General features: G+C 38.5%; 3 protein-coding genes, 1 long non-coding RNA gene and 1 pseudogene across 5 annotated transcripts in view; 1 reads left to right on the plus strand and 4 right to left on the minus strand.

Moving 5' to 3' along the window:
- ADH4 (alcohol dehydrogenase 4 (class II), pi polypeptide) overlaps positions 1-3,353 on the minus strand; it is a 19,545-nt gene extending 16,192 nt beyond the window's left edge. Inside the window, exons 1-3 of the mRNA XM_090266330.1 lie at positions 3,237-3,353; positions 1,679-1,780; positions 471-612 (exon numbers count right to left, since the gene is read on the minus strand). Of these exons, the coding sequence (XP_090122456.1) occupies positions 471-612; positions 1,679-1,780; positions 3,237-3,254 (262 nt within the window). The 5' untranslated portion in view covers positions 3,255-3,353. The remainder of the gene's footprint in view (positions 1-470; positions 613-1,678; positions 1,781-3,236) is intronic.
- Positions 3,354-26,807: 23,454 nt separating this feature from the next.
- Positions 26,808-83,563, minus strand: LOC150019334 (alcohol dehydrogenase 6-like). 2 transcript variants are annotated; one of them, XM_090266331.1, is made up of 10 exons: positions 83,389-83,563; positions 46,359-46,439; positions 44,348-44,449; positions 42,150-42,282; positions 35,704-35,791; positions 35,375-35,591; positions 33,795-34,055; positions 32,100-32,235; positions 29,209-29,347; positions 26,808-28,552 (listed from the first exon to the last, which is right to left on the minus strand). In XM_090266331.1, the coding sequence occupies exons 2-10, from the start codon at positions 46,374-46,376 to the stop codon at positions 28,528-28,530; spliced, it is 1,119 nt and encodes a 372-aa protein (XP_090122457.1). In that variant the 5' UTR covers positions 46,377-46,439; positions 83,389-83,563; the 3' UTR covers positions 26,808-28,527. The 2 variants fall into 2 exon arrangements, with proteins under 2 accessions (XP_090122457.1, XP_090122458.1); XM_090266332.1 differs by lacking the exon at positions 83,389-83,563 and adding an exon at positions 76,645-76,782.
- On the minus strand, positions 66,239-103,791 carry LOC150019335 (alcohol dehydrogenase 1-like; annotated as a pseudogene).
- A 17,369-nt stretch (positions 103,792-121,160) lies between these two features.
- On the minus strand, positions 121,161-137,116 carry LOC150019336 (alcohol dehydrogenase E chain). The gene is made up of 9 exons (XM_090266333.1): positions 136,978-137,116; positions 134,236-134,337; positions 132,761-132,899; positions 130,959-131,046; positions 130,642-130,861; positions 128,906-129,166; positions 124,983-125,118; positions 123,684-123,822; positions 121,161-121,318 (listed from the first exon to the last, which is right to left on the minus strand). The coding sequence occupies exons 1-9, from the start codon at positions 136,993-136,995 to the stop codon at positions 121,294-121,296; spliced, it is 1,128 nt and encodes a 375-aa protein (XP_090122459.1). The 5' UTR covers positions 136,996-137,116; the 3' UTR covers positions 121,161-121,293.
- On the plus strand, positions 132,405-137,209 carry LOC150019337 (uncharacterized). The gene is made up of 2 exons (XR_016509044.1): positions 132,405-132,906; positions 137,015-137,209. It is a non-coding gene; the product is annotated as an uncharacterized LOC150019337 (long non-coding RNA).
- The last annotated feature ends 6,970 nt before the right edge of the window (positions 137,210-144,179 follow it).

The following is a 144,179-nucleotide window of genomic DNA, read 5'->3' on the forward strand; positions in this document are numbered from 1 at the left end:
AAAATAATTTCAGTCATTGGCATGTTTCATTCACACATGATTTTTATCTTTCAATATGTATAATATTTCTCACTTAGTCTACCTATAGAATGAGCTACCTCATTCTTTAAATTCTTCATAATATTACGTTAGTTTTCTTTAGAGGAGGTTGTTAGAAGTTGTCATTTGTGCCTCTGTGTTAGCTTCAGTTTAATGTAACTTTGTAGCTTTGCTTCATGGGACAGTTTCTCAGTGGTATATCTAAACAAGTGACCATATTCCCCAAATTTTATTAGACAGTTCTGACTTCAAGAAGTATTCTGTCTCATTGTTAGACTGTGATAGATTGTGTTTCTCAGTTTTGCTTTGGAAAAGATGGTCCCCTTATGCAAATAGAGATCAGTTATAGCGTGCAAATCCAGGAATATATCAGAAATTATCCCTGAAATAGTCTGACATTTCCACTTAACTGGAATCAGAAAATAAAATACCTGGTTTGAAGTCTGTCACTCCTGGCCCAACACTTTCCACAATTCCTGCCGCCTCATGGCCAAGGATCACTGGGAAAAGTGCCTCCGTAAATTTAGGATGGAGAATGTGGGCATCAGTGTGGCACACACCAGTGGCGATTATCTACAAAGCAACCACATACTTGAGTTGTTTCTGCAATTATATCATTGGGTGGATAATTTTAGGATAATTTCAATGTCACCTTGAAACTTAACAACACTCTTGGAGCTCAATAGAAGAATAATATTTTGAAAAAAATAGCAAATAAAAATATATTAGGATGTATTTTTTTTCTCTAATACCTCTGTTTTCTGACTTTTACTGCCCTTGGAAAATCGTAAAAGGAGATAAAACTGGTAGTTACAGTCTCCAGGAGAGGAAAAATCAAAGGTAATGATGAAAATTTAAACAAAGTCTAATAGGCAGAGGGAATGGAGAGAACATAGGTTTCTAGGCCTTTTTAAAATTTGGTTGAAATGACATGAAATGAAATAGAGATAACAAAAATTTTATAGTTAAAAGTGAGATATTAAGTAAAGAATTATCTAAATTAATTACTGCTTTATCTTTGTATTATTTTTCTTCAAGATTTGCTCATGAGGCTATCCCATTCATTCTCATGTATAAACCCTTACTGTGGTGGTTGGAGGAAAAACTTAACCCTGGCCAGCCAGCTCTGGGGAAAATGGAGAAATTATACCAACTTGCCCTCTATGATCTGTCTACTCATCGTGGGCTCTTCTCCCTGCTGATCCTACTCCTGTCTCTTCATTTGGGCACCCAAGACCTAATGCTGCCTAGGCTGCACTTCAGTTTTTCCTTTCTTTTGTTTTGGACCAAATTTTCTATCTTCTCTTTAATAACACTTTCTGATAATTGGAAACTTGAAACAAAAACAAAACAACTAATTCTAATGTAATATGAGTTACTTAATCTGATTCTTAAGGTTAATGATTAACATTAAGGTACATTAGTTAAAGTTTAATCCCAATATCAATAAGTAATGGTAAATAATTAATAACTTACCCATCCCAGGGATAAGGCCTGGGTTTATCTGAACATAAAAATATAATTCCCCTGTACTGAAAACTGCAGGGCTTCCCAGTCACACCACAGAGGCTTGACCTGACAGAAGACAAGTCTGCACTTTGCGCCTTGTCTGTCCTGCCCAGGGAAAGTCCCCACTCACCTGAATTCGAACTTCATGTGCCTTGGGGGGAGCTACCTCAACCTCTTCTATGGAAAGTGGCTTATCTGCTTCCCAGGCAATGGCTGCTTTACACTTAATAACCTGGGAGAGAGAGACAGGGAGAGAGAGAGAGGGAGAGAAAGAGAGAGAGGGAGGGAGGGAGGGAGGGAGGGAGAGAGATAGGAGAGGGGAAGGAGAGGCCGGGAGTAGGGGAAGAAAGGAGGAAAAATGGGAGGGTGGGAGAGGGAAAGAGAATATTAGGGGGGAAAAATCATGTTGATACCATAATTGCATGAAAAGGAGTTGTGGAGTTTGTGGCTATGTATTTTATATGATTATATTATTTTTTAAAAAAGGGATATTTTTTGAAAGTAAGTCATGATCTACATTTTAGTTATTGCGCTTCTAATTTTTGAAAAAAACACATGCATTAAAGTTTACCCTAATATAATGTCTTGAATTTTTCCTCTCTCTCAGTAGCAGAGGATAGGTGGCCAGTAAGTATTTGTTGACTAAATGATTTGTTATCAGCTCTGAAAGATCTTGGTCCTTATTGCTAGAGCATAGATGTGCTTTTTGCATGTTTGCTACTCATAGTATGATCCTCCCTTAGACCAGAAGTTATTTACATCATCAGGGAATTTGTTAGAGCTACAACCCCTATCCCAAGTCCCCTAAATCAAAATCTGCATTTGAACAAGGTCCAGGTGATTCATGTGCACATGAAAGTTTGAGAAGTGAAGCTTAAATAATTAGTAAATTTATCAGGAATATAAATTAAATAAAAATCTGGTCTCTATGCAAGAATTTGGGTAAAAATGTATAAAAATAAATCTAGCAGTATTTTACAAATTAATTTTATAAATTAATAAGGATTCTATAATTAAAAATTTATTTAGCCTCAACATTATATTTTTAGTTTTATGTATAAGTAACATTGAAAGTAGAAAGAAAAAAACCTATAATTCTCCATTCTAATGATACTATTTTTGCATTTGACAACATGAATACATATTTTTTATAGTGTTATGTAATTTTGAATTATATTTTTAAATATCATTGGTCTTACTTACAAATGAAATAGATATTAATTGTGGGAAGTTTCAAAATACAAGTAAGAACAAAAGAAATAAAATCCACCTGGTAATTTTAGGAGGTAAATCCTTTGAGTATCCCCAAATGGGGTTATATTATATATGATATATTGTGATACACTTTTTCCTACTTATTAATATAATATGAATATTTTTAATGTTCTTCTCTAACATTACTTTTAACAAATGAAAACTCTGTTTTATGGTTATAGCACAATTACTCAAATCTCTCTTTGTTTTTGGCCATCACAAATAATATTTAATTTAACACTCTCATGGTAGTATTCTGACAAATCCACAGTAATTTTCTTAAGAGTAAATTACTAGCATGGACAATGCTTTTGATCAGATTTAAATGGATGCCTTCTGTGAGTAGCTTAAATTGAATCTTCTGAAGGAAGCTTCTTTTAGTGAATGTACACAATAAAATAAGAACTGAACAAAGAAACAATATATTTGCTTACTTTGCCCCTGGTGCCCATTTTTCTTTGGGAAACTCGCCTTGGAAGCTTCTCTCTGATTTAAGTTCTTCTGCTTCTATCCAGGATGCTCCCTCTGTATCCTGGATTGGATGTCATTAAATAAATACCATCCCTGCTCTTTTATTCACCAATCGTGTTTTTTTTTGTTGCTATGATTCGTATTTCTGCCCATACTTCATCACGTCATTTGTGCTATCGTATTTCATGCAAACAATCTTTGATCCCAATCACTATTGGAGATTTTTGTTTACTTTTTCCCCTCTTATTGCAAAATATAAGATAATAGATAAGAATTTGTTAAGCATATACCGATGAACCCTGACTGGTGTGGCTCACTGGGTTGGGCATTGTCCTGCAAAGGGAAAGGTTGCAGGTTAGATTGTCAGGACACATGCCAGGTACCCTTCGGGGGCATGCAAAAGGCAACCAATTGATGGATGTTTCTCTCCCTCTCTTCCTCCCTCTGTTCCCCTCTCTAAAAATAAAGAAATAAAACCTAAAAAACAAACAAACAACAAAAAAAATACCATATACAGTTGAGCCCTGGCTGGGTGGCTCAGTTGGTTGGAGCATCATCCCATACACCAAAATATTTTAGTCTGAGTCCCAGTCAAGGCACATACTTAAGTTGCAGGTTCAATCCCCTGTGGGGTATGTACAAGAGGCTTCCAATCAATGTTTCTCCCATCAATGCTTCTCTCTCTCTCCCCCACTACTTCCTTTCTCTCATAAATCAATTAACATATCATTGGGTGAGGATAAAAAATAAATAAACATATACAGAGGCGTTACCACATAAAGGGCATTTGCACTACTCCAGAATCCTTCCTGTACCCATCCTTCTTCACAACCCCAATAATCACTTTCTTGCATTTCTTCATATTTATGCTCCTCTGTAAGTATTATTTAGTTTTACTTGTTAGAAGTATTGTATGAATGAAATCTTAGTGTATGTATTCTTTCATGTCTTTTCTCTCAACCCCATGTTTGTGAGATTCACTCATTTTGCTTGTAGCTATTGAGGTGATGCCAACAGTTAAAATAATGAAATACTTTTGATAAAAAGCCACTGCCCCAAACTTCTAATATCCCCTGAACTGTGTTGCAGCCCTTTACATCACTGCTGAGGAGCTATGCTCATGGCCCTCTGATGTGTGAGCTCATCAACCATCTCCTGATGGTTCTGGGTCTCTGGTTGCACACACTACAGAGTAGTCCCTCGATGCCAGTAGGCAGGTACCTGGTGCCTCCATCTAACCTTACAGGGCTGTGAGCACAGGTGCTGTGCACCAGAGTTCCCGGGGAATCATACCTGCATGGCTGTTTGTGGAAAATGGAGTGTCCCATATAGGTTGTTAAATATTTTGACTATGAGTGGAATTGTTGGGTCTTCAACTTTGATAGACAAGGTCAAACTGTTTTTACAACGTGGCTTCAAGTATCAGCAGTGAAGTGTCAGTTTCCACTGGGCCACGTCCTTGCCTATGCTTGGAATTGCCAGACTTTAAAATGGTTGATAATCTGTGGGGGTGGAACGATAAGTAATTGTTTTAAATTTGTATTCTGTGAGTATTAATGAGAGTAAGCACCAGCAGTGTACTGGAGCCAGTTCATACTGAGTTTTGGTCTGTTTATTCTACAAGTGTACATTAACTGCTGAAAGATGTTTTAAGATCATTATTATAAATTTGTTTGCTTCTCACTGTTCTTTTCTTTTTGCTTTACATACTTTGAGGCTTGATGTTGGTGCATGCAAGTTTTTTGTTGTATGTGGTTTTAAAAATTTAGCAAGATATAATATTTTGCTATCTGTCAGTATGTTTTCTTTATGTTATTTCTTTTAATGGTTCTATAGTATTCCACTATCTCTTCTAGACTTTAACTAATATTATATTGTTGAATAATTAAGTGGTTCTATTATATTCTTTGGAAGTATAATTTATACTCTTTACCTCCACTGTCTCATTCCTACATTTCACTTCTTAAATTATCTCATTTCATCTCTTTTAATTAAAACCATTTTCTTGAAAGTTGTTAGTGGCCTCATTAAAAAAAAAATGACCATTAAAAAATTTCCCTGTAGTATTTGATTTTTCTAGCTTTTCTTATCATATTTTTATGAATTCTTTCCCTTTAATTTGGAATTTAGACAGGAGTTTCTATCAACTCATAGACATCTCAATTTAACAGAATTTATGATCACAGAACAACTTCATCTCCTTTCAAAGCTTCAGACTCCTTTCTTGGATTACTCTCTTCTGACATTAGCATCTTCAATTTTTCTCATTGTTCTGATCTTGCTCTCTAGGATGCTTATTAGATGTGTGTATTCTACCTGTTGTGTGCCTTTCATCCCACTCTTTCCATTTTTATTACTATACTGCGGTAATTCCTAATACTTCTTGCTTGCATGATTATAATAGCTCTGTTGCTGATTCTCCTACTTTCAGTGCTCCCTCTTCCAGTTAATGTTTCAAAATGGTTTTAGATTGGTATACTTAACAGTTTTTATTCTATCAGTCTCAAACCATCAAGAACTCTAATTCTTACACACAGACTTTCAGCTAAGATGGAGGCCTAGACTGACAAGCTCCATCTCCCTCCACAACTAAGAAGGAATACAACTACCACAAAACCAGAAATAACCAGAAGTTCCAGAAAATAAAGCTGCATGGACGTCCAATGTATGAAGTTATAAAGAAGTGGTGCTCATTCAGGTAAGAGGGGTGACGCCAGGGCAGAGAGGTCAAGCTGTGTTGGTGGCGGCAGCAGCAGCAATGGCGGCGGGATGGTGGTAAGCACAGACACCTGTATTTAAGGGGAGGCGAGAAGCAGCTGCAGACCAAACCCATCAGCTTGCAATTCCAATGCCCAGGGAAGGCAGACCCCCATTGCCTCGGACTGTGAAGGCCAGAGGGCATGGGGACAGAAGAGGAGGCTCCCGGTCTCTCAGCGAAGAGTGAATGGCAGGAATCCATCTTGAACTCCCCACCTCTACAGCGTGGTGAGAAGAGTTGCCCGGTTGTGACGAGTAACTGGGGCTCCACCCCCTATAGCATAGGAGGTGTGACAGCTCCACCCAGGAAGCAAAGGTAAACACAAAACTGTCAGAATGGCACAGATCATGATAGAGATCCTGGTGACGCAGCTAACCAGACAGCAAATATGTAATCTAACAGCTCAGCAGATAGGAAATCTTTCTGAGGCACAGATCAGAGCTTTGGTTATACGAATACTTACAGACCTAACAGCAGATCTTAAACAAGATGGGGGTGGGGGGATGAAGGCTAGTCCTGCTGAAATGAACAAAAACACATACAAAACTAGTGGTAAGGGAAAGAAAACCAGGAATAAAATCAATAAATCAGAACATAGGGAAGGAACAAACAGTCAACCAGTGCAGAAAGAGGAAACAAGAAGTGAGGAAAATGAGAAGAGGCCCAGAAACCTATGGGACAGGTATAAGCGAGCCAACATCCAAATCACAGGGTTGCCAGAAGGTGAAGAAGAAGAACTAGAAATTGAAAAATTATGTGAAAAAATAATGAAGCAGAACTTCCCGAACTTGGGGAAGGAAATAGACTTACAGGTCCAGGAAGCACAGAGAGTTCAAAAAAAAAAATCTGGACCCATAGAGAATGACGCCAAGACAAATTATAATCAAAATGTCAAAAACTAAGGCTAAAGAGAGAATCTTAAAAGCAGCAAGAGAGATGAAGAGAATTACATACAAAGGGGTCCCAATACAACTCTCAGCTGATTTCTCAAAAGAAACTCTGCAGGCAAGAAGGGACTGGCAAGAAATATTCAGAGTAATGAAAAGCAAAAACCTACAACCAGGATTGCTCTATCCAGCAAAACTGTCATTCAGAATAGAAGGGCAGAGGAAGTGCTTCCAGGACAAAGTGAAACTGAAGGAGTTCATCAGATCCAAACCACTGTTATATAAAATGTTAAAGGGACTTGTTTAGGAGAAAGAGGATCAAAATTGTGAACATGAAAATGAAAACTGTATCACAACAACCAACAACAGAAGCTAGGGAATTGAAACAAAGGCAAACTAAGGAGGCAACAAGAGTGGGAAAAGAATTATAGGTATGGGGAACATTACGGGGGGAGGTCAGCAGGGAGGGGGAAGGGGGAAGGGGAGGGAGATGGTACAGGAATTAAGCATAGTAAGAGGGAGTGGAGCAGACAGGAAGATGTTGAGAGGAACTATATGCACAACCAATGGGCATGGAATAAGGGGCGTGGGAGATGGAGGGAGGGGGGTCACTGGGTGGAGGGGAACAAAGGGAAAAGAAATTGTGACAATTGTGACAGCATAATCAATAAAGCATATTAAAAAAATAAGAAAAATAAAAGAAATAAGACAAAACTCTAATTCTTACTGAATTAAGTACAAAACTTTCACTGTGGCATTTAAGATAATTTACCTACAACCCAACCTATATTTCAAAGCTTTCCTTCCAAGTTTCCCCATTTATATTTTTTGACTCAATCTAAGGTAGATCTATCTCAAATGCACTGCATGCCTTCCTGCCTCCATGCTTTTATTCAAACTGTTTGCTCTGATTGAAACACCCAGTGTTTCAATCTGCCTGCTAAATACTAATATTCATCAAGTTCATCCCCAGGTGACTTATCTTGCTTTTTCTAATTCTTATCTTTAGATAAGATCTTTTTCCTCTGAATCCCCATAGCACTCATTAGGCTTGTACCCCTCTTACTCTCACACATAGATAGTGCTACTAAAACAAAACTTATTCTCTCATGTTTGATTTTTTGTGTCCTTTTGGACACCTTCTCAATGGCCTTCTTAACTGTAAAGATTGCATTTTACCTTCATTTCACACCATCCAAATCCTGAAAAATACTAGGTGCTTATTAATGTTGATCAAGTTGAGTATTTACCTTAGAAATACCGTAACTGTTAATACACTTTTCTGAATGCTTGGTATTGGACTTCTTCTGCTGATTGGTAGACCCATTTATGAAACTCAAATTAGAATTCAGAGTTTAGACAATTCAGTTGACTATTGTATTGGGAAATCAAAAGAATGAATGCTATTTTCTCTCTACTCTCTTTCTACATATGAGTATATTCTCTATACTTAAAGAAACAAAATTAATGACCAAAAGTCAAAACAACCTCTCCCATAAATAGACATGAAAAATATTGGCACCTTCTACTTTTGTAATTTTTATGTTCTATTTGTGCATGTTTCATGTATATATCAATTACCACATGCTTATCTTTGTTAGTTCATAGGTCGTGTAAGGGTACTATTTCAATGTCATTCGTTCAATTTCTTTGAATTAATTAGATTTTCTCTGTTCCAAGATTTCAGATCAAATTGCCATTAAGCATTACAAAGAGAATTGGGTGATATTATATTAATGGATCACTGAAACTATATTATTATTGCTCATAGAGAAAAAGGATATGTATACTTTGGTGGCTATCCTCTTACACAGATAGAAAGCTGCTAGAACTGCACTTTACTTTGTATTGCAAAAGCTATAGAATTGCATGCATTACATGAGTCTGGTTGTAGTATCCCAGTTGAGCTGACTTTAGCCAGAGATTTAATTATGAATGTATAGGGGTGCATCATGGAATCTAAAAGCAAAGGGGCAATCTGTCTCAAGAAAGAAGTGGACCTAGGCACTAGACCTCCATCAGAACTCTGATTTTCTTTTCTGCTGTTTTTAATACATCTTCTTCATTCCCCTTACTGCAGACTGGCTTTCTTTCACTCTTTGTTCATGTGGTTGAAATTATTTCCCCAGGTTGACTATTTCCCCAGGTCACATATTACTGGCCTAGACTCTTAGGAAGGGACTGAATCAACATATTTTCTTTGTTCTGGATTCCAAATTCCCAAGAGTTTTGTGATCACACTGGGCCCCATCAATAAAGATGATTCCTAGAATCTTATACAGTTAAGAAATAGGCAGTTCCTAGTGAGGAGGTGAGCAGGATAGACAATCTCATAGATTGCCACTCTATTGAATTGACTTAGGCTAATTGCTCAAGAAATTTTCACTATATTTATATCTGGACAGAATTTTTCTTTATATCACAAAGTCAGTGACATTTTTCTTGTAGAGGAAAGTCAAACTAGGAATCAGAAGAACTTGGATCAAGTCCTGATCCAGTCATTTATTATATGGTCTTGAGCAAGAATTGTTACGTTGTGCCTTTATTTTATCATCTTTAAAGTGAAAGACTTAAACTAGAGTCTTTTAAATATCCTTTTTGACTCTAAAGTGATATAATTTCACAAACTATATTGGAAGAAGAATTGTTTCATCTGGTAGAACCAACAAAGTGAAATCTCAAATTCTGGGATTATTACTGTAAGAATCCTTACTTTCTGAATTTTTTTTTCAATCATTTGAAACTGAAAAAAGCTTTTGCATTTTATAATATAGTAAACATATCCAACTATGGATTTTTTCATTTTCATTTTTCTACATTTGGCATATTTTTAAATTTAGACATTCATTTTATTTCTTTTATAATTTCATTTTGGAAAACTCAAATGTGTAACACTAAGTTTCCCTAAGTAGTAATTTTATTTTTATCTTTTTTGTTTTGTCTTTGTTGTTTTCCACTAAAAATTTAGTTCCATTTGTGCCTTAGATGTAGCTTATAGATTGATTTCTTAGGACTGGGTTGTTAGCCCTACATAAGGCTTTGGGTTCAGAAACCAATTCTAAGAAATCAATTTAAAAGTCCCAGTATTTGAATGGTATCCAGTGGGCCCCATCTGTACAAAGTGTAGGTTAATTAGTAAGGATCACTGGAGGCAGGAATTTGCTGCCTTTGAGATTACCTAGTCTCTTTACAGATTATTACAGAGCTCTCAATGGTTTCATAAAGCACTGTGATTAAATGTAATAACTACTTTAGCTAAATCCTCTCAATCTTGAGGGTGGAGCTTTTTCTGAAAATGTACTTGAGGTCACAAAATTTCTAGCAATGCTAGAGTAATTTTTTTTAAAGTATTTTATATTGAAAAACAATTTTAAGTTACAGAAAAATTGCAAAGGTATCAAGGCCATGAAAGTCAGTGAAAGAATGAGGAGCTATTGCAGATCAAAAGAGACTGAAGAGACATGATAACTAAATGTAACTTGTGATTCTGAATTGAATTCTTTTCCTCTAAGGACATTATTGGGACAGTTAATGACACCTGATTGGGTCTGAGAATTAGATGGTAGTAAAGTACCAATATTAATTTCCTGATTTTGATGTTTGTACTGTGAGAATGTCTTTGTATAAATTATACATTATAGTATTTGAGGGTTATGGGATATTATGTTTTCAACTTATTCCTAAGTAGTTCAGGAAGATAAATTCTTTGTTTTGTGCCTCCTATTTCTATAAGTTAGGAGGATTATTTCAAAATATTTTTAAAAATTTAAAGCATAAAGAAAGTAAACTGCAGTTCATATTTTATTGTTGATCATTTCCAATAATGTCCTTTATAGCCTGTTTTTCCCATGAGTGCTACAAGATCCAGTCCAGGATCACGTATTGTCTTTAGTTGTCATTATCTCATTTGTGTCTTTTAATTTTGAACGGTTTCTTAGGCTTTATTTTTCTTTCATGACATTGACATTTTTGAAGAATCATATGCCATTAATTCTTATCTTAATTTGTCTTTAAGTTATGAATTTAAGTCTAAGAATCTTTGATTTTTCGTGTTTTTTAGAACTAAGGCTACTTTGAGGACTCAATGAAAATACACAGGTCATTTTTAGGGGGGAGGGGGGATGGAGAGAAGGGGAATAAATAAGGGAAGGGTTTAGTCAAGGACAGTGTATAAATGACTCATGGACATGGACAACGGGGAGGGATATGATTGTGGGAGAAGGGGTGGGCTAGGGGGGGGAGCAATGGGGAAAAAAATGGGACAACTGTAATTGAAAAACCAAAAAATAAAATTTAAAAAAAAGAAAGAAAGAAAATACACAGGTCATTTTCTTGGGATACCCTCGCTTCCTAACATCCCTCAGTTGCAGTTGACTCCTGTTAAAGAAAAAATTATTCAGACACTTGTTAAAGCTGGTAAAGAAGACTTTGTTCAAGAGGGACTATTGCAATGGGAGCTTTGCAAATAGGGGCAGAGTATGGGCTTAACTCTGAATACAACAGGGACAAGTGGAAATTTATAGCCAAGGAGCAGGGTGGGCATCTGTGGAAGAAAAATTGTTAAGAGAAAACATCAAGACTAGGAAGATTCTTACTAGGTCAACTCAAGGACTCAATGGGATCCTTGCTGAAGGCAGGCTAGGGTGGGAAGATATCAAGCGTTTGAGATGAGGGATTGATCAGATATCAAAAGCAGGGGATTTCTGCTAACCCGACTCAGCGGGATTCTTGCTAAAACTGGTCTAAGCAGGCCAAGAACAGAGGTCAAGTTAGGGCCTAGTCTGGAAGAGGCTCAGAGGAGCCTGACTCAAATTTGGTCAAGGAGAGTCTTTATCTCACCTTGGAAAGGAATCATAACTTTTTGCTTCTGATGCAGCTTCCTTACATGGATTTATTTACATCCATTTAGGCAAATGTATACTTATGTAACTGGAAGAAAAATATTAGTTTAGAATCTATCTGTAGTTTGTGACAGTTGGCCAAGGAAAATGAAAGCTTCACATTGGTGTAGGAAAAGTGCCTCAGTAGTCATGGTTGGCAATGTAGTGCAAGGCTTCTGCTCAGTGCTTTGATGGAAGAAGTGTAGACAAATAAGAATGATATTCATGTGAGTAAGTAATAAAATAGGAGGAATCTTCTGTCTTTTGCTTGTGGGTGAATGCAACAGAAGTACTAGGATTTAAGGAAGAGTATAGAGAAGGGCAAGAATAGACTTGAATGAGATGTGAGTGAGAAGAGAGACATCCCTTGAGAAATTCTAGAAATGGAGATGACCAGAGAACATGAGGGCAGCAGTCAAACATTAACTTTAATGTTGTCTATTCATGTTGCACCACACTACGGTATCTCTCTTTTTCCTAAATCATCAGCAAAGCCTGCTTCCACTAGGGCCTTGTGTTAGTGGTGCTTTTGGAAACTACAGGAGGAGGGAAAGTACTGCATATGGTGAAGTGTCACAGAGGACAATAACTCCAGGAGGACAGCTGACCAGTGAGGTGACTTAAAAAAAAAGCAGAAGGAGCAGCAATTAAGACCACATGAATGCAAAATCTTCAGACAGTCAAAGGTTGGAGGAGTATTACTCCAGTGATTGTCTTGAGTATCCCGGCCACTTTTTTTTTTGGAAGGGGGATAGTGAATGAAAGATGAGGACACCCATGCATAGCAAATACCTGTATTATATGGATAAAATCCAGTATTTTTTTACCTACCAAAGAAGTATTTTGTTTTTATTTTTAATTAAATCATGTCATAATTTTAAGCAACGTAATTGGAGGCAGTGCTTCATGGGTTCTGTTGTTTGCTAACATTCTCTTTCTGTTTGGCTAATACAATTTCATTTCTTATCAAAATATTTGCAGAGCGGTTAAGAACATGTGAATAGGAAATACCTCTAAAGAGCCCAAGGGAAAGCTCTCCATAAAGATTTCTCTGCAGAACCCCACCAGCTCTTGTTCTAACTGCCTGAAGTCACAGGTCTGCATCTGTCTTCCCTCGTGCTCTCCTCAAAGACAAACGGTGGCCATATTCAAGCATCTGGAGAAACCCCACCCCAGATATCTCATGCCTGCATCTACTTTCCCTTTAAAAACCATCCTATTAAATCTGTCACATGGTTTGGAGTTCCAGAAAATTCTTCAAAGCTCCAGATGAAACAGCAAGAGTTTCAAAACAAGGGCAGCAAAGTCTAATATCACATTATATTTAATTTGTAGGGTAGTACTAGGACAATTTGTAGAGTTGCAGATTTGGTGTCCCAGATCTAGGGTGGGTCTGGATCCTCTGTGTTGGTTCTCCTGGATAATATTTCTGCTAGTTTGAACAGTAATCACATTTTCTTACTGTGTGTTATTTTTTAACTTTTAGACTGATTTCTCTCATGTGTATACAACATACATGTATATTTCAAAGATAAATAGTAGTTCTTGGGGAATTTGTGGTCCAAAATTATATTAAAGGAGAAGGGGAGGACACATTTATAGCCTTGTAGTTACCGTGAGGCCACCAGCCAGAGTCCATGAGTCTACAAGTCATTGTCTTTATGCTGAGCTGAGCAAAGTTCTCCTTTAAGCCAGCATGAACAGTAATAATAAGGTCAACACTTGACTCTTCAGTGGCAGTTCTTGGATTTCTAGAAAAGAGACTTTGACATGTCCATGCAAGTAAAGACTCAATAAAATTTTAGCCAAACAGCCTTTATTTTTGCAATTTCCATTGGGGAAGGGAAAGGAGAAGACTTATTCTTATTGATTGATTGAGTTTGTTCCTGTTTTAATTCTTTTTTGCTATTTATTATTAATTAAAATAAAACTCTATATTGTTGTTCAGTAAGAGGAAATTAACTCATATTGAGTGCCCAGTAAATATCAGGGACTTTATACACTTATTGATTCAGTCCTCACTATAACCCTGTGAGGTAGATATTATGTTACCTATTAACAAGTAAGGTACACAACTACCTTGTTTGATATCATTCTGTTGTCAGTTAAGGGAGCAGGGATTTGATGGAAGGAATCTTCACAGAAGGAACCTGAGCTGCTCTGAAGCAGAGTCAATGTCATGTGTTTTTCCTGGAGAAAACAACATCACAAGCCTGAAGTGACCACAGTAAGAAATACTGTGTTGTTAAACATACATATGTTTAATTGAATATAAATGAAATACTAAATGAATAACTGTAGCTCAAACACCTTTACATCCTACTAATGTTAGAAGCCAAACATAGTTGCCAAACCAAATAATAAAAGCCTAAAAATCAGAGCACATACTCAAAAAAATCACAAATGCTATATTTTCTAAAAGGCTCAGCACAAATTCAAACCTTATATCTAGGCCTAGTATACACACACATTACTGTATTAGTCTTTACAGCTTACCCCTCAATATTTAAAACCTGTCTTTCAATCTAAAATAGGTCCACCTTTTCATCCTGGCTCATAGCAGCTAATTATCTTCTTGTTTTTATATTTATCACCATCTGTGACTAGCTCTTTGTATGTTTACACATTTCATATGTGTCTTACTTATTATGTAAACTCTGTGAAGGTTAGGAACTCATCTTTTTAGTTTAGTTCAAGTCACGCAGACAGTGCCTGGCAGACAGTTATACAAATGGTTTATTTCCTGAATGTTGGGTAACAAGAGTGAGTCAGCAACATCTGCACACTGAGCCAGCTTAATTTTTTAAATTACATTTTATTGTTTATGGTATTACAGTGTTCCCCAATTTCCCCCTTTGCCCCCATCCACTCAGCCCCACCCCTCTCCCTTAAGCAATCTCCATACCCTTGTCCATGTCCATGGGTCATGCATATTGGTTTTTTGGCTACTCTATTCCTATGCTGTACCTTACATCCCCATGATTAATCTGTAACTACCAATTTGTACATCTTAGAACCTCTTTATCTGCCCTTCAATTCTAAATGATAACTTTGATAGGTAGTCTTGGTTGTAGGTCCTTGCTTTTCATCATTTTGAATATTTCTTGCCAATCTCTTCATCTGACATTCTAATGGGGACTCCTTTGTGGGTAACTAACTGCTTTTTTCTTGCTTCTTTTAAGATTCTCTCTTTGTGGTTAACCTTTAGCATTTTAATTATGATTTGTCTTGGTATGGGCCTCTTTGGGTCCATCTTCTTTGGGAATCCCTGCTTCCTGAATATATATACATACTTTTTTTTTTCCACCAAGTTAGGGAAGTTTTCTTTCATTATTTTTTCAAATAAGTTTCCAGTTTCTTGCTTTTTCCCCCTTCTCCTTATGACACCTTTATGATGCAAATGTTGAGATGCTTAAAGTTGTCCCAGAGGCTCCTTACACTATCATCATTTTTTTGGATTCTTTTTTCTTCTTATTCTGATTGGTTATTTTTTGCTTCCTTATGTTACAAATATCTGATTTGTTTCTTGGCTTCATCTACTTTACTCTTATTTTCCTGTAAATTGTTCTTTATTTCAATTACTGTATCCCTCATTTCTGACTGGATCTTTTTTATGCTGTTAAGGTCCTCACTATGTTCTTGAGCTGCCTTATAACCAATGTTTTGAACTCTGCACCTGATACATTGCTTTTCTCTCTTTTGTTTAGCTCTTTTTCTGGAGCTTTGTTTTGTCCTTTCCCTTGAGCATATTTATTTGTCTCCTCATTTTGGCAGCCTCCCTGTGTTTGTTTCTATGTACTAGGTAGAGTTACTATGTCTTCCAGGCTTGATAGAGTGGCTTAATATAGTAGGTGTCCTATAGGGTCTAGTGGCAGAGCCTCTCTTATTGATTACCTCAGCTAGGCACTCAAGGCACACCCACTCTGTGGGCTGTGTACACACTTCTCTTGTAGTTAAGCCTTGATTGCTGTTGGTGAAGCAAGGTCAGCCCCTGTCTGTGTTCTATCTAGGGTCACACAGCATTACCTACAAAGTGACCTTTATATGGCCACTAGTTGTGCGGGGCACGAAGTGCCCAGGAGACCCCAAGCTGTGAACCAAGGCTGGCTGCTGCTAGTGCCTGGCCTGGGCAACTTAGTGAAAAGTATGGGGCTCACTTAAGCCACATGCTGCTTGTTTGAGATAATTTAGGAAAATATAAAGCATGAGCCAAGAGAAGCCATTCATTGGAAAAAGCCACTGGAAACAGCTTGGGTGGGCCTGAAATTTTGGTGGGGCAAGGGCTTCAGGGAATCACCAGGGTGCTGCAAACAGTGTTAGCAAGGTTGATGGAGTCTCAGATATGGCATCTGTCTGTTGTCTCTGTTGGGGGAGGGCTCAGAAAAGGAACAATGGTCTCTGCCAGCAATTCTTTCTGGGAGAAAGCTGCCCCCACTTCTTGCCCTGGTGCCAGACAATTCATGTCCTCCCTGCATGTCTCTGATGCCTTTCAATCTACTGTCAGAGCACTGGAGCTTAGATGGTGTAAGTCTGTGTGTGTGCCCTTTAAGAGGAACTTCCTGGGATTCCAGCAGTTTCCGTCTTCCACAGTCTCAATCCCCACTGGTTTTACAGCCAAAAGCTATGGAGACTTGTCTTCCTGGCACTGGAACCCTGGGCTGGGGGCCCTGGTGTGGGGCTGATATTCCTCCCAATTTTTATCCACTAAACATGGGTGTGGGACCAGCCCTTTCTGTGTCTCCACACTCCTACCAGTATCAATGTGGTTTATTCTTTAACTCCATAGTTGTAGGACTTCAATTCAGTTTGATTTCTAATGGTTCTGAGTGATGGTTGTTCTATAGTTTAGTTGTAATTTTGATGTGGCTATGTGAAGAGGCAAGTCTTGTTTATCTAAGTCACCATCTTGACTGAAAGTAAATCTGAGCCAGCTTTAAATAAGGGTCGGATATGGCCTGTGTGGCATGAGCGTCCATGTCATTAAAATTATTTTCTTGTTAAAAGTTCTTTTCTGTTAAAACCCCCTCTATATTAGATCTGTATATAGCATTATGCATTTGGTAGATCCCTGGCCAGTTCTGGTTTTAAATGCAATTTGTGAGACTGCCAGAAATTCCTAAAGGTTGGATTTGTGTGTCAAGAGAGGGAATTGGAGAGAATCTTGACGGATTTTTGCTGAAGACAGTTGGTACTGAAACAGACCATGTTTGAAGAGGGATGCCTCAATACCAGGGGCTTTGAATCCTATCTGGAAAACTCTAATGAGATGAACTAAGACTTATAGGTATTAGTTAACAAGAGCATGTTGTAGAGTCTTAAAGATCTAAAATTTTAATTGTGTTTAAAAATTACACTGATACCACATGTTTGTTGCAGAATGTAAGTTGGGTTGGTTTCAATTTATCTTTTACCAGGTAACTTATTGTGTATGATTTATCTTTTGAAATTGGCCAGTAGGTCATTCTTCAAGTCTTCTCTTCCTGCTTTGTGTGCTATTTCTTGGTCTATATCTGGCACTTAAGGTCTAAAAATACCATGGGAAAAATCTAGGATACTGAAAAAGGCACACTTTACAAAAACAAACATCCCTCGTTTTGAGGTCATCAGAGTGAACAATGGCTGAACACGTAAATGTTGAGTAGCTGCTTGGAAGATTTTCTAATAAAGAGCTATGTGGTGCCATGTTCTACCAGTAGTCATGAGCACTTTGACTTTTGCTCCTCAGGCCAGCATCTTCTCCTTTTGGCAGAAGATACCATTGTCTCCTTATCCTCGAATCAATCCACTGGCCTCGACTTGTCTAGTAATTGTCAGTCCCAGGATGCTTCCTGAGCCATTATGAAAACAGAGCACTAGCTGGCCCTCCCCAGGAGTCACCCTGTGCCAGTCCATGTATCTTCCATGCAGTTTGCAGCAAGCCTCTGACTGAGGACGGTATTTCTCAAGTTATCCATAGTGAGGCATGACTTGTTTTTACTTCCAATCCATCACGGACCAACTTGGCCCTTCTTTTTTAAAAAATAAAATAAAAATTAATTGCGAGAAAAAATGAAGGGAAATAAAATGAAAACCATATAAAATGCAAGCCTCAATTTTTATTATTAAATTGAAGACATAAATGTACTCTGACAATTTGCTACAGAAATTTCTAAATGTTTATTCTCAATTATTTTTTAAAATTTTAATTAAATGTTTATTTGATAAGTTTGACATGTTATAATTTGTTAAGTTATCAAATTTACAAACACAGTGTGTTACTTTGATAGCTTTATATACTGTCACATAATTGCCATTGAAGCAATATTTCTCAGTTTTGTTACTTAGTCAAGGAATGGACTGATGGCAAAATGTCTCTGGACCCTCATTTGTTCACCATCCACACTCTGAGTAGCTTGTGTAACCTCCTGCTTTGAACCCCTTGCCATCTGTTTTTGGAAAGTGTTTGTATTTGGAGATCTTACTTATGTTCCTACTGTATGTATTTATGTGTGTATGCATGGGGTGGAGATCTTACTTATATACTTATGTGTGTGATGTTCTCTCTCCTCCTTACCTCTTTCTAAGCACATTACTTCCATTTAACAGAGAAGGAAAACTCTGACTCCAAAAAACCTCCGCTGCCTTGCGGCATACCTCTTTAGGGGAAAGGCTAAGGGAGTAAACCCCGACAGAAAATCCGGAGCCGGAGTCCCTAAGGCGGTTTGATGTTGTAGTCAACACCGGCAACTCCTGCGGCGCACCTGAAGCCAAGCTGTATTGACTCCGTCTTTCCCTTGGATCCTTCAGCTGCGAAGAGAGGGGGGGTCTGCTGCATGGGCAACAGCAGACCCTCCATATCACCCTGCCCAGGCTCTGTAGCTTCAGCTCCACTGGAGAGGACACTCCAGCGTCATCGCAAGATGTCGATTCAACACGGGAGGAGACAGATACCGTGTCACTCCCGAGTCGGACTGCACAGCCATTCTCGGCGGTGCAGATAGACTCTTTTTTTTTTTTTTTTTTTTAAGTATATTTTATTGATTATGTTGTTACAGTAGTTCCAATTTTTTCCCCTTTACTCCCCTCCACCCAGTATCTCCCTCCCCCAGCATCCCCCCCCAAGTCCATACCCATGGTTCGTAAAAAATAACTATCCCTCCCTCTCAGATATTAAGACCCTTTGTAATCTTGTAAAGGACAATGGGCGAAGGTCTCAAGCTCCTCTAGCTGCTTCAAGCTGGACATGGTCGTCGTCCTATCTACCCTTGGGTCCAGAAATCCCTAATAACAGTGGGGGTGTGGAGGGGAGGGTGGCCTTCCCACATGGGGAAGGATTGTGCAGACTCCAGGTCAGTTGGCTGTCTCCGGACAACGGCGTGCTTTGTTTAGCAGGCTGGCATCCTTGTTGTGTTCTGGGGGCAACAGATTTGGCAAAAAGGGTTAAAAAGCATCATTCAATCCATAACTACTAGGTGGCAAAAGGCAGGGATTAATTTTTCAATGTTCCACATTAGGAGAAAAAAAAAAAAAAAAAAAAAAAAAAAAAAAAAAAAAAAAGGGCTTCTTTGGAGGAAGGTGTGCTAGGCACATCTCTCCTGTCCAAAACCCTTTTGCCCATTTTATTTAGTTTGGGCTGAGGGAAATAGTTTATGTTTCCCCCCTCTCAGACCTCTGGGCCCTTTCTGTCCAAGCCATTAGGATAGAAAAGAGAATTCAGTTTTAAAGTGAAGCCCACAGACCACCCCATTCTTCACCAACTCAGCCATTTAGTTCAGCCAAACTGTTGAGTCTCCGGAGGCAGCGCTGCAGAGAGGATTAAGTGAGGCTTATGCGTACAGACAATCACTCAGGTAATGCGGTCATAGGCTTATGCCCTTTGAAAACAGAAAACACATGTTAATTTATGTAACATAACCAACAAAAAAGTCTCTAAATCTGTAAGACTGTCTTATTGGGAAGACATACAGTTGCAAGGCACTTGACATTCTACTTGCCTGCAACTTGAATCTCTTTGGTGATATCACAGATATGGTTTAATTTTCAAGTGAAACCATTTTTTAAATGAGAAGAAACTTTTAAGACGGTTAGCTGCCCTACTTTACAGTCTGCCACTGATCATTGTGATTTTCCTTGAATACTGATTTTTCTCCCTAAGATTACTCTCCTTGTCTTTAAAGGGACTACATTAAGTCCATTTTTAATTTATCCTGTTCATTTGCATAAGCATAACAAGAGCAGCAAATGATCACTTATGATCTTTAGTTCTGTTTTGCTGGAACTTACCCAAGGAACATTTAGGGTGGCCCTCAGTCTGCTCTTCAGTGCACAGAAGCTGGGCCACATACCTGGCATTCATCCTTGCCTGTACACACCTGTCCTTTCCAAGTCTTTCTGGTTTTCCATTGTGCCTTAAGGTCCCTCCTAGCCATCTTTCAGGAAAACAACCTTCGTTCCTTCCCTGGAGAGATTGCTGTGGACCGCACAACCAACCATGGCAGCAGGCCTTTTATTTCGCGGGCTTTTATTACCTTTGAAAGTCATTCCCAGTTCCTTAGGGCTTTTTGGTAACAACATGAGCCCAAGCATGTCTCCTTTAGGCTTGACATTCCAGTCAAAGGCTTGTTCAGAAAAAGGAACCTCTATTAACAACTGGTCTTATTAGGTCCATGCAAAGAAACTTAAGTCATTACTTACTTGTTTAGAATGCCAAACTCTGGAGAGATCAAATAGGGAGAAAAATATACAACGTGAAGGAAAATCTTTGTCCTAATATTCACTGAACTGGCATTTCCATTCTTCATATTTTCATTTTCCCCCACTAAAAAAAATTTTTTTGTTTGTTTTTCCATTACAGTTGTCTCACTTTTTTTTTTTTTCCCCTCTTGCTTCCCTGTATCCTGCCCCTCCCTTCCCCCACATTCAGTCCCCACTCAGTTGCCCATGTCTGTGGGTCATTTATACATGTTCTTTGATTTTACACTTCCCCTTCTTACCCCCTTTTCTCCCTCCCCCCTCCCCCCTTGTTACTGTTAGTCTACTCCTTGTTTACATACCTCTGGTTCAATTTTACTCATTTGTTTGTGTTGTTCATTAGTTTCCTGTAATAGGTGACAGCATAACGTATTTTTCTTTCGTTGCCTGGCTTATTTCACTAAGCATAATTCTCTCTAGTTCCATCCATGTTGTTGCAAATGGTAGAAGTTCCTTCTTTCTTTCTGCTACATAGAACTCCATTGTGTAAATGTACCACAGTTTTTTGATCCACTCATCTACAGATGGGCATTTAGGTTGTTTCCAGCACTTGGCTATTGTAAATAGTGCTGCTATGAACATTGGAGTGCATAGGTTCTTTTGAATTGGTGTTTCAGGATTTTTCGGATATAATCCCAGTAATGGAATTGCTGGTTCAAAAGGCAGTTCCATTTTTAGTTTTTTGAGGAAATTCCAAACTGTTTTCCATAGTGGCTGCACCAGTCTGCATTCCCACCAGCAATGCACCAGGGTTCCCGTTTCTCCGCATCCTCTCCAGCACAAGTTGTTTGTTGATTTGTTGATTATGGCCATTCTGACTGGTGTGAGGTGGTATCTCATTGTGGTTTTTATTTGCATCTCTCTGATGGCTAGTGATGTTGAGCATATTTTCATATGTCTATGGGCCCTCTGTATGTCTTCTTTGGAGAAGTGTTTGTTCAGGTCCTTTGCCCATTTTTTAATTGGGTTGTCTGTCTTCTTGGTGTTGAGTCGTATGAGTTCTTTATATATTTTGGAGATCAATCCCTTGTCTGAGAAGTCAATGGCGAATATATTTTCCCATATGGTTGGTTTCCTTTTCATCTTGCTGATGTTTTCTTTAGCTGAGCAGAAACTTTTTAGTTTGATGTAGTCCCATTTGTTTATTCTTTCCTTTATTTCCCTTGCCTTAGGAGATATATCAGTGAAAATGTTGCTACGTGGGATATCTGAAATTTTCCTGCCTATTTTTTCCTCTAAGACTTTTATGGTATCACGGCTTACATTTAAGTCTTTGATCCATTTTGAGTTTATTCTGGTGTATGGTGTAAGTTGGTGGTCTAGTTTCATTTTTTTGCATGTCCCTGTCCAGTTCTCCCAACACCATTTGTTGAAGAGGCTCTTTTCACTCCATTTGATGTTCTTTCCCCCTTTGTCAAATATTAGTTGACCATATGAACCTGGGTTTATTTCTGGGCTCTCTATTCTGTTCCATTGATCTATATGTCTGTTTTTATGCCAGTACCAGACTGTTTTGATTACCGTGGCCTTGTAGTATAGTTTGATATCAGGTATTGTGATTCCTCCTACTGTGTTCTTCTTCCTCAAAATTGCTGTGGCTATTCGGGCTCTTTTTTGGTTCCATATAAATTTTTGAAGTATTTGTTCTAGGTCTGTGAAATATGTTGCTGGTATTTTAATAGGGATTGCATTGAATCTATAAATTGCTTTGGGTAGTATGGACATTTTAATGATGTTGATTCTTCCCATCCATGAGCATGGTATATGCTTCCATTTATTTGTATCTTCTTTAATTTCTTTCTTCAATGTTATGTAGTTTTCTGAGTACAGGTCTTTTACCTCCTTGGTTAAGTTTATTCCTAGGTATTTTATTTTTCTTGTTGCTATGGTAAATTGAATTTTTCTTTCAGTTTCTATCTCTGAGTTTTTATTGTTGGTGTATAAAAATGCCTTTGATTTCTTAATATTGACTTTGTATCCTGCTATTTTGCCGAATTCACTTATTAGGTCGAGTAGTTTTTTTGTGGAGTCTATAGGGTTTTCTATGTACACTATCATGTCATCTGCAAATAATGACAGTTTTACTTCCTCTTTTCCAATTTGGATGCCTTTTATTTCTCTTTCTTGTCTGATTGCGGTGGCTAGAACTTCCAAGACTATGTTGAATAGGAGTGGGGAGAGCGGACATCCTTGTCTTGTTCCTGATCTCAGGGGGAATGCTCTCAGTTTTTGCCCATTGAGTATGATGTTGGCTTCAGGTTTCTCATATATGGCCTTTATTATGTTGAGGTATGCTCCCTCTACTCCCATTTTGCTGAGAGTTTTTATCATAAATGGGTGTTGTACTTTATCAAATGCTTTTTCTGCATCTATTGATATTATCATGTGGTTTTTGTCTTTCATTTTGTTTATGTGGTGTATTACGTTTATTGATTTACGAATGTTAAACCATCCTTGCATCCCTGGGATGAATCCTACTTGATCGTGGTGTATGATCTTTCTAATGTGTTGCTGGATCCGGTTTGCCAATATTTTGTTGAGGATTTTAGCATCTATGTTCATCAGCGATATTGGCCTGTAGTTTTCTTTCTTTGTTGTGTCTTGACCTGGTTTTGGAATTAGCGTTATACTGGCTTCATAGAATGAGTTTGGCAGTCTTCCCTCTTCTTGTATCTTTTGGAATAGTCTGAGAAGGATAGGAGTTAGTTCTTTCCTAAATGTTTTGTAGAATTCACTTGTGAAGCCATCCGGTCCAGGGCTTTTGTGTGCTGGGAGTTTTTTGATTACTGCTTCAATTTCACTAGCTGTTATTGGTCTATTCAGACTTTCTGCTTCTTCTTGATTCAGTTTGGGAAGACTATAGGTTTCCACAGATAGACTCTTAAGAAGCTACACCATCGTCTCTCGAGACGGACGGCTGCCAACAACAACTTCCATTTAAGTGGAACCGCTGGCACCATTTTCTAATAGCATTGCACTGCAAAGTTCTTTGGGAATGCTAAGGGCCTGTCACATGCTGGACAGCGAGTTGCTCATGACTAGACACAGCATTCTCTGCTAGAACAGTCTTCTATTTTTAAACCCAAAGGGATGTCACTAGAATATTTCTGGCAGTTTAATTTTCACAAAGATTATATGTGCATGATCCATGTAAACAACTTTGTTGTTGTCTGTCTTGTTCAATATTGCACCCCTACTGTGTCAATTATCAAATTATTGTCTCTCGACTTCAAACCCCCTTCTGCCCTCCACTTAGTAATGCTGGGACTTTACAAACTGTCCTTTTTTTGCCAGCTGGCTCTATGTTATTCTCTGCCAGGAGGGGGCACTCAGGGTAGGGAGGAGACTGGGCGGTTGGAGAAGGAAGAAGGGCTTGCTCTTTCCTCTTTGTGCCCTGTGAGTTTCCTCTTTTATTCTTAGATGCTTGCAGTTCCTGTCACTATCTCCCAGCATCATTTCTTCGCCCCAGTGACAGCAGTGTCCTCCTATAGCAGCAGCTACATTAACTTAGACATTTTTCCAATCCTTGCAAAAGAAGCCCATCATGTACCCTGAGAGATATCAGCTAGTTGGTGCCCCTTGCTCAGAGGTCTGGGTTTCAGTTCTGCTGGGCACCTCTCTCAAGTGTCTAAGTTTTAATAATTCCAACACCATCGCTTTTTCCTCTCAGCCATAAGGGTTGTGGCTTATTGCAGCTGCTTCCTTTGTGACATCTTGGTCTTCTCTTCTTGCCTTTTCAGTTACCTAGTTAATTACTTAATTGCTACTAAACAATTCCTTATATGAACTGTTACGATTTCTGTCTTCTGACTGAATCCCGACTAAAGTATAGTAAAGGACAAAAACCAGGACTTTTGGCTGGTTAAGTCTGTGTACTTTGACTATGCCCAACACTTTATATGCACTAGAGCTTGAGCTAAGTTCAATGCCATGAAATGCGACAAGATAGAATGAAACTGTTTTGGCACCCTGAACCTGGGGAAGTCAATACACTTGTTGAGTTAATGGCTATTTTGACAGATTATACCGTTTCCCTTATACCCCACCCCCCCCTTTTTATTTCCAACATCCACACACAGAACATTTTCCCTCTTTCCAAACTGAAACTCTTAACTTTCTATTTCTCCCACCTCCAGTTCCTGGCAACCACCATTCTAGTTTCTATCTCTATGAATCTGACTACTCCAGGTACCTCATATGAATGAAATTCTTCATTATTTGTACTTTTTAAATGACTATTTCACTTAGCACAATTCTTTAAGGTTCATCCATGTTGTAGCATATGTCAGAGTTTTCTTCCTTTTTAAAGCTGAATAATATTACATTGTATGCCAATACCACATTTTGTTTATCCATTCATCTATCAGTCCACGGACACTTGGGTTGCTTCCACCTTTGGCTATTGTGAATAATGCTGTCATGAGCATGAGTATAAGAGCCATTTTTAAAGCTAGCTGCTATAGTGGGCAACTGGAGTTTGATTCCATAGGGATACTCTGTGGATTTTATAGCAACTTCTGTCAGTTCTTGATTGCAGGCTGCTTGGGAGGTATAAGTTCCCTGGAAACTTGACCTTCTTAACCAGGAGTGGGCAGAACAACCTCTTGTTGTTCTGGCAAAAGCCTGCAGATAGGGGAACACTGATACTGGTGGCCAGAAGCCATTAGGGGAAATGTAAGGTCCTAGGGATTTGTATTAGGCACCAAGAACACCAGTCTCAGGAACTTATGATGTAAATCATAAACACACCAGTTAGTTTTAGTTCCAAGGTTTTTCTCTAATCCATCTTAACACACAACTTCTCAAATGTTCTTCCTACTTCCAGTCTCTCCCCTTTCCATGCTATCTGCCACAATGCTGCCAGTCATGTTTTTCTGATGCATAGACTTAAACATGCTAATCCTTTTCTTTGAAACCTTCTGTGATGACTCCTGGTCTGTAGAATTTGATAGTCAATCACTTTACTAATCACTTATTCACTCAAGAAACGTATCGCCCTTTTCACTATTAGGTTCAGCCATAGATCTCTCCCCACTTTCTGATATATACTATGACACACCGTATTCTTTCACCACCTTGAACTTCTGCTCATGCTATTTTGTAGGCTCCCGATACTCTTTATCCACATGGCAAGTTTCAGTGCATCACTGAGGCTCAGCTCAAAGGTACCTGCTCTATGATGTTTTCTCTAATCTCTCTCAAGGAAGGATTAATTTTCCCTCCTGTTTACTGGTTGGTTATGCAATTTCCATAATTGTTATTATATTGATTTAATTATTGTCACATCTGTTTCTGTTCCTGGATATTGGACTGTAGCAGGCATTTCTGTATTTCCCACTCCATGCACATTTACTCAATAAATGTTTCTTGAGTGAATAAGTAATTAGTGAACTCATCAGAAGGCAATGAAAAGTGAGTGAACTTCTTCAGGATCCTGTCAGTCATTCTAATAGTTGACCATCTGGCATATGATTGAAGTAAGCGGGAGAAATAAAAGTTCTTTTGAAATTATAGTGTAGAGCAATTTAAATTTTCACTGCTGGTGTTAACTTACAACACCTAATAGGAAATTGAAGTGTGTGTTTGTGTATAGGACACGAAAACGTTTTCAGCAGCTGGGGCCAACACCAATATGAAGGCTTTCTTGTGAATATGCAGGAGGTTATGGTATCACTTGTGCATTACTAGGAAAAATTAACAATCAATAGTGCTATCATCAGGCATCAGGATGCACATCACATATTAATAAATGGCTTCTATATTGTTTGGACACACTTTATTATTGTTTGAGTGATAGCCCAGAATCTAATTATTCTTGTTTTCAGGTAAAAACCTGAATATAGTTAAAGTTTCTCATTATTCAGACAAGAGGTGTGGACTGGGGTTCTCCCTGGAGCGGGGGCTCCTACTGAGGGTCTGGGGATTAGAGGCCATAAACTGCCATGTGAGTGACCGTCCAGGGAAGTACAGTGCTGGGGAAAAAAAGAAGGATGTTGGTTTGTGGCTGGAACAGGACACTTAAGTGTGCCCAACAACAACAGTGAGTGGGCACACAGTGATGTGGATAGTCACTGGTACTTGTATAATATTTTTGGCTATGTATCAACAGAAAGGAGATAAAGTCTCTATTTGTGATTGGACTAGAGAGAGTTTTGCAATGAGCTACAATACAGAGACATTCAAAGCACTTAAAGAACTGGGCTTTAAAGTGGGTGGAGGAGGAAGAAGGTATAATGGGGATAAATGGCAATGGGAAAAAATTCAATAAAAAGAAACTACTCAAAAAAGAATTGGGCTTTATTGAAGCAGAGTGTAGGTGCTGTTTGCAGCAAATTTTGGGGGGGCAGACTCAGATCTCCCAAGACTTGAATACTTCTCCACATTCTCACTGTTAGTAAGGTTAATTTGACAGGCCGACTAGGAGCACACCTTGGTTGCACCCCAGGGAATAGAAGAGCAGAGTAGGTTTGGGCAGGGAAGTTCCAGCTCAGACATGGGAGGATAGGGAAGGAAAGTGCCTCATCCTTGTTGGCAGAAGCCTCCCCAGTAGGGCGTACCCTATCCTGAGGCCTCTTAGCCAAAATACTCTTTATGATGAATGAGAGAGGAGGCAGCCAGTAGTGGCAGTCCACAGGACCCAGGACCCTTCTCTGACTCTGATGTAGACAGCAGATTGAATAAAACCAATGTACAAGCCATTTAAAAAAATTTGTAGGTGGGAGGGGGAAAGGCCCTAAGAACAACTGTGTTTGGATAAAGTGTTACAAGTAAACAGCACATCAGATGCAAAAACAAATTATTAGTTGGCATTTAAGTTAATCACCTTTTCCTTGAGGGACCCCTGTCTAATCCAGTGGCTTCAGATCTAGGGAAGCCCAAGTTGGAGCAGAGAGACTTTAACTGAAAAGGGAGCTCCTGGTGTGTGCACTGGGGATGAGGGTTAGAAAGAGATTCTATATCCAGGGGTTAGGGAAGAAACCATATCCCAAGAGGGCTCCCTCTTAACCCAGGTCCTAGGAGAATTAAGAAGGTTTAGGGCAGAGAGGTGGGGACATGGGTAGAAAGGGGTTAGATGCCACAGATCACTATTGGATCCTGTCTCTCATCCACTTCTTGGAGAAAAGACTGACACACATTAATAACGAACTACACAACTATCCTCTCTGTCCTCGGAGAGTGGAATAAAAGCCAGTTTTGTTGCTTAATCCCACAGCTGCTTCCCAGGAAGCATAGATCCTGGTAATAAATAAGGCTTCCCCTCAAGCCCTTTTTTTCTTTCTGTGGAATTCTAGATGGCTTGGTTATGAAGCCAGGTAATATGACCTGCTGAGAGCTAAATTGTCCTGGCCAATTAACGAAGAATTTGAAGTTCCTTTCGCAATCCATGAGAGAAGAGGTGAGTGCCACAGAGATAATTGTAAGTGATGGTTTGAGGCTGGGTTATATAAGATAAAATACCAGTCGAAGTTTCTCTGGGGTAATGTTAAGAATGAAATACTTAATGTTTAGCTGGGATTTATTTAAATTGATGTAATAAAAACCCCACACCCCACTTACATCAGCTTGCTTCAACCTGAATGTTCAATACACTCACGAATGATGAGCTTTGTTTCTTTGATGTGAAGTAAGCACAGCTTCATGGGGGTGAGAGACATCATGTGAAAAGAAACTTGAGCCCAGACATAGAGACAACTATGAAAATGGGAGTATCTTGGGGTGACTGTGTTGTTTGAAGGGTTTAGAATTGGATAATTCAAATTCACCTTAATCTAGCTCTGAAAGGGAGGGTGTTCCTGGGTGAGATTGGGTTACATACGGCAAATTTTGATGAGATGGTGAGAGCAGAAGTCAGACATGAGCCCACCCACTACTGTATACATCAGAGACAAGAAAAAACAGCAACAGTTTTGTGTGATAATTCTTCTAAATCATGGAAATTATACAGAATGCAACTTAGTTGGTGAAATATCTTGCAGATCTTGCGCTCATTGCATTGTACTTAAAGTATCATGACACAGCGAATACTGAAAGAAAAAAATAAATAAAGAAAAGAAAAGAAAAATCAGTTGAAACATTTCCAAAGCAACATTTGTGTTTTGGATTTCAAATCTTTGCTTTGTAGGCCAGTACATCACTTAGATTCCTTTCTCTTTATGTTATGTGAGAAATGGTCAGACTATAACTGTTGTGAGCTTTTTCAAAATGACATGAAGCTCTAAGGGTAAGGAATACCCTTGTGGGAAATGCCAGTGTCCAGTTTATGGCTTGTGTTCAGTTTGTGGGCCAAATATAGTTGTCAGAATTTGGAATTCTAGGGATAATTTCCCCCTTGAAATAGAACAGCAACAATGGCCTCTTTATAAGCTATGAATTTAGACTTGAGCTAAAATTTTATGAGCTAACTTCACTAGTTAATGCATCATATAAAAATGCCAACTTGGAAATAAAGTGCTGATGGTAAGTTAAATGAGTGCATAAACATTTTCAGCATTACATTTTCTATAAACTGGGAATAAAATAAAGAGGGGAAGGAGATGCTTTATAAATTCCTAAAAACTTCTTCAGTTGTCTCTATGTAGCTTTCCCAGCCATGATGTCCCCTTCCCCTGCACCCTCCCTGACTCCCACACACCCTTTCTTTTCACCCCACTTATACATAAAAATTATTGGAGAAACTTGCCATTTTCCAGTTTTCATTAAGTCAACTGCTTCATTGATTTTATCAAGAGTCAGAGTATGGGTAATTAGTGCATCTAGATTAAACTTCTTTGCCATATATTCAGAAACCAGTTTAGAGACATTCTCTCTGCTTTTCCAGCCTGGAAATAAAAGGTTAACGACAGATTTTATTCATGAGACTCGTTCTACAAGAAGCCATACAGATTAACTGCTGGAGGTGTTGGCTTTGACTGAGGAAATCTCTCAGTCCTCAGGAGAATGAATGCCTGTTCCAACCATACACCTTGTATAGAAAGCTGTTCTCCTAAAAGTCTTGAGACCTCTGGTACTACAGAGAATTTACTTCAAGCAAGTGTTGACCTTGCCTTAGATGTTAGTGTCAGGTTGCACTGTCTGGGGAGCTGTAAACCTATATCTAACATATAACAAAGGCCAAAGCCTTGGGAACCATGAAAGGAAGCAATTCAAAGGTTAGAAATAGGACAGCGTGTGTGTATTTGATTTGCAGTTTCATGAAAGAGCCAAATATCTTAAGGAAAGAGAAGAATTTTCCCCATGGCAGTGATCTCAGTGGCAGCTTTTGGAAAAAGAATGTGTACAAAACAAGAAAAGAGTAAAATGTGCCCCTGGAAGTAAGAATTGCACAAGGAAAGATGGGCTCAGCCAAGGGAACAGAAACAGCATTGTATTTTCTGTTTTCATAACTTTCATGAAACTCTATTTTTGTATTTAGGACTGTGCTAAGCAACATGCCCAGCACATTACCACACAGAATTGGTCACCTCTTTGTTCCTGGAAAGGGTGAGGGTGGTGTAATTGTTCAAGGGGGCAACAGTGTCCTGAGCAGCTTATTTTGTGACAGGATCTTGGCAGTTACTTGCTTTTCTTGGTTCCAGCCTGGGTCACATTTTTATCTTCCCAGTTGTTCTCAAAACTACCTAAAAGTATTCTGATGTATATATTTTGCATCTAACTTGGTTTCTGTTATATGTTAGTAATAATTCGAACATGCTGTATGTCATGACATGAAGGGCTAGTGTATTTTTCTATTTGTTTTTATCTTTTTTCAAAAATTGAGATATCATTGTGTTATTTCCATTGTATAGCATAATGGTTTGATGTATGTATATATTGTGAAATAATTGCTATTAAACTAAGTTTAGAGATATTGTATTTGTTTTCATTGTACAACATAATGATTTGAGGTATGTATATATTGTGAAATAATTACTATTAAGCTAAGTTTAGTTAACATTCATCACCACAGTTACAATTTTTGTGTGTGTGTGATTATAGCCTTTAAGATCTACTGCTTCTGTTTTTATTTATTTTAAAAAATATTTTATTTAGTTATTTTTAGAGAGGGGTAAGGGGAGGGAGAAAAAGAGGGAGAGAAACATCTATGTGTGAGAGAAACATCAATCGGTTACCTCTTGCATGCCCCCAAGTGGGACCTGGCCTGCAACCCAGGCATGTGCCCTGACTGGGAATTGAACTGGCGACCTTTCAATCTGTGTGACAGCACACAACCCACTGAGCCACACCAGTCAGGGCTGTTCTTATTTTTTGATTGGTCATCTGGTAAAACATTTTCATATCTATATAAGGAAACTTTCACTTTTTTCTTGTTTCTTCTTTTAACCAAACAGTCTAAATAGAAAGGCTTCAGTACTGTACATTAGGTTAGGCAGTGTTTCTTAACAAGAACACTAATAGCATTTTGGATGGGAAAATTATTCCTTGTGTACATTGTGTAGGAAGTTTAACAAGCCTGTTCAACATCCATTAAATGGTATCCTTCATTGAAAATATTGAACTCAGAGGAAGAAATCAACTTAATGATCATCCCATGAATATTTATGTGGTGGGTGAAATAGTTTCATCATGAGGATTATTTAAAACATTGGTGATCTTACTTTATAAAAGTTGGCTGAGTAGATGTTTTTGAAATCAACAGTTATTGTCTATAAATACAATAGAGGAAACAACAATGGGTATGTCCAATTAGCCCAAGTGGAGGAAGTGAAAATTACAGTTTAAACTGGATTATTACTTTTTTTCCCAGCTCTGTCATTTATCTAGTTTTTGTAAATGAGTAGGGTAACACTCTTAATACCTGTAACAATGTCCCACCATAGTTAACTTGCAGATCACAGCTAGCTAACTAGTCCAAATAATTCAGGTAGCTCCTAATTCTCATCTCTTCTGTCCAAGAATTCTGATTGCCCCAAATCTCTGGCTAAATATGTTTCTTCTTAAATATCAGATGACAAGTGTTTATAAGCCAAGGATCCTAAGCAGATTTAATTAACATTTTAAAACACCTTTTTAATATAAGACTCCTAAAGTCTATAAAAATATCTAACACAAATTAAAAAAATGGAAAATCAAAGTACTTTATGAATTTTTTCTCTTGAAAAAGTTATCTTCATTTGCTTTTTATCAGTAATACTTTTTTAAAATCATGAATCCATTATGCTTAATATCTTTGAGTTGGTATAGTGACAAATCACTTGTTTCAGATAAGATTTATATTGTTGAACAATGACTACTAATGACTCAATATACTCATATCTTCCAAAGAACCCCAGTTGGCAGGTGTTATAAATACCTTTCTTTCTCAATTTTTAAATTTGCATTAAACTTTGGACACTGGTTTCTTGACCAAGTTTTAAACATCTCTTTTCTCCCTTTGCATGAGAAAAAGCTTACCTAGAAGCAACTGTAGACATCCAATATCCATCCCCTTATCTTGTATATTTATGTGTTGAAACAAAAACTGTAGTCTAAAGCTTTTGTTGTATGTGCCTTCTCAATCATTTATGATATATTTCTCTATTACTGCATGTCCAAACCCTCACAGATTTCCATTCTTCCCTGTTTCATCCATACCTCCAAAAACAGATCCCTTCAAAGTGCGTCCTGAGAAGAACAAGAAGCCATCTATGTTGAGTTGGACACCATAATTCAAGAGCCCAACAATCACACAGACCCCATGGCTCTCGTCGCAGGAGGCCAGTGCAGCTGCCTGTTGTAAAGCAATGCAAGACAACATGGGGTTAAGAGATGTTTTTCAGAGGTAGAGAGAGAAGTCTAAATCTCAGCTTGACTGCTGAATGGTCTGTGACCTTCTTTATCTAGTTCTCTCTGTCCTCATTTAAAATAACATTTCTCTTATAAGGATATGTTGTATCATAAATAAGACATTGTGTACTGCCAAGTATACATAGTATCTGGCATTTTAGATTCAATAGATGGAAATTAAAAAATAAAAATACTAAAGGCACCCATGGTAGGAATACTACTATCACTACTATCACTACTGTTACTAATTTTTAAAAGAACTATTACTGATGCTAATGGTTACAGCTGACATAGTCTTTTAGACATCAAAGAGTACAATTGGATATTTGTATAGCATCATGTATTAGTATATTAGTAAAGCGATAAACTAATGTTTCCATTAGTGATTTTTAAAGACTATTTATTAGAGCCAGACTATCTGTGGGAAAGACCGTGAGAAAGGTTTTCCTATATCTTTTAGCAGAAGAGGAAATTTATGTGTAGTGAGGAGTGAAAAGAGTTTGCAAGCTGAATAAAGGACCTAGACTGGAAGAGTCAGTTCTTGGGTTTTCATAGAGCTGACTAGAAGATAGAGCCATGCAACCCAACAGTACATTGTTTCTACCAATCCCCTGAGAAAGCAAGTCTCAAATTGTGGAATAACTCTTTCTCCATTTATATTCTTTTATATAAGCCATGTTTAGCTGGAAAAGCAACAATTTTTTTCTTTATTATTAATTTTTGTTAAAGGTTTAATTTAGTTTTTTATTATGTTATTTACTGATTTATATTATTTTATTACTTTATTATTATTGTATTTGTTTATTTTTAGAGAGAAGAGAAAGGAGAGAGAAAGAGAGGGAGAGACACATAGATGTGAGAGAGAAACAACAATTGGTTCTTTCTCGTAGGCACCCTGTCCGGGGACCAAATCCACAATCCAGGCGCATGCCCTGACTGGGAATCCAACCCACAACCTTTCACTTTGTGGGTTGATGCCCAACCAGCTGAGCCACAGTGGTAAGGGCACTTTTTTCTTTGTTTTTGAAATGAATCTATTTCATCAAGATTGGTCAGTATTTTTCTTGGAAGCTTATCTCCGATCAAGCTGAAAGACTTTGCTGAAAGTGCAAAGCTCATTGCTTTATAGGATTATTACGCCCATATTTTCCTTATCCTGTCTAAAACTTCTGGCTTGGAAATTAAGTTACTGGGCTTCTGCTTGTTATGAAATAATCCAGTGGGAATTCTTTACAAAGCCTTTCTGTCCTGCCAATTAGAGGTTCTCAGCTTATTTGAAGGAATGGCATGATGGCACAGGGGGAGAAGAAATCTTAGTATGGGAGTTCAATGTCTAGGGTAATAAATTGGTTTGTAGGAGTGGACAGAGGGTATCAGGTGGGATGTCATGGGGCACAAGAAAATTAAATAATGTGGAAGAAATTTTAGAATTTTCATTTAATTAAAATCTACATTGATGACTGGTAAAAATACTAGTAATTTTCACTCCAGAGGATCACATACCACTGTTTCTGGATTTCCAATGACCTCAAAGCAAAATTCCACACCAGCACCTGTCATTTCAACTAAAACTTCTTGGATGGGTTTCTCGAAGTCCCGTGGGCTGATGCACTCAGTGGCACCCACTTCCTTTGCCTTCTCAAATTTGTCTTTGTTGATGTCCACCCCAATGATCCTGGCCGCTCCAGCTGCTTTGCAGCCCATGATCACAGACAGGCCCACTCCTCCGAGGCCAAACACAGCGCAGGTGGAGCCTGGGGTCACCTGAACACATAACGCATAAAACAAAAGCAAAGGGAACATGTACATTTACGCAGCTGGAAAGACCAAGTTTAAATTCACTCTTTGAAACACAAAGATATTTTCAAATGAAACATAACTAAAGTTGTAGTATCTCAAGGTATTTCTAGATATGGGATACTTTTTGCCAGAGGAGCAAAAAATTACCTACGGGTAGAGTTTCAACCCAGGAATTAGCATGGGTAGAAGCAGTTTAATAAACTTTCATTGAATCTTAAGACTTATTTGGCACAGTATTTATTTAATATCAGATATTTTTTGAGTTCTTTAAAATCATTTTTATCCTCCTGCCACCCTTCCTTTCTCTTGTGAACATATCTAAACTTTAGATTATGTACAATGCCAATGTCTTATGAAGGCAAAGGCTTAGTTTTTATTGTGTCCCAAATGAAACTAATTTAACTTGAATTCCTTTCATTCTATCTCTCTGTGTAGTATCAGGACTAATGGAAAATGGGAAAGACAAAGAAATAATAATTCAACAGTCAATTAAAGAATGGAGCTGAGCAGGATTGCATATTACAAAACAGAAGTATAACAGTAATCTGCTCAATCCGAGTGGGGTTACCAGACCAATCTGTTCTAGATAGCATTATGCCTTTTGTCAGCTGATCTTTCCACTCTCCTTTTCTTTTCCTTTTTTAAAAAGATTTTATTTTTTTATTTTTTAGAGAGACGGGAAGGGTGGAAGATATAGAGGGAGAGAAACATTAATTGGCCATCTCTCACAACCCCCCAAACAGGGACCTGGCCCGCAACCCAGGCATATGCCCTGAGTGGGCATCGAACCAGTGACCCCATGGTTTGCAAGCCATCACTTAATCCAATAAGCCACACAACCAGGGCTTTCCTTTTCTTTTTATGAGCACTAATCACCACTTGGTACATTATACAACGGAAGAGAAGCTCAATGAGTTTTGTTAGCTGCTGAATTGCTGCATCTGGAACAATAAACGACTCCTTAAATGTTTGTTGAATGAACTGGAATGTGGAAGGACACAGTCATTTTGTAACTGTGTTATGTTTAACTCTCAGGAATCCCTGTTTCCACTTGTGACTCTCATTCAGACATAATTCATCGTTTATTATTGACTAAGAGGGAATGGGAAAGATGTTGAAGAGGGTATGGGATGACTAGACAGATAGTAAGGAACTCAAGAATGTTCAGAGGCAGGTTTGTGATCCTTCCTCAGATTGAATGATCAGATCTGGTCTAGATGCACAAGGCCTTCCAACACCATATCCCAAGAATTTCATTTATAAATGGCATAAATGATTCTCACCTTGGCAGTATTTATTGCAGCACCATACCCAGTGGAAAAACCACAGCTAATTAGGCATACTTTCTCCAGAGGAGCAACTTTATCAATCTTGGCGACTGAGATTTCTCTTATCACTGTGTATTCAGAGAAAGTGCTTGTATTCCCAAAGTGATATATTGGTTTTCCCTTGCAGGTAAACCTACTGGTACCATCAGACATCAGACTGGTGTGTGACTGCCTTTTATTGACCAAAAAACAAACAAAAATTTTTATTTTGAATTAGAAAGCTTAGATTCCTGCCAAGGACATTGAATTAATTTTTCAAGAAGAAAATATTAGTAAAAACTTACTTTAATTGTATACAATAATTGTCCTCAGAATTCAGGCAAGAGGTGCATTCTCCACACTGTGGTAGAAAGAGTGTGATAACTTTATCACCTAAGGAAAAAAAAATCATTTAATGAGATGTTACCTTTTCAAGTAAAGAGATAGCTGTTTCTTAAGACCTAAACATCAAGGCACCCAAGAAAATATAATTGCTGAGAGTAATTTCCATATTTAACTGTGTTGATACTTGGAGAATATGAAATACATACAGAAAGCAGGGATGTCATTGGCATCTGTGTCCAGCCCTGGACTCAGCAGCTGAATCTCAAGGAGCTGGCCCAGATTTGCTTCCTTTGTAAGTTCCTTTTGAAGCTTCAAATGATTTTGTCATGTAGCCGTTAAGCCAAATGTTATCCTTCGTTTTCCACACTAACTTCCGCTGTCAGAAATTGGATTTCAAATACTATGGATACCACATGCTCACACTACAAGCTTCTGGATTAGGGAGAAAGGATTGTCTATATGCTGCCCTGTGTATTTTACATTAGTTCTTTCTCCTTGGCTAAAGAGCCCAAAGTGGGGTAGATTTCTCTAGTAATGTTCAAAGGCTGTGATGGAGTTTCTGACTGTCCCATTGTCTATCACTGTAAACTCGAACAGTTTATTTCATATTTTTTAGTTAAAAATCTTTGTAGAATTTAGATTCATTTTTAAATTTATTTTTAGTTTTTAATAAGTAACTTAGACCTATGGTAAGAACTTAACTGCTCAAACATGAAAATTAGCCCCCTAGTCTCCAGTCCTATGTTCCCCACCCTAGAGACAATTACTCTTCTCAGTGTCCATGGTATCTTTCAGAGATACAACACCTTTAAAAATACAAAGACTAGCATACTATTTACCCTGTAGTAAGCCTTGGTATTTTATTTAACAATATATCTTGGAGCTTTTTCATTTTAGTACATATAGCACGCTATAATTTTATTTAGTAGTTATGTAGTATTCTGCTGTATAGATATATCACAATTAATTTACCTGGTCCTCTGGACATTTATAGACATTTAGTTTATTTCTTGTCTTTTTTTCTTCATTAAAATTTTTTTAATATTTCATTTTTATTGTATTTTTTCCATTACTGATTATGCTCCCATGCCCTCTTACACCTCCACCCCCTCCCAATCACCACACTATTTTCCACGTCCATGAGTTCTTTTTCTTATTTCCTCAGTCCCTCCACCCCGTTATCCTCCAGAGCTGTCAGCCTGCTCTTTATGAGTCTGATTCCATTTTCCTTGTTAGTTCAGTTAGTTCATTCAAGTCCACATATGAGTGAAATCATATGGTACTTGTCTTTCTCTGACTGGCTTATTTCACTTAGCATAATGTTCTCCAGGTCCATTCAGATTGTCTCAAAGGGTAGAATTTTCTTCTTTTTTATGGCTGAGTAGTATTCCATTGGACACTTGGGCTGCTTCCAAATCTTGGCTATTGTAAATAATGCTGCAATGAACATAGAGGTGCATATATTCTTTTGAATTATGTTTTGGGTTTCTTTGGATAAATTACCAGAAGTAGAATTGCTGGGTCATAAAGCAGTTCCATTTTTAATTTTTTGAGGTAACTCCATACTGCTTTCCACAGTGGCTGCACAATCTGCATTCCTACCAACAGTGCACAAGGATTCCCTTTTCATCCTTGCCAACACTTGTTTGTTGATTATCAATAATAGCCATTTTGACAGGTGTGAGGTGGTACCTCATTGTGGTTTTAATTTGCACTTCTTTGATAATTAGTGATGCTGAACATCTTTTCATATGTCTATTAGCCCTCTGTATGTCCTCTTTGGAGAAGTGTCTGTTTAGGTCCTTTGTCCATTTTTTAATTGAACTGTTTGTTTTTTAGTGTTGGTTTTTATAAGTTCTTTATAAATTCTTTATAAATCTATTAAACCTTTATCATATGTATCGGTGAATATGTTCTCCCATTCAGTGGGTTGTCTTTTCATTTTGTTGATGTTTTGCTTTGCTGTGCAAAAACTTTCAGGTTTTATGTAGTCCCATTTGTTTACTTTATCTTTTGTTTCCCTTACCTGGGGAGATATATCAGATAAAATATTGCTACAAGCAATATCTGAGATTTTACTGTTCATGTTTTCTCCTAGGACTTTTATGGTTTTGAGTCTGACATTTAAGTCTTTAATCCATTTTGGATTTATTCTTGTGTGTGGCATTATAAGGTGGTCTAGTTTCATTTTTCTGTACATACCTGTCCAGTTTTCCCAATACCATTTATTGAATAGACTATCTTTAGCTCATTGTATGTTTTTGCCTCCTCTGTGAAATATTAATTGACTATAAAAGTGTGGTTTATTCAGTTCCATTGATCTATATATCTGTTTTTATGTCAGTACCATGCTGTTTTGATTACTATGGCCTTATAGTATAGTTTGATATTAGGTAGTGTGATTTCTCCAACTTCATTCTTATTTCTAAAGATTGTTGTTGATAAGCAGGGTCTTTTTGTGGTTTTAGGTACATTTTTGGGATATTTGTTCTAGTTCTGTGAAATATGTCATTAGTATCTTGATAGGAATTGTGTTGAATCTATGGATTGCTTTGAGTAGTATGAAATTTTAATGATGCTAATTCTTCCTAAGTGGTATCGTCGTCGTCGGCAGCCGTCCGTCTCGAGAGACGATGGTGTAGCTTCTTAAGAGTCTATCTGCACCGCCGAGAATGGCTGTGCAGTCCGACTCGGGAGTGACACGGTATCTGTCTCCTCCCGTGTTGAATCGACATCTTGCGATGACGCTGGAGTGTCCTCTCCCGTGAAGCTGAAGCTACAGAGCCTGGGCAGGGTAATACGGAGGGTCTGCTGTTGCCCATGCAGAAGACCCCCCCTCTCTTCGCAGCTGAAGGGTCCAAGGGAAAGACGGAGTCGATACAGCTTGGGTTCAGGTGCGCCGCAGGAGTTGCCGGTGTTGACTACAACATCAAACCGCCTTAGGGACTCCGGCTCCGGATTTTCTGTCGGGGTTTACTCCCTTAGCCTTTCCCCTGAAGAGGTATGCCGCAAGGCAGCGGAGGTTTTTTGGTGTCAGAGTTTTCCTTCTCTGTCCTAAGTGGTATATGCTTCCACTTATTTGTATTTTCTTCAATTGCTCAGTGTCTTATAATTTTCCAAGTACAGTTTTTTTACATCCTTGGTTAAATTTATTCCTAGGTATTTTATTCTTTTTGAATCAATTGTGAATGGGGTTGTTTTCCTAATTTTTCTTTCTGATAGCTCATTTATTAGCATATAAAAATGTATCTGATTTCTAGGTATTAATTTTGTATCATGCTACTTTATTGAATTTATTGATCAGTTTTAGTAGTTTTTTTGTGGAATCCTTGGGGTTCTTTAAATACAATGTCATGTCATCAGCAAAAAATGAGAGTTTTACTTCTTCTTTTCCAATCTGGATGCCTTTTCTTCTTATCTGATGCCTGTGGCTAAGACTTTCAGTATTATGTGAATAAGAGTGATGAGAGTTGACATCTCTATCTTGTTCCTGATCTTAAGGGGACTGCTTGTATTTTTTGCCCATTGAATATGATGTTGGCAGTCAGTTTGTCATATATGGCCTTTATCACATTGAGGTATGTTCCCTCCATTCCCACTTTGCTGAGAGTTTTTTAAGTCATCAATGGGTACTGGATTTTATCAAATGCTTTTTCTGTATCTGTTGATATGATCATGTGGTTTTTATCATTAATTTTGTGTCTGTGTTATATAATGTTTATTGATTTGCAAATATTGTATCAACCTTGCATCCCTGGATTAAATCTCATTTGATCACGGTGTGTAATCTTTTTGGTGCATTGCTGTATTTGGTTTGCTAATATTTTTTTGAGAATTTTAGCATCTATGTTCATTAGGGATATTGGCCTATAATTTCCTTCTGTTGTAGTGTTTTATCTGGTTTTGGAATTAGGATAATGGCCTCATAAAATGAGCTTTGGAGTCTTCTTTCCTCTTGAATATTTTGGAATAGTTTGAGAAGGAGAGGTGTTAGTTCTTCTTGGATTCTTTGGTAAAATTTACCTGAGAAGTCATCCAGTCCAGGGCTTTTGTTTGTGGGGAGTTTTTTGATTACTGCTTTAATTTCACTAGTTGTAATCTGTGTATTAAGATTTTCTAATTCTTCCTGATTTAGTTTTGAAGGATTGTGTTTCTAGGAATTTATTCATTTTATCCAGATTTTCAAATTTGTTGGCATATAGATGTTTGTATTTCACATCTTAAATTTTTTGTTTTTTTGTTTTTCTGACATGAGGAATAACATTACCTGAATATTTTGTGCACCTGTGGGCTATGATAGGCAGAATTTCTAAAATAGTCCCATCCTAATCTCCAGGAACAGAATATATAGTTATCATGCCTGTGAATATGTTACATGGAAAGAAGTGCTTTGCAGATGTAATTAAGGTTACTAATCAATTATCATCAAAATAGGGAGTATCCTGGATTATTTAGGCAGACCCAATGTAACCAAATGAACTCTTGAAAGGAGACAAGAGGAGAGCAGAAAAGAAAGACAAAGCAATTCAAAGCATGGGAAGGACTTGATGTATCATTGTTGCTTTGAGGTTGGAAGAGGGTGAAGTGGTCACATAGGAAGGAATGTGAACAGCTTCAGGAGCTGAGTGCACGCCACGCTGACAGCTGGTCAGTCCTATAACCTCAAGGAATTGGATTTTCCAGTTTCTCCAGATAAGAACCCAGGTCTGACCCTGTGAGACCTTAAGCAGAGAACTGAGTAAAACCCACTCAGACTTCTGATATACAGGACTGAGATGATAAATTTGTTTTGTTCTAAGCTGTTGAATTTGCAGTGATTTTTTTTATATCAGCAATAGAAAGCTAAAACATGGGTATATATCTATGGAATACCTTTTTAAAATTGGAATTATTGTATCTAAAATAGGAGCATATAAGTGATGTTATATATTGCCAGGTTTAAAGTTGTGCAAATTTTGTTTCCAAATAATAAGGTATGAGGGAATTGGTCGCTTACACTCTTGTCAACCTTATATATTATCAAACTTTTAAATCTTTTCTAACCTGTTAAGTAAACAGTGTTTTACCATTATATTTAAATTTGTATGTATTTAATCTGTTTGAGGTTGGGCACCTTTTTACATGCTTAAATGCATTTCCTTTCTTTCTATCAATAAATTAACAAACAAGTGCTGGCAAGGGTGTGGAGAAAGCGTAACTGTTTTGCACTGTTGGTGGGAATGTGTATTAATGTAGCCACTATGTGAAGCAGTATAGAGTTACCTCAAAAAATTAAAAATGGAACTTATGGCCCAGTGATTCCACTTCTGGGAATTTATCTGAAGAAACCCAAAACACAATTCAAAAGAATATATGCACCCGTCCGTTGCAGCATTATTTACAATAGCCAAGATTTGGAAGCAACCCGAGTGTTCATCAGTAGATGAGTGGGTAAAATAGCTATGGTACACTTACACAATGGAATACTACAATGGAAAATTTTACCTTTTGTGACAGTATGGATGGACCGGGAGAACATCAAGCTAAGTGAAATAAGCCAGTCAGAGAAAGACAAGTACCATATGATTTCACTCATATGTGGACTTGAATGAACAAACCGAACTAACAAGCAAAATAGAGACAGACTCATAGATAGAGGCTGATGGCTCTGGGGAGTTGTTGGGGGGGGTGGAGGGATTGAACAAAAAAGAAAAATAACTCATGGGCATGAACAACAGTGCAGTGATTGTAGGGGGAGGTAGGTAGGTAGATGTGCAAGAGGGTATAAGGGTGATTAATGGTAATGGAAAAAAGACAATGAACTATTAAAATATTTTTCCTTTCTCTGAAATAATACAATGTTCTCTTATGATTTTTATAGCACTTCTATGATTTCACTTTTTACATTTAATTCTTGGACTCATATAGCATTATTTTTTAATATAAAGAGTGCAATAGCAACTTAACTTTTTTTCCCCAGATGATTATCCAGTTGCTTCAATGGCATTTATTCAATAATTGTGTCTTCCTCCTTATATCTGAAAGGCAAACTTTAATCCTGCATTTAATTCCTATGTGTATATTTGACCCAGTTCTAGTATACCTCTCTAGTTGGTTCCACTAATGTGTTTGACTATTTATCATATGATTCATTTAAATAAATTGTTCAACAATTTACCCCTTCTTTGTAAATTTTTGTCTCATTTACACTTTCAGGTTCTGTTTCAGTACATGCTGTTTCTTGTTCTTATTAATATCAAAATATAAATGTAAATAATATAATACATTTAGTATTTTTACATCACGTATAATTATTCTTTGTCTAAGAAATTTGTAACATTTCACATTTTATTTCACTTTATCTTATATTTTCCTGATGTAGGCTCCAAGTTGCTGCTATTTCCTAACTCCAGGTGCCAATTCGTACCTGTTTTCACGGTGCTCACTCCTTCTCCCACACTCTCGACTATTCCAGCCCCTTCATGGCCCAGAATGATGGGATAACGGGTTTTAGTCTCCAACATTTTCATCTCTGTACCACAGAGCCCAGTGGCTATAATCTGTATGGAAGGCAAAGAGGAATACAGTTTTCTTCATCTCAGCTAGAGGTGTTTTAGAACTGTTAACATTTTAAATCCTTTTGCTAGTTTGATATGTTGCATTAATATTAATGCATTTATTTCTTAGTTTTATTTCTAGATGTGTCAATACTTTGTTTAAAGCAATGCAATATCTTTTATTAGTTAATTTCAGAATCAAAATAATGACTTTAAAACTTTCTGGGGAAGTTAGAATGAGTTCAAAAGAGACAATTGAAAAATCACAGTGTGACATTAAAGATCTTACTTTATTCTTCATTGGAGTTTGTTGGCGGGAGTGTGGAGGAGAAAGAGCAATTATAGTAATGAAGGAATTGGAACACAGAAAGAAAAAAGATATTACTATCTCCTATTATAATTGAAGCCTTAATGTACTTCATACAAGGACTTTATAGTTGTGTTATTGATACACGTCATAATTCCCCTTTTGTTGTGAGTAAGCCAGACGTTTAAAATGGAAGCACTCTAGAGCAGTGGTTAACAAAGGTTGAAATCTGCCCTGACCAGTGTGGCTCAATTGGTTGGGTGTCAGCAAAGGTCATGGGTTAGATTCTAGTCAGGGTACATGCCTGGGTTGTGGGTTTGATCCCTGGTCTGGGCATGGGTGATCCCCAGTCCAGACGTGTACAATCCTGGGACCCGGCTCCAGTCCAGGTCTGGGCACATATGGGAGGCAATCTATTAATTGATGCTTCTCTCTTGCACCAATGTTTGTCTCTCCCCTCCTCTCTCTGTTTCTCTCTCTTTAAAAGCAGTGAAAAAAAATGTCCTCAGGTGAGGATAAAAAAAGAAATAGAAATTTATTAAAATTTGCTTATGTAAAAGGGGGATTATTGGAAGAATACTGTAAAATTGCTTACAACTCCACTGTAGGAAGTATAGTCAGACCTCATAATTCTAGAAATCAATCAAGTAGACTTTGTCCTCATCTCAATACTCTGATTCAACACATACATAGATGAGTTTTCCTATTCTTTTCTAAAGACATGCTTTTTCTTATTTCTCATGATTGTATGGTTAAACATGCCTAGTAGCTCAGAGTCCATGCAGCCTCTCCAGTGTCCACCATTTCCTGTTCTACTCAGGCTCTGTATCTTGTTGAAATTCTTGGGGGAGAGATTCATGTTTTTAGCTTGTCAGATAATGGTTGTATACCATTGAGTCAATGTCTAAATCTGGCTGCATGAGTGGGGACCCTGTGGGGAGAAGTGAATGCAGACAGCAAGGTGGCCTCTTGTGCACTCTGCATGGGAGGAAGTCTGAGAAGACTCTGAGAAGAGGGCATGGATCACACAGGTAAGCTAATGTAGAAAGTGACTATCTCCTTGTAATCTTACAAAAACTATGTATTCTTCATTATTAAAATTAAATAATAACAATGAAAGGACCTTGAACTAGAAGTCAGGCAAACAATGTTCTGGTCTGGAGGTCTGCTGTTGGAACTCACCTGGGGGAGATTTAAAAACTCTCATGACCAGACTGTGCCCCAGACCAATTAAATAAAAAATTCAGAATGCCTGGGGGTGGTACTCAGTAATAAGCATTTTTTCAGAGATTCCAGGTGCTTTTAAATGGGTAACGAAGATTGAGACAAACTTTTCTTACTCTACTTAGCTGTGTGGCTAGTCACTACATTTCAGTGGATTTTAATTTTCTTATCTGTAAAACAAGAGGTATTCCTAGCCTGATTTTCTAGGATTTAGACTTTATTTATCTGAAATCAAACACAATTTTCATATATCATATTTCAAGATAACTTAAATATCATGAACAATGTCATAAATAAATTTTAAAAGTACAGATTAAAATATGGTTTGGGGTAGAAACTTATTTTAATTAGTATTTATTAATACAGCTGTGAATAAGTATCCTTTGGGCATTTAGCCTGTGCCATGCCTCCCTGACCTTTTCTCTGATTGGATTTAAAGACAGAGGGAAGTGTTTCATGAAAAAGAAATAGAAGAGTATACAGTTTTAGTTCTGAATTTGATTTTTGGTGTGAAAATGTGTATTTCTTTTTTTTTACCTTTATGCGAACTTCCTTTGCCTTTGGTGGGGCCACTTCTACCTCCTCAATGGAAAATGGTGCATCAGGCTTCCAGATAATGGCTGCTTTGCACTTGATAACCTAGTAAAGAGAATATGAGGAAGAAGGGGAAACTACTTAGGCTTGGGAGATAGATTCTTGTATTAATGATTCTTAGAAGGTTTAGTCCAGTTCTTCCACACTCAAACCAAAAAGAAAGTCATTGCTTAAATATATTCTGTATGTAGCCTCTTGGACCCCAGTCCAACTTTCTTTGTACTGTCAGTCTCTTCACTTAAGTTAGTTTTGCAATATTAATAATATTTACATAATGCTACACAATCAAGAGGATAGATGTCATACTTTTGGTCTTACCATGAATGAAGTTGTCCAGTGGTTACTTCAGGGTAGGAATGGCATTGCAGTGTGGGGGCTACCTGTGATCCCAGGTGTGGGAGAGAATCAGTTTGGGGGTGCTGGGGTATTCTATGGAGCAGGGAACGGAGAACATCTAGTTGTAGCGATTCATCAAATGGTGGTCACAGGCAGGTTCAGGTTGGAAAGGTGGTTGGTAGCAAGGTAGCTCTTAGGGGTTTTTATTTCAGCTCGCCACTGTTCTCACTATACATTTTCTTCCCATGTGTTCTCACCTATTTTTAGAGATTCCACCACCACCTTTATGTAGATGACTTTGACAGTTTGTATCCATGGACAGACTTGTCTCTAAGCTTTAGACTCATTTATTCATCTGCTATTAGGATGTCCTTGGGTATCTAAACTTAGCAAGTTAAAACATGAACACATCATTGTTCCTCCCTCCTGTTCCCACCCCTTCCTGACAGTGGTGGACATAACACACAAACGTCCCCCCACCACACACTCTCTATTCTAATGAGCAGCCATGTAACTAATTCCCTCGTCTAAGAAAGAAACCTGGGAAGTAGCCTTAATTTTTTATCTCTTTACAATCTAAATTTTCTGGAATCTGTCCCCTCTTCTCCATTTTTGCTGCTACTGTGTGGGCCAGATCCTTACCTTGCCTCTTACCTGGCTTGGGTTTATCACTTTCAAATCCATCCTCTAAATTATTGCCATCTGAATTATAATCTTGATCATGCTATCCCCCTACCTAAAAATGGTATGGCTACCAATTGTTTACCAGGATCTGTTGATATGGTCTATAAGACTCTCCATCATCTTCTTCCTATTGGGCGTCTTGAGTCTTATGTCTAGTCACATCCGGCCTCTGACTTTACACTGGAGATTCTCATATGGAATATTTTTCTATCTCCTGTGTTTCTCCCTTATGCTAAGTGTGCCCTTCCATGGGAAGCTTAGCCAAGTTAGAAGCATTTCTCTCTCTCTCTCTCTCTCTCTCTCTCTCTCTCTCTCTCTCTCTCTCTCTTTTACTACCCTTGCACACTCTTTTATTTTTCATAGTATAAAGCAGTTTGTTTTAAGAGGACAAATTTTATACCTGTTTTCATCTAATGGTTTAACAAAAAATGTTCTTGAAGTCTTAGCAAAATAAGCAGGGTATTATTGTAAGGTAGTGGTGCTGAAAGTGTGGTCCCAGACCAGCAGTGTCAATATTTGCATACTTCTCAGAAATGCAAAATATTGGGCCCTACCCTTAAACTTACTGACTTAGTTACTCTAGGGAGTAGAGGGGGGGGCACCAGCACCAAGTTCTTCAGGGTGTTGCTGTAGAAAACACTTGCACACCCTTTTATGATGATCGTTCTGTGAGATCTTTGAAGGAGCGGCTGTATCTTCAGCTCTCAAAAGTTTGATATAGGGCTTGATATATTGCTTATTTAAGGACTGAATAAACTGAGGGAAGGCAAAACCTACAGAGGGAGTAAAAGAAAAGGAAAAGGAGGAGAGGAACTAAGAGTAAGACAGACTCTCAGGTTTAGGAGTGCAGAGACTAGCCGGATGGTGAGGTGCTATTAAACAGACAAGCACACAAGTTGACACAGCTGTGACATGACAAAGAAAACGTACTTACTTTTCCTGTGGTACTCATGCTGACGCTCTTTGTGTTCTTCTTGCCACAAGTGAAAAGGGAAGATTCTGTTTACAACTTCCACTGTGGAAAGTCCAAGAGTACATAGGTTACTGGTTGACTAAGAGGCTGGGTGCTGCACTTTTTGTATAATTTGGTGATTAACATGCCTGAAATTCGGATTGTCCCATTTCTCCTCTGAAATAGGCTTAGCTCAGTAAATGTGCACAAAAAGTTTTGATGAAGGATTTATTCCACAGGCCGACAGGTAGGTTTCCCCCACACCAATGATGAGAAGTGACAGGAAAGATGAATTAGAGAGTAAAGAAGAGAAAATAACTTTGGGTCCCATATTGGGATTCAAACTGTCACCAGATGGGAACTGGGCCTGGAGCAGGTCTGCCTCAGTCCTGCTGGTAGTGTGTGGGTTTTGACTTTGTGTGGGACAGATTTCACCATGTTTATTAATTATTGTATTATTTCCCCATACAAACAACTGTAAACCTAGTTTTTCCCACCTTGTATAATGGCAAAAGGGCAATCCTAAGTGTATCTGTACCAGAGCTGCAAAGTTGTGAAGCAAAATCTGATGGGACAATAAGAAAAATAGACAAATCCACAGTTTTAGTTATTTTTTTCTCTCAGTCGTATAAAATATAATTAGTATTGCAAAACTAACTTGAATACAAAGACTGATAATACAAGAAAAGTTGGATTGAGGTTCAAGAAACTTCATACAGCATATATTTAAGCAATGATTTTTTTTGGTGGGGGGCTGCCCTCTGGACACAGAGTCACCCACCCACATGACCATCCCCAGGTGATACCTGGGTGACAGGGTCTGGTGAGTCAGGAGCTGATCACTTCAGTGATCCCGTCCCTCCCTGTTCGGCCAGCATGGAATTGAGCCTCCTGTCTGAGTCTGGTAAATCCATCCCTGAGGCATCTGGCTAATGTCTTGGTCTTCGGTAAGGCCACCCTCAGGGCACCAGGTAAATGTGTCCACAGCACATTTTTCTAGTCATGCTATAACTCCTGGTCCTCTATAAAGCATTCATTTTCTACATATGTAATTCCTTGAATTGGGGGGTAAGACTTTCTTTGCTTCCACAGCTCATTCACAGCTTTTGAAGCTTTCACTGAGCATCTCAACAAGTCTTCCTGCTGGGTTATTAGAAATATAAACCAGGCTGAAGTAATTGAAGGAAAAAAATGAGTCTTTTTAAACACTGTAAATCCTCTTGCTGGAGGCCTGGGAGAGCTGTGGTCCTGGAGACAATAGGATAATTAATGCCACCCCCAAATCCTGCACAGGCTGTAGCAGCAGGGGTGATGGCCCCACCTCGATGTGAAAAGAAAAAAAAAATGGCACTTGTGAAACTCAAGGGGCTGAAGTTGCCCAAGCCAGATAGGTCCCCTTCCTCTTCTCTAGCCTCCCTAAAAGTTGTCAGGGATACTAGGTAATTAAATAATTCACCGTTGAGCACACTAAAGGAATGCAATAATCACCAATAATCCAAATGGGTAGTTTAAGTTTAGCTAACATCTTTTTAAAAAATTTTTATTTATTGTTTTTCTATTACAGTTGTCCCACTTTCCCCCACTTTCCCATTCCCTCCCCCACAGTCAATCCCCACCCTGTTGTCCATGTCTATGGGTCATTTATACTAGTTCCTTGGCTAGACCTTTTCCTTTCTCCCCCTCTATTCCCCCTCACCCTATCCCCCCTGGTCATTGTTAGTCTGTTCCTTGTTTACATGCCTCTGGTTCTATTTCGCTCATTTGTTTGTGTTATTCACTAGTTTCCTGTATTAGGTGAAATCATATGGTATTTGTTTTTCACTGCCTGGCTTATTTCACTAAGCATAATATTCTCCAGTTCCATTCATGTTGTAGCAAAAGGAAGGAGTTCCTTCTTTCTTTTTGCTACATATACTCCATTGTGTAAATGTACCACAGTTTTTTGATCCACTAATCTACAGAAGGGCACTTAGATTGTTTCTAGCACTTGGCTATTGTAAATAGTGCTGCTACGAACATAGGGGTTCATAAGTTCATTGGAATTGGGGTTTCAGGATTCTTCGGGTATAATACTAGCAGTGGAATCCCTGGATCAAAAGGCAGTTCCATTTTAGTTTTTTGAGGAAATTCCATACTGTTTTCCATAGTAGCTGCACCAGTCTGCATTCCCACCAACAGTGCAGTAGGGTTCCCTTTTCTCCATATCCTCTCCAACACTTGTTTGTTGATTTGTTTATGATGGTCATTATGACCGGTGTGAGGTGGTGTCTCTCTGTGGTTTTAATTTACATCTCTCTGATGGCTAGTGATGTTGAGAATTCTTTTATATGTCTATGGGCCCTCTGTATGTCCTCTTTGGAGAAGTGTTTGTTCAGGTCCTTTGACCATTTTTTAACTGGATTGTCTGCCTTCTCGGTATTGAATTTTGTAAGTTCTTTATATAGTTTGGAGCTCAAACCCTTGTCTGAGGTATTATTGGCAAATATGTTCTCCCAAATGGCTGGTTCACTTCTCATCTTGTTGATGTTTTCTTTCATCAACTAGAAACTCTTTAGTTTGATGTAGTCCCATTTGTTTATTCTTTCCTTTATTTCTCTTGCCCTAGGAGATATATCAGTAAAAATACTGCTATGTGGGATATCTGAAATTTTACCACCTAGGTTTTCCTCTAGAACTTTTATGGTGTCATGTCTTACATTTAAGTCTTTTACCCATCTTGAATTTATTCTGGTGTGTGGTGTAATTTGGTGCTCTAGTTTCATTTTTTTGCATGCTAATGTCTTTTAAAGTTATTAACATGGGATATATGTTTGTTTTGTCTTAGTTTACAAGAAAAGATTCATGCTATCTCTATTATGCCTCTTAAAAAAATGTAAGTATATTTGCCAATGAAAAGAGCTTGTTTCCAGAAGTTATAAAATACATTCATAAAGGTATCAATCTTAAGAATGCTAATTAATTACTTTTAGTTGTCACTAAAAAATTAAGGTTTCTAAGAATTAAAAATTTTAATTAAGTTGGAAAAAACTATATGGTTTTGGTAATAAAAGATGTAAGAAAATAAAGTTGAAAGTATATTTTTCTAAAGCTGGTTAGTTCTGAATGACTTAAAAAGAAACAAACTAAAAGGAATTGTGTAAGTTAAAGAAGAATTGTATAGAGGGAAGAAGCAAAAAGATAAAGAATTGAAGACACGAATAAGGTGAGAAAGGATAAAAGAAAGGGATATACATATTGCAAGGAGGAAGGACAGTGGAGAAGAAAACTCAATAAAGGAAATGGAAATGGGAAAAAAGAAATAAAGAAAAGGAAAGGCATGTAGATAAATGGTGAAGTGAAGCGGTAATGTTAATGTAGATTTGTTTTGCAAAAAATGAAAGCAAATGGAGTGAAATACCTTATATTTAGTTGTTTATGGCCCTTTGCCAAGATAGAGATATAAGAAAGTCTTGTAATGTGTGTTGCCACAATGTCAGATGAATTAGAGGACACCTTCCTCACAGCCCTGGCAGGACGCTGGCCCCTGTCCTTAGTGGGTCAAATGGAACCCACCATGAGGGTGGAACAGCCTGCTTCCTGGCTCACTTTGTCCCCCAAGGTACAGCTGCCTTGGTAAATGCCTCCCCCACTACAGCATCCGTCCCTGCTTGCAGTCCTGTCACTTCAACGAGTGGGACTAAATATCATCTAAACCCTACCATGTTATCTCTGGGGGAAGTAGCAAATGGGGATCCGGGTGGAGGAATTCTTCAGTTACATGTTTACTTCTCTATGTCTTGCAAAGAAGAACTCCATTGGTTTTCTGAAGACCCTAGAAAATTCACAGAGGGGTTTAATCCTGTAGCACTGAATTATGACCGGACTTGGAGTGATTTTACCAATTGTTTTCTTCCACTGCTGCACTGTAGATGAAAAGCAGCACATAACAGGAGCCCCAAGAGCTTATGCTAATGAACTAGCTGGTCATCATCTCAGCATCGCATATAGCAACCAGGGGGGAGATGCAATTCTGGACCCTAAATGGGTTTATCAAACTGGGACAAATAAAGAATGAGAGAGAAGGAACCACCATACTCATGTGGTTACTTGTCTCATAGAGGAGATGAAAAAAATGTACAATTAATCCTGTTAATTATGACAAAATAAAAGAGGTTACTCAAAAAAAACAAAAAAGATGAAAATCCTGCGTTTTTTTCAGGGGTGATTAACAGAAGATTTGCAAAAATATACAAACGTCAACCTTAACCCTGAGTCTGCTGAGGACCAGGCAGTTCTGGGGATACATTTTATCCAGTAGACAGCCCCAGACATCAAGAGAAAATTATAACAACTAGCCTTGAGATCCGAGACCCCCACTGAACAACTGTTAGAGATAGCTTTCAGTGTTTTTAACAACCAGGACAGGGCAGAGGAGGAACAACATGCCGCCTGATGGAAACAAAAGGCTCTCGTGTTACTGCAGCTTTAAATTCTATGCCACCTCATGGTCACCTGGCTCTGGGACTACAACAGACCTCAAAGGGGCAATGCATTTCCTGTGACAAAAAGGACATTTGAAGAAGGAGTGCCCACCCCTGACTCAGGGTCAGCTACCTCTAGGACCATGTCCCTCTGCAAGAGGGAAGGCCATTGGAAAAGTGAGTGTCCTAGGCTCTGAAGGAAACCTAGTGTCTTCAAACCAATGATGATCAAAACACCTGAAAATTCACAGTGCCTGAGGCCTCCTACTGCCCCCACTGACCACCTGACTATCATACCAGAGGAGCCTTGGGTTACCCTTGACATGGCAGGTAAGCCCATTACATTTTTATTAGATATGAGGGCTGCTTGTTCTGCTGTGACTCATTCATCAAGCCCTCTTCCTTCCAAAGCCTATTTGATCACTGAGGTAAATGGGTGTCCTCAATGCTACCATTTCACTCAACCCCTCAGCTTCAGCCTCGGGAATCTCACTTTTAGTCAAGACTTTCTTGTCGTCACAGGATGCCCCATCTCCTTATTAGGGAGGGGCATCTTGTCTAGTCCAGGAACTACCATCACCCTAGGAGCATTAGCCATAGGAGATAATGAAGCCTCATTGTTATGCCTGATGGCCAATCTAACATCTCACCCTGAACCAGAAATTAATGATATTCCAGAATCTGTCCTCATTGAAGTCAACTCTGAGGTATGGGAAATTAGAACACCAGGCAGGGCAAAAAACATACCTCCTGTCAAGATATTTCTAAAACCAGGTGAAGCCTACCCTAACAAAAGATAAGACCCTCTAAAACCTGAGGCCATAAAGGGGATTGAAGCTCTCATTGAAAAATACTTATAGCTTCTCTGGCTGGGCCAGTGCCCATGCCATACCCCTATCTCCCCAGCACAAAAGCCAAATGGTGTGTACAAGACCTAAGAGCAATAAATGAAGCGATGATTCTGGTACAGCCTATTGTTCCAAACCCCTACGCTATCTTAACTCAAATCCCAGGAGAAGCCAAATATTTTACTCTATTAGGTTTAGAGGTCACCCCTTTCTGCGTCCTTCTCCATCCTGACTCCCAGCACTTGTTCTCATGTGAAGGGACTAACCCCCAGACTAAGAAAACTTGCCAATGTATGTGGACTATGCTTCCTCGGGGCTTAAGGGACAGACTCATTTGTTTGGAAATGCTTTAGCCAAGGAATTAAGAGAACTCCAATTAACCAATGGTACCCTCCTGCAATATGTTGATGCAATATTAATTTCTATCACTAACAAACAGGACTCAGATAAGAATTCGATTCTGGTATTAAAGTTCCTCACAGATGAAGGATATTAAGTTTCTCCCAAGAAGACTCAAATAACCTCCCATCAGTTCCAATATCTAGAGTATTTAACCTCAGGATCCAGAACCCATTACCCCAAAGCAAACAGACCATACTGGTTCTTGGGGGCCCACAAAGTAAACAACAACTTTGAGGATTTTAGGAATAGCTTGCTTCTGCTGCCTGTGCATACCAGATTTTGGGCTAATTGCTAAATCTCTATATGAAACTTTAAAGGGAGATGACAAAGGGCCTATAGACTGACTGCCTGAATGCCACCATGCCTTTAGGAGTTAAAAGTCAAACTAAGCAGTGCACCTGCCTTAGGACTGCCAAACCTAGAAAAATTATTTACCCTATATATAGCAGAAAGACAAGGAATAGCACTTAGAGTACTCACTCAGAACTTAGGCCTGACTCCAAGGCCAGTAGCTTATTTTTCAAAACAGCTAGATGCTATAGCAGCTGGCTGGCTACATTGTTTACCAGCCTTAGCAGCCACTGCTCTCCTGGTGGGAGAGGCCAATAAATTTACCTTAGGGAAGCCATTAACAGTACAACCCCCCCATCAAGTACAAGCTGTGTTAGAAATGAAGGGACATCCATGGCTCACAGGGAGAAGGCTAAGTAATATCAGGCTCCTTCCTAGACTCTTCTAAATTAACCCTGAAGGCTCGCAAAATTCTCAGTCCTGCCACCCTCTTATCAATAAATGCAGAAACCCAGGTCCCATACCATCGCATAGCAATTATTGAATGAGTATATTCCTGCAGGCCTGACCTAGAAGATGAATGTTTACCTAACCCTGAAGCAGAATGGCTTATGAATTGCAGCAGTTTTGTACCAAATGAGGGTCAGAAAGGCAGGGTATGGCACTGTCAGCCTTCAGGAAACAATAGAGGCAAAACTTCTGCCCCCTGTTACTTCAGTCCAGAAAGCTGAACTCACAGAACTCACTAGGGCCTTACAATTAGGGAAAACGCCTGGACTAACAGCTATACTGACTCAGAATATGGGTCTCTAACATTGCATGCCCATGCTGCTATTTGAAAGGATAAAGAATATCTAATAGCAAAAAATTCCTCCATGTAGTAATACCATAAAGAACTTTTAGAAGTTCTGACAGCCGTAACACTCCCCCAGCAAGTGGCAGTAACACACTTCCAGGGCCACCAAGAGGGGACACACAGATATAACCAAAAGCAATACAGTGGCACACTGGGCAGATAAGACAGCAGAACGGTCTTCATCAATCATCCTCAAGGCAGTGCTCTTCCCCAACCTCCCTCAGCCCCCCGAAGGCCCCTCCTGCATCACAGAGGAGGTCTCTTGGGCTGTAGGGAATGGGTTCTCTGGAACCCTATCAGGCTAGATATCAAAGGATAATGAACTTTTATTACCTCAAACCTTAAAATGGAAATACATCAAAATACTCCACAATAACACTCACTTGGGGAGAGATGCTTTTACCACCCTTGTCTCCCAACTATTTGTGACACAGAGCTTCATAAACTATAAAGGAAGTGACCTGAGGGTGTGTGCTCTGCACCAAAAATAACCCCCAGAGTCACCTCTCTCCTTCTCCCCTCCTGACACCGGTACAACACCCAACACATACCCTGGGGAGGATTGGCAAATTGGTTTTGTCCCATGCCCCTAAAGCTGGACTTAAATATTTGCTAGTATTTGTAGATACTTTCACTGGATGGATTAAAACCTTACCTATCAGAACAGAAAAAGCCACTGAGGTAGCCAAGTATTTACTAAAAATATTTTACCTAGGTTTGGACTACCAAGAAGCTCACAGAGTGTCAGTGGACCCTCTTTTGTAGCCAAGTTTACAGAACAGCTGGCTCAAACTTTAGGAATCAACTATCATTCATACTCATCGTGGAGACCTCTGTCCTCGGGTAAGGCAGAAGGAGCTAATCAAACCCTAAAAAGAACTGTAACCAGGCTATGTGAATAAACCTCAGAGTCCTGGTGTTTATGTTACCCATGGGTCTGATGAGATGAGAGCTGCACCCAAAGAAAAGTTACAATTCAGCCCCTTTGAACTCACCAATGGCAGGCCTTTTCTCAGATCTGACCTGCTAATAGATGAGGACAGATACAAAAACATTACAGGAATATGGAAACAAAGGTCTACCTCCCCCTGATAAACAAGTTAAACCAGGAGATATGGTTGATTTAAAATCCTGGAAGGACAGCTGTTCTGAGTCCCAACTACAATCCAGATGGAAGGGCCCACATCAGGTCCTATAAACACCCCAACTGCAGTAAAGCTCGCAGGGACACCCAATTGGGTTCACTTATCTCAAATTTAACCTGTTTCTTATATGTCCCCACAGAAACAACAACCTGAGGCCTATTCTTTTAACCCCATTGAGGATCTCAAGCTCATCTTCAAGAAACAAGAAGCTGTTACAGATAACCGATATAATGGTTAGGTCTTCCTCTAATTGTCTTTCTCATATTTCTGACACCTTTTCTACTCGTCTGTTGATAGGCTCAGCCTCCTCCCCCAGGAAAGGAATTTTTCTGTCCCTGTTGGGTTTAACCCTTATCAGACAAAGTCACAGGCCCTCCACTCCACTAGCCTTCTTGACAAATTTGTCAGCTTTAGTATACAACAATTCCATGTCATGATGATGACACTTTGGGGATTCCAGCCCATCCCTGTTTTATAAGATTCACTCATTGGCCTCTCTGTTTCAGTCTCAGATTCCATCCTCTTGTCCCCCTTAGATCAGGCAGGGAGAGACTTCCATAGCCTACACAGACAGAAACCACAACCCTTGTCAGCAGGAAGCATTTACTGAAGACGTACCATCCTCCCTCCTCAACCGTAAAAAGACTTTAGCATGGAAGTCTCTAAGGGGGAGAAGGAGAATGAGGCAGGGTAGTAAGAAGCTAGGGAAATTCCTTGACAAGTGCAATAAGGAAGACTGAGACAAAACAGTTAAATAAGGCCAAATGATTTGCACCAATTTGCAGCCAGCTAATGAATTCCAAGGTTTCATCTTCCCTAACAAAGGACACCTAGGAGCAAGTGGTTTACACATTCCAGACCATCCTGGAACAGATCATCCTTGGTACCAGTTCCACCTCAGTGATGCTCTTGATGATAGTCTTTGAACATAAAACTAACCATAAAATAACCACAATCCCTCTACATGCACATTTTTGATAAACTAACCTATTGAAGGTCACACCTGAAAAGCTAATAAGTATTCTGTTAAGACCCTTTCCTGAGACCTCCCCTAGGATCTGGCCAGCCAAAGAAAGATAAAAAGCCTCAAGACAAAGGACTCATGACCTGCTCTTCCTAGAACATGCCCATGACTTGAATCTGTGCTGTCTTCCTTCCAAATTCTAAGGGTCTCCATGAGACTTGCAATCATGTGAGCAGCAGGCAGCTGCAGCTTTTCCTAGGCATTCCCCTGAACCTGTCTCTAAGCACTCCCCTTTTTTTTTATGACTTTCTCTCTCCTGTTGCTTCCTCTACCTTAAACTCTTCCTTTGTTTTACTTTCACCAGCTTTACTAAACATACACTCAAAATCACATGGATTCATGTTGTGAAATCTTTCCTACATAAAGTCAAGAATCCACATACTGCCAGCAGGCCTGAGGCAGACCCACTCTGCACCTGGTCCCCACCTGGTAACAATATACACAGTAAGTTTTTAATAGACAACATACAATGATTCATGTTTTAAATCCACTCTGTCAATATTTATCTTCAGTAACAGTTTTACTGATATATAGTTCACCTACTATACAATTTGTTTCTTTCAAGGGTACCATTCAATTTTTTTGCATATTCACAGATATATGCACATATCACCACAATGAATTTTAAAATACAACGTGATGTCTGGAAGGTAGTAGAGTTAATAAAATATTAACTCTTGCCCCTGTTTCTAGGATGGACATCTTCCTAACATGATCTGAAATAGCAACCCACTGGCATCTATTATAATGGATTGGGGATCCATTCTGATTAGTTGATGCCCAGCCTTTCAGGCTGATAAATATTTTGAATATTGCATCTGTCCAACACGATCCTTGTGCAGATTTCACTCAGTTATAGTTCCTGGCATTATAAATTAATAACTTATAAAGTAATAAAGTAGTGTTTACTTTATCAAATTTCATGAGTGTGATTCCTGTGAATCAGCCTTCAGAATCTAATCAAACTTAAGCATACTAATAAAATTAAGTTATTGAACTTGCAAAGCAGAGATGTATATAGACCCAAGATGACCTCATCATATTACAGAATGCCGTGTAGATGGGATTCAGCGTTGTCCTGTATCTGCTCTCTAACCATCTGAGGATAAAAGGAAACACAAGGAGCAGCTGGGTGGAGCAGCAGATGCAGGAACAGCTAATTCACGGTGACAGCAGCATTCCCATTGTGCCTGGAAGGCGGGACAGCAGTGAGGCTCTCACTGGCCTGGTGAGACAGGAGAAAACGATTGAGAAATTAAAGAGTGCTGTGGTTTTTATACAATTTAAGATTGTACCTCATCTTCCTCTCTTTCACTTTGCTCACTCATCCTTGCAAACAAGCCTATGTTTCAAGGTTCGTATTATATGATTGTTTCAGAGGACTTAGACCCCGAGAAGTCTCCTTGAACGGAAACTCTCATCAGCCAGCACACTCAGGTGGTGGGCTGAGCGAAATGGAGAGTTCACGCGAGCAGAGATGCAGCTCTGATTTAGGGAAAAATCGGCTTTGGATTCTCTTCGTGGGCAGGGTGTGCGTGCACAAGCAAATTTTCTGAAACTGCCTAGCACGATCTCATGCAGCAGTTCTGAAATTTGGCCCAGGGAGGCCTGAAAAAGGATTAGCAAATCTTTGCCTGTCAGGGCAGAGCTGCGGACACCCCACCCCAACGCTGCTTTCCAGCAAGGCCCCCTCCTCCCAGGGCTGGGCAGAGCTCAGGGATCAAAGGATGGGTTTGGGCTTGCAGCCACCTGAGCTGCAGTGTTGGAGAGAGAAACCTTTAGGAACAAAGGCCAGAATAAAAGCTCACTCTGAATGCTTGGCTTTGGCTGAGGCAGAGCAAAAGTTGTTAGTGTTCATGATGATCCCGGATGGCTAGCAGTTGCGTGCTATTTGGTATTATACTTGCATAACTATTTCTGCTACTAAGAATGATTCAGCAGTAAACTAAGGTTCGTTTTCTTGTGCACACAAAGGCCCTTTTCTTACTCATTCAATCTTAGAGATACCACTTATCGTAATTTTTGTTCTCTGACTGACTGACCCTGTAATAAGCAGGTTCACACACATGACCTCTCTTAGGCTCGCGACGAGCCTTGAAGTTGTGAAGTTCGGAGCATTTAGTGTGTTGCCACAAGCTCTTACCAGTCACTGCTTCACCTACTTCTTCTGACGCCAGTGACCATTTTCTCTTCCCTGCTGTCATTCTGAGACCGGGGTGATCAGAGTCATAGTTGGTGTCCATTATGAAAGGCTGTTACTGAGGATGATGGATCAGGCTGAGTGGGGAGGGCTGACACTCCGAAGTTGACATGACCCTGGGGACCACACACACTCACGGACTTGAGGTGAGGCAGAGTGTGCCTGGGACTCTCCTGGGTTTAGTATTTACTCTGTTGTATCCTGGGAACCCCCTCAATCCTGGGCAAACACACATGTTCTGCCCCTTTGGTTCCACCTGAATTTCTAGTAGTACCTGCAGGTGTAGAAGATTCTTAGCCCCAAGCTCTTAGGAAATCCTGGGACTCTGGGACTGCACCATTAATTTCTGTAAGACAGTGTTACTGAGCCTGGATTCTAGGTCATTTTGTCCAAACTGCTTACACTTTAAATATTTAAAAAATCTAAGCCTTTGGTTATCATTGGAAAGCAAGTGAATAATAATCCTCTCTGCTACTGACTATGATCCAGGCAGTGTAGGAAGTGCTTTACAACCCTCACCACTGATCTCGGGACACGCATGCAAAGTATTGATGACTATTCCCATTTTACGAATGTGGCAGCTGAGGTCGTGCATATTCCAGCAAGGCGCCAGGTCCCGAACCAGGTGTATCTGACACCAAAGCCCTTACCCTGCAGCACACTCTCAAAGTCCTTCCTGGCATCTTCTGTCCTGAGCAAATTAGAGTTGCACAGGTACTTTGAGAATCACACGTGTCTTTGGAGGCTCTGGAGACTTTTGGAGTGACACCAGGCTCCCAGTTTAGGAGATCAGTGCCCTGAGAGAGTGGGCCTCAGGATTTCACAGGAACACTGAAAAGTTTACAAGAGAGACTCAGCTGGCAACTTCTGCAAACCTAAAATTGGGACTGACATGCTATAGTAACCAACATGACCATGAACTTTTTCAGCTCAACTTTTTAAAACTAGGTTACCTTCCAAGTTGCAGCTTTTGACATTTATATCATCCAATCAGTTCTTCTTGAGAAGGGATTAGGATGATAGAGATTTATGGTACTATTAAACCCAGTCAATAACACTTTTTCTGTAAAATTTTGTTTTTTAGATTAATGTGCTAAAAGGTTTGTCCTGAGACCTTAAGAGGGAGTCCACCAAATGAGTACTTTTTTGTTTGCACTGGCACCACCCATGTTGGTACTCTTTTGCCCTCGTTCGTAAGTAAACAAATTTTCATTGCTGAATTAAAGTTTGGTTTCTTTGGCTTGAATGTTGAGACTCAGAATACCTGTTTGTCCACACCTCCTTAGTTTTGTCTGATGATACCTGCAAGATGGGCCTGGTTTCTCCAGTGTTTGCAGCTAAAACAATGGCTGACACTCAAGCTTCATAAATTGGTAGTGCTTTCACCTGGTGTTTTTAATTTGGCTATGGGGTTATAATAAGTAATTCTAATTGCCGGATTTGAATTAGGTGTAAATACATGTTAAATTGGACCCACAACACTTACTGTATTACATCAAGATTTTCCACAATCTATTTAATCATTTTTCTGTTATTAATTACATATTTGTTTATACATATTGGTTATGTATTTTCCTTCATAAATAGTGCTGTGAGACCTCCAATCTATATTAAGATTTTTCTGACTTTAGCATTTTATTAAAGTAGATTTTTAAATATGGAATTATATGGTGAAAGGGTCAAATTATTAAATAGGGTACAAAGTTTTGTTTATGCAATAGGTTCTGGACATCTAATGTACAGGACGGTGATTATAGTTAATATTATATTGTATAACTGAGTTTTTCTAAGTGGATAAATCTTAAATTATACATCAACACACACACACACACACACACACACACACCCCATAGTAACTATGTAGAGGTGATGAATATGTTATTTAACTTGATTGTGGTGATCTTTTGACTATATATATATATATATATATACATACATATATATATATGTGTATATATATATGTGTGTGTGTGTATATATATATAAACATCAAGTTATATTCCATAAAATGTATAATTTTAATATCTCAAAGAAATCTCAAAAAATTTGCTGAAATGCAACCCTCTGCAAGAAAAATAAACATAGATCTAAGTATCCTGATGTACACTGCATGTTATTTTTCAAAAGTGTTTACATTAATAACTGCCTATTTATTTCACCACCCCTTTCACACTACTATGTATTTTCTTTAAGAAACCATTATTGACTTTAAATAGAGAATTATGTCATTATTTTCATTAAAAAGGCCTTTTTATAACAGAGGAGAACAAACACTTTGTGATATATTTATTAATTTGAATTTTCCTCATTATGGCCTTTGCATGTATCTTTGGGTACGAGTATGGCTGAGGGAGGGCAGGAAGAGTAGGAGTGGGCGGACGCCTTCATGCTTTCCTTATAAATTTGATTAAGCATTGAATGTATCAAAAATGTTTACTTTTGTCATTTTTGCAGTAAGAATTTTTTCCTCAGACTCTGGCTTAATTTAAACTTGGAAGGTTTAGTTACTGCTTCTCAATAACAAAATATTTATTTTTAGAAGTTTCCTTTATGACTTTTATCATTGTTAGCATAAAACTTTCTCCATGCACTGTATACTTTATATTCAAGCCTTTATTGATTGATAAAATAGTTTGATTTAAAAAATAACACTCAACTATTAATCTAGTTGGAATTTGCATGGAATTGCAGTGTGGGATTCTAATTTCAATAATGGGTCACATTACACTCTGACCCATAACATTTTCCTTAGAGAGGCTGAGGGTGAATGTTAACTTGAGTCACCGATAGCTTTCAGCCACCCATTTGTTTCTAGCATATCATTTCTCATGTTTAATCTCTTTGCAAAGGAGCCGCATAATCATCTAAAGGAGCCCTGCAGGAGTCATGTGTTAGTTGACAAGTAACATAAGGGATAACTCATTTGCAGCTGAACAAATTACCATATTTTTCACACTGTAAGATGCACCTGACCATAAGACGCACCTAGGTTTACAGGAGGAAAATGAGAAAAAAAAATCTGAACCAAATGGTGTACTAAAATATTTAATAAAATATAACCAAATAATATTTCAACCATGTAAAGTGAACAGCAGTCAACAGCAGTATTAAGAACCATCATCACTATCATTAACAAATGAGAAGAGACTTTAAGGTTCGAGTACTCTTCTAGTTTTCTGGGAACCCCAAGAACTCATCATGGCTAGTGTCAGAATTTATGAAGCTCATTTGCTCACAACCACTGATATCACTTTCTTCACTATCTTCATACTGACCAGATGCCCTGAGATTCAGCAGTAAAGTGGGACATTTAAGCATCCCCAGGGGTTTCGCATGGGCCCACCACTTCCTCTTCTAACAGCTGTCACTGTCAGGTAATGCACATCATGGCCTGTGATGTAATATTCGCTCCATAAGATGCACAGACACACACCCCCACACACACACTTTGGGGGAAAAAGTACATCTTATGGAGTGAAAAATATGGTAATTACAATATTTTATAGGATTCCTTTACAGATTAGCATGTGGGAGAACAGAAAGAGTGTCTCTCTCTCTTAAAATTTGATAATCTCAGCAAAACCACTGAAGGCTAGTTCCTGAGTATCTCCACAATTTACTTTCCTCTTCTGTAAAATAAGAAGCTTTAACTTGCCTAACCATCAAGAGCCAATGAAGTGCAAAAACTGAGCGAGGTGTAAAAAAAAAAAAAAAGGAATACAGAGCTGCAAACCCAGATTGAATAATCTAGAAACTCACAATCTATATACTTCATGATGTTTTAGGTTCCCTTCATCTCTACCATGCTAATTTTTAATTCCTTCCCCATTGTTATATGATTATATAGCACTTAAATACTGGCTTAAATTCTTGCAGAAAAATCAGCAAATAAAAGTCAGTATTATAAATTTGCTCTTGTGGATAAATGATACAAAGACTACAGTTTTGTTAATTTGAAATTGTAGTATAAAAACCTAATTTAGTAAAATATTATGCGACCACAAGCAAAAACAAAAACAAAAAACAAAAAACCAAAGGACTGGAAAGGCTGTAGCTCAGGTCTAGTCTAGTGCTTCTCTTCATGTGCTGTGTGACTGAGGATCAATCATTCAGCTACATTTCTCATATATCAAGCACAGGTGTGCTCAAGATGATCTCCAAGGATTACAACTCTAGTCTTCAATTAAAATCATCTTGGTCAAATTAGGATGTTACATAAAATCTTTTGTCCATATTTTTATTATTTGGGGAATCTGTATTTGTGAAGATATACTGTAATTACAACCATTATAATTTTCACTAATTTCTTAGGTTATTAAATGCAAGGCAGCTGTGTTATTGAAGGCAAATAAACCTGTTTCCATTGAGGAAATAGAAGTTGCCCCACCAAAGGGTAAAGAAGTTCGTATTAAGGTAATGAGCCTTGGAGTACCTAAGCCTAAAGTGTTATTATACCTACATTGAATATATCATTGTTGTGAGGTTGGATTCTTAAATAAGGAGATATTTCCCAAATTTTGTATATTCTCTTACTTGTTCTTGTTTATTGTTAAGGATCTTGTCATACTAGATATGAAATTTATGATTTAATTATCTATTAAAAACGTTACTAATCTGCATTTTAAAGCCTTTATTTGTTGACTTTTTATTGATATGATTCTGATAAAAATGGTTGGTAATCATGACTAATAACTCCTTTAAAAATATTCTGTAAGTCAGATAGTATTGAGATTACTTTTTCCAAAGAATAAGAAACTCATTTGTGCCTGGAGAAATGACAGCTTCCTGGAGTGCTTCTCCCATTCTTTTGGATACAGCCTAACCTTGGTTTGGTTAGCAGCTTGTTGAATAGGTGTTGCTGCCAGTCCTTCTTTGACCTTCTCCTGTTATCTGCACACTGTAGTAACAGTAAGATTTTGCTCCACTCTTACCTTCATGCACACCATTCCCCTCTACCTTTCATTAAGAGAGTTATAGGAGGGTCTGGCTATAAAAATCTACTGTTGTGTTGGCCACATGATAACATCTGCATTCTATTTTCATCACAACAGTACCAATTTACTATACAAAGGTACTGAGATTCAAAGTAGGGCCAGAAGAAGCAATATTATAAATCCCATGATGAGAGGGATCCTGCATGTTGGTTGGTATTAGGCTCAGAATCTTCTGTGAGTTTAAGACTGAGTTGAGTGGCTTAAATAGAAACGATTTTAAGACTGAGGGGCTTAAATGGAAATTTATTATCTCACATGCTGAAGACTAGAATCAAGGTGCTGGCAGCACTGGTCTTCTCCGAGGGCTATGAGTGAAGGATCTGTTTCAAGCAGCTCTCCTTGGCTGTCTTCTCGCTATGTACCTTCATATCATCTTCCATCTATGTCAGTCTTTGTATCTAAATTCCCCGTTTTATACGGACACCAGTCATACTGGATTAGGGTCCAGCCTAATCACCTTATATTAACTTGACTACCTCTGCAAGAAGCCTATCTCCAAATAAGAAAACATTCTGAGGTACTAGGGGTTAAGACTTCAACATATGAATTTGGGGGTGGGGACATAATCCATTTTGACTAAACAGATGCTGGGGAGTTTCTTCTGTTGTCCTTGTTACTCTTCTTGACGATCTCTAGTAATTTTCCATTTACAAGCAGAGTAATTTCATAAAACATAACCTGGGCCACATTAGTTTTGCCCCAAAATTCTTCAGTAGTTTTCATACTTGGGACAACCTCATGTAATCCAGGATTACTTGCCTCTTTTAGCATCTGCAAACCTGCTGAGCTTCTGCATGAAGGCATCTACACATGCTAGTCTATCTGGTGCACTCATCTCCTGAGCCCTCATGTCGTTGGTTCCTTAACATTACTCTCGGTTTAAAGTTGCTTACGTGCTCAGAGAAGTTCTTGTTTTTCTGTCTACTGCATCTAAACAGAAACTCTTCCATTATTCAAGGAAACATGACTGCTAATAAAATATTATGTGTCCCAAATCTCAAAGTCTTGTGTCTTTAACTGTACTTATTAGACAGTAAAGGCCCTGGCTGGTTTGGCTCAGTGGATTGAGCGTCGGCCTGCGAGCTAAGTGTCGCTGGTTCGATCTTCCAGTCAGGGCACATCAGAGAAGGAAAACTCTGACTCCAAAAAACCTCCGCTGCCTTGCGGCATACCTCTTCAGGGGAAAGGCTAAGGGAGTAAACCCCGACAGAAAATCCGGAGCCGGAGTCCCTAAGGCGGTTTGACGTTGTAGTCAACACCGGCAACTCCTGCGGCGCACCTGAAGCCAAGCTGTATTGACTCCGTCTTTCCCTTGGATCCTTCAGCTGCGAAGAGAGGGGGGGTCTGCTGCATGGGCAACAGCAGACCCTCCATATCACCCTGCCCAGGCTCTGTAGCTTCAGCTCCACTGGAGAGGACACTCCAGCGTCATCGCAAGATGTCGATTCAACACGGGAGGAGACAGATACCGTGTCACTCCCGAGTCGGACTGCACAGCCATTCTCGGCGGTGCAGATAGACTTTTAAGAAGCTACACCATCGTCTCTCGAGGCGGACGGCTGCCGACGACGATTAGACAGTAAGCTCCAGAAAGCTACAGTCTCCTTTATGCACTGCTGTACTTCCTTCTTTCATTTCCAGTAAGTATTCAACTGTGGTGGCTGTGAATGTGATACTTTTCATCATTAAGGAACTGCACCTCTAAGCAATTCTCCTTAGGTTCCAGCCTCCCCTCATAGTGATAGTTTCTTAACCCCCCTGTCACCCTGCCTCTGAGCCTTTAAGTGGATCATGGCTCTATTCTCTGCTAACCCAACAACAGAAAAAACCAAAGAACCAAAAACCAAAACCAATAACAATAACGAACCAAGTTTTCTTCCTTTCCCAACCATCCTGTTTTAAGAAATGAGAACTAGAAATTAATATACACAGTAAATTTTTCATATCATTATTGTGGAAGAAAACCACAGTCTAAAATAGAAGTGTTAAATATATATTGTTTTAAAACATTTTATTACTTTTTGCTATTGATTTTCTTCACTGTACAGATCCCCTTAGTATTCTTTAATAACAGTCTGTGTTCAGCATTCCAGAGGTCTTCAGGACTGGCCCTTGATGGGCTCCTGTGAGATTACTTTTGACTCTTTGGAATGTGAGTGTCTGATGTGGTTGTCTTTGTGCACCTGAGACCTGTGCTGTGCCAGACAGTTTATGCTAACACTGTGGATTATGGTGAATGAAAGCCTGGGGCTTTGAGCCATCACCTTGACCTCTGGTGGTGCTGGGGTCTGAGTAGAACTCATGTAAGTGCTGCATGCCTGCGTCCCCAATAGAAACCTGACGCAAAGACTTGAGTGAACTTCCCTGGTTGACAAACATGTGTTGTCACACATTGTTCCTGGGAGAATTAAGCTCTGTCCATGGGACACCACCAGGAGAGGACAACTGAAGTTTGCACCTGGAGAGATTTAAAATATACCTTGTAGGTAAAGTTAACAGGGCTCTATGTTGTATTGCATACAAGGTAATAGATAGGGAAGGGCATGGATGAAGAAAATTGGAGTGGGAATAAATATGTTCAAGGGTCACGGGATAAGAAAATTAAGAATTCAGTTTTATACATATTCAGCTTGAAATAACCCGTGAGACATCCAAAGGAGGTGTCAGGTAAGGAGTTGGATAAAACATTTTTCTCTCCACAGGTCACCCCAGGTTCCACTTGTGCTGTCTTTGGCCTGGGAGGAGTTAGCCTTTCAGTCATCATGGACTGTAAGCTGGCTGGTGCTTCCAGGATCATTGGAATTGACCTCAACAAAGGCAAATTTGAGAAGACCATGGCTGTAGGAGCCACGGAGTGCATCAGCCCCAAGGACTTCACCAAGCCCTTCAGTGAGGTGCTGTCAGAAATGACTGGCAATGATGTGAGCTACAGTTTGGAAGTTATTGGGCATCTTGATATGATGGTAAGAGCGGATTAGGGGAGCCACACAATACACAAGCTATTTAATCACACAAGGTAAAACTCATTTGCCATAGCTTTAATAACTGTGGAAATACTTGTTAGATGAAAGCTGGTAATCACGAAGCAATTTTGCCTAAAAAGTCAAAAGCATATGAGCAGATCTGAGTGAGCAGGTCTGAATGACCAAAGTATCACATTGCACCACTCTCATGTGATCAGAAATCAATGTAATCAACCATCTAAACAAATTTTTGTGTTCTTTTTCTTGTTTGTGTATTGGGAATTTATTGGCAAAGGTGATCTCACCAGTTATACTTTAGCAAGCCAAATGGCACTTCCCGAGGAGAAATAATGAGATCCAGTGGGGGAAAGAGATTACAGTAGTCCCTCTCTATATCGTAGTTCACTTATCACAGCCTCACTGTATCACGGGATTTTTAAAAATATTATATTTAATTATTTATCGCAGATTTTTTGCTATATCACAGGATTTTGTGGTACTGTATACGTATGTTGTTAAAATTATGTAGGTTTAAGAGTGTAGAATAAAGTGTAAGTTTCCTACTTCGCGGGGGGGGGGGGGGTCTAGAACATAATACCCGTGATAAGTGAGGGAATACTGCATTCCAAATTTGGCATTCTCTTCCCCCAAATCCATGGTGTATCCAACTTCTCACTCTTTACACCTGAGTTTTGTTTTCTTTTGTCTGAATTCCCTTAGAGTAGGAGCCTTCATCTTTCTCAGACATGGCTCCATTGGGGCAGCCAGCAGCACCAGCCTCCATGTAGAAACAGTGCAGAGCTTCTGGATAAGGAAGCCCCAGACTGGGGTAGGGAATGGAGACTTGGAAATGTGAGAAAAAAGTCAATCTTGCTCATGACTGAGTAGGAGATTCAATTCACTTTAATATCGCTGGTAATTTATAAATAATTAGTCTTTAATTTACCATTGTTGTCATACTCCTTTCCTAATGCCACTTAGAATTATTCCGTACCAGCAAATAGCACTCTACATTGTACACTTACAGAGCCAACACGCAATATTGGTTATATTGTTAGTGCCTGTTGATTCCAGGCAATATATTGATGAACACTGATCTCTGAAAAATCCAACATGCATTGCTACGAATGAATAGCAACTACTCAGAAAAAATACAGTAAGTTCTCACAAAAGGTTCTCCATATGCTCTGGAAACTGCAACTTTAAGTGAAAAGACATATAACAAAACCAATGTTACTACAGGCTAATTGCTTTAGACAAGACTTAAGTTCATATGGCATATTTCTGGTCACAAAAACATCACCAACATTCTAAATAAAGACTCAAAACACTTAAAATATTAAACATTGAAATAAATGTAAGATGTAAATACATTTGACCTGGACCAGTTGATAACCTATGTTTTACCTTAAAAAAAAAAAAATCAGTGGAAGATTTGAACTGCCCTATTTAGGGCGAAGGTATCAGTTTTTTATGGTGGTCTTGTCTCCTCCCCACAGGCTACTTTTAAAAAGTAACATTTATAAATGTACCTATTTCAATCACATTTTATTTCTGATTATGATCATGTGTCACTTAACAATGGGATACATTCTGAGAAATGCATCATTAGATGATTTTGTCCTTCTTTAGACATCAGAATGCACTTACACATACCTAGATGGTATAGCCTATTGCTCCTAGGCTAAAAACCTGTACAGATATTACTGTACTGAATACTGTAGGTAACTGTAATGCAGTGGTATTTGTATATCTAACACAGAAAATGTACAAGAAGGAAGCAGACCATTTTAAGGTCAACAGAGATGATCCAGTTGTGCTTGTGATATTGCAACAGATCAATGACTCTTTTTACATCTTCATATTGTTCATGAAAACAAACTGAATGGCCAGGTGGGACTGCACCAAATAAATTGCCATTGTGGAGGAGGAACACTTCAAGCTCCGCTTTGAGCTATCAATGAACAGTCGCTATTCAGTTGCATTATAGACTGGAATTCCAAGTTCCTCCATTAAACCATGTGTGTTATGGCAATACACAAAGCCACCGTCACTTTGAAAGTACTGCAGAAATGCACTTTCTCTTGATCGAAAGTAGGATGCCTTCGCACCTTTTTCAAGCAAGTTTTTCTCATGTACTTTTGATGGTAAAAGTTCTTTTTTTTCTTTTCTTTTAATATACTTTATTTATTAATTTATTTTATTATTGTTTTTCATTTACAGTTTTCCCATTTTTCCCTCCTTGCTGCCTCCCACCTAGCCCACCCCTTCTCCCACAATCATATCCCTCCCTGTTGTCCATGTCCATGAGTCTTTTATACAGGTTCTTTGACTAAACCCTTCCCTTACTTATCCCCCTTCTCTACCTCTCCTCTCACCCCTATTGACTACTATTCTACTCTTTGTCCTATTTAGTTCATTTGTTTGTGTTGTTCATTAGTCTCCTGTATTGGGTGATAGCACATGGTATTTTTCTTTCATTGCCTGGCTTATTTCACTAAGCATAATTCTCTCTAGTTCTATCCATGTTGTCACAATGGTAGGAGTTCCTTCTTTCTTTCTGCTGCACAGTACTCCATTGTGTAAATGTACCACAGCTTTTTAATCTACTCATCTACAGATGGACACTTACGCCTTTTCCAGCACTTAGCTTTGTGAACAGCGCTGCTATGAACATAGGGATGCATAAGTTCTTTTGAATTGAGGTTTCAGGATTCTGCGGGTATAATCCTAGCAATGGAATCACTGGTTCAAAAGGCAGTTCCATTTTTAGTTTTTGAGGTAATTCCATACTGTTTTCCTTAGTGGCTGCACCAGTCTGCATTCCCACCAACAGTGCAGTAGGGTTCCCGCTTCTCCACATCCTCGCCAGTACTTGTTGTTTGTTGATTTGTTGATGATGGCCATTCTGACAGGTGTAAAGTGGTATCTCTGTGGTTTTTATTTGCATCTCTCTGGTGGTTAGTGATGTTGAGCATTCTTTCATGTGTCTATGAACCCTCTTGTATCCTCCTTGGAGGAGTGTTTGTTCAGGTCTTTTGCCCATTTTTTAATTGGGATGTCTGTCTTCTTGGTGTTGAGATGTGTAAGTTCTTTATATATTTTGGAGATCAATCTCTTGTCTGAGGTATCATTGGCAAATATGTTTTCCCATATGGTTGGTTTCCTTTTCATCTTGCTAATGTTTTCTTTTGCTGAGCAGAAACTCTTTAGTTTGATGTAGTCCCATTTGTTTATTCTTTCCTTTATTTCCTTTGCCTTAGGAGATGTATTGGTGAAAATATTGCTACGTGGGATATCTGAAATTTTCCTGCCTATGTTTTCCTCTAGGACTTTTATGGTGTCATGGCTTACATTTAAGTCTTTGATCCATCTTGAGTTTATTCTGGTGTGTGGTGTAAGTTGGTGGTCTAGTTTCATTTATTTGCACGTCCCTGTCCAGTTCTCCTAGTACCATTTGTTGAAGAGGCTCTTCTCACTCCATTTTATGCTCCTTCCCCATTTGTCAAATATTAGTTGACCGTATAGGCTTGGGTTTATTTCTGGGCTCTCTATTCTGTTCCATTGATCTATATGTCTGTTCTTATGTTAGTACCAGACTGTTTTGATCACAATGGCTTTGTAGTATAGTTTGATGTCTGGTATTGTGATTCCTCCTGCTGTGTTCTTCTGTCTCAAGATTGCTTTGGCTATTTGGGTTCTTTTTTGGTTCCATATAAATTTTTGAAGAATTTGTTCTAGGTCTGTGAAATATGTCATTGGTATTTTAATAGGTATTGTGTTGAACCTGTAAATTGCTTTGGGTAGTATGGACATTTTAATGATGTTCATTCTTCCCATCCAAGAACATGGTATATGCTTCCATTTATTTGTATCTTTCTTAATTTTTTTCTTCAGTGTTACATACTTTTCCAAGTACAGGTCTTTTACCTCCTTGGTTAAGTTTATTCCTAGGTACTTTATTTTTCTCGTTGCTATAGTAAATGGGATTTTTTTTTTTTTTGGGTTTCTATCTCTGATATTTTATTGTTGGTGTACAGAAATGCCTTAGATTTCTGTATATTTACTTTGTACCCTACTATTTTGCCAAATTTACTGATTATGTCAAATATTTTTTTAGTGGAGTCTATAGGGTTTTCTATGTATACTATCATGTCATCTGCAAATAATGACCGTTTTACTTTCTCTTTCCCAGTTTGGATGCCTTTTTTTTTTTTTTCTTCTTGTCTGATTGCTGTGGCTAGAACATCCAACACTATATTGAATAAGAGTGGAGATAGTGGACATCCTTGTCTTGCGCCTGATCTTAGAAGGAATGCTTTCAGTTATTTCCCATTGAGTATGATGTTGGCTTCAGGTTTTTCATATATAGCCTTAATTATGTTGAGGTATACTCCCACTGTTCCCATTTTGCTGAGTGTTTTCTTCATAAATGGGTGTTGTACTTTATCAAGTGCTTTTTCTGCATATATTGATATGATCATGTGATTTTTGTATTTCATTTTGTTTAGGTGGCATATTATATTTATTGATTTGCGAATATTAAACCGTCCTTGCATCCCTGGGATGAATCCCACTTGATCATGGTGTGTAATCTTTTTAATGTGTTGCTGGATCCTGTTTGCCAATATGTTGTGGAGGATTTTAGCATCTATGTTCATCAGTGATATTGGCCTGTAGTTTTCTTTCTTTGTTGAGTCTTTACCTCGTTTTGGAATTAGGGTAATACTGGCTTCATTCAAGGATTCTTTAAAGATTTATTTATTTATTTATTTTTAGAGAGAGGGGAAGGTAGGGAGAAAGAGAGGGAGAGAAACATCAATGTGTGGTTTACCTCTCACATGACCCTGACTGGGGAACCTGACCTACAACCCAGGCATGTGTCCTGACTGGGAATTGAACTGGCAACCTTTTGGTTTGCAGAATGGTGCCCAATCCACTGAGTCACACCAACCATGGCTAAAAATACATTTTGAAAAATATATATGAGGTCTGTCTGGAAAAAGTTCAACCCTTGTTAATATAATGAGAATGGTTTGGGTGACATGGATGTGTCCTGGCAGCCAAGGGGAGTGGAATAAAATGAGCATGCATGAAAATGATGACTTCACTGTACTAGTCAGTGGGGGTGGTATGTGCCATTGAGTGAGCATGAGTACTGTGTGGTCATTGCATTCAAAATTATGGAGTGAGAAGAGCAATGAATCTGCATCAGATTTTGTATTAAGCTTGAACATTCCTCCTTGGAAACTTTTAATATAATAGTTCTGAAGGCTGCAGCTATGAGCAGCTGGTGATTGGCAGCTTCATCATGACAACATACCTGCTTATGTATCATGTCTTGTGCAAAGTTATTTTGATGAAACATCAAATCACTTCAGTGGCTCAGCCCCGCTACAGGCCAGATTTGGCATCCTGTGACTTTTGGCTTTTCCCAAAACTAAAATTACCTTTGAAAGGGAAAAATTTTTAGCCCATTGCTGAGATTCAGGAAAATACAATCAGGCAGCTAATGGCAACTGGAAGAATGTGTGAGGTCCCAAGGTGCCTAGTTTGAGGCATCATTATCCTATGTACAATGTTTCTTGTATCTTCTTCAATAAATGTCTGTTTTTCATATTATGTGGCTGGATATTTTCTGGACATACCTTGTATACTTGAACTTCTATGTTAGAATAGAGATTGTTTCTTAAAAAGCATTTTAACCAGCTGCCATCACTTAGAACAGATTTAGCAATGTAAAGATGACATGTGTTTCCTAAAGTAATATTCATTGTACTGAGTATTATAAATTCAGTAAAATGTATTGAGAATAGTCTTTAGCACATTGTAAACACTCTTCTTGGGGTTCAATTATAAATATATATATTTTAAAATTCTTGTTATAAATTAACTTGAATTAGTTTTTAAAGTTGCATGCACAAGTTGATTAGATTAGGAAAGAAGTAGGATATTGAAGGCCATATTTTCAATGATTAACTTTAACAATTATCATTATGTAACTAGGTGAACTTGAAACAACATACCACCAAGGTGCATGAGGTTATTGTCCTGCATATTAATACTGCAGAAAATATGCCTTTTAATAATACTACCTAAATATAAAATTGCAGTTAGAGTCACATTGCAATATATATCATAATGTTCAATTCAATAAAGTAGGGCTGTAAGTCCCTAAGTCCCATTTACTTAGTAATGACTCCATTTAACAAAAGTGTTTTAAATTTAGTACAACTGCACTGGCATTACTATCTATCTTATCTATATATAATATGTTAAAAATTCTTAATGAAGTTTGAATACTTTACAAAATGTTTTGTGGTGATATTTTTTGTTTGAAGAATCAATTCCATTTTTGTTTTTAAACTCTTAATGGCTGTGGATAAAGTATTAAAGCACCTGAAATGCACATATAATACTTTATAAGAAAAATAAGGAAGAGAAGCAGAAATAGGGGTTTTGATACAAGGATGTAATATAGTTGGGTAGTCCTACTTTGGTAGATTGCAAAATGTTTATGTAATTATGAGTCACTTTTGCACAATGAGTATTTCCCAATAAAAAGTGGCTTGAGCCCAGGGGTAAGTTTTTCCTTTTACCAATTTGTTGATCTAGGCTTAATCTAAGTTTGTGGGGGGAAAAAAAGAAGCTGAAATGCTTGAAGAGTAGATGGAATTTCTTTCTGAAATAACTTTAACATTAGCTAAGTTTAGCTATGGAAATCCTCAAAGCACTTATAGTTACAGTTTATAAAAATGTATATATATATATATAAAATCTCTACCTAAGAATCATTTTAGACATTTTCTTCACCCAGTAGCAATGTCTGTAGTTAGAAACCTAGGACCTAATTAATGCAGGAAAAATTGTCCCCACCACCCTCCTGCCCAAAGCATTTTTGATTGGAAAAATATGAAAGATCAAGCAATGTTTATTTTTTATCTCATATTTCAAAAAAAAACATTAAATACAGCTATATATAAATAGTTACATCAAAAATTTTTAAGAAAGAATAAACATTTCTATTCTCAGATCACAGTTTTGAAATGAACTCCATTTTATGTCTAGAGCTTCCTGTAAATGTCACATATGACACAATTTTTATAAATGTTATGTATGTCACAGTTTTATATAATTAATATGTATTATGAAACTTTGTGGGATCATTTCTCATTTCTGAGCTTGTCATGGCCAAATAGTGAACAAAGAGAACTTTCCACCTTGCCAGGGAAATCTGCCTATAAAGTTTTTCGTTCTTTTCCCCTGACTTTTCACTTTATTTTGGGATATTTGTTTAATTTTATCCTCAATAAAGTAGTTTTTATTTTGAAAGTACCTCTGAGAATCTTAGTGGTATCTGATTCTTTTATTTTTTTTTAGTATAATGCTTTTTTAAAAAAAGTATATTTTATTGATTATGTTGTTACAGTAGTTCCATTTTTTCCCCTTTGCTCCTCTCTGCCTAGTAACCCCCCTTCCCCTCCAGCAGTCCCAGCCCCCTTAGTTCATGTCCATGGGTCGTGCATATATGTTCTCTGGCTTCACCCTTTCCTATATTATTCTTCACTTCCCCCTGTCTATTTTGTATGAACCAATTAATCTGTTTACTCCATGTACCATTTCCCCATTTCTCCACCTCCCCCCTCCCAGCTGATAACCCTCCAAATGAGCCCCATACCTATGATTCTGTTCCTACTCTGGTTTGCTTAGTTGGGTTTTGTTCTCATTTTTTAGATTCAGTTGTTGATAGTTGTGAGTTTGTTGTCATTTTAATGTTCATAGTTTTGATCTTCTTTTTCTTAAGTAAGTTTCCTTGACATTTCATATAATAATGGCTAGGTGATGATGAACTCCTTTAGCTTTACCTTGTCTGGGAAGCACTTCATCTGCCCTTCCATTCCAAATGATAGCTTTGCTGGATAGAGTAATCCTGGTTGCAGGTTGCCTTTCATCACATTCAATACTGCTTGTCAGTCCCTTTCTGCCTCCAAAGGGTCCTCTGATAAATCAGCTGATAGTCCTTTAGGCAGCCCCCTGTAGGCAACTCTCCACCTCACTCTTGCTGCCCCCAGGGCTCTCGCTTTATCTTTCACCTTTGGCATCTCAATCATGATGTGTCCTGGTGTGGTCTCCTCTGGGTTTAGCTTGCCTGGGACCCTCTATGCTTCCCGGACCTGTATGTCCATCTCCTTTGTAAAATTTGGGAAGTTTTTCTCATTTATTTCAGTTCTTCCTTCCTCATTTTGCACTGGTTGATGTTTTTATTCTTTCTTATGTTCTAAATCATTGATTTGAACCCCAGTTTCCTTTCCTTCACCATTGGTTTTGTGTGGATTTTCCTTCGTTTCACTTAGCATAGCCTTCACTTCTTTCCTTATGCTTCTGCCATACTCAAGCATATTTGTCAAGACTGTGAGCATCTTTATCACCAGTGCTTTGAATTCTGTGTCTGTTAGGTTGGCTATCTCCTCATCTGTTAGGTTGGCTATCTCCTCGTTGCTTAGTTCTCCCACTGGAACCTTGATCCATTCCCCCTTTGGGACCATACTTCTCTTTCTCCTCATTCTGACAGGCTCCTGTGTTTGTTTGCCTCCGTGTCCCAGGTAGAGCTGTTGCTCCTGTTATGTTGTAAGGGGCAGAGCCTTAGGAATTCCTCAATACAGGGTGACCTGTTTCACCATGTTGTGGTGCTGTATGTGGGGGAGGGGTCCGAGAGGGAACAATACTAGCTGCCCAGCACTCACCATTTTCCCAGGCACCTCTCCCACTTCCGTACAGGACTGGCGCCCCTCTAGCTGCTGCCCTGGCCATCGTTCCCAGAGAGGGTGGGTCTGTGGATGTTCTAGGACTGTGGGGGCCCTTTAAACAAGTGGACTCTTCTGAGAGACTGGTAGTTTCTCCCTCCACCCCAACTCCCACTGGTCTGCACAGTCAGAAGCAATGAGGCTTGATTTTCCCCAGTGCTGGGACCGTGAGCTGTGAGGTCTGGTGAGGAGCTGGGAATGCTCTCCAGGTATCCCTCCTGACTTTTTAAAATCTGTGATGAGCTTTTCGCCAGCCTGCCACTGCTGCCACTGCTGCCACTGCTGCCACCACCACACTGTCTCCTCTCTGTCCTGGCTCTGCCCCTCCTACCTGTCTGGATGAATATTTCTTCTTTATATCTTTGTTTGCTGGACTTCCATGCAGTTTGATATTCTGGAACTTCTGGTTGTTTCTAGTTTTGAGGTAGTTTTATTCCTTCTTAGTTGTGGCAGGAGACACAGTGTGTCTGTCTATGCCTCCATCTTGGCCAGAAGTCTATAATGCTTTTTAATACATAGTAAAAGTACACAATATAAAGTGATATTTTGACATTATAGTTTCAAATGAAGCCACTCTTCCAATTCATTCTATGCTTCTAGTTATAAATTATGATGTGAAACAAATTTGAATTGTGTATCGTGTTTGGAAGCAGCCCAAGTGCCCATCAGTAGTGAGTGGATAAAAAAAGCTGTGGTACATTTACACAGTGGAATACTACTTAGGTGAATAAAGAAGGAACTCTTACTTTTTGTGATGGCATGGATGGACCTGGAGAGCATTATGCTAAGTAAAACAGGCCAGTCAGAGAAAGACAAATACCACCATATAATTTTATGTATATGTGGAATCTGGTGAACAAAATAAACAAACAAAATAGAAACAGACTCATAGCTGTCAGAGGGGAGGGGGTAAGGGGACTGGGTGAAAAAGGTGAAGGGATTAAGTAAACAACAAACAGACAAACCCCCCCAAACCTCATGGACAGACAACAGCATGTTAATTACCAGAGGAAGACAGTAGTGATGGAAAGAGACATGACTTGGCATGGTGAGCACAAAATGCAGTGTACAAATGATGTATGTATTATAGAATTGTATACCTTAAGCCTCTATAATTTTATTAACCAATGTAACCTCAATAAATTCAATACAAAAGAGAACAGTTTGAAATGTGGGAAAAGTATGCATACACAATAGACTGAAGGAGACATGAAATGCTATAGAGTAAAATATTATAGATTCTCCAAAAAGTTTTCAAGGTATCTGAAAACACTAGTTCTAAGGAGAGATCAGGAAATTGATAATTTTTATGTATTTCTCATTTCTAGTCAATGAAGCCATGAAGCAAGGTCAAATTGAGTTTATGGATGTTAAATCAAAGGATAAATGAGCAAGAAATAGCTAGAAGAATGTTAAATAAAATATCCAGCTTCTTGTTATAAATAATCTAGAATTTAATCTTTTAAATGATCTGTGAATGATATTCATTCATTTGGCACCTTTCCCCCCCAACTTCCACGTTGTACCAAGCACTGAATCCGGTAAACACCTAGCTCACAGTGGTGAATCAAATTGACAGTTTCTGTCATCAGGGAGCATATAGTATTCTAAGAGACCCACTTATAAGAAAGTAAATAAACATAAATATATCACTTAATGTAATGTGTAAATAGGGCAAGAACAAAGGTATTGTTGGAAAAAAAGAGGAGAAAAAAGGAAGGAGTTTTCAACTTCCTCTAAGGTGCCTTGGACGGCCACTCGTAGAAGATCAATGTAAGCTCACATCGGAAGGATGAGCTGCTGCAGACCAGGTGAAGAGAGGGGCAAAATTCTCTGAATTGAGGGATCTACATACCCAAAGGCCAGCAGTTTGAAAAAGCTGACCACCTCCTCCTGGGAATTGTAAAATGTCCAGCATATTTGTCTCAAGACCTTAATATAATTATTTAAATTCCCAAAGCTGAAAAATGCTAATTCCTTTAGACATTTTTATACATTTATTTATCTCAGTAGTCAACTTCCCCAGACACTTGTCCAGAAAAAGAGCATGCTTTAGTTATCACCAATACTGACATGAAATGATTTATATCTAAAGGAGGAGACACACTATAGAGCTTTCCCAGGAATGCCCTTTCCCCACGACCTCAACTCCAGTCAGCAAAAGTCCTTTCCACCAGCACGTCCTTTCTTATTTCTCATTCCTCCCTCTGTCTAGGATTTTTAATATTTCTCTGTAACAATTAGCTAACTGAAGCCTCATAAACTAGTTTATATTATTTACCTTTCTTGTGCACATATATTTGTCCATTTTTTGTTCCTCATGGAGTTGGATTCCCTTCACGGAGCAAAGTGAAAATCCTTGTTATCCCAGGCAACCAGCCTTAGGCCCCATAGTTTTTTTCACTTCTCTTCTGACATTGCCAGTCACCCCACAGGCTACAGAGATGTAACTGAGTTCAACCTATTCTGCATGTAAAGTTTCAGAAGGTAGGGACTATGCTTCAAGTTTCGTCTTAAAACAGTACCAGGTAGAACATTGTGTGTCCAATGGATACTATGCAAACATTCTTGGCTGATTTAATAATTGAATTAAGAGGATGAAGTATTTCTGACTATGTCAGGTGTCCAGCACACAAAGCGCATTATTATGTTGACCAAAGAATGGAATGAGGCAGCAAGATACGTTCTTGGGAACTGCTCTTTCTAGTAGTCCAACATTTCATTTCAAATATTATTCATTTTCCCTACTGTGAATAAACAAGACTCTGACTTAAAATTCTAGTCAACATTTTAATTAAAAATAATGTTTACTCAGATTTGCAATTGCACATTTGGAAAAAAACAGTGTTTTGACTTTGCTAGCATTTTATAAACTTCAATGCAAGTTTTGGCAAAGAATCACATGCTTACATAACTATGTGGCATGCCTCAAATGCAGTACTATTCATTCCACAAAGCCTTTTGCTAGACAAAGTTTCCTATGAAACCCTCCATAAAGTGCAAATATAGGACTCTGCTCTGGATTACAACTAGTCAAAAGCATGATGTGGTGGCCTGATTTGGCAGACTTTGTTTAAAACTCTCAGCATCTGTTTCCTGAGGTCCCATTTAGCATTAACTTTCTGAGGCTCTAATTAGAATGGAGGATCTTCAGATAGTCATAAACTTGGTTTCTTTTTACTTTGGAAAAGAATACTGAGGATTGTCTTCTAGGACTAAAAGGTGCTAAATCACTTAGAATTTATTTTTTGCAAAATAGGGGGCCCATGTTAGAGCTTTTATTCTGGCAAATGAGAATCATAGAAATATGCTCTCTCTAGGAAGCCACTGAGGTCCTGGGAAGCACTTCACTTAATTCAAAGAAGTCAGCTTGATTGAGGACTAAATACTAACTTGGAAATAGGGAGAGAGAGGCCTGAGTTTTAGGATCTCAATCCTAGCACTAAGAGGAGGCCCTATTTCCTCCCTAGCTCTTCCAAGGTGCTTGAAATGGAAGAATTCTAACCTAATGGCCTGTTGTCCATCAGAAACTTAAAATATATATATAACTTAAAAAATATATATATATAATCTGCCATTAAAAAAAATCAATTTCCCCATATTCAGGAAAGAATATTCTCACCTCTTTCCTCCAGTTGCTTTACTAAGTGATTAAACCATGAGAAATATCTCATTTTATTCAAATTGTTTTATCTAATTGTAGAAAAGGTCATCGTCGACAGCCGTCCATCTCGAGAGACGATGGCGTAGCTTCTTAAGAGTCTATCTGCACCGCCGAGAATGGCTGTGCAGCCCGACTCGGGAGTGACACGGTATCTGTCTCCTCCCGTGTTGAATCGACATCTTGCGATGACGCTGGAGTGTCCTCTCCAGTGAAGCTGAAGCTACAGAGCCTGGGCAGGGTGATATGGAGGGTCTGCTGGTGCCCATGCAGCAGACCCCCCCTCTCTTCGCAGCTGAAGGATCCAAGGGAAAGACGGAGTCAATACAGCTTGGCTTCAGGTGCGCCGCAGGAGTTGCCGGTGTTGACTACAACGTCAAACCGCCTTAGGGACTCCGGCTCCGGATTTTCCGTCGGGGTTTACTCCCTTAGGCTTTCCCCTGAAGAGGTATGCCGCAAGGCAGCAGAGGTTTTTTTTTTGGAGTCAGAGTTTTCCTTCTCTGATGTGCCCTGACTGGAAGATCGAACCAGCGACACTTAGCTCGCAGGCCGACGCTCAATCCACTGAGCCAAACCAGCCAAGGGCCTAAAATGATGGAAATGGGGTATTTCCCCATAACATGGGTCTACCTCAGGCTAGACCTGGCTACCAGACTGAGGACTTTCATAGAGGAGGTCAGGCATGTTCCTCTGACATCAGTGCACTGGGCAATGTTTGTAGGAATAAGAGTTTCTAAAAGGAGAAACACCTAATTATTGCCTCATGTCTCCCTACCTCACTTAGGAGACCACTAATATGAAGTCTCTAACTTCAGGCAAGTGTATTTTATTTTTCATTTTTAAAACTTAAACAATGAAAATTTCCACAAGAGTCCATCACCCACTACTTTGCCCTAAGAATAGCTTGGCATTTTGATCTCACCCATTTGAATTAACTGTCTAACTACTGGGAATAACTGCTTAGATGCCCCAATTCTCTCATGTGTTGTAAGTTTCCTAACTCATCTTACACCATGTGTGTACTCTATTCTCAACCAAAAGGCAGATGGACCCTGTTAAAATATCAGTCAGGTCAGTTCATGCCTCTGCTCAGAACCTTTGTGTAGCTTTCTATCCCATTTAAAATAAAAGCTGGAATCTTCTCAAAATGGCCTCAATACTCTAATGACTTTGCCACGCATTGCTTCTCTGACCTCCCTTCTTCACTCTTATCTTGTTCACTGTACCTCATCTGCACAGGTTTCTTACTGATCTTGGGCCTTCCAGACAGACACTCACCTCTACTGTGCCCTTTGCCTGGAATGATCTTCCATCAGACAGCTTGTGTCTGTCTCCCTCAGCTCTGTCACATCTATGCGAAAATGGAGTATTCTGAGGGAGGCCTTCCCTAACCACCTTATTTGAAATGGTGTACACATCCTCCCTTAGGAAATTCTATGTCCATTCCTAGTTTTTAGTTTAATTCTTAGCATGTATCACTAACTCACTGTAGAATGAACATATTTTGTTTCTTTTTTTTTTTTTTCAGATTTAATGTGTTTTATTGATTAAATTATTACATTTGTGCCAATTTCCCTTCCCTCTGCTCCCCTCCACCCGGTGGCCCCCCTCCCTCCAGTTGTCCCCCCCTTTTAGATTATGTCCATTAGTTGTGCATACAGTTCCTCCCAACCTCTCTCCGTCTATTCCATTCCCTCCTACCTTGATCCCCAATTCCTATATCATCTCCCTCCCTTTCCCCATTCCCCCTCCCTGTTGACCTCCCCCCAATATGCTTCCCGTACCCACAGTTCCTCTTCCCCTCTCGTTGCCTATTTAGTTTGCCTTTGTTTCATCTCCCTAGCTTCTGTTTTTTTTTAAACCAGTCCCTTTAACATCTCATATAACAGTGGTTTGGATCTAATGAACTCTTTCAGTTTTATTTTGTCCTGGAAACACTTTCTCTGTCCTTCTATTCTGAATGACAATTTCGCTGGATAGAGTATTTGTGGTTGTAGGTTTTGGATTTTCATTACTTTGAATATTTCTTGCCAGTCTCTTCTTGCCTGTAGGGTTTCCCTTGAGAAGTCAGCTGATAGTCTAATTGGGACCCCTTTGTACATAATTCTTTTCTTCTCTCTTGCTGCTTTTAAGATTCTCTCTTTATCTTTAATTTTTGACATTTTGATTATAATGTGTCTTGGAGTGGTTCTCCCTGGGTCCAGTCTCTTGGGAACTCTCCTTGCTTCCTGGACCTGCAGGTCTATTCCCTTCCCCAAGTCTGGGAAGTTCTCCTTTATTATATTTTCACTCAGTTTTTCAAGTTCTAATTCATCTTCCTCATTCTCTGGCAAACCAATGATTCTTATGTTGGGCCTTTTATAGCTGTCCCAGAGGTTTCTGATCCTTTCGTTGTTGCTTCCCATTTCCTCTCGCTGCATTGGTTGACTGCTTGTTCCTTCTCCATATTCCAGTTTGTTGAAATGAACTCTGGATTTTATTTCCTTTCCTTCTGTCTCGTATGCTGTTTTGTTCCTTTCGTTATGAAAGTTTTTCGCTTCTTTCATATCTTTTTCCTGCTCTTTTGTGAATTCTGTAAGCCACCTGATAACAATGGCCCAGAACTGAGCCTCTGACAGGTTTCTTATCTGTTCATCTGTCAGGTTCTCTATCTGCTGCCTGGTGAGTTGTGTTACCCGTATTTCTAAAGTTGCCTGCCTCATTTTGACAGATGCTTTTTGTTTTCTTGGGCTGGCTGTCGAGGGCAGTGGCTGTGTACGCGTCACAAATCAGCGACCGGCGCCTGTCCGCGACCTATTTCGCAGCCCTGTGGTGCTTTCTTTGGGGGCGGGGGTCCAAGATGGATTCACACAGTTATTCAGCTAGGAGACCGGGATCCGTCCTCCCGCCCCCCTGGGCCTCACTGTTCAAGGCGATGCGGCGGCCGCTCTCCCCAGCTCCGGAGTCGCGCACCGCCAGGGGCTTGGCCGCCGGGACTCCTCACCGGGGTCGCGCACCGCCAGGGGCTTGCGCAGCTGGGATTCCTCGCCGCCTGCCGCTCCGGGTGCGACCGCAAACAGCACTGCCCACTTTAACTCTTACCTGCCCAAATGGCACCGCTGGTTTATAACTTCATATGTTGGACTTCCGTGTAGTTTTATTTTCTGGAATTTCTAGTTATCCTTTGTTTTGAAGTAGTTGTATTCCTCTATAGTTGTAGAGGGAGACCTAGTGTGTCCGTCTAAGCCTCCATCTTGGCCGGAAGTTCGAACATATTTTGTTTCTTCTCTGTAAGTCCTCACTGAATGTATGCCACATGGGAACAGGGATTTTTCCTAGAGCAATGCCCAATGTGTGTTGTGTATTCTATTTGTTCATATAGAATGAACTTGTGGGAAATAAGGTAGTATAATAAGAAAATTGTAGTTTTGGAGTTCAAATTCTTCCCTGTTTGAACTTTGGAACAGTTACTTAAATTCAGCTTCAGTTTTCCCATGTGTGAAAGAGGAATATGAAAATAACTATCGTGTAGCAGTTTAATGATGATCTACCAAGATGGTGAGGTCCTCCCAGCTGCACGTGAGAGAAACCACTCTCAGAGTCTGCTTACCAGCTCTGCATTGGTGGCTCTCATCCCTTCCAGCTGCAGGTACGCTCTCCCTGTGCAGCGAGCGATTATGATACTGATGGCTCAGGACTCATGTCATCCCAGCATAGCAGTCCCAGAAAAAAAAAAACTTTCCTCTCTGAGGATATTTGCTTAAGAGTCCCAAAGGAGAGCTCAAACAAGTGTGGCTGGGGTCATGTGCCTATTCCAAGGCCAACTTCTTTGACCAGAGGCTGTGATGCTGTGATTGGCAGGTCTGGGTCTGGTGCTAACTCCCATGGCCAGGGTGTTTCAGAGGCAGCGACACTGGACAATCATGGAGTCAGGGAAGGGTAATTCCTAAATGAAGAAGGTTTAATTTAAAAAGAAGAAGTAATGAAATGATCCATATTAAATAAAACAATTTTCATTATGAATTGAGAATATATTAACTCATGCAATTTAAAGGAAGATGAACAACCAAACAATGAACATGAGCCTCAGCAAAAATAGAACCCATGAACAGAACTTGGCCTCAGGGAGCACTTCCCCTTTTATCTTTCTGCTTCTTTGTGTGAGTTGGCTTCATTTTCCTTCTCAGTCTGCCCTTCGCCATACACAGAGGAAGTTAGGACCATTCCTACCCTGTTCAGAGATGGGTTGATATGGGAACAGAGGATTTAGGCAGCTCTGAGATGCAGAAGTCTTTGGCATGTGTGTTTTCCAGGGGGTTTGTTCTGTCTTTTCTCCATCTCCTGCATCTTACCCAGCATTGGGAGGTGACTGTACAATTTATTATCCAAACCAGTATAATTTTAAAGAGTGAATAGAAGGTAGCATTATTAATAATTATGCTGACAACAGGCACAAATTAACAAGATCCAGAAAACTAGTTACCTTGCCTTTAGCTTTTCACTGTTTCCTCCCTTATGGGCTGATCTGTATCAGTTTTATATTAGTCATTTATGTGTGTATATGAATCAAATTGATTTCTCTCCTAAGGAAATCAGAAGAGCAGGTGTCTGTGGCTTCTCCCACAGGTTGGGTAAGAAAGAGGAAGAAAGTAAAGAGCTTCAGTGCTCCCCACTGGGACAAAAACTCATGATGACAATTCCTCCTTCATCCTCTCCAATCTTCTACATACACTGGGGGAATGGGAAGAACAGTTATTGTGGGGCCAAGCATTCATAATCTTTGGGAGGAAGGGACTTCTGGTTTTTATGGAGTCCTTAGGGTCTCTATGTTACATTTTCAGAACTATAAAATTGTTAATTAAATACTCTACTTAAAATTCCTTTATGTGTATAGGAGAAGTAGAAATAAGTAATTTTACCATTTAGCCAGTATATGAGACTTATTAAATTTTGTTAGCCCTTGTTTTTATTCTTACATCATAATCTCTTCTAATTTAAGCTAAACTTTCCATTAAAATTGTTTAGCAAGTAGCATTCCATTTCAGTTTCTCCTATGCCTTTCTTTCTACAAGTAAAAATTATATTCTAAATGACTTTCCCATTTCTACCCATGTCTGCTTCACATCTTTCCAAAAGTTCCTAAAACACCCTCTCCTCTTCAAAGTCTGTTTTTACTGCCTGAAAGTGATCCTCTTCTAAACATATCCCTTGATTACACATAGAAGTGTACTCTAAATGTGTGAAAATGTACTTGAAAAATGAACACAGTTGTAAGTGCCTGATAATTACGTGAAACATTACTTCAAAACATATTAACTTTCTATTGTCCAGTAACAAGTTACCACAAAATTAGAAGCCTGAAAGATCATTCATTAATTATCTCACAGTTTCTGGAGGTCAACAGTCTGGCCAGGGCTAAACTGGTTTCTCTGCTCAGGGTCCCTCAAGGTTGAAAGCAAGGTGTCAGCTGAGCTTCCTTTCTGGAGTTTGGGCTCCTCTTTTAAGTTCACATTGTTGTTGACTGAGTTCAGTTCCTTGCGGCTGGAGGACTAAAGCTTCTGTTCTCTTGCTGGTTGTAGACTGGGAACAATCTCAGCGTGGCTCATTCCAAAGCTTCTTACGTTTCCAATCTCCTGATTTCCAATCCCCCCCCCAGTCATGGGAGTGACTAATCTATCACCACTTTCCATATGACATAACCTAACATAACCTAATCAAGGGAGTGACTAGCCCATTATAGTCAAAGGTTTTATCTCCACTTAAGGGTAGGAGATCATAGGAGGCATGTACCCCAGGGTGTGGGAATCTTAGAAGTCACCTGAGAATTCTTTATAATACATGACAATAGAATTCATAATTGAAAACCCTAAATTTTGAGTATCTACAAATTATTTAAAATATGATTGAAAATAATTTGATTGCCAAGTCTCTCTTTAGGACTTTCTAGCATATTGGATAAAGCTACTTTTACTATGGGGCAAATTGATTAAATAGTTCAATACTATATGTTAATTATAAGGTTTGACTTCAATGAGATAATGTATGCTAAGTACTGAGCAAATTATACACTCCATGAATATTAGATATTGATAGCAATAACTTGTGTGTGTCATGGGAAGTAACAATATTTTTTAATTTTGAGGAGAAATCTCCCTATCGTTAAAATAGTATTTTTAGTTTTCAGATATTTTCTTTTGTTGCAACTATAAAATTTACATTACTTTGTATTATTTTAAAGTTTTATGAACATTTGGTATTTCTACATCATCTTAGTAATTGTATTTCTATCTGCCAAGCACATATGAAAATGATTTAAAATCAGTCAACAAAACATTTGTGGGACATTAAGAATGTTTGTAGCTTGGCTCTCACAGAAGACTGGCTTGCACATCTTTGTGGTTTTGGATCTTGGCCTCTCTTAGTTTACTTCCCAAAACCCTCAGCAGTCACGCAAACAAATTCACTCACAGTGCTCTTCATGGCCGGGTTACTGGCTCCACAGCCACAGCCACACTGGCAAGCATTTCAACTCCCCCAACATTTTGGCTTCCATATTAAAATGAAAATAAAATTATAATTGTACAGTAATTAATAGTAGGTTATATAGTTATTTTTCAAAATTGTTCAAGGAATTTAAAATCTTGGTCCAGAGTTCTATGTACTGATGCTAAATTCCTTCTCCGCTTTTCATTTTGCACCTCAACCCTCAACATACTTTCAAGTTTTCAGACAATTTATGTACATATTTTCTGTTCATTTTTTGCTTTGTAGATATTTTTAAAATGTTAACCCCCCTGGCAGTGTAGCTCAATTGGTAAGAATATCATCCTGATACAGCAAGGTTGCAGGTTCAATCCCCAGACAGGGTACATAAAAGAATCAACCAATAAATGTATACATAAGTGAAACAACAAATCAATCTCTTGCTCTCTCTTTTCCTAAAAAAAAAACCAACAAAAAACAAAAACAAAACTAAAACCAAAACAAAACAATTAAAATATCATTAATTTCATCAGTTTGTCAAGTAATTTAACTCTCTAGAAATGAAGGATTTGGACTGAGGATAATTTATGCCATTTACAATAATCTCTCTTTGTTTCTGATCAATTATGAGGCCTCTAGGTAAAAAGGAGATAGTCTCTTTTAGAAACGCTGTTTTTTCCCTCCTAAACTTTGGAGTCAAATGCCAGCACTGCTCATTATTAGCTGTGTAATTCTGAATTAGAGATTCCAGTCCTTGCCTTATTGATAATCTTTCAAGTGAATCTGTAATGATTTGTTATAGTAACAATAGAAAACTAATGCACCCTCTGTTGTAATGTGTCCATCTGAAGGCTGTGGACAGTCACATCGCTCTCTCTGACCACAGCCCGGAAAGGTCGTCCTGTTTTAAGAGCCCATATGATTAGATTGTATCAACCTAAATAATTCAGATTTCCTCATTTTAAGATCTTGAATTTAATAACACTTGCACAATCCCTTTTTCCATGTAAAGTAACATATTCACAGGTTCCTGGGATTAGAAGTGGACACTTTGGGGGGCCATTACGTGGCCATCCACACGGGGAGCCCTGACCCAATCTGAACAAATAATATCCTCTGGACAATCTATTTGGAAGTTGGTACTTGGATTAAAATATTATGTAGAGATGGGCTGGGTTACAGAGAGAAAAAGAACAAAAGAGACAGAAGTAGAGGTGAGTGATACTCTATGACCCTTTAGAGGTTGACAGGGTTACCTCTGGACATTCCAGATGTGGTTCCAGGACTGTTTTGTTCCTCTTGTTATTGGAACTGATACCCAATCATGAGTCCCCTGCTCTCCCACTCGCCAACCTAAACTTCTAGAAGGCAGGGCAAGGGGTGAGAGTAGAGCACTTGCCAGATGGAATCAAGAAAGATGACCTGACTCGATGAAGTTTGTTCCAATGTGCTGTTGGCAGTTCATGGAGCTATAAGGTCATAGAGTGATGGAAGGTCATGGCTGGGTATCAGGGCTCCAAATGCATTGGGGCCTGGAAAACAAGGTGGTAGTGGCTCTAATCCCCTCAAACTCTAGGTCATTGGATGTGGAAGATGAATAAACAAAAAAATGTGTAAAAGTGGGTATTGAGAGAAAATCATTTGTTCAAGGTTCTTTGCCCATGTTGTTAATTCCATCTACACCTCTCTATTCCAACTCATCTTTCCTGATAAGTCCTAATAAAATATCTTTCTTTACAAGGCTTCCTTGACTTTGTAAGTAGAAGTCACTTTTTCAGTTTAGTTGACAATTATCCGAGGACTCTCTATGTGGCAGGCATTGAGTTAGTTGCTGAGAATGCACAAATGAAAAGACAGGGTACAGTCTTCCTCCTTTGAATTCCACTTGAGAAATCTAGGGCACTGGTCACTTCCTACCTCATGTGAGAGTTTCCCCGTCTTGTCGACCTGTCCAGTGCTGACCCCACTTCTAATCTGAAAACTCTAAAAGAGGAGGTGCAGAATTGTGTTCAGTGTGGGACTCCTCATGGTCAGCACGCGCCTGCCCTAAGGGAAATGAGCACAAGAATCCAACAACTGTTTATTAACCACCTATTGCATACATGGTACTAAATGCAGTTGATGACATTAATGAAATTTAAGAAGTCTGGTGACCAGGGATTTCCAGTAGAATTTGAGAGATTGATCACTGCACTGAATACAGAGAGCAGCCAAAGAGAGTGGGTCCCTAATGCCCAGGAGCCATGCAGATGCTGAAAGGGTGACTGTGAAGTGGAGCCAATGCATCTCCATGGGGCTGGGAATCGGGGGAGGTTGGGGGGTGGGGACTGTGGATCTCAAGGTTTGAGCAGGATTTGAAAGGGCCAAGAGGACAGAAAGGGGAGATGGAAAACTGTATGGAATTTCCTCAAAAAATTAAAAATGGAACTGTTTTTTGATCCAGAGATTCCACTGCTGGGATTATACCCTAAACACCAATTCAGAAGAACCTATGCATCCCTATGTTCATAACAGCATTATTTGCAATAGCCAAGTGCTGGAAATAGCCTAAGTGCTCATAAGTAAATGAGTAGATCAAAAAACAGTGGTACCTTTACACACCGGAATACTGTGCTACAGAAAGAAAGAAGGAACTCCTGCCCTTCACGACAGCATGGATGGAAATGGAGAGAATTATGCTTAGCGAAATAAGCCAGGCAGCAAAAGACAAATACCATATGATCTCACCTATAAGTGAAACCTAATGAACAAAACAAACCAATGAGCAAAATAGAACCAGAAACATGGAAATAAGGGACAGACTGACAGTAACCAGAGGATAGGGGGCAGGGAAGAAGGGGGGAAAGAAGGGGAAGCATCTAGTCAAGGAACAAGTATAAAGAACCTGTGGACATAGACAAAAGGGTAGGGATTGACTGTGAGAGTGGGGTGGGCAGGGGGAGTGGTGGAGAGCAACTGGGGAAAATTGGGACAACTGTAACTGAACAACAATAAAATAGAAAAAGAAAAAAAAGGGGAGAAGGAACATGATGAGCAAGGGCTGAATGAGGAATGGATTTCTGTTTGGGGGAGAATGTGGACACATGCTTATAAGGAACATAGGCCCTTTATCAGAGAATATGGAGAATTCAGGTGGAAGAGAAGGTTAGAGTCAGGTAATGAAGAGGCTTGACTGCCAGACACAAGATGTGGGACTTTCTTTTTCCCTCAGTACTTTCAATGTGGAAGTACTTGAAATCACAGGCCCTCCCTGGCTTCTCTGGTAGGTGGATATTTCTCAGTTCTCAGTCATTTCTCAACCAATACAGGGTAGGGCAAAAGTAGGTTACAGTTGTTCATGTGTAAAATAATACAGTAATTAACAGAGAATAATACAAGAATTAAACTTTGTGTTTCATGTACTCACAACTGTAAACCTACTTTGTCCCACCCTGTGTATAATTAAAGCCTACTGACACAGTCATGAACCAGTCATGGGATGGTTTCCTTCGTAGTTCTAGAGAAACATGACCTTTATATTAGTTTATCCACCTTGACAGACTACATTTAATTAAAGCTGACTGTACAATAGATTTTTGGAGGCCTCCAGATGTGGGTAAAAGGAAAGTCAAACTCCTATTTTCTGGAAACCGTACACATACTGGTTACACTGAACAAAGGACAACAGAAACGACCCCATGAGAATTTTTCTCTATTTTCCAGGATTTCAAGTGCCCCAAGTGACTCCTCACCTACAAAGTTTCCTCGGAGTTGTTCACTCAGAGGGAGGACATCTCCTTCTCTGCTCCAATGCACCAGCTTACATCTGTGTTATGACATTTTGAGACAGGCTGACAAGACTGCGGGTCTTTTCTACCATAAGTTGTAACCTTGATTTTATGCATAATTATCATAATTAATATTTATTGAGGGCTGCTCTTTCTGTCAGGCTCCCTGAGAAGTGCTTCAAAAGAATGATCTTATTTTCTCATTAGTCAACCCTTTGAGGTGGTACTATTATTTGTCCTCCTTTTACAGATAAGGAAAGTTAAATAATCAGTCCAGGTTCACACAGATTTTAAGGTTAAGTTCTGCCTGAATTCAAGGCCAAGTCTTAAGTGCTTTCCCATCCTGCCCCTTGGCAGAGTTAGAGGCCTCTCATCCTTTACTGCCACCCCACTGTACCCAGCTGAGAACCTGGAACAGGGGGGTGCGCTGTGCATGCTGAATGGTGCTGCATGGAGCAGAAATGCTGGAGACATGAGCACCATGCCCTGACTGACTGACAGCTGTCTTTTCTGCTGTTAGGAGTAGGAGAGTGCTGGAGCATGATCCCGTCTCCAGAGAAATGTGTTGATTGATAATAGCTTTACACTAATGAAATAGAGACTGATATGTAGCTAAAAATAGCCAAGCAAATTTAATCCCTAATAATAACAATCCTCAAATTGCCTTTGGTAAAGATTCAAACCCAGTTTCCCTACATAGAAGAGGAAGAGAAGGAAAAAAATTGGGAAGAAGAAAAGGAAAATTCTACTTCGTATTTTTGATTTTTGCATTTCTGGACCAAATGCAACTGAGAAAGTAGTTTCTACACATAAAACAAATAACAAAAGAGGATGCACATGCTAAATTCCAAGTAAATCACACACACATCCCCTCATCAGTTATGAGGAGACAGAGAATAGTGAGGGTGGAGCAGACATACAGAGAGTGAAGGAGAAACCCTCCTAGTCAGACAAGATGGAGAAAGAGAAGCAGGGAAAAGGAAGCACATGGAACAATAAACATAGACTGGATTGTCTAAGCAAGCAGTCGAGTAAGGGGGTGATGGAGATTATACAGACATACACAACATGTTTTCATTGACCAAATACTGCTATAGAGTTTCATGCACTAACCCACAGTTGTGGTTAGATAACGAGACTGCATTAAGAAATCCAGTCATGAGCTGCATAACATCTTTGTCAATAACAGACCACATATGTGACAGTGCTCTTATAAGAATATAAGGAAGCTGGAAAATTCCCATTGCCTAGTGACTTTGTAGCCATCATAATATCATACATAGCTCAATACATTACTCATGTGCTTGTGGTGATGCTGGTGCAAATAAGCCTACTGTCCTGCAGTCATATAAAAGTATAGCACATACAATTATGTACAGCACATAATACTTGGTAATAAGTGACTATGTTACTGGTTTATGTATTTACTATACTATACTTTATATCATTATTTTAGCTTGTACTCTTTCTACTTATATATGGAACCTTTAATAAAACATTAGCAATACAGAAAGCAGATTGGTAGTTGCCAGAGGTGGAGGATATGGGATGGGCAAAATGGGTGAAGGTGGCAAAAAGGTACCAACTTCCAGTTATGAAATAAATAAGTCCTGGATGTAATGTACAACATGGTGATTACAGTTAATAATACTGTATTGTATATTTGAAAGTTGCTAAGAGAATAGAACTTAAAAACTCTCATCACAAGAAAAATATTATAACTATGTGGTGACAGATGTTCACAAGACTTATTGTAGTGATCATTTTGCAATATGTACATATATCAATATATCAAATCATTATGTTGAAACTAATATAATGTTATACATCAATTATATCTCAATTAAAAAATTTGTGGTGGAATTTGACTTTTAGCAGCCTCTCATTTTGGAGGGAGCCTCTAAGATGATCTAATCCAGCTTCTATGTGAAACAGGGATCCTCTGCTCACTGTTGCTACACTAACAATTACATAAGAAATGTCACATAAGACAAGGCAGCCTATTGCCCTTCCAGAAAAAGGGGTAATAGTTGTTCATTTCCTCAATTTAGGTACCTCTCTTATCCTATGTCAAGGAGTAGCCCAGAGACATACAATGACTCCATTATGCAATGTCTGGTTGCCAATGAGCACTATTCAATATAGAAATGTGACTATTCTACTTCTGGCCAAGATGGAGGCATAGACTGACACATTTCACCTCCCTCCACAACTAAGAAGGAATACAATTACCACAAAACCAGAAATAACCAGAAGTTCCAGAAAATAAATGAAAGTCCAACGTATGAAGTTATAAAGAAGTAGTGCTCATCTGAACAGGTAGGAGGGGCAAAGCCGGGTCAGAAAGGTCAAGCTGTGCTGGTGGCAGCAGCAGCAGCAGTGATGGTGGTGGGATGGCAGTAAGCACAGACATCCGTATTTAAGGGGAGGAGAGAAGCACCCAGGGAGCACCCTCAGCTGCATACCACATCTGACAGCTTGCGATTCCAACACCAGGGAAGGCAGACCCCCATTGCCTTGGACTGTGAGGCCTGGAGGGGGTGGTGATGGAGGAGGAGGCTCCTGGTCTCTCAGCGGAGAGTGAACAGCAGGAATCCATCTTGGACCCCTTCCCCCACAGCATGGTGAGAAGGGTCACCTGACTGTGACAGGTGCATGGGGCTCCACCCCATATAGCGTGGGAGGTGTGCCAGCCACACCCAGGAAGCAAAGGTAAGCACAAAACTGTCAGAATGGCACAGATCATGATAGAGATCCTAATCACATAGCTGACCGGACAGCAAATATCTAATCTAACAAAGCAGCAGATAGGAAATCTTTCTGAGGCACAGTTCAGAGCTTTGGTTATATGAATGCTTACAGACCTAACAGCAGATCTTAAACAAGACGGGGAAGGAATGAAGGCTAGTCCTGCTGAAATGAATAAAAACACATACAAAACTAGTGGTGAGGGCAAGAAAACCAGGGATCAAATCAACAAATCAGAACATAGGGAAGGAACAGTCAACTAGTGCAGAAAGAGGAAACAAAAAGTGAGGAAAATGAGGAGAGGCTCAGAAACCTATGGGACAGCTATAAGTGGGCCAACATTGGAATCATGGGGTTACCAGAAAGTGAAGATGAAGAATTAGAAATTAAAAAATTATGTGAAAAAAATAGTGAAGCAGAACTTTCCTAACTTGGGGAAGGAAATAGACTTACAGGTCCAGGAAGCACAGAAACTGGATCCAGGGAGAACCACACCAAGACACATTATAATCAAAGTGTCAAAAATTAAGGCTAAAGAGAGAATCTTAAAAGCAGCAAGAGAGAAGAAGAGAATCATGTACAAAGGGGTCCCAATAAGACTCTCAGTTGATTTCTCAAAAGAAATGGTAGGCAAGAAGGGACTGGCAAGAAATATTCAAAGTAATGAAAAGCAAAAACCTACAGCCATGATTACTCTATCCAGCGAAACTGTCATTCAGAATAGAAGGGCAGAGAAAGTGCTTTCAGGACAAAGTGAAACTGAAGGTGTTCATCAGACCCAAACCACTGTTATATGAGATGTTAAAGGGACTTGTTTAGGAGAAAGAGGATCAAAACTATGAACATTAAAATGAAAACTGTATCACAACAACCAACAACAGAAGCTAGGGAATCAAAACAAAGGCAAGCTAATTAGGCAACAAGAGTGTGAAAAGAATTATAGGTATGTGGAACATTATGGGGGGAGGTCAACAGGGAGGGGGCGGGGGAGGGAGCTGGTACAGGAATTAAGAAGCACAGTAGGAGGGAGTGGAATAGATAGGAAGATGCTGAGTAGAACTATATGCACAACCAACGGACATGGACTAAGGGGAGGGTAGACAACTGGAGGGAGAGGTGGTCACTGGGTGGAGGGGAACAAAGGGAAAAGAAACTGTGACAACTGAAACAACATAATCAATAAAGCATATTAAAAAATGTGACTATTCTATATTTTTATCTCATTTATTTGAGAGAGAGAGAAACATTGATATGAGAGAGAAATATCCATTGGTTGCCTCCTGTGTGTGCCCTGAGTGGTGATTGAACTGGCAACCTAGGTATGTGCTCTGACTGGGAATGAAATCCCCAACCTATTCTATATCTTGTTAATATCCAAATGTTAATCTGTTTTTGATCCCACAGGTAATAAGTACCTATGGGGAAGGTAAAGGTGTGCTTTTCTGTTTTAACTGGTCTATTTCCTTTCATGGAGGAATATTTTTCCTATTTTCTCATTTCTCCATTTCTTGCCAGGGACAATGCAAAGTATCCAGGTTGCCAGAAAAGGTGATGTGAAGTCAAAGACCTACCTCCCATAAAGCTGCCTTTCAGGGTTCTCCCTGAGTTAATCAGCTGTGTGTGAAAGGAGAATTGTGCATCTGTGGGAGCTGCTCCCATAATCACACATGCTCCATAGCTCTGATGGCATGACTCCAAAGCCACAGCCTAATTCAACAATAGACTGATTAGCATCTCAGTGGCCTCAATCACACCTCTTCTGACTCACAATATTAAAACATATTTTCAGGGACACTGTCTCAGAAAAATTATAGAAGAGAGTAGTATGTTGTAGCCCCTCCTGCTCCCTGCACCTTTAAGATCTTAGCCAAACTGCTTTAAGTTAATCACAATTAAGTTGTTCAATCTTTAAAACAGGGATTAGTACTTAATTCATAAAATGATATGAAGAATTAATGCAATAAAATATGTAAATATCTCGGTACAGTGTAAATGTCATAAGATGTGCTCAAAAATAGTTGAAAATTACAGTAATTTCATGTCTTCATAAAGTTAATTTAATGTGTACCCACATGTTGGCAGGCAGCTTCCCTTCACTGTGCCGAAGACCACATAACATGGTATCAATGAGTCTGATGGCCTCAAAGGCAAAGTCAACACCAACATCCATTATTTCTACTACTACCAAGCTTCTTAAGGTTCTGACGGTGGAGACAATCAGTGACTCCTAACACTGTTGCCCAGGAAAATTTCTCCACATTAATGTCAATCCCCGATGATCCTAGAAGCACCAGAGTCTTTGCAGTTCATGACCACAGCTGAGCCAATTCCTCCAAGCCCAAAGATGACACCAAGTGGAACCAGGGGTGACCTTCAAACCCAGAAGATAAACTTCTTAGTCATTCAAGCTGATACTCCCATGTTAATAGGAGAGAAGAAAGGCCACTTTGGTTTATCTCTGATGGGAGAAGCTCTCTGACTGCATGGTTCCCAGAATGTAGATAGAGTCACTAAAAACAGCACAAAAGTACATTCTTACCTTTGCAGAGTTAAACACAGTTCAAAAGCCTATAGACACCTCACAGCTTATAATACAGACTTTATCCATTGGAGCATCATCATCAATTTTTCCTATTGCAATTTCATGCACAACAGTGTATTCAGTGAAGGTGCTAGTGCTATAAAGATGATGAATCTTCTTCTTTTTGCAGGCAACTCTGCTGGTTCAATCTAACATTAATCCATTTGGAGAAAGAACACTGTTTGACATAGAGAGAAATAAAAGATGTTAGCTCCCAGTCAATACTTGTATCAGTGAAAACAAATTGCGTTAAAAGAAGTCAAAGAAATCAGAACTAACTCTTCCTTCACACATAGGTTGCCCTTGGAATGCAAGCAGAAACAAAATTCTCTGTACTCTAGACAAGGGAAAATGAATACTTTCTCTCCTAAGGAAAAAAGAACAAAGAAAGTGATTAGCAGCTTGGCCAGAGGCATGGAGTGCAATAACACTATCTCGACAGTATATTGTTTAATGTAGATGTTATAAATTTGTTTTATTGATAATTATTATATTTTGAAGTTAATTATCATTTTACTTTGGAATGGAAACAAATCAACTTTAATGCAAGTGGACCTTTGAAATATAAAACAAAAATCGAGGGTTTGTCTCTAATAATATTGAGTTTCAAAGGTAGTAGAGAACTAAGTAAGAATGACACTAATATTTTTTAAGTATATTTTATTGATTATGTTGTTACAGTAGTTTCAATTTTTTCCCCTTTGCTTCACTCTGCCCAGTACCCCCCTCCCCTCCAGCATCCCGCCTCCCTTAGTTCATGTCCATGGGTCATGCATATACGTTCTTTGGCTTCACCTTTTCCTATATTATTAACTTTCCCCTGTCTATTTTGTACCAGCCAATTATGCTTCTTAATCGCTGCACCATTTCCCCATTTCTCCCCTTCCTCCTCCCAGCTTATAACCCTCCGAATGATCTCCATACCTATGATTCTGTTCCTATTCTGGTTTGCTTAGCTGGATTTTGTTCTTATTTTTTAGAATCAGTTGTTGATATTTGTGAGTTTGTTGTCATTTTAGTGTTCATAGTTTTGATCTTCTTTTTCTTAAGTAAGTCCCTTTGACATTTCATATAATAATAGCTTGGTGATGATGAGCTCCTTTAGCTTTACCTGTCTGGGAAGTACTTCATCTGCCCTTCCATTCTAAATGGTAGCTTTGCTGGATAGAGTAAACTTGGTTGTAGGTTCTTGCTTTTCATCACATTGAATACTTCTTGCCAGTTCCTTCTAGCCTGCAAACTTTCTTTTGAGAAATCAGGTCATAGTCTAATAGGCACCCCTTTGTAGATAACTCTCTGTTTTTCTCTTGCCACTTTTAAGATTCTCTCTTTATCTTTCACCTTTGGCATTTTAATTATGATGTGTCTTGGTGTGGTCCTCTATAGGTCTAGCTTATTTGGGACTTTCTGTGCTTCCTGGACTTATATGTCTATTTCCTTCACCAAATATGGGGAATTTTCCTTCATTATTTATTCACATAAGCTTTCAATTTCTTGCTCTTCCTCTTCTCCTTCTTGCACCCCTTTGGTTTGATTTTGGCATGTTTAAGATTATCCCAGAGGTTCCTAAGCCTCTCCTCATTTTTTTTTCAATTTTTGTTTCCTCATTCTGTACTGGTTGACTGTTGTTTTCCTCCTTATGTTCCAAATCATTGATTTAAACCCTGGTTTCCTTTTCTTCACTATTGGTTTTGTGTGGATTTTTCTTCATTTCATTTAGCATAACCTTCACTTCTTCCCTTATTTATTTGCCACACTCAAGGATATCTGTCAAGCCTATGAGCATCTTTATCACCAGTGTTCTGAACTCTGCATCTTTTAGATTGGCTATCTCAATTGATAGGTTGGTTATCTCCTTGTCACTTAGTTCTTCCACTGGAATCTTGATCTGTTCCCCCTTTTGGGCCATGCTTCTCTTTTTCCTCATCTTTACAGGCTCCTGTGTTTGTTTGCCTCTGTGTTTTTGGTAGAGTTGTAGCTCTTATTACATTGTAAGGGGTGAAACCTTAGGTTTTCTCATCAGTAGAGGGCAACCTGTTTCACCATGTTGTGGCACTGCATGTAGGGGAGGGGTCTGAGAGGGAACAATGCTGCTTGCTCAGCACTCGCCCCTCTTCCAGGCACTTCTCCCACTTTGTATGGAACTGGCGCTTCTCTAGTTGTTGCCCTGGCTGTTGTTCCCAGAGTGTGTGGGTCGGTGGACATTCTAGGGGCCCTTTAAACAAGTGCACTCTGCTGAGAGACCAGCCATTTCTTCTTTCACTCCAACCTCCACTGGTTTGCACAGTTAGAAGCAATGAGGCTTTATTTTCCCTGGTGCTGGGACCATGAGCTGTGTGGTCTGGTCTGGTGCTGGGAATGCTCCCCAGGTGTCCCTCCTGACTTTTAAAAATGTGTGACTGCGCTTTCTGGGAGCCTGCTGTTGCCACCACTGCTGCTGCCACTACACCGTGTCCTCTCCAACCCAGCTCCTCCCCTCCTACCTGTCTGGATGAGTAGTTCGTCTTTATATCTTTGTTTGTTGGACTTCCACGCAGCTCAGTTTTTTGGAGCTTCTGGTTGTCTTTAGTTTTGAGATAGTTGTGTTCCTTCTTAGTTGTAGAAGGAGACACAGCATGTCTGTCTAGTCCTCCATCTTGACTGGAAGTCTGATGATGAAAGTTTTTTATGAATCAAGCTTGGAAGTGGTGCACCTCTCCTCCACTCACATACTGTTGGTCCCCACTCAGTCAGATGGCCAGAACTAACTGCAAAGGAGCCTGGGAAATGTAGTCTGTTTTTGAATCCTGGACTCAAGCAGAGGGAGGGCAGAGAGAACTAGAGATGCCTGGGGAGGATTTGGGGTGGTGACTTTGAGGAGAGAATTGAGGGAGTAGCTGACCAGGTTCCAGTGCTGACTCATTCGCCATACTGCAGGCAGACCATTCCCCTCCAAGTCAGAATGACACTAATATTTGTGGTATGAGGCTTGCCCATTTTATTAGTGTTCTATGCCAGGAGAATAGTAGAGCATTGCACCCAGTAGGTTCTAAATAAATATTTGTTGAAAGAATGAATATTGTAATGTTAATGCTAGAATTAATACTAATTATGAGATATATTATTAAGAGCCCAAAATTTGAGGTAAGACAACCTGTGTTTCAATGCTAACTCTGCCATTAAGCAGCTAAATCAACTGAACATGATAAATAGTTTGCCATAGCTTCTATTTTCTAATACATTAAGTAGGTATAAAATATCTATGACATATGTCTGTTGTTGGAAAAATTTGGTATTGTAAAGTTTATCCAAAGTGTTTAAAACATGAACTGTATCCAATGTGGAAGAAGTAACTATAAATTCTGAAAGAAACTTTACTATAGGTGATACCTACTTCAGACAATTTAAAGGATCATCCCATGTGTGAATGTGCATAGAAAAAAAATCTTAACCATATATACTTTTAATCTAATCATATTCCAACATGTATATATTTGCAGCTTTTAGTTTAATATGAAATGGGTAGAGATAATTTCTACAGAAATGAGTGGAGAGAAATTCTTTTTCTTTGAATTTTTTCAGTCAAACACACATTTTGAAGATTCTGAATCTTAGGCTGCCTATTTTTGATATGTGATGAGTTTGACTATCTTTAGGTGGTTTTGGGAAAATATCAGGAATTGAGTTAGGAAAAGAGAATTTACTGGACTGGCACCATCTCTTGTCTAGTTACCTACCTGGTTTCACAGCGGTTACACCTTCTTCAGTGCTCTCCACAATTCTAGTCCCCTCATGGCTCAAGATTACAAGAATAGGTATTCTGTTTCTCCCTTTCCTAATGTGCAGATCGGTACTACATTTCCCAGAAGACAGAATCTGAGAGGTGATTAAATGATTGGAGATAAAATGCCTTGTCATAAAATTGGGTCTTTCAGAAAAATGCATTATTTCCAAGTCTAGAGGCAGAGTATATTCTTTAAAACCTAGACTATAAATTTCACATGTTATCGATTGCACTCATGTAGTATAGCTGTTTCAGAAAACACTTAATTTGTCTCTGTCTTTATAATTTTCTCTAGGCCTTTTTAACATCACAGAATTTAATGTTATCATTGAAGTATTTTTTAGCTTTTTGCCAAGAAGAGCTATGTGTGCTATGGGATGTGATAAAACAGATAATCCAAACATTATGGTCTATTTTGACACCTACATTTAAATAGAGGGAACTCCTGGGTATCAAGAGATTCATGCTTTTTTCTTGCATTGCCCTTCTACTGTTCCCCCCTCACTCCTTCACTCCCAATAGAAGAAGTTAAAACATATGTTTTCTACCCTGATCCTGGTACACTAGTTCATGACTTTAATAACCCAAAGGACAAGTGGAAAGGCCTTTTCTTTGAAGAATGTGTCTTGGTTCACAGTTTTCTTTTCTCCTAGTAATTGATTTCCTTCCCTAGCTATTCCAGTATAGAAAGTCAGTTAGCTCTCCACCAGTGTGAGGAGATTCCACAGCTGAATGGAGTTGGAATAAATGAACTATATGTTCTAATTTTTTCATATATCAATTAACTAGTTAAAAAAATCAACACAGTTAGAAATTATGTATAGGTAGTTCAGCTTCCTGTTATGGCAAGGTAGACTTTCAGATTCAACCCTTGTTAAGAACATCTAGAAAAGCTGGACATAACAGGGCCCTAATGTCTCTGACTTTTTTATATTATTCTTTATTAACTTTCTTACTGTGTCAATTAATATATGCTACACCTTGGGCTAGTAACTGAAGAATAGAAAGTCATGGTAGCTACTCATAGATCTTTTTCAAGGTTTTTATTTGAACTGAAGCCAATGTATGTATGACTGCCTACAATATATCCAAGCTATATGGGCTCTAAAAATCTGTGACTCAAGAATGCATTCTCTGTTTCTTCATCCATGTAAGTAATAGGTTGCAGTAGATGATCTATGAGGAATCATATTTTAGTGTATTATGCATACTAATGAATCTAGTGCAAGTGTAGGTACTCAATGACTGAATCACCTAATTTTTTAAAAGTTGTTTTACTTCTATGCTTTCTTTTTTGTTTTTTAAAAAATATTTATTGCATTTTTCCCCCATTACCATTTAGTCTCCTATACTCCCCTCCCTCCAGCAATCACTACATTGTTGTCCATGTCCATGAGTCCTTTTTCCTTTTTGCTCAATCCCTCCATCTCCGCGTCCCCCACCCCCAGCTATATTGGGGTAGATGAAACGCTTTCCAGTGTTGCTGTCGCTGTGGATCTGGGAACCTGGCCATGAAGAACATTGGGAGTGAGTTTGTTTGTGTTTCTCCTGAGGGTCTGGGGAAATAAACTAAGAGAAGCCAAAATCCAAAACCACAAAGATGTGCAAGCCAGCCCTCTGTGACAGCCAAGCTATAAACGTTCTTAACATCCCACGAATGTTTCATTGACTTGTTTTAAATCACTTGGATGATGTACTTGACTGAGATGATGTAGAAACACCAAATGGTAATAATACTTTAAAACAATAAAATGTAATATAAATTCTTTGGTTGCAAGGAAATGAAAATATCTTAAAAATGAAAAATAGTACTTTAATGATGGAGAGATTTCTTCTCAAAGTATAAAATATTGTTATTTTCCATGAAAAACACAAATTATTACTATCAATATCAAATATTTATGGAGTGGTTCATTTGCCATGTACTTTGCCTACATTGTCTCATTGAATTCAGTCTTTAAATGAATGAATGAGATGGTGTATTGTCATGAACATCTTACAGAGAAGACACTGAGGCTTAAGGAGTTTGTGTGAATTTCCCAGGGTGAAACCAAGAGTGGTAGAGCCAGTATTCCAGGAAGCCTAACTCCAGAGTTTAATAACCTGCCTAGCAATAATAATAATGGCTAAATCTTTGTCACTATCACTATGTTCCAGGTACCATTCTAAGTGTTTTATGTTTATCAACACATTGAATTCTCACCATAAATCTGTGATAAATTCACTATTATCTCCATTTTAGAGCTGCATATTTTTCATCAATATCTTTGCTATCACTGAAGTCACTTTCTGAGTTTTATAGCACATTTTTTCCAGAATATGTCAATTTTATTCCATTTAAGTTGCTTGAGACATAGCACCTTTTTTAAAAAAGATTTTATTTATCTATTTAGAGACAGGGGAAGGTAGGGAGTAAAAGAGGGAGAGAAACATTGATGTGAGAAAGAAACATCAGTCAGTTGATTGGTTGCCTCTTGCATGTGCCTCAATTGGGGACCTGGCATGCAACCCAGGCATGTGCTCTGACCAGGAATTGAAATAGCAACCTTTTGCTTCACAGAGGATTCCCAACCAACTGAACCATGATGGCTAAGGCCAGGAATGGAGCTCTTATTCCCAGACACATTACCTACTGAAGACTTTGGCTTACTCCAGCACTGGCGAGGGGTACTCTGCACCCCCACCCTAGTCCTGGGTAATCCCTTCACACCCCAGGGTGAGAGCACTGGCTTCCTAGATCCCATGTGTTTCGCTTGAATTTAGTTATCATTTTGGGGGAACTTCAACAGATGGCTTTCCAAGAAAAGGTGCACTGGGGGATAGTTTCTTGAGACCTTTTATGTTTCTGTTAGATTTTTATTCCTGCTATGATAATATTTAATTCTAAAGAGATGAGAATTAAGTGAACCAATGGATTTCAGTTCTCCAATTTCCTTCAGTCCCAGGTTTCTGAGGTAAACAGACTGTTTTCTACATTTCCACCCCTTTATCCAAGCTCATATAAACTTATATACTAATAAATGGGAATATTTTTTGCTTTTTTTTGTTTTTCATAAATATTGAATCATACAATGCACAATATTTTGTATTTTGCTTTTTAAATGTAATGATGCATCATAGTCATCCCTTGTGAGAGATATAATTAGTTCTTTTAAATATCAATTTAACATTCAAAATAGGGGTTAATAATTTTTATTGTCTCAGTCAGACTGTTTAAAGATTTTTTTTCTACAAACAAGGCTGCAGCAAATAGCTGTATCTTTATATCATTACACACGGTTACTTGTATTTTTAAGGAGTTGATTCCCAGGTGTGGTATTGGTGGTAGAAAGAACATTTATACTTTTAAATTGTAATAAATATTGCCAATTGCTTTTCAAAAACTATAACAATTCACATTGTATCAGCAGAAGCTAATAGGTTACTAATGATACCTCATTTTTAAAATTTTATAGTTTGCTGACCACTATCAAAGTCTGGCACTATTTCATATGCTTCTTGGCCATTTTTATTTCATCTGTTATAAATTTTTATTACTGATCATTTTCCTATTGAGTTGTTGGTTTTTCTAAATAGATAAATACTAAAATATTAGAGATATTATTATTTTTGTCAATCACATGTGTTACAGATATTTTACTTGTATATTATTTTCAGTTTGACTTGATTTATTAATACAAAATTTAAATTTTTCTTCATGCTAAGAATTTGATTTTACATCTTTTCATAAAGTTATTTGAATTTATGTCTCTCATGGGAAGTCAAAGGAACAAAGCAATACAACCTCACATACCATGTACATTTTGTCCTCTGTCCTCTGCCCCATTCCTCTGTTTCTCCTGTACAGTCCTATTTTCAAAACCCACAACATCTGCCTACATCAGCTTTCTTTCTGTAGAAATACTTGATTACGGATCTATCCTGTAACATCTGTGCTAGAACATGTTTATATATAAATATAATCACTTGACCTATTTAATCTATTTGCCCCCTAAAAGAGTTCTTTTATCTAATATCCTTGAAAGTCTTAGAGAGAGACATGGTAATAGAATTGTAGTCAGTTACATTCTTCCATAAGTTATAAGTACTTTCAATTCTGTATTCTATTCAATTCTGTATTCTATTGTCATGTTGTGGTATACAGAATTCTCAGATGACTTCTAAGATTCCCACCCCTTGAGGTATGTGCCTCCTATGATATACACTAAAGCGGAGATGGAACCTTTGTATATAATGGGCTAGTCACTCCTTTGATTAGGTTATGTTAGGTTATGTCATATGGAAAGTGGTGATGCGTTAGTTACTCCCATGACTATGTTATATGACTGGAGGGGGATTGGAAACATGAAAGGCTTTGGAGTGAGCCATGGTGAGATTGTTCCCAGCTTACAGCCAGCAAGAGAACAGAAGCTTTAGTGCTCCAACCACAAGGAACTGAACTTAGTCAACAACAATATGAAATTAGAAGAAGAGCCCAAACTCCAGAATGGAAGCTGGACTGACACCTTGCTTTCAACCTTGAGGGACCCTGAGCAGAGAAACCAGTTTAGCCCTGGCCAGACTGTTGACCTCCAGAAACTGAGGTAATAAATGGATATTCTTTCAAGTTGCTAATTTTGCAGTAATTTGTTACTGAGCAGTAGAAAATTAATACACATATGAAGAAATGTTTCATGTAATTATTAGGTACTTACAACTATGTTCCCTGGCTGGTTTGGCTCAGTGGATTGAGCGTCGGCCTGCGAGCTAAGTGTCGCTGGTTCGATCTTCCAGTCAGGGCACATCAGAGAAGGAAAATTCTGACTCCAAAAAACCTCCACTGCCTTGCGGCATACCTCTTCAGGGGAAAGGCTAAGGGAGTAAACCCCGACAGAAAATCCGGAGCCGGAGTCCCTAAGGCAGTTTGACGTTGTAGTCAACACCGGCAACTCCTGCGGCGCACCTGAAGCCAAGCTGTATTGACTCCGTCTTTCCCTTGGACCCTTCAGCTGCGAAGAGAGGGGGGGTCTGCTGCATGGGCAACAGCAGACCCTTCATATCACCCTGCCCAGGCTCTGTAGCTTCAGCTTCACTGGAGAGGACACTCCAGCGTCATCGCAAGATGTCGATTCAACACGGGAGGAGACAGATACCGTGTCACTCCCGAGTCGGACTGCACAGCCATTCTCGGCGGTGCAGATAGACTCTTAAGAAGCTACACCATCGTCTCTCGAGACGGATGGCTGCCGCCACCGCCGACAACTATGTTCACTTTTTCAAGAACATTTTCACACATTTAGAGTAAAATTTTGTGTGTAAGAAAGGAGATGTTTAAAAGGGGATCACATTCAGTTAGTGAAAGTAAAAACAGGTTTCAGGGAGGAGAGGGTGTTCTGGAAACTTTGGGAATGATGTGAAGGATATGTGAGTAGAGATGGGAAAGTCATCTGGTGTAAGATTTTGACTTGTAGGAAGTCACAGGAGAAACTGATAGCAGAATACTTCCTGCTAAACAATTTTTTTGATGGAAAATTAGATTAAAATAGAAAAGATTATTGTGGGAGGGAGGGAAGATGGGCGGAAGTGGAAGAGAGTATGGGGGGATAAATAGTGATGGAAAAAATAATAAAATAAAAGCTTCCTGTAAAACAATAAAAATAAAAATAGCTCCAAAAAATAAAATAGAAAAGATTATACTACAAGAATAGAAACAAGCGCAATATAAAAAGTTTTATATACTGGTTAAATGTTAAAATTGTTTATTTCTACTTCTGACATGTACATAAAATAGTTTTAAGCACAATATTTAATCAACATTAATCATAGTTCTGAAAATGTAATAAGGAAACCGTAAGAACTCCATTAACAATGAAGGCCAGAGGTCCCTTCCTTTTAAAGATTACTAATGGGAGAGATCCAAGATGGCAGAAGAGTAAGTGAATGCTACACAAACCTCCCAGGACCAATCTGAAGTTATAATTAAGTTGTAGAGAAAGCTTCCTGAATAACCAAGTGAACACTAGCTGGAGAGAAGCCTTATATCTAAAGACAGACAGAAGAAACCACCTCGCCACAATATGACTGGTAGAGAGATGCAAAAGGGCTGGCTGGGCCTCCACAGGTGGCAGCTAAAGATCAGGAGGGATATTTAAGGGGCTGTGGGGTTCCCACGAGAAGTCTGGGGTCTAAACCCCAAGCTGGGCTCCCCAGCCTACAGCACTAGAGCTGAAAAGGAATGCCAATAACATCCACCTGTAAAAAGCATCAGAGTTTCTGTCTGCCAGGGATAGACAGCTGGAGACTCAGAGACTCTTTAAGGGACAATGCACAAATTTCATTTGCAGCCACTTACCCAGAGAGATGGAAAAGTGGACTAGAGATACCTGAGAAGAGTCTGGGATTGGTGGCCCTGGGGAGAGAACTGAAGAAACAGCTGCCGGGTTCCCTGTGCTGAGGTCATTACCCATACTGCAGAAGCCATTTTTCTCAGGCAGAGCACTCCCCTCCAAGTGGCATAAGCCTTAGGGGAAACAAGATCCTTACCCAAAGGAATTACTCTGCCCCACTCTGTGGAGTTGAGCTAGGCTGCTAATTACAGCTTGATTAGCTTAACAAAATGATCAGTTTAGTGACTGATTAGTTTAACAACTAAGACAGAAAATACAAAGCCGCAGCCAAAAATGGGAAGGCAAAGAAACAGACCACAATGAAAGAACAAGAGAATTCTCCAGAACTAGATGAAATAGAGGCAAGCAATTTATCAGTTGGAGAGTTGAGTAATGATCATAAGGATATTTAAAAGCTTGAGAAAAGACATAGAAACCATAAAAAAGGATGAGTGAAACAAGGAATGCAAAATCTGAAATAAATAGCACACTGGAAGGGATAAAAAGTAGGTTAGATGAAGTAGAGGATTGCATCAGTGATTTGGAATACAAGGTAGAAAAAAAAAATACACCCAGGCAGGGCTGCAAAGAGAAAAAAATAATTTTAAAAAACGAGGAGAGCTTACGAAACATTTTGGACAACATGAAGCAGGACAACATCTGCATCAGGGAATAGCAGAAGGAGAAGAGAGTGAGCCAGGAATCAAGAACCTATTTGAAGAAATAATGACTGAAAACTTCCCTAATATGGCAAAGGAAAATGACACATGAGTTGGGAATCTCAGAGAGTCCCAAACAAGTGGGACCCAAAGAGGCCTACAACCTAACATGTCATAATTAAAATGACAAGGCATAAAGACAATGAGTGAATCCTAAAAGCCATAGAGAAAAGCAGGTAGTTACCTATGAGGGGGGCATCAATTAGGCTGGCATCTGATTACGCAATGGAAACATTTCAGTCCAGAAAGGAGTAGCATGAAGTATTCATGAAAATCAAAGGCCCACAACCAAGGCTACTTTACCCAGCAAGACTATCATTTAAAATTGAAGGAGAAATAAGAAGCTTCCCAGACAAGAAAAACCTAAAGGAGTTTGTTAACATCAAACCGGCGCTGCAACAAATGTTAGAATGTTTACTTTAAGAAGAAAAACAAGAAATAGAGAAAGAAAAAAAGGAGGAAAACAATCTAACAGTAAAACGGCACTATATATGTATCTATTAATAATTACCTTAAATGTAAATGGCTTAATTGCCTCAACCAAAAGACGTAGGTTAGCTGAATGGATAAAAAAACAAGGTTCATATATAGGCTGGATCCAAAAGATTCATCTCAGAACAACAGATAAACACAGACTAAAAGTAAAGGAATGAAAAAAAATATTTCATGAAAAAGAAAAAGAAAAAAAAAAAAAGCTGGAGTAGCAGTACTTGTATCTGACAAAATGGACTTTAAAACCAAGGTGAAGTAAGAGACAAAAAAGAACACTACATAATGATAAAGGGAACAACCCAACAAGAGGATATAACCCTACTAAACATTTAACCACCTGACATAGGAGCATCTAAATATGTGAAGCAAATCCTGATGGACATAAAAGGAGAGATCAAAAGAAATACAATCATAGTCAGAGATTTTAACACCCCATTGATTTCAATGGATAGATCTTCCAGGCAGAAAATTAACAAGGAGACAGCAGCCTTAAATGATACACTAGATCAAATGGGTTTAATTGATATTTGGAACATTTTACCCCAAAGCAAGAGATTATACATACTTTTTAAGTGCACATGGAATGTTTTCTAGGATAACACACATGTTAGGACACAAAACAAGTCTCAAATTTAAAAAGGTTGAAATCATAACAAGCATCTTCTCTGACCACAATGCTATGAAACTAGAAATCAATCACAAGAACACTGAAAAATGCACAAAGGCATGGAAGCTAAATACCATGCTATTAAACAATGAATGGGTCAACAATGAGATCAAGGAAGAAATCAAAAGATCCCTTGAAACAAGTGAAAATGAGGACACAACAATTCAAATTCTGTGGGCCACTGGAAAGGCAATCCTAAGAGGAAATTCATAGCAGTACAGGCCTATCTCAGAAAACAAGAAAAAGCTCAAATAAACAATTTAACTTCATACTTAATGGAACTTGAAAAAGAACAACAAACAAAGCCAAGGTAAGTAGAAGGAAGAAAATAATAAAGATGAGAGCAGAAATAAATGAAATAGAATCTAAAAAATACAAAAGATCAATGAACCCAAAAACTAGTTATTTGAAAAAATAAAGAAGATTGACAAACCTTTTTAAAAATGTATTATTTATTTATTTATTTATATATTTTTAAGTATATTTTATTGATTATGTTGTTACAGTTGTCCGAATTTCTTTTCTTTTTGCTCCCCTCTGCTCAGTACCCTCCTCCCCTCCAGCAATCTCACCCCCCCTTAGTTCATGTCCATGGGTCATGCATATAAGTTATTTGGCTTCACCCTTTCCTATATTTTTCTTAACATCCCCTGTCTATTTTGTACCAACCCGTTATGCTTTTTAGTCCCTGCACCATTTCCCTACTTCTCCGCCTCCCCATACCAGCTGATAACCCTCCAAATGATCCCCATACCTATGATTCTCTTCCTATTCTGGGTTGCTTAGTTGGATTTTGTTATTATTTTTTAGATTCAGTTGTTGATAGTTGTGAGTTTGTTGTCATTTTAATGTTCATAGTTTTGATCTTCTTTTTCTTAAGTAAGTCCCTTTGACATTTCATATAATAATGGCTTGGTGATGATGAACTCTTTTAGCTTTACCTTGTCTGGGAAGCACTTCATCTGCCCTTCCATTCCAAATGATAGCTTTGTTGGATAGAGTAATCTTGGTTGTTTGTTGCTTTTCATCACATTCAATAGTGCTTGCCAGTCCCTTCCTGCCTGCAAAATGTCCTCTGATAAATCAGCTAATAGTCCTATAGGCACCCCCCTGTAGGCAACTCTCTGCTTCTCTCTTGCTGCCCTCAGGACTGATTTTATTTATCTTCCACCTTTGGCATCTCAATCATGATGCATCCTGGTGTTGTCCCCTTTGGGTCCAGCTCACCTGGGACCCTCCGTGCTTCCTGGACATGTATGTCCATCTCCTTCGTAAAATTTGGGAAGTTTTCCTCATTTTTTTCAATTCTTGCTTCCTCATTCTGCACTGGTTGACTGGTTTTTTCTTCCTTATGTTCCAAATCATTGATTTGAAGCCTGTTTTCCTTCCCTTCACCATTGGTTTTGTGTGGATTTTCCTTCATTTCACTTAGCATAGCTTTCACTTCTTCTCATGCGTTTGCCATGCTCAAGCATATCTGTCAAAGCCTGTGAGCATCTTTATCACCAGTGTTTTGAATTCTGTGTCTGTTAGGTTGTCTATCTCCTCATCTGTTAGGCTGGCTATATCCTTGTCGTTTAGTTCTCACCCTGGAATTTTGATTTGTTCCCCCTTTTGGGCCATACTTCTCTGTCTCTTCATTCTGACAGGCTCCTGTGTTTGTTTGCCTCCACATCCCAGGTAGAGCTGTTGCTCCTGTTACATTGTAAGGGGTAGAGCTTTAGGGATTCGTCAGTACAGGGCGACCTGTTTCACCACGTTGTGGCACTGCATGTGGGGGAGGGGTCCGAGAGGGAACAATGCCGCCTGCCCAGCACTCGCCCCTTTTCCAGGTACCTCTCCCACTTCCACACTGGACTGGCACCCCTCTAGCTGTTGCCCTAGCCATTGTTTCCAGAGTGGGTGGGTCTGCAAACATTCTAGGACCGTGGGGGCCCTTTAAACAAATGGACTCTGGTGAGACCGGCAGTTTCTTCCTCCACCCCAACCCCCACTGGTCTGCACAGTCAGAGGCAATGAGGCTTGATTTTCCCTGGTGCTGGGATGTTAGGCTGTGCTGTCTGGTGAGGAGCTGGGAACACTCATCAGGTGTCCCTCCTGACTTTTAAAACATGTGACTCTGCTTTCTGCTGGTCTGCTGCTGTCGCTGCTGCCACCACCACTGCTGCTGCCACCACACCATGTCCTCTCTGCCCCAGCTCTGCCCCTCCTACCTGTCTATATGAGTATTTCTTCTTTATATCTTTGTTTGCTGGACTTCCATGCAGTTTGATTTTCTGGAACTTCTGGTTGTTTCTAGTTTTGAGGTAGTTGTATTCCTTCTTAGTTGTGTAGGGAGATGCAGCGTGCCTGTGTATGCATCCATCTTGGCCAGAAGTCCGAGATTGACAAACCTTTAACCAAACTCATGAATAAAAAAAGAAAAAAGACCCAAATAAATAAAATCAGAAATTAAAGAGGAGTAATAACAACTGATGGCAAAGAAATACAATGGATTGTAAGAAAATATCATGAACAACTATATGCCAACAAATTGAACAACCTGGATGAAATGGATAAATTCCTAGGAACATACAATCCTCCAAAACTAATTCAGGAAGATACAGAGAATATGAATAGATAGATTACACCTAGTGAAATTGAAGTACAGTATTCCCTCATTATGGTGGGTTTTATGTTCTAGATACCCCCACCCTCTGCAATAGGAACCTTACATTTATTATACACTCTTAAACCTATGTAACTTTAACAACATATGTATACAGTACCACAAAATTCCACGATATAGTGCAAAATCCACGATAAATAATTAAATATAATATTTTTAAAAATCCCTCGATACAATGAGGCTGTGATAAGTGAATTGCAATATATAGAGAGACTACTGTAGTAATAAAAAAACTCCAACAAACAGAAGCCCTGGACTGGATGGCTTCACAGGTGAATTTTAATAAACATTCTGAAAGAACTTCCTGTGCTTTTCAAACCATTTCATAAAATTCAAGAGGAGTAAAGACTTCCAAACTCATTTTATGGGGCAAGCATTATCCTAATTCCAAAACTAGATAAAGATACTGCAAAGAAAGAAAATTATAGGCCAATATCCCTGATGAACATAGATGCTAAAATCCTCAACAAAATATTAGCAAACCAAATACAGTAATGCATCAAAAAGACCATACACCATGATCAAGTGGGATTTATTCTGGGCATGCAAGGTTGGTACAACATTCAAAAATCAGTAAATGTGATTCACCACAACAAAATGAAGGATAAAAACCACGTTATCATATCAATAGATGCAGAAAAAGCATTTGATAAAATACAGCACCCATTTATAATAAAAACTCTCAGCAAAGTGAGATTAGATGGAACATATCTAAACATAATAAAGGCCAGATATGACAAACCCACTGCCAGCATCATACTCAATGGGCAAAAATTACAAGCATTCCCCTTAAGACCAGAAGCAAGAGGATGGATGACTGTTTTTACCTCTCTTATTCAACATAGTACTGGAAGTCCTAGCCACAGCAATCGACAAGAAGAATAAATAAAAGGCACGCAAATTGGAAAAGAATTAGTAAAACTGTCCTTATGCTCAGATGACATGATTCTGTACATAGAGAACCCCAATGATTCTCCCTAGAAACTACTAGAACTGATAAATGAATTCATCAAAGTAGCAGAATAAAAAATTAATATTCAGAAACCAGTGGCATTTTTTCTATGCCAATAACGAACTAACAGAAAGGGAAATCAAGAAAGCAATTTCATTCACAATTGCTATAAAAAAGAATAAAATACCTAGGAATAAACCTAAACAAGGTTGTAAAAGACCTGTACTCAGAAAATTATAAGACACTGAAGAAAGAAATTGAAGAAAATAGAAATAAGAGGAAGCACATACTGTGTTCATGGACAGGAAGAATTAACATCATTGAAATGTCCATAATATCCAAAGCAACCTATAGATTCAATGGTATTCCTATCAAGATTTCAATGACATATTTCATAGAACTAAAAGAAATATTTCAAAAATGTATATGGAGCCATGAAAGGCACCCCCATAGCAACAGCAATCCTGAGAAAGAAGAACAAAGTTGAAGGAATCATGCTACCTAATATCAAACTCTATGATAAGGCCATAGTAATCAAGACAGCATGGTGCTGGCATAAAAACAGACACAGAGATCAATGGAACAGAATAGAGAGCCCAGAAATAAACCCACATCATTATAGTCAATGAATATTCAACAGAGGAAGCAAGCACATACAATGGGCTAAAGATAGTTTATTCAATAAATGATGTTGAGAAAATTGCACAGATACATGCAGAAATATGAATCTAGACTGCCCTCTTAAGCCACACATAAGAATAAATTCAACATTGATCAAAGACTTGAATGTAAGACTGGAAACCATAAAAATCATAGAAGAAAACATAGGCAGCAAAATCTCAGAAACTGCTCGTAGCAATTTTTTTTTATCAGATATATCTCCCCAGGCAAGGGAAACAAAAGAAAAAACAAATAAATGGGACTACATCAACCCTAAAAGTTTTTGCACAGCAAATGAGACCATCAACAAAATAAAAAGACAACCCATGGAATATGAGAAATTTGCCACTACATTTGATAATGAGTTAATATCCAAAATTTACAAAGTACTTACAAAAATCACCACCAAAAGAACAAACAACCCAATTAAAAAACAGGGCAAAGGACCTGAATAGACATTTTCCCAAAGAAGACCTACAGGTTGCCAGTAAACATATGAAAAGATGCTCTATGTCACTAATCATCAGAGAAATGCAAATTAAAATTACAATGAGATAGCAATTCACACCTGTCAGAAGGGCTATCAATAAATCAACAAATGAGTGCTGGTGAGAATGTGGAGAAAGAGGGAACTGGGAATGCAGACTGGTGCAGCCACTGTGGAAAGCAGTACAGAGATACCTCAAAAAATTAAAAACAGATCTGCCTTTTGACTCAGCAATCCCGCTTCTGGGAATATATCTGAAGGAACTCAAAACACTAATTTGAAATAACATAAGTACCCCTATGTTAATTGCAGTGTTATTTACAATCACCAAGATATGAAAGCAGCCCAAGTGTCCGTCAATAGCTGAGTGGATAAAACAACTCTGGGACATTCAAAAATGGAATAATTTGTCTATAAAAAGAAGAAATTTTACCTTTTGGGACAGCACGGATGGACCTGGAGAACATTATGCTAAGTGAAATAAGCCAGTCAGAGAAAGATAAATACCATAGGATTTCACTCATATGTGGAATCTAATGAACAAACAGAACAAAGAAAATGGGGACAGAGTCACAGATGGAGAGCAGGATGACAGCTAGGGAGTGTGGGGAGGTTAGAGGATAGAGGGATTCAGCAAAAAAGAAAGAACTCATGGACATGGACAACAGTGGTGATTGCTGGGGAAGGGGGTACAAAGGGACTAAAAGGTAATGTGAAAGAGCACAATAAAGATTAAATTTTTAAAAAAGAGAGAGATTACTAATGGTTGGCCCCACAACAACCATTTCTTTCATTCCCCCAGTGTATCTAGAAAGTGGAGCAGGGGAAGGGGAAATTTATTAGTCATGAGTTTTTGTCCCAGTGGGGAGCATTGTAACTCTTTCCTCCCTTCCTTTTTCTTTCCCAGCCTGTGGGAAGAGCTGCAAGACATCTGCTTTCTCAGAGTTAGATTTTTACTTTTGTAAGTAATGCACATTATATATTCATGATAGCTAACTCCCAAGGTTGATAAACCCCCAAATTATGAAAGTCTATTATATAAATTCCCCCCTCCCTAATCACAGGGAAATAGCTGAATACATTTAGCGTCATGTTTCAGGCTCATAATCATTTACTTCTTATTTAATGTTTAATTTTGGCACTGGCCAGAATACTATCTTTCATGAGTCATTGTTTTTCTTACCTACCAGTTCCCCAATTGCCCAAATGGTAGACTAGTTCATAACAAAAAATGTAATCCATTTCAATATTGTTATTCTTTCTTTGTGCAATTCTAATTTTTTTATGTGTAAACTATCACTTAATTAGAGTTCTTCCATTTTTCTTCACTTATTAGAGTAGTCAGAAATGTAAATCCTTTTGATAACTGTTTTGGAGAAAAAAAAGTTTTTGTTTATTTCACAAGAATTATTGTGTCTTTTTGTGGAGAACCACAGAATTGAATGGTAATATAGACCCTAAGCAGGCAGCAAGACTCATTCATAGGCTTAAAGTTTAGCCTCAGTTTTATTGGACATGATGGAATTGGATTATTCTACACTAATGTGACTTATTGCTGATTGCAAATGTGTAAACTGGCAAAATCAGCATTTACTGGTCCCCATATGCATAAATCATCGGAAGATTCATCCCACATGAGATGTTTTTCTCATTATCCTTATTACCTCAAAAACCTCTATGTTCATATATTTTGGCTTTTTCCTCTCATTGTGTGGCACTTCAGGCTATTATTCCCCTTTCTAAAAATTCCAGTCATTTCTTCTCTACTGTCCAGTGTCATGTTTACTTGCTCCCTAGAAATAATTTCCTCTCAGCCCTGTTGTTACTACTATTTTAGTCTATTTGTCTATTTTAGTCTATTTCCATACTCACCTCTTTTTCCTTACAAGTCAACTCCTGAGCCTCTGCGTTTGTGTCATTTGCTCCTCCCACTCTCCTTCTCTTTAGTAGAACTGTCACTTTCAGAGATTAAAGGGGACTCTTTCCTCAGTTCTCTGGGCTTCTTGACACAGTGTCTCCTCACTGTCTTCCTATCACCTCTGGTGGCTCCTTCTTTTTCCTTTTCACAGAACTTTTTTTCACCCTGAAGATGGAAACATGTCCCAACACTAGTTCTCTGCTCTCAGAAATCATTTTTATTTTCATGCTTTTTACTTTATCTCAGTTTGAGATGATCACCTCCTCTCTTGTGCCATCCTGGACCTCAAGTCTCATTTCTACTTACTGGACATCTTTTGAATGCCTCCTGTCACATAAAAGAAACCATGTTTCTAAGATATGACCATTTCTTTCCTTTTTGATGCTTACTTTATGTTATTAAGATTATTCTTTGTTACCTCTCTTGTAATCTCCAGATTTTTGGTCATCTTTGGTTTGTCTCCCTCACAACAGACACCAATTTCTATGAGCCTGTCTCCCTCATGTCCCACTGAAATTCTCTTCTAGTTGGTCTGCCTGTCCAGCCTCAATGCATTCTTCCCACAAATGTTATATTAATTTTCCAGACTGGCACATTTGCTAAAACTTCAATGGCTCTTTTCTTTATGAAAGGAGCCAAAGCCTATCACCAAGGGTCTCTCTTGACTGTGCACAACTAAACCCTTTCACTCTGTTTCTCTCCTCACCCCTAATGCCTCCTCCCAGGGCTGCAAGAATAAGCTTCTAACATGTTAATCTTATCATATTACCAATCATCTTAGAAACATTTAATAGAGCTTCCATTACCCAGAAGGTAAGACCTAAAGTTCTTTTGAGGAATTCAAGAATCACAGTTACCTGGCCCAGACATTTCCCATTAAGAAATTTTCAGGTCAGCCATAATAAATGCTTATACTTTCCTAAACACTCTCTGCTCTTTCATGAGCCCTCTACCTGCAAAGCTGTCCCCAATTTTCCTTCTTCCAAACTTCTCATTCTTTAACTTTAGGTGTAACTATTTGCTCCTTAGTAATAATCAACATAATCACAGAATGCAAATTTCAGGTTAAACATTGACAATTTTTCCTTTAGATATTATTTTTAGATATAATTGTTTCCTGTCCTCTTTTTTCTTCACTCCTTTCTTTTTCTTTAGAACGACTGTAGAGATAGAGAAGAGCTCAGAGAGCCTCAGATCTTGCTTTCACTGAAAAGTCAACCAGCATAGTCTTCAATGTCCTGTCTTTGAATGTCCCCAAGGAGAGGAAGGAAGCAAAATAAAGGGTCATTAACAGTTGTAAGTCTTTTCTGCTATACATTATATTATTTCCTTCCATTAATGAAGGAATTTACTTCACTTCAGCTTTTCTTTCACTTATAGTTTACTGAGGTTTGAATTCAAGTTCAAAAGAAAGATTTAGTCACCCAATAATTATGCAATCTTTCTTTCACCCACTCTGAAATATGAGATTAGCTGAGAGATATTTACTGTTTAAATTTAGAATGAACTAAAATTCTTTTGTTTCATAACTATACTGACGACTCCTTAAGGCAATTAGATATCTCCAAAAACACTATTAATGATTGTTTTCTGGGTGAATGATAGTGTATAAACAACATACTTAGATAAATATTATCTGGCGAGCTCTCTGAACTTGCTTTCTCTCTTAATAAATCTATTAATTTCTTTGTTGACACACCAAATACCTCAAAGAGCAAGCCAGGACAAGAAAACCAGATGCTTTCTCTCTCTAGTTGTCTTTTTTCATGAGTTAGCTTTGTTTGTGAGCAATTAAGCAACTTTTGTGTTCTCTTGATGATGGTAATAGGCTGTGCAGATGGTATTCCAGACCCTGGGTCCCAAGTGAATGAAAGGAGCTAACTAAGTCCACACATCTCACCATTAATCTTGTATGAATAGTATTTGGCTCCACTACAGTGCTCTCTTTCTACTTTTATTCTCACCCCACTAATATGGTTTCTTTTTTAATGCAATGGCCCATTTCATGACAATTACTAGGTATTTGATAGACAAATAGAGTCTAATGTACTTCAATAAAAGTGTTACTTTAGAATTTTCAGAGAATATGTACTGAGGTTATTTGTACAATAGTCATTTGCTAGCAGAAGTAAGTAGTCAGGTACCTAAGAATGTAATTATTAAATACAGACTTGCTCTCACTCTACTTTAAGTTCTGAGTAATTTTCTAATAATTCTATCAGAATGACTTTCTGATCTTAGAGAAGCTTGTGTGATTTGTAAAGCAATAAAAGGTTAATTCAGAGTTCAATTATATTAATGCTTTTTGTTTATTTACTATTTCCAGAGGAGCTAAGTCATTGTATCAGAGCTATTAGTTAAATCGTCAACATAAAGTTGTTTTTCTTCAAACTGATAATTTTCTTCATTTTGATTAAACCTTTTGCAGCTGGCTAAAAATGAGTGCAAGCCATGTATATTTATAGTTACATTGAAAAAGAAAAGGGGGACTTCTGGCCAAGAGGAAGGCCTAGACAGACATGCTGGGTCTCCCTCCATAACTAGGAAGGAATACAACTATAGTTGTCCCTTGCTATATCGTAATTCACTTATCGCGGCCTCACTGTATCGCTGGATTTTTAAAAATATTATATTTAATTACTTATCGCAGATTTTTTGTTATATCGTGGAATTTTGCGGTATTGTATACTTATGTTGTTAAAGTTATGTAGGTTTAAGAGTGTAGAATATGCTTAAGAACAAAAGTAGTGTTTATAAAAGTGTGGAAACGGTTAATAAGGGAGTGGGAAAGGTTAATAAGGGACTGGGAATGGTTTATAAGTGTGTGGGAAGGGTTAAAAAGGGACTGGGAATGGTTTATAAGTGTGTGGGAAGGGTTTATAAAGCCTATATATATACTAAAATAAATGTAAGGTTCCTACTTCGTGGAATTTCACCTATGGTGGGGGGCGTCTAGAATGTAATACCTGAGATAAGTGAGAGAATACTGTACCTCGAAATTAGAGACAACTAGAAATTCCAGAATATCAAGCTGCATGGAAGTTCAACAAACAAAGATATAAAGAAGAAATACTCATCCAGACCGGTAGGAGGAGTGGAGCCCAGGTGGAGAGGATGTGGTGTGGTGGTGGTGGCAGCAGGGGCAGCAGCAGGCTGGTGGAAAGCACAGTCACATGTATTAAAATGTGGAGAGGGACACCTGGGGAGTGTTCCCAGCTCGTCATCAGACTGTGCAGCTCATGGTCCCAGTGCCGGGGAAATTAAAGCCTCATTGCTTCTGACTGTGCGAACCAGTGAGTGTTGGGGCAGAGACAAAGACTGCTGGTCTCTCAGCAGAATCCGTTTGTTTAAAGGGCCCCCATGGTCCTGGAATATATGCAGACCCACACACTCTGGGAACAATGGCTGGGGCAACAGCTAGAGAGGCACCAGTTCCATACGGAGGTCGGAGAAGTGTCTGGGAAAGGGGCAAGCGCTGAGAAAGTAGCATTATGCCCTCTCTGACCCCTCCCCCACATACAGGCCACAACATGGTGAAATGGCTTGCCCTGTACTGATGAATACCTAAGGCTCCACCCCTTACAACATAACAGGGGTGACAGCTCTACCTAAGACACAAAGGCAAACAAACATAGGAACCTGTCAAGATGAGGAGACAGAGAAGTATGGCCCAAAAGGTGGAATGGATCAAGGTTCCAGTGGGAGAACTAAGTGATGAGATTGCCAACCTAACAAATGAGGAGATAACCAACCTAACAGATGTAGAATTCAAAACACTGGTGATAAAGATGCTCACAGGCTTGAGTATAGCAAACATATAAGGGAAGAAGCAAAGGTTATGCTAAATGAAATGAAGGAAAATCCACACAAAACTAACGGTAAAGGGAGGGAAACCAGGATTCAAATCAATTATTTGGAATATAAGGAGGAAAATAATAGTCAACCATTACAGAATGAGTAAACAAGAATTCAAAAATATGAGGAGAGGCTTAGGAACCTCTAGGAGAACTTTAAACTTGCCAATATCCAAACCATGGGGGTGCCAGAAGAAGAAGAGGAATAGCAAGAAATTGAAAGCTTATGTGAATAAATAATGAAGAAAAACTCCCCAAATTAGGTGAAGGAAATAGACATTCAGGTCCAGGAAGCACAGAGAGTTCCAAAAAAGCTAGACCCAAGGAGGACCACACCAAGACACATCGTAATTAAAATGCCAAAGGTGAAAGATAAAGAGAGAATTTAAAAGCAGTCAGAGACTTTCGGCCAAGATGGAGGCCTAGACTGACACGCTCCATCTCCCTCCACAATTAAGAAGGAATACAACTACCGCAAACCCAGCAATAACCAGAAGTTCCAGAAAATAAATAGAAGTCCAACGTATGAGTTATAAAGAAGTGGTGCTCATCTGGACAGGTGGGAGGGGTGAAGCCGGGGAGGAGAGGTCAAACTGTGCTGTCCGTGGCAGCAGCAGTGATGGCGGAAGGACATCGGTAAGCACAGACACCCATATTTAAGGGGAGGTGAGAAGCGCCTGGGGAGCACCCCTGGCTGTAGACCAGACCTGTCAGCTTGCGATTCCAAAGCCAGGGAAGGCAGACCCCCATTGCCTTGGACTGTGAGACCCACTTGGGGTGGGGATGGAGGAGGAGTCTCCTGGTTCTCAGCGGAGATTGAACAGGAGGAATTCATCTTGGACCCTCAACCCCGCAGAAAATGCCTGGTTGTGACGAGTGCACAGGGCTTCCCCCCTATAGCGTAAGAGGTGTGACAGCCCTGCCAAGGAAGCAAAGGTAAACGCAAAACTGTTCAGGGTGGTACAGACCATGATAGAGATCCCAGTGACGCAGCTGACCAGACAGTAAATTTCTATTCTAACGAAGCAGCAGATAGAAAACATTTCTGAGGCAATGTTCAGAGCTTTGCTTATAAAAGCACTTACAGACCTAACAGCAGATCTTAAACAAGACAGGGAAGGAATGAAGGCTATTCCTGCTGAACTGAACAAAAACACATAGAAAACAAGTGGTGAGGGCAAGAAAACCAGGGATCAAATCAATAGATCTGAACATAGGGAAGGAACAAACAGACAATCAGTGCAGAAAGAGGAAATGAGAAGTGAGAAAAATGAAAAGAGGCTCAGAAAGCTATGGGACAGGTATAAGCGAGCCAACATCCAAATCACAGGATTGCCAGAAGGTGAAGAAGAAGACCTAGAAGTTGAAAAACCATGTGAAAAAAATAATGAAGCAGAACTCCCCTAACTTGGAGAAGGAAGTAGACTTACAGGTCCAGGAAGCACAGAGAGTTCCAAAACAACTGGACCCAGGGAGAACCACACCAAGACACATTATAATCAAAATGTCAAAAACTAAGGCTAAAGAGAGTCTTAAAAGCAGCAAGAGAGAAGAAGATAATCACATACAAAGGCATCCCAATAAGACTGTCAACTGATTTCTCAAAAGAAACTCTGCAGGCAAGAAGGGACTGGCAAGAAATATTCAAAGTAATGCAAAGCAAAAACTTACAACCACAAATAGTCTATCCAGTGAAGCTGTCATTCAGAATAGTAAGGCAAAGAAAGTGCTTCTAGGACAAAGTAAAACTGAAAGAGTTCATTAGATCCAAACCACTGTTATATGAGATGTTAAAGGGACTTATTTAGAAAAAGGATCAAAACTATGAACATTAAAATGAAAGCTGTATCACAATAACCAACAACAGAAGCTAGGGAACCGAAACAAAGGCAAACTAATTAGGCAATGAGAGTGTGAAAAGAATTATAGGTATGAGGAACATTATGGGGTGATGTCAGCAGGGAGGGGGAAAGGGAGGGAGATGGTGCAGGAATTAGGAAGCATAGTAGGAGGGAGTGGAGTAGACAGGAAGATGTTGAGAGGAACTATATGCACAACCAATGGACATGGACTAAAGGGAGGCGGACAACTGGAGGGAAGGATGTCACTGGGTGGAGGGGAACAAAAGGAAAAGAAATTGGGACAACTATAACAGCATAATCAATAAAGCATAATAAAAAAATAAAAATAAAAATAGAGTGTGTGTATTTATGTACACCCCTGCTTCAGTATACACATAGAATCACTCCAAATTAATTTACAAGTCCAGCAAGTGGTTCATTGTCAGCAATCGGCTCCCTCTTATTCATTCCGTGGTGAACTTTACCAGGAGCAGCCTGGCTGCCAGTCACTCCTGATCCTGACCAGAGTTTCTTTTTCTTTCATGTGGGATCTTTGTCTTATGTTGATTCTCTTTTACACTCCATTCAGTTTTATACCAGTTTTCTCACATAAGCCTGTTAGAAATGTAATATTAATTATCCTGAAATCCCAGTCTGCAATTGCTCCAATATCATTCTTGAATAAATACAGATTTCATTGCATGTAAAAAAAAAAGGGGTGGGGTGCCTATAAGAATGTGAGCTGATTTCTCAAAAGACACTTTGCAGGCAAGAAGAAACTGGCAAGAGGTATTCAATGTGATGAAAAGCAAGAACCTACAACCAAGATTACTCTATCCAGCAAAGCTATCATTTGGAATGGAAGGGCAGATGAAGTGCTTCCCAGACAAGGTAAAGCTAAAGGAGTTCATTGTCACCAAGCCATTTTTATATAAAATGTTAAAAGGAGTTATTTGAGAAGAAGAAGATCAAAACTATGAACACTAAAATGACAACAAACTCACAACTATCAACAACTGATTCTAAAAAATAAGTACAAAATCCAGTTAAGCAAACCAGAATAGGAACAGAATCATAGGTATGGGGACCATTTGGAAGGTTATCAGCTGGGAGGGGGAAGGGGAGAAATGGGGAAATGGTGCAGCGATTAAGAAGCATAATTGGCTGGTACAAAATAGACAGGGGGAAGTTAAGAATAATATAGGAAACGGTGAAGTCAAAGAACTTATATGCATGACCCATGGACATGAACTAAGGGGAGTGGGATTGCTAGGGGAAGGGGGGTTCTGGGAAGAGGGGAACCAAGGGGAAAATATTGGGACTACTGTAACAACATAATCAATAAAATATACTTAAGAAATAAATAAAATAAGATTGAACTTAAAAAAAAAAGACCACAAAATATGGAAATTCTTGATTCTAGAGTTAGATTTTCATTGCTGGAGGCCAGTGGGACACCCTGACCATGTACATCATTATGGGCCTATCGGGATACCAACCACGCTGTGCTTCCATTTTTACATGTTGAGTGCAGCTGCCTCCTTCCCCACCAATGTCAGTGTCTATAGATAGCCAGTGTTGGGTGCAGAAAGCACCCGCCCTCAACCACCTCACACACACCCCATGGAGGAGGATGGTGACACTTTGTGAGAATCCTGGCATGTCCACCTGCACCCCATCCTCCACCTGCTCCCCACAACCTAGGAAGAAGGAGAGATGAAGCTGGATGTAGGCTTCTGTTCATCCAGCAGAATTTTATGCTTACTGTTGTGATGTGGCTATTTAGAACCATCTTTTTTCATCTGGGTCTCACATCATCATGATCAATTAAAACCATTGGAACACCCAGTGGCATGAACCCATAATGTTCCATGATATTCTCATAGGGACATTCTGAAGCCTCCTGGACCCTCAATATCTTCAATCCCTTATGAAACAATTATACTATTCCCTACATTTACATGACACTTCATAGTTGACAAAGCCCTCTCACTTAGCTTCATCTAATCATCCTGAAACTGTAATGGATATATGGAGTAATTTTTTAAATCAAAGGACAAAATCGGCTCAGAGAGGCTGAGTAACTTATAGGAGGTCACAAGTAAGTGGGAGATGACTTGCTTTAAACCTAGGATCTTTTCCATAATACCAAATAAATTATAGACATGGAATGAAATACCCTTTTGGAGACAGCTAAAACTCCTTAAAGGAATGAACTTTTCATTACACGTTTAGAGATAAAGTTCAAAATGCAAATCTTCCCCATAGGCTTTCATGTATTAAAAAAGTTAAACTAATTCCAGGGTTATGGTCTTGATTTAAGACATGGTAGTTAATGGAAAAGTTCTAGATTGAAAATAATTTTTGCAAAAATGTATACATATACATATTTATTTAGGAAACATGTTGCTTTAGTTGTCTGTGCCATTTCTTAGTTACCATTTTACATGCTATGTCTACATCTGCTTCATCCCTACACTTTAAGTCACCATATTACTTCTTAATTACCTATGACTCATTTCAGTTAATTGTAATAATTAAGATAGCTTAACCAATAAAGCACTTTCATGAGTAAAAATTCCATATTTTTAAAATATGTTTCCAGGAATAGTTCAATTTTCACATTTAATATCTAAACCTCACATTTATCATAGGTAGCATGAAACTTTTTATTTAAAAGAACAATTACATATTCATTGCAAGGAGTATAAAAGCAATAAACACACTTTCCTGCATCATACAAAAATGTGTGTGCAATATTTCCCTAAGAAGCCCCCTGCGTTTAGACATCCTGGACCTTTTTCACTTAAGAATCTGAGTGTATTTTTTCCCACACTTAGTTTTTACCTTAGGGTATTGGTACATTTCATAAAAAGGAAAATACAGGCAGTGAAAGTAGAGGCAGAAATACAAGGTTTCAAGCACAAGAGCCCATCATGTGCATGTTAGGGGCAAGTATAATGAGGACCTCTTCCACTGGGCTTCAGTGACTAAGGGGGGCTAAGATACAAAAAAGGGCAAGAACTCAAAAGAAATACTTTTCCTCAATGGGAAAGATGACACGATTCAACATGAGTGGAGTGATTAAGAAGGAATGTTTATGGAATGATTGGGTTACTCAGCTGATGGTTATCTAGCTTTCACTTAGATTTTAAACAGGTTTCTGAAAAAATGATTTCACATCAATTCTTGTTTCTTTGGAAAAGCTCCCACATGTAATTTATTGACAGCATGTCCAAAGAACAGAATTATTGATGGTGTTTGCCTGATGTGCCAGATGGTGAAGGAGCCAGAAGACTTCTACAAGTGAAGCATTTGCATGGTCTCAAAATGTCAGGATGGTGCGGATACTGAAAGATAAAATAAAAGATGTTAATTGTTTTAATGTTTAGGTGATTCACACTCTTCCTCGTGAGAGTCTAAGGAGCATTCGATGTGTGTTGGTGAACAGCTGCCTGTGTTTCCTGCCACTTTGTTCGCATCCTTATGCAGTCAAGTCAAAGAGCAGTTCACCTTTTCTGGGCTCGGTCTTGTGTTTTCTCCAAACATAAACTTAAACATAACATCCTGAGTACGACTGTTATTTAGCCTTTATTATATATTAGCATCCTCAAAAAATCATTTTTGAGAACCCACATGCCTGGCATAGTAGTGAATTCAAAACAAAAATGGGTAATAAGTTCTTGTTATTTGTCAAATACTCCATAGATGCTTCCTGTGCATTTTATCATTTAAATTCAATTTCATAATGCTTTGAGGCAGGTTCTGTTATATCCACTTTAGAGATTAAAAATATTGAGGTTTAGAGAGAGTTGTAACCTGCTCTGGGACACATGTCTAGTGTGAAGTGCTGGGATTTAAACCCAAAGACAAAATAGCACAAATTACAAGATGACAGGTAACTTGCTTGAAAGAAGCAATGATCTAATAATTATGACCATGTTGAATGTTTAATAGAGTTCTGATAAAGCAATGCTTAAGGAGCCTTAAAAGTAGAAAAAGTTTATTTGTATTTAGAGAAACCATTCTTGGGAAGATCAGAAAGTAACATTTACACTGGAACTCATGTTCTTTCTAAAAACCATCTTCTGATATGCCTTTAGGAAAAGAAGGCTTTCATGCCTTTAAAATTATATATAAAGAAAAATATGTAGATAACTTAGAAACTAAAAGATAGTGTAAATAAAATAAAAATAACCCGTTATCCCATAACTTAAAGATAATCAGTGTTAATATTTTCTTACATTTTGATCAACTTTTTTTTCTAGACATATGTATATTCTTTACTGTGCTTGTTGAGAACTTGGGATCATATTGTGTATGTAAGTTTATATTCTCTATTCTATAATCTGAAATTATATTATGAGAACTTCCCAATTTATGAAATTATTTCTTTTATTGGCTTCATTGATTTCTAGTACATACTGGAATTTGAAACCATCCCTGTAATGTTGGACTTTTAGGATAGTTCCAATTTTTGACATTATAGATTATAGATGAGCACACTTAAATAGAGGTGTTTTGTATCTGATTATGTCTGTAAAATAGATTCTTAGAAGTAGAATTGCTGGGACAAAGCATCTCAGTTTTTAAAAAAAAATATAAATCACCAAATTGCTTCCTAGAAAGGATGTAATATGATGCTCTGTGATGCTAGTTTCTTTCCTTCTTCAATAATATTTATCAGACTAAGTGTTAGTATAATATGTTATGTGTGTGGGTGCTTAATAAATAATTGAACTTTCAACTTAAAATAAAAAATCTCATGAGAAGAAGTATGAGGAAGCAGAAAAGCGTGGGCTATGGAACTAGAAGATGGAAGTTAGTGTAACTGCCTATTACTAGTTTAGTGCCTCATCTATAACTCAAATGACAAAATTCTTCTTTTTAGATGGTTATAAAGTTAAATGTTAGGGGTATGAAATGAAATTGGCTTGTTTTGCTAAGCTTTGAAGAAAATGTAAGACAACATTTAAAACAGCATTCTCTTTTACAACCAGTTTTATTTGTGAAAAATTCTTTGCTAACTGAAAAAAAAATAACAGTCAGGTTTTTAAAGAAATAATTTTACTCATAGATGGAGACCAGATGACAGCTAGTGAGGGGATGATCATGGGGTGGAGGGATTGAGCAAAAAGGAAAAAGGACTCACGGACATGGACAACAGTGTGGTGATTGCTGGGGAGAGGGGGGCATAAGGGGACTAAATGGTAATGAAAAAAATACAGTAAGATTAAATTTAAAAATAAGCTAAAATAAAATATTTACCCATGAAAGAGAAATACTTGTGATATCTATATATAAAGCAATCCCAATGTAGCTCCACCTACTCCCATATATAATTTAAATTTACAGCCATTAATTGTCAACCTTTTTAGGTGGCCAGGCAGAGCCTGCAGTGACTCCATGTTATGATTATGACTGTGAGACTCTGATTTTTTTTTTTTCTTTGCAAGAGTAAGTGTTCTTTTGTAAATAAAGATCAGTGGCTTTGATCATGTAGATAAACTGTCACCAACATATGAAATTTCATTTCAGCAGAACAGGAAATGCAAAGCAACTGTTCCTAGCTTCTCACAATATGATCTTAAATGTTCTATATGCAAAGACTAAACTAGTAATGAAAAACCAAGGCATTCCAGTGTTTTTCTCATATTTTCACCTTTTTTTCTCTGTTAACCAAACCCCTACTATAAAAGGAAACTTAAAAACTACCTTTTTCCACAGCGAAGCAGATCAAATCCTTCATTTATTTTTTCAAAAGGTAAAACGTGGGTTATTAATGGATCCAATGGAAACTTCTTAGCCATAAAATCATCCACAAGTTTGGGGACAGAATCTTTACTCTTAAAGCCTGAAAAGAAAATGACTTCATTGTTAGATGCAGCTAGGGATAAGAAAATTAGAGAGGAGACTTTCTCAGTAGAATTAAAATGAAAGTTCTACTACTGTTACTACTCAGACTTGCCCTGGCTGGTTTGGCTCAGTGGATTGAGCGTCGGCCTGCGAGCTAAGTGTCGCTGGTTCGATCTTCCAGTCAGGGCACATCAGAGAAGGAAAACTCTGACTCCAAAAAACCTCCGCTGCCTTGCGGCATACCTCTTAAGGGGAAAGGCTAAGGGAGTAAACCCCGACAGAAAATCCGGAGCCGGAGTCCCTAAGGCGGTTTGACGTTGTAGTCAACACCGGCAACTCCTGCGGCGCACCTGAAGCCAAGCTGTATTGACTCCGTCTTTCCCTTGGACCCTTCAGCTGCGAAGAGAGGGGGGGGGTCTGCTGCATGGGCAACAGCAGACCCTCCATATCACCCTGCCCAGGCTCTGTAGCTTCAGCTCCACTGGAGAGGACACTCCAGCGTCATCGCAAGATGTCGATTCAACACGGGAGGAGACAGATACCGTGTCACTCCCGAGTCGGACTGCACAGCCATTCTCGGCGGTGCAGATAGACTCTTAAGAAGCTACGCCATCGTCTCTCGAGACGGACGGCTGCCGACGACTACTCAGACTATTATTACTGAGGTTAATAAGATACAAAGTGCTTCAATATCCTCCAGCAGTGATTAGATTTTTTTTTTTTTTGACTTAAAAAACCTGCTTAGATAAACTAGGGCCCTTAGTTATTAGCTCTCGCACAGAGAAATTATAGTATGGATCCTTATTCCTAAAGTCAAGAAGCAAATTGTGCAATCGTCTAAATTTGGGTAATAAGAGCAGACATGAAATATTGCTATGGATTTCCTGGGACCTACTGGGTATATTCAATGCCTTGTGTAAAAACACATGTATATAAAGAAGTGGTGATGAAAGACCCTAGTTTATGGGGACACCAGAAAAGCCTATCTTGGGAACTTGTGCATTGGTTTCATGTTTAGTTGATTTGGAGCCTATAGAGGTAAAGGTTTTTTAATTTATTTTAATTATTGGTTGATTTTTAAAACCTGGCCTTGGAACTTGATAAAGGGAAGAAATCCTGAGGTAAATAAGAATTCAACCCTCTAACCCAAACATGTACCACCAAAAATTGCTCCTTTCCAGGTACGTCCACTCAATAGCAACATGGGATTCATGGAGAGATTTTTGGAATCAGGAGGTACTCCTACAATGACGCTGATGCCATATGCATCTTGACAGCATGACAAGGCAGCCACCTGGAATAAAATTAATATTTGGCGTAATTAAAGTAGATTCTCTTATAGTTCTCACTCAAGATACATAGTATCATGTAATATTAATTTAGGTAGATTGTGAACATGCAGAGGGAATAAATTATATCTTTGGCATCTTCATTCCCCATTATGCCTAGGATAGTGCTATAGCTTTAGAAAAAAATCCAGAAAATATGTTTTGAATGAGAATGAGACAATGAATAAATGAATTTGTGTACACTTAATTCTTTCTTATAAAGTAATGGAGCAGCAAACATCATTACAAACATATCTATATAAAGCCTGATTCCTTAAATACAAGTAATATTTTGTTATCACATGACTCACAGGCAATCTATGAGTTGGTTAACTCATTTTTTATTTGTTTATTAAATGGATATTTTGAATCAGGACTTTGAACCAGGTGTTTTGATGATGAACAAGATATATGATCAATTACATCATCACAATTTGTCTCTGGTCCACTTGATGGTCTCCCTTTTTAATGGTTCCCTATACTACTGTCCATTTCTAAAATGGACACTTTTTCTTATTTCTGTATTTTTCCAGCTTTGCTGAAGTAAATTACCAAATAAAAATTATATATATTTAGGTTATGCAGTGTGATTTTTTTAGGTTGCATTATTTAATGATTTAATATAATACTCAATATAAAATGATTACCACAATCAAGTTAACACATCCAGTACCTCACATGGTTACATTTTTTTGTTACGAGAACACTTAAGAAACTTGAAGTATAGAATACAATATTATCAACTCTAATCACCATACTGCACATTCGATTTTCAGAATTTGCTCATCTTATAACTAAAAAGTTTATACCCTTTGACCAATATCTCATTTCCTACCCCAACCCCAGCCCCAGCAACCACCATTGTACTCAATTGTTCTAAGACTTTAACTTTATTAGATTTCATAAAGTATTTGTCTGTCTGTGTCTGGCTTATTTTACTTAGATTTATTTATGTTGTAAATGGTAGGGTTTTCCTTTTTTTTAAAAAATAGCATTTTAAATACATTAATTAATTTGTTTATTTATTTTATTTTTAGAGAGAGGGGAAAGGAGAGAGGGAGAGAAACATCACTGTGTGGTTGCCTCTCACTCGCACCCCAATTGGGGACCTGATGTGCAACCTAGTCATGTGCCCCGACTGGGAATCGGACCAGTGACACTTGGCTCGCAGACTGATGCTCAATCCACTGAGCCACAGCAGCCAGGGGTTTTCCTCTTTTTATGGCTGAATAATATTTCATGATATACATATCAAAATTTCTTTATTCATTTATTAGTTGATAGACACTTAGGCTGTTTCCACATCTTGGCTATTATAACTAATGCTTTAGTAAATATAGGGTGCCCTGGCTGGTTTAGCTCAGTGGATTGAGCGTCGGCCTGCGAGCTAAGTGTCGCTGGTTCGATCTTCCAGTCAGGGTACATCAGAGAAGGAAAACTCTGACTCCAAAAAACCTCCGCTGCCTTGCAGCATACCTCTTCAGGGGAAAGGCTAAGGGAGTAAACCCCGACAGAAAATCCGGAGCCGGAGTCCCTAAGGCGGTTTGACGTTGTAGTCAACACCGGCAACTCCTGCGGCGCACCTGAAGCCAAGCTGTATTGACTCCGTCTTTCCCTTGGACCCTTCAGCTGTGAAGAGAGGGGGGGTCTGCTGCATGGGCAACAGCAGACCCTCCATATTACCCTGCCCAGGCTCTGTAGCTTCAGCGTCATCACAAGATGTCGATTCAACACGGGAGGAGACAGATACCGTGTCACTCCCGAGTCGGACTGCACAGCCATTCTCGGCGGTGCAGATAGACTCTTAAGAAGCTACACCATCGTCTCTCGAGACGGACAGCTGCCGACGAGTAAATATAGGGGTACAGAGTTCAAAACACTGGTGATCAGGATGCTCAAAGAATTCATTGAGTATGGCAACAACATTAAGGAAGAAATGAAGATTACACTAAATAAAATAAAGAAAAAAATCTACAAGAAATCAACAGTGAAAGGAAGGAAGCCTGGATTCAAATCAATGATTTGGAACATAAGGAAGAAATAAACATTCAACTAGAACAGAAAAAAGAAACAAGAATTTTTAAAAAATGAGGATAGTATAAGAAAATTCTAGGGCATCTCCAAACATGCCAACATCGAAATCATAGGGATGCCAGAAGAAGGGCAAGAGCAAGAAATTGAAAACTTATTGGAAAAAATAATGAAGGGAAACTTCCCTAATTTGGCAAAGGAAATAGACATACAAGTCCAGGAAGCACAGAGAGCCCCAATGCCCAAACAGGTTGTACCCAAAGGGGACCACACCAACACATATCATAATTAAAATGCCAAAGATTAAAGATAAGGAAAAAAATCTTAAAAGCAGCAAGAGAAAAGAAGAAAGTTACCTACAAAGGAGTTCTCATAAGACTGTCAGCTGATTTCTCAAAAGAAACTTTTCAGGCAAGAAGGGACTGGCAGGAACTATTCAAAGGATAAAAAACAAGTACCTACAACCAAGATTACTCATCCAGCAAAGCTATTGTTTAGATAAAGTGCTTCCCAGATGAGGTAGAGCTAAAGGAGTTCAGAATCACCAAGCCATTATTACATGAAATCTTAAAGTGACTTAAATTTAAGAAAAAGAAGATCAAAACTACAAACATAAAAAGGCAACAAACTCACAACTATCTACAACTGAATCTAAAAAACAAACAAAGCAAACAACCAGAACAGGAACAGAATCATAAGTATGGAGATCATTTGGAGGGTTATCAACTGGGAGGGGGAAGGAGAAGAATGGGGGCAAATGTGCAGGGATTAAGAAGCATAATTTGTTGATACAAAATAGACAGGGGGGAGTTAAGAATAGTGTAGGAAAGGGTGAAGCCAAAGAACTTATATGCATGACACATGAACATGAACTAAGGCAGGGGATTGCTGGAGGGAACTGGGGTACTGGCCAGAGGGGGAAAAGGGAGAAAAATTGGAACAACTCTAATAACATAATTAATAAAATATACTTTAGCTTATAAAAAAGAAAATAATATTACGTATTTTCTAGAGATGACATAAGCACTGCAACATTGGAAAACAGTATTTCATATCAGTAACACCGGCTAATATTTATTAAGAGTTACCATTTGACAGGTGGCCTTGTGCTAAGTATTTTATATGCATTATCTCATGTAATCCATAGCTAAGAGATAGGTAGCTCTTACATTTTTTTGGTGAAAATACCTGTTGACTTTTAAAAGTATTCAGTCTAGTGCATAGATCTGAGTACTTAATATATGTGCTAGGCACTTTTATAATGTGGTAAAATGGGGTATATTTTATGTTAATAAAATGATACATGCCTTAAATTGCTCATTATTTTTGGCTAAATTATAATTTATAAAAAATAGAATTAATTAAGACATAAAAGCTATTAAACCATTTTGTTAAAAATATGAGTGAAAAATTGAAAAATAAAATTTGCCAATTTGAGAACAGAATTTTTATTATTTGAATTTACTTGAGCATGAATTTTTTAACTAAAAATTAACAAAGTAAATTTAAAATGGCTTAATAAGAAAACTTGTTTTTCCTCTCTAAAGGAGAAATAGTTTGCTTAGCTGATGGAATGAAACTTTCCAGGAATCAAATAAGAGATAGAAAATCACCATTCATAGTTTTAAAAATATTCTGTGCATATAACATTTATATTCTGCTGCCTAAAAACATATTCCAGAATGCAGAAACACATATTTCAAGGCATTTCACAGTACCTACCATGGTGTCAAGTCGACCAATGACTTCAAATGAAAAATCCACACCTCCACTAGTCATTTCCTTCAGCACCTCCTGGATGGGTTTCTCGAAGTCCCGTGGGCTGATGCACTCAGTGGCACCCACTTCCTTTGCCTTCTCAAATTTGTCTTTGTTGATGTCCACCCCAATGATCCTGGCCGCTCCAGCTGCTTTGCAGCCCATGATCACAGACAGGCCCACTCCTCCGAGGCCAAACACCGCGCAGGTGGAGCCCTGGGTGACCTATGTTTCAGAAAATGCAAAAAATGGATTAAGTAATTATTGTTGGAAAGTGCTTAAGCTGTATGAAGTGCCATACCTTATCCATTATCAGGACTATTCAGACTCTTCTGTCCAACCCACTGTTAAATCTCTTCTGGCTTTAGTTGTTTCATGTTTAAATTGAAGGCTTTGAACTAGATCAGCGGTTCTCAAACTTTGCCAGACATTAGAATCACATAGGAAGCTTTAAAACCTCTGAGTGCCCAGGTCACAGCGCATAACCAATGACTTCAGAATCTCTGCAGGTGTGACCCAGTTCCCAGGTGACTCCAATGGGAAGCTCAGGCAGGCATCCTGTGGACTAGATGATCTCTGAGCTATAAATGCCCATGACTCCCATCTTGCAGAGAATCTAGTGGCTGAAATCCATTGACAGGCTTCAGTAAGTTTTAGAAGTCAGCCTTCAATGTGGGTAAAATATTCCTTCTGTCCCTAGTAGTCAATCATTTTTTAGGGTACATCATCACTTTTTACTTTACTTAGAAAAATATGGCACTTGTGACTGTGATTTTAAAATGCAGGTAATAATATATTATCATTTAAGATTCAGCATGCATTTAGAGAAAGATGCTAGTCAAAGCTCTCATACTAACCAGCCAAAAGATTTTGGGCAAATAGCTTTATGTATCTGGGCCTTCCAGATTTCCAACCTTTTGGGAAGAGGAACCTTTAAAGAATTTGTCCTTCAAACCTACCACCTATGAGGGTGTATGTGTGTGTGTGTGTGTGTGTGTGTGTGTGTGTGTGTGTGTGTGTGTGTGTTTTCATGGCAGGGGAGGAGATGCAGCAGTGAAATCCCCTAATGAGTGTAATAAATGCAAAAGCATCACTGAAGATTCATTGCTTTTCTCACAGGGATCTACAAAGCAGGTATGTTGGTGATGCTTGGTCTGGAGGTGTAGCGGGTCAGTCTTTGGAATCTACTGTTGATCCCAATTCTGAGAGTAGAGAATTCATGGACTAGATGCTCCTCAAAGGCAACTCTTTCATTGCACTTACTTTTGTTGTTTCATAAACTAGCAGAACCCACTGTGCCTGGTGTATGTTTGTGCTGACTCACCATAGAAGGAATGACTAATTGAGGTCCCAGCTCTAAAATTCAGCACTCTCTCAAAGAACAAATGTTAAAAAAAAAAAAGATTGAAAATGATATCTTTACTTTTTCTTAACTAATTATCAACAGCTTTTTCACTTACTATAAACAGATATATTTTCTAGAATATCCTCTTAATTTTTTCTGAGGGCATTTTTATACTCATAATCCACAACCTAAATTCAATATTGGAGTATATCAATGTTATTGTGGTAATGGGGGAGGGGGGGAAGCTGCCAGTAAATCTGTGAAGAATGGTCTCTAATTCCCATGAGAAATCACTTTTCTTTTGGTTCCTGACTGTTGGAGTGCAACTAGTTTTATCATCCATTGTCATTCCCACCTTGGCAACTTTCACTGCAGACCCATAACCAGTAGTGAATCCACAGCCAATGAGACAGACTTTCTCTAGTGGTGCGGCTGCATCAATCTTGGCCACTGAGATCTCGTCCACCACTGTGTACTGGGAGAAGGTGCTGGTGCCAATGAAATGGTAGATGGGCTTCCCTCTGCATGTGAACCTGCTGGTACCATCCTGCATGGTCCCCCGAGGCATGCTCAGACTAGCCAGTGCAACACACAGACATGCAAGAGCATGAGACAGGTGCATAACCAATGTGTAAATTCATTGGCTGTCTAAAGAGAGTTTTGGAAACTTACTCGTTTTTTAAGCAGAAGTTGCCTTCTGGGTGTTTACAAACATTGCATTTTCCACACTGGGGAGTAAAGAGTGGGATGACTTTATCACCTGCAAGAAGATAAGGCAAATTTTTATTACATCTCTACCCAGGAATTAATAGAGCAAGAACCTAAAACTAATGGGCATGTATTAGAGGTGGTTGTCTTTGAATAGGTTGTAAGAAAGAGGATCCAGTCACCATGATGTCATTGGTCATTGCCAAAGAGGAAAAGCACATGTGGGAAACAACATATATTTTAAATGTTTCTACTGCATTAATAGTTACCTTTTTTCCAATGCTTTTCTCTTCATGGTTTTATACATATCTTATTTAACCCTTAATAATCAAACTTAAAATATTCTCATTGTAAGTATATATAAATTTTAGTTGTGAGAGGATGCTGTAGTTTCACTAGATGTTGGGGATAGTCAATATTTTGTAATAGTTTGGGATATAGTAAAAATAAGAATTTTGAGAACCATTTCTTCATTTTTCAAAGTGACTGATTATTTTTACTATAAAAGAAGTGCTTATTTTTTAAATTTTACTTTTTTTAAAAAGAAAAAGTAACAATAATGGGACAAAAAAATAATTCAATAAATTCCTTTGAAAATCTCAGTCCTCAGTAATGAGTTAGGCCCTTTCTTTTAGGATGAGAACTGACTTTCAAATATTTTTAGCTGAATTATTCATTTTCCCTTCTATGGTAAAGAAAGACAGGGCAAAAAGTAAGGGTGCCATCATTTACTATTAATTTATTTCTAACTAAAGGAAATACTAAGAACTGAAACTCAAATAAGACCATTTATTTTTAACAGTTTTTGTCCACAGGTTAATTAGTATGTGATAATGGAGGAGGTTGAATCTACTGGCAAAGTGATTTTATTTTTCAGAATTAAATTATAATTTTTATTTTTCATTGTCTATTCTACCCATCCACAAAACCCCCCAAAATGGTTGGGCCATAACATTTAATAGATAAATTTTATATGGAGATGATGGCATGAACATTTTGTATTTATTCACTCTTTACCTCTAAAAATATTTATCTATATTAATGTACAATAAAATGAAGACCAAATAAATACTAAAGATAAACCAGTACTTTGTAACCATGGTTAAATGTAATAAAACAGATATTGTTTATGTTAGGTGTTAGGTTGTTTCTTTGCTTCTAACTGGTCTTTTTCACTCATTCTGTGTTCAAGAATGGAGACCACGCTGGAAGAGGAAATCAGTGATCGAGTTTCACTTCCCACTTAAGAAAATATCATATTGGAGTTCCATTTCCCACTTAAGAAAATATATTGATTCAGTCAGGGCCTCAGAGTTCCTATCCTGTGAAGTCAGCACAGAACAATTTCCACACATCGATCTGTAGGCCCAGGACATAGACAAGTTTTTCCCTGTCCCGTTTGTAGTTCTTTTTGGAACTGAGAGAAGACAGTGCTCAGCAACACTAAAATGGGTTATTTGGTTATGAAATCTGTCAGGCAGTAGGTCTCCATTGACCTTCTCGTATCCCCAGGGTCTAACCTGATGCCTGACATCTGGTAGGCACTCAACAAATACTTGCTGAAGGAGAGAATGCATGAGTGCATGAATGCATACATGCCGGAGGCAGGCAGGGAGGCAGAAGAGGAAGAGACTTCTGTTCAAGTTCCAGCTCTGCTGCAACCTTCAGCAAGTTCTTTCACCTTTCACTGCTTCAATGTCATCATCCAGGCTGGATGATCTTGGGGTTCTGAACAAAGGTACATTCTCCAAGTGTGAATTCTGTACCTGGTTTTACTGTAGTCACCCCTTCTCCAATGCTCTCCACAATGCCGGCTGCCTCGTGGCCTGCGATCACGGGAAGAGGAGTGACAACGGTTCCACTAACCACGTGGTCGTCTGACCGACAGACTCCTGTGGCCACCATCTACCAGGTAAAAGGAAGATAATTAGATTCAGAAAAACTAATGGCCCTCAGAGGCACTTTACATGCCCGATTTCCTGAAGTTGGACTTTTAAAGAGTTTTCAAGGATATTGCTAATAATCCCTACTCTTCCCAAATACAAAAGATTCTGCTCGTTATTAAGTCTAAAACTCTCCTATACGCTTCTTTCCTGCCTTAAGCAATTCAGAATAATCTGGGAAATAATTGTTTTTGAAATGTTTAATACATACAATTGACAAGGATGCATCCTTTTCTATAGAAATAGAAACTTCGGATTAGCACCAAGAAAATCAAATCAGTTAAGTTCCACCATCTAATGCTAACTGATTTAAAAATCTTGATATGTATATATCCTCATATTCTTTTGCACTTTTTTTCTGTAGAAACACATCAATTCTTTTTTATTTTATGTATGAAGGAATTTCAATCTAAATGGGAACCACTGGATATAAAATGGAAAATTTTATGCATGTGTCATCAGGAAAACCAAACACAAGGATAGAGAAACTGATTTCATGTGAAGGCCTGATTTATAGAAAACTGGTAACATTGGAATTTTCCTAAATGATAAAGAGTTGGTCAGGGCTGTCTCATATCAGTCTTGGGAAATTTTGCTTGTGGTTTCCAGAGACATGAACAAAAATAACCCATGTGGGACTGATCTCACAAAATGCCCTGAACTGAGCTTTGTTGATACAAATGAACTGGTTTTGTCTTCACAGGGAATTTTCAACTCCATTTGTTTTTGTTTTAAAGATAAAAAAATCAATGAAATAAAAACAAAAGAATACATTGCTGCTATATTATCATCAGATTAAGCAAAATTCAAGGCCCTAACAAATTAAACAAGACAAAAAGGAGTATATAATGATTATGATAATAATAATAGATGTCACCATAAAAAAATATATAAATTTTAACAGACTGTAACTGAACTCTCCCCTCTTTAATTTTTTTGCCTGTAAGTACACCCTACCCCAAACTCTGAAGGGATTGGCCTGCAGCTTGCTACAATTTGTACATTCTAAATTGCAATTCCTCAGTTATTTTCAAATAAATTTATCTTTTTGACCATTTTGAGTTTGACTCAGTTTACCTCTTTATTTAGGTAGATATAAGGATTATACTATATATACTCTTTGTTCTCTTTTTAAAATTTTAACAATTTGTATTCATATCTTTCCTTGACATGAAATGTAATTCCACTATTTGGATTACTATATAAAAAGTGCCTCTTAATGAATTTTTGGTTATTTCTATTACAATTCTCTGAGTTTTTTAAACCTAAAATTAAATAGAAATGAAAAAATGTTTCACCTTTATACGAACTTCATGAGCCTTAGGGGGTGCTACCTCTACCTCCTCAATGGAAAAGGGTTTCTTTAGCTCCCATAGCACAGCTGCTTTGCACTTTATTACCTGGAAATTGAACAGAAAGATAATACCTATGTTTCCCCATTCTTGAAGTCAGGGATTGTGACTTTCATCTTTTTATGTGCAACATTTAGCCCCATGTCTGAAACCTAACAAATGTTATATAGAAATAAACAGCCTCTCATTTGCAAAAAGAAAAAAAATATGTCTAAAAGTTGTGTAAAGCAATTATGTAAGAATTAACTATGAGATACTGATATAAAATAGAGTATGTTCTTTTAGGCCATCCTTATGTTTCTTTTTCCAAGGGTCGTTTATTTCTGATACTTCCTAACGCGGTCCTGAAATCAGTTGTTTACCCACAACTATTGGCTTTTACATAAAGTTTTAAATCACATTTTTTCTTCACAGACAGATTCACTGTCTGTTCATATAAAAGCTACTGCTCTCTTGATCAATTTTCCACTTAAGCCCCAAATGATCTGACTTTATGATTCCAGTGTATACTTGTCTCCCTGGATAGGATTTCTCTTTCTCTATTTACCTGCCCTTTTCCTTTGATCTTCTTTTCCCATCACTTCTGTGTGTTACTTCTTTTCATTACTCATTTGAAAATGAACTAGGTTTTCTTATCTAATTTATGTGCAGCTATTCTTTCCAGATTAGATGTGAGCCAAAAATTCCAGAGGTTATAGCTACACACACACATTCTTACCCACATATACACATATGTATTCAAAAATGGGATAATTATATAATTGTGTTTGACTTTTTCACCAGCATAGCTTACCCATAGATATTCTTCAAAATTAAAATTGAACCTATTTTTAGTACCTGAGAATGTAATAACAAACCTGTCTTCATTGTCTCAAAGCTTATACATTTGAGTTTTTTCTAGACAGACAATTTCATAGTAATTGTAATTATTAATTTAATTCATAATCGTAAATATTAAAAATACCACTGAAATTTATCCATTTGACAATGTATTTTCTTATTTATATGTCAGTTCTCTGGCTTTGTGAGTGTTTGTCATGGTCAATGTCACAATAAATATGAGAGTGCTTAGAAATAGTACACTAGTGGTATACAGGTCCTGATTGTCAGGTGTTTATGTAATGGGCAGGTACATTGTGACCTGTGCTTAATGAGTTACATACCTGATCTTTAAACCCCACAGGACTATATTATTAACTTATTTTACAGATAACAAAGTTGAATTTCTATTGACGCAGTAACTGACTAATTTTTCCCAGTCACAAAGTTAGTTGTCCAGAGAATAAGGATCAATCCAAATTTATCTTTTCACCATCCCATGGTAGTAAAAGAGTAACTGAAGTTTAAATGGCAACAATAACAGTAGCAGTAACTAATGTTTATTGAATTATTTCCATGTACCAGGCACTATTCTAATGCTAAGAAGTATTAAGTTATTAAATTCTCATGACTATCTTATGAAGTAGCACTATTATAATGACCATTTAGCATTTGAGGAAAATATAAGGCAGGAAGAATAAACATACAGGAAGTGCTACCACAAAGCTGAAAACTATTGATGTTGCACCGGGGTGGGGAAGATCAATTGCCAATTGTTTATTATTCTCATGAGTATATTTGATTTACTCTTTTGCTCTCTGAACTCTTTATTTCTTTCAAGCTGAGTTTTGACAGATTTAATTTTCATTTTTCCTAATCAGTCTTCATTTGGAATGTAATGTGCCATTGTAAATGCTGATCAGTAATAAATGAAAATAAAGAGAGTTGAAATGAAAATACTGACAACTGGCTACCCTTGAGATTTCCAACCAATCTTACCAATGTGTATACCTGTTGTGTAACACCGTGTGTGTAGAAACCTCAGAGTCTTTAAGCTGAGTTATCATAGCAAATTATTAGAGTGTGTGGTCCACTCCTGACACAACAAATATACTGGACTTTTGGAATTGAGCAGTTAAACAATGTGAATTGATTATAGTGAATGAATGCATGCATTTCTCTGCACCTGTAAGCACATTGAACAGGTAAAAAAAAAAAAAAAAAAAAAAAAAAAGGAACACCTAGAATTAAATGCCACTGTTCCTACTACTAATAAACGATTCAAACTATATCAGTATTTATTTTTGATAAAATCATATTGAATTTTGTATGAAAAAGATATTGTTCTATAGGATTTCTATGGATGTTTCCTAGATTGAGCCATAATAAGACCCCTTTAAGTCAGAATTTTCATGATGATGTTGGCTTGCTTAACCTTGATGATTCTAATGCTTTGAGATCAGTAAAACTTTTATCAAACTTAACTTTCCTCCTGTGTTCATAAAAAGACATTTATAAAGAATAACATTTAAATCATGGTTTCTTAATATAAAGATGCATTCTTGATTAAACATACTTCTAAATTTAGATTTTCAAATTATTCATGATCAACTATAACTAATGAACATTTATTTAATATAGGAAATAAAAACTTTAATAGTTACAGATGCTATACATTCTTGTTGATATTTAGGAACAGCTTATTCAATCATAGGTCAACGTACACTGAATAATAAAATATATGTCTATGTTTTTAGTATGTATTGTTTCTAATTTAGATATAACTTTTAAATTATTCACTAAATACTATATCTCTTTGTGTATTATATAATGAGAATACGTTTTCAAAAGTAAAAAATTATTGCTTACTTTTCCTTCTGTGTTCATGATTCTGTTCTCTCTGCAGGCAGGAGACTGAAGAATGCTTCCAGGCTTGCAGGCTCTTTCCTGCTCGAGCACATAAAGCAGATATGTTGCACAGATATTTTGTTGCTTAGCTAATGCCCAGTTCCACACATGTGATCTGGGGTTTTTAAGCCACACCCATCAGCTTATTCTCAAAACATATCAAATGAGAAATAAAGGGCACTGAACCAACTCACACCTGGACTTTGCAATATGCTAAGTAGAGATAAGAGCTTGATGTCTTTGGTTAACTATTTTCCTACACATAAATTTTAATCTCTTTGTCTCTTATTCCTGGGCTCCATATTTATTCTCTTTCAGTCCTCTGTTTTACCATTGTGTGCATTAACTCCCAATTTCTAATCTACATGTTGCATTTTAAAAGAAGGAAGAGGCCCTGGCTGCTGTGGCTCAGTGGATTGAGCATTAGCCTGCGAGCCAAGTGTTGCTGGTTCGATTCCCAGTCAGGGCACATGATTAGGTTGCACGTTAGGTCCCCAGTTGGGGCCGCAAGAGAGAGGCAACCACACAGTGATGTTTCTCTCCCTCTCTTTCTCCTTTCCCCTCTCTCTAAAAATAAATAAATAAACAAAAAACAACAAATAAGTTAATTAATTTAAAAAAAAAGAAGGAAGAGTAAGGAAACAACACAAATGACAGGACAGAGAGTACTACAAACCAAAGGAATGTGTTTGCGCTAGCCTTCTCCTCCTCTTCGTAGCAGGAAAGTAAGACACCAATCGGTCACAGCAAAGGTGCTCATGATCCTGGCATATCTGCTCGACTCAATACCTATCAGGATTGTCTGAGCATCCCCTGTTACAGGCATTCAGTGGTACAGTGGGGCAATGAGAATAACAGAGGGCCACTACCTCTGCCAAAAAGCAGTATGGGGCAATTTTTATGACATGGCCTTGGATTCAGGGCAGACTCTATGCTTACAAACTGTGTGAATTTGCCCTTAGCTTCTTTATTTGTAAAATAGTAGAAAAATAGTACACCTGAAAGGGTTGTTTGTTGAACAAATGAGTTAAATCCTTTAAAGCACTTATTAGAAAACCTGACAGATAGGACAATCTTCAATAAATATTAGCTATAATAATTATCCTTGAAAGAAAGCTCACAATCTTTTGGGGGAAAAGGCAGGCAAACAACTCAAACCATCAATTTCAAAGGGAAGGCTTCTGATTGAAGGATTCAGTGAAGGCTTTGTACAGAAAAGACATTTAAGTTAGAAACTATATAATATCTTTTTGGTAGCCCCCCCCCCCCCAAAAAAAAACCTTACACATTTCCATTATCCTTTGCTCAGTGCCATGATTAAAAGAAAGAGAATATGAATTTGAGTTTTAATAAATCTTGTCTTATACTAAAACTTAGGAACATGGTCCATTCAACTATTTAATTAGATATAGTCTGTCAACATATATACATTAACATAAAAGTTATATTTTTCTAGAATTGTCAAGGGAATAACACTGTTGTCTGTTTTCAACTTCACTTATGTAGGTATATATTGTGCCACACTATATCTATGCAGAAGAGAAGACACCACTTTTAGAGAATGGTCACTATCTTGTTCTCCTGGCCCTCTCACCTTTACTTGTTGAGAGCAGTGCGAAGAAAGGGAGTTTGATCATTTTTCAGAGATTTTGGGTGGTATCAAAGAGCTTATATGTCCAAATGAATTTGAAAGACTCATTGGATTTGAGTGAGTTTATGGAGTGATGGAGGGATAAGGTATTTATCTCAGTCCATTTGGGTTGCTGTAACAAAAATATCATAGACTGGTTTAAATAACAAACAATTATTGTAGTCCTTGAGGCTGTGAATTCTAATATCAGGGTACTGGTAGATTTAGTGTCTTGTGAGAACCCAATTTCTGGTGTATGAACAGCCATCTTCTCTCTGTGTTTTCACATGGCAGAAGGGCAAGGGAGTTCTCTAGAGATTCTTTTTATAAACGTGTTAATCCAATTTATGAGGGTTCTACCTCATGATGTAATCACCTCCCAAAGGCCCCATTTCCAAATATCATTACATTGTGGATGAGGTTTCAACATATGAATTTGGGGGAATGGAAACACTCAGTCTATAGCAGGTATACAACCTGGCTCAGGTGTCCAGCCATGAAACAATCAATGAAAACCAGACAGTTGGGGTCTTGCAGCTGTAGAGAGCTTCACAACCTCCAATGGTGTCACAAAGCTGATAAATGACAGTGGCATAATCCTAAGCCACATATCTCTAACCAGAAACCCATATTATTTCCACTACTCTACAAACAGAGAGCAGGGAATAATAGAATTGGAGTAAGACATTTGGCTATCTACCCACAATGTTAGCCTCCTACATTTTACAAGGCCTAAGAAAGAGCACTGCAACTAGTAAGGAACTCAGAAATTATCCAGTCTGAATTCCTTGTTTTATAGTCCAAATGGCATGACAAAACAATGTAGCTAATATTTACTTATCTGATACTTGGAAAATAAAAAAGATTTATACTCTTCTCATGGGTGCATAAATAATCTAATAGCTTTCAAATGTCATGGCGTTGAGGATGGGTAAGGAGAGATGTTAATAATAGCCAAAATTTAAGTTGCTAAGGTAATATGTTTAATCTACCCAAGTCCAACACCATCAATTGTTCTTGGCAGTTTTTCTTTTCTGAGTGTCAAACTGAAATAATCTAAGTGTTTAAATGAAATATATTATGGGTCAGTATGATAAATGGCTATGCAAATAATTATTTTTGAGATGGTGAAGAATACAAATGTTGTATAATGATTTTAAAGTAATGCAAAATGGCGTGGATTCCACAATTTTAGTAATATAAAAATATGTATCAGGGAAGGGTGAATGGACCTAAAATGGTTCCCTGGAAAGTAATCTTTCAAGCTGATCTGATCATAAATTCCTAACTTGGCAGGTTACGGTGGGTAGTCATGCCCAGGCACATAGTCCTTTTAGTAACAGGATTATCTTTGCCTTTTGCAAGCCTGCCCATTGTTTCTGTGCATCTAGGTTAGCACATGTTTGAAATACCTCTCTTCAGACACCTCCCTCTAAAGCATGATCACCCTCAACAGAACATAGAATCCTGTTAACTATCCAGTACTTCAATCCCTGCTAGCTTTATGTAATTTTCCTTACATTCTCTCCTTAATTCCAAATGTGTAAAGAAAGCTCCAAACTGTCATTATTTGGAAGTATTTTTCTTAGTCTGTTGAGATCTTGCTTCCAGGCATATCCTCTGTTTGGCTCAAATAACTTACTATAAAAATTTTCTACAGGTTTGGCCATTCATACATCAACTGATTTTAGGTAACCTTGAAATATTCCAAGTGGACAGAAATGTGAAACAGGCTGGCTCGCACCCATGTGGGGGTTAAGAACAAGGAGGATCACCTCAGCTGCAGAGGTCCCCACTGAGGAGGGAGGCATTCCAGCCCCACACTGGGATCCCTAGCCTGGAGCACCAGTGCTAGGAAGAGGAATCCCCGCAACAGCTGGCTGTAAAAATAAGTAGGGACTCAATTCTGGTGAGATGAGAGCTGCTGTAGACCCAAGTGTCCTCTTCAAGGGTTGGAGCACAGGCTCATTTAATCACAAACACTCACCCTGATCCCCAGAGGAGGGGCAGCAGCTTAGAGTGCCAGGGATATATGAGGAGAGACTGATTTTTTTCACTTCAGTGTGAGGGTTGGAGGGGAATCTGTCTTAGAAACTAAAGTGCTGGCAGGTGCCATTGCTCCTTTGTTGAGCTCCTCCCCTCCCCCACAGCATGCAGGCAGGTGCCGAATCTAAGCCTCCACCAACTTGGCTAACACTGTTCTTGCCCACCCTGATGCTCTGAGATCCAGTACCACCCAATTCACACATCTGGCCCAAACCTCTTTCAGAGGATAACCCACACAAGCAGCTGGCTTTGGTCCATGCTTTGGACTTTCCTAAAATCTCTCAAAGGTTTACAAACTCAAAATAAGCAGTGGCTGGCCCCAGGGTGCCCTGTACTTCCTGTTAGGTGGCCCAAAGCTGAGTACTTCTGGTAGCTGGCTCCAGTTCACAGCACAACAACTCCCAGGTGCCCCTGAGCTCAGCACAGGCAGCTACTAACCACAGGTCACATTGTAGTTCCTGCCAGGTGGTCCTAGGCCAGACAAAGGCAGCTGACGACCTTGGCTTGCACTGGAGCTCCTCTCAAGAGCCCTCAGAATCAACACACCCAGTGGCCAACTTCAGACAACACCAGAGCATTACCCAATTAGTGCCACAAATGCCACACCCAAAGGATGGACTTGCTAGGCACCACAGCCCCACTAAAGTGAATCTCTCTCCATGGGGTCAGTCCCCACACAACAGCACATCTGCTGTAGTCATGGCAAGTCCTCACAGCCAATCAGCCTGAGAGTTAATTCTACCCACTAATTTGCTAACAGCTATCAAGTCTCAGACCCAGCACTGGAGCTGCATTTAATTCTCTATCAAGCTGGTGAATACCACTCACTTCTACCTAGTGATTCACTAAGAACCTACCTCATGCAACTTGTGTACCACCAGAGGCTCTTTCAGTGACTGAGCCTAATAGGCTGCTAGCAGGTGGAGATAGACCTTGGATAGCCTTGGGCTTTTTGATGACCTTCCCCCGGGCTTGTTGCTGGTGGAATTTGGCTTGGCCCCTCTCATGCAGATCCAGGCCAGACAGAGGCAGCCACAAACTGGATAACTCTTTAGTTCCAAACTGGTAGCCCAGGCTGGTCACGGATAGTGCCTGACATTGATCTGCACTTGGAGTCCCTCCCAAGTGGTCCCCAAATCAATTTACTTAGTGGTGGCATTCAGGCCACATCAGAGAATGGCCCAATTAGTTCCATAAGCAGCACATGCAAAGAGAGATCTTGACAGGTACCACACCCTGTTGGAGTAAATTTCATTTCATGGGGTCAGACCCCACACAGCAGCTCATACATGTGGTTAAGGTTCATCCTCATAGTAAACTGGGGGAGGGGTAACCCCAACCATGGATGGGCCAGCAGCAATCAAGACTTAACTACCACACGAGTCTTCACATAACCCACACAAGGGACATTCTTGGAGGACTTAGCTCAGGTGATCAGGGAGACTGTGCTTCTGAGTCCCACAGGACACCTACTGCATAAAGTCACCATACCAAAACTGGAATGTATAGCAGATTTACCTAATACATAGAAATAAACAGAGAAAGGCAGCCAAAATGGGGAGACAAAGATACATGATCCAAATAAAGGCACAGGAGGAATTCCCTGGAAAATCAAGTAAATGAAATGGAAGCAAGCAAGCTACCAGAGTTCAAAACAATGGTTATAAGGATGCTCAAGAAACTTAGGGAAAGAATGGATGAACTCAGTGAGAACTTAAACAAAGAGATAGTAAACATAAAAAAGGACACAGGAACCATAAAAAAGAACCAGTCAGAAACAAAGAAAATAATTGAAATAAAGACTACACTAGAGGGAATCAATAACAAACAAGATAAAGCAGAGAATCAAATCACTGATTTAGAAGACAAAGTAGCAGAAAACACCCAATCAGAGCAGCAAAAGGAAAAAAGAGTAAAAAAACACAGGATTGTCTAAGGGACCTCTGGGGCAAGATGAAACATAACGATATCTGCATAATAGAAGTACCCGAAGAAAAAGAGAAACAGAAGGGATTGAGAACATACTTGAACAAATAATGGCTGAAGAATTCTATAATCTTCAGAGGGAATAAAGACACATGTCCAGGAAGCTCAGAGAGTCCCAGACAAGATGAACTCAAAAAGGCCCACACAATGACATATCATAATTAAGATGCCAAAGGTTAAAGACAAAGAGAGAATCTTAAAAGCAAGAGAAACACAGTTACCTACAAGGGAGCTCCCATAAGACTGTCAGTTGATTTCTCAACAGAAGCATTTCAGTCCAGAAAGGATTCACATAAAATATTCAAAGTTATGAAAAGCAAGGACTTAAAGTCAAGACTACTTTATCCAGTAAGGTTTTCATTTAAAATTAAAGGTGAAATAAAGAGCTTCCTACAGGAGACAAAGCTAAAGGAGTTCATTAACATGAAACTAGTACCAATTTATTATAATTAATAATTATAACTCTCAGCAAAGGGAGAATAGAAGGAACATATCTCAACATAATAAAGGCTATATATGACAAACCCACAGCCAATATCATACACAAAGAGGAAAAACTAAAATTGTTTCCCTTGAGATCAGAAACTAGACAGGGATGTCTCCTTTCACCTCTCTTATTCAATATAGTACTGGAAGACTTAGCCACAGCAATCAGACAAGAAGAAGAAACAAAAGACATCCAAATTAGAAAGGAAGAAGTAAAACTGACATCATTTGAAGAGGACATGATACTCTATAGAGAGAATCCTAAAGATCCCAACAAAATTAACATTCAGAAATCAGTTGCATTTTTTAATTAAATTTTTATTGCATTTTTTCCATTACCATTAGTCCCCTTATACCCCTTCAGTTACATTTTTATACACCAACAATAAACTATCAAAAAAAGGAAACTAAGAAAATAATTCTATTTACAATTACATATAAAAATACTTAAAAGTAAATTTAACCAAGAAGATAAAAAGCCTGTATTCTAAAAATAATAAAATACTGAAGAAAGAAATAAAAGAATAAAATAAATTTAAGTATATATTATGTTCTTGAGTAGGAAAAATTAACATCATTAAAATGTCCATACTACCCAAAGGAATCTATAGATTCAATGCAATTCTTATCAAAATACCAATGGCATATTTCACTAGAACTAGAAAAAATAATACAAAAATGTATATGGAACCACAAAAGACCTAAAATAACCTCCATAATCTTGAGAAAGAAGAATATAGTTGGATGTATATACTACCTGATATCAAACTACTCTACATGTAATTAAAACAGCATGGTACTGGCATAAAAGCAGATATATGAATCAATGGGACAGAATGAAGACACCATAAGTAAATGCACACCTATATGGTCAATTAATATTTGACAAAGGGGATAAGAATACCCAATGGAGTAAAGACAGTTTATTCAATAAATGGTGCTGGGAAAAAAGGACAGATATGTGCAAAAATGAAACTAGACTACCTTTTTATATCATACATAAGACTAAACTCCA

Source organism: Furipterus horrens, unplaced genomic scaffold (assembly GCF_987537825.1).
Source record: "Furipterus horrens unplaced genomic scaffold, mFurHor1.1.pri manual_scaffold_2, whole genome shotgun sequence".
In the NCBI taxonomy this organism is placed as follows: domain Eukaryota; kingdom Metazoa; phylum Chordata; class Mammalia; order Chiroptera; family Furipteridae; genus Furipterus; species Furipterus horrens.

What these genes read in the sequence shown, in the direction of transcription:
- LOC150019334 (XM_090266331.1), bottom strand. An exon ending in TTGGAAATCCAGAAACAGTG is followed by an intron (nt 32,236 to 33,794) that starts GTATGTGATCCT and finishes GCTTTACAACAG; the next exon opens with GCAGCTGCACTGGCCTCCTG. An exon ending in TTAATGAAAACTGGAAAATG is followed by an intron (nt 28,553 to 29,208) that starts GCAAGTTTCTCC and finishes TTTTTCTTTCAG; the next exon opens with TATTCGCTGTGTCATGATAC.
- LOC150019336 (XM_090266333.1), bottom strand. An exon ending in GGTGACTACAGTAAAACCAG is followed by an intron (nt 131,047 to 132,760) that starts GTACAGAATTCA and finishes ATCTTCTTGCAG; the next exon opens with GTGATAAAGTCATCCCACTC. An exon ending in CTGCAGTGAAAGTTGCCAAG is followed by an intron (nt 129,167 to 130,641) that starts GTGGGAATGACA and finishes TCTGAAACATAG; the next exon opens with GTCACCCAGGGCTCCACCTG.